Source organism: Fistularia commersonii, chromosome 16 (genome assembly GCF_037954325.1).
Source record: "Fistularia commersonii isolate RoL2024-O1a breed Wild chromosome 16, RoL_Fcom_v1.0, whole genome shotgun sequence".
Lineage (NCBI taxonomy): Eukaryota > Metazoa > Chordata > Actinopteri > Syngnathiformes > Fistulariidae > Fistularia > Fistularia commersonii.
The window spans coordinates 12042767-12185559 of NC_141299.1; the positions used below are offsets into that span (position 1 = coordinate 12042767).

A 142793-nucleotide genomic window follows, 5' to 3' on the forward strand; every position below is an offset into this window, starting at 1 on the left:
CAGCCCGACCCGGTGGTGAGTTGTATTTGTATGAAGTCTGTGGCCAAAAGGTCCCCATTAATGTTTTATAAGGAGATTGTCTGTCCAGCAACCATATCAGGCGCTGTGGCCAGCTGTCCACAGCCTTGTTTTTTTTTTTTTTTTTTTTTTTTTCCCATCTGTGTTCCAGGAAGCAGTATTGTTGGAGGCCGGTGCAGTGTGGGGGGTCTCTGCGGCACTTTCAGCGAGGTAGAAAGAACTTCCCTCACACAAATACACACATACACACTTCTTTTTTTTTTTTTTACCTAAAGTCAAAAACTAGTTGTGCCAAGACAAATATATTCCTGGCAGCGAGCACGGAAAACCCTTCCCACCTCAGAATGTGAAGATGTGGGCAATTTTAAAGTTCCACCTCTCTGGAAGGAGCCGAAAGGGGTTTTGTTCAAAAAAAAAAAAAAAAAAGTTTCTCAGCGATATCGAAGTTATTTGGGGAAAATGTGTGGAGTGTGTATGTTGCTCTCAGGGAGATAAGAGCGAAGAGATGGAGAATGTATACACGGATGTCTATGGAGTCAGAGAGATGGAGACAGAATCCACGTGGCATTATAGAGTTATTGAAGTGAGCACAATGAAAGCGTAGCCTCTCGCTGTAAAGGAAAGCAGATGCACTTTTGTTGATGGTGCACTCAAACCCCCTCAAAAGAGCTCTCTGCCAGGATTTGTTGTTCTTTTCCAAGAACACGGCCTGAGGCAGCGCACTTTCACTTCGCCGGGACTCTCACAGCATCATCACAAACCGAAGAAAATTGCTTCTTTTTTTTTTTTCCCCCCTTTTTTTTATATTCTTTAAATCGGACGTTTTGCAGCCACTGTCCGTGCTCAATTTTACAGCAACTTTTAACATCCATCCCCCCCCCCCCCAACCGGTCTTTTTCTTTGTAATAAAGCCAATGAAGGACACAGGGGATAATATAAACAGTTTTTTTTTAAGCCCTAAAGAACCCCAAACTAGCAGTAAACTTGACAAACTGGTGGGAATAATAGTGCACCACTTCTTTTGCCCTCTTTCTGGCGGGGTGGAAGAAGGGAGCTCATCACAAGTGTATTGGCGCTCCGACAGGAAGAAAGCATAAGGGGGGGGTCTAGACACAAGCGCACTGGTTTTGGACCTGGAAACGAAGCCGTCGCCAGCCTCCCTCCCAAGCTGGCAAAGCCGAAAGACTGTCTGGCCACTGTTGATGGAGGGGTTGGGGGGGGTTTTGGTGCTGGTGGGGCAGCGGGGGGACGCGGTGAGACGCTGCCAGGAGACCAAAAGGCCACTAACTGCTGAAACACCAGACACCGCAGGCAGACAGACAAAGCAGCAGGGACTCCCGTCGCCTTGAAAGAGAGAATGACTTTGTTTACCGTTCGTCTCCCTCAGGGACACATCGTTGCGGTATTGGAAAACTGAAAAAAAAATTGTTAATAACCGATCATTAGCACAAAGCTTTTTAAATAGATGTTTTGATTGACAGCTGCGACACCCTCACTGCTGTGATGATTTTTTTTTTTTTTTTTGGGAAAAAACATGTTCGTTGCAAACTAGAGGAAAGATGTTTCTCCGATCCCCGAGACCTTTGAATCCCACATATCTGCGTGAAAACAGCTGTTACCACTTGTTGATTCCCTTTTTCAGCCCCTTCACTGAAATGCCAGTCATTACATATGGGGTTTGTTTATTTTGTTTTTTTCCCAGATTAAACACATAAGTGATATTCGAATACATACCTTTATATATCGAAATTTACTGTTGTTGTAGAAATACTTATCACCAGTCAAAATCTGTTGCACTCATGGATTCCTTTTTAGTACATATATATATATTTGCGATCCATTTGCTGTTTTTATTCATAATGATAGAAACTTACTATGATTCTACCAGCAATTCTGAGAGATACTTTTGCAAAGTTTAATCAAATTCATCGGGATCGGAGCTATCCCGGTTCTGGTTCCACCGCGGGTCGTCAGCTGGGGATGGAGTTGCTTTTCATCCTCGGCAAAAATGAACAAACTCAATTTACGGAACAGAGAGGCATCTATTCGCTGGCTCCAGAGGAAGCACTCAGGGCAGAGCGCAAGCATCCAAAACACATCAGTGGCCAAAATATGCTCAGCCATTATAGTTATATTTTTTTTTATTTTCTTTCTCTCTTCTTGCCCTCTGGCTCCTCTCTCAGGCAATTAATGCATTTTGGATTTTTTTTTTTGCCTCTGTCATCGCTCTTGAGCGAGTGTTCTCTCCCGTTCCTCCTGTCTTTTGTTTGTTATACCTGTTACCTTCTGTTATTTGAACCCCTCCCCCACCAACATCCCCCCCCCCCCCCACTTAGCCAAGAGGAAAACGGCATCTGTCATGCAGCTGCACAACGTGCCGTCACCCTGAAACTGAAAACAACAACAAACTCTTCCTCGCTGTCACATCTACACAAAGCGCCCGGCCTATATATCTTTCAGTGTTACAGTCTGATTGGCATTCGCTAACAAACACACACACGCACACGCACACACACACACACACGCCAGTGGAGACATTTGATTGGATGAAAAATCTTAATTCTGAGCTTTTTTTTTTTTTTTTTAAAAAAAAAAGAAGGCTTGTAGGGAAAATCTGAGGAATCTGGGATGAATGCAGGTCACAATGCAGCCACTTGGCATCATGTCCTCTTGTTCAATCAGTGTGTGTGTGTGTGCGTGTGTGTGTGTGTGTGTGTGTGTGTGTTAATACAGCATATATCTGCTTCATTAGTTTTGTATAAGCTCCTGTGCTCTGCTCTGAAAGAGAGGCAGGACGACACACGTCAGCGCGGCTGGGGACAGATGCTGCTGACACATTCGAGTGTCTCTCTATTGTATAATTCATCCTCGATGTCACATCTCATCTGAAGTGGTCAGCTGGACGCAATGCAACAGAAGGGGTCTTCACACACACACACACACACACATACACACACACACACACACACACACAGCATCACCTCTCTAAAAAACAGTGTCCCCACAATGTTTATTCAGGTTTAGGTCCTCACAGCAATAGGAATATTTGGTGCATGAACACACACACACACACACACACACACACACACACACACACACACACACACACACACACACACACACACACACACACACACACACACACTCACACACATACACAGACAGCATCACTTCTCTGAAAAACAGTGTCCCCACAATGTCTATGCAGGTTTAGGCTCCACAGCAACAAAAATGCCTGGTGCATGAACACACACACACACACACACACACACACACACACACACACATGCACGCAGTGTCACCACCCTAAATCACTCAATGTGTATGCACGTTTACATCCCCACTGCATGTGGTATGAATGGTATATGGACATACAGACATTCACACACACACAACATGCACACATACAAACACACGTGTTGTATCTGCATAATTCCATTTGGTGTGCCTTTCTATGTGTGTGTGTGTGTGTGTGTGTGTGTGTGTGTGTGTGTGTGTAAATGTCTGTCTGTCTGAGAGAGAGAGAGAGAGTTTACATCTGCCACACTCACTTCAGAGGGACTCCTCATCGGCTGTGGTTGGTGCTTTTGAAGTTTTTTTTTTTTTTCTTTTAATTTCAAGTGGAAATTCTTCTTTTTATTGAAGACGCCATGGAGCTTTGGAAGAGTGTGTGTTAGTGTGTGTGTGTTGGTGTGTGTGTGTGGGGGGGGTGAGTGTGAGAGAGAGGGAGAGAGCATGCATGCGTATAAATTTGTCTCCTCAGGCAACATATCAAACCCCTTCATGCCACTCCATCATCCCCCTCCTCCAGCCTCACTCCAATCCTACGGGGAATATATATGTTTTATTAATGAGAAAAAAGAGGAAGTGTCAGATTTGGTGGAGGGGGGGGGGGGGTCTCAATTGCTGCAAAAAACAAAGGGCTTTGTTTGGCTTTTTTGTCTAACAGGAAGAGAAATGTACGTAGCTGTACCACATGGATCCAAGTATGCCGAGCCCGAATGGAATGTCCGCTGGCTCATCTCCGATCTGCCCATAGTTCTGCTCATCAGCCGCAGCCAACTAGACAGAGCTTTTGTGAGCTTCTCTGCTGAATGAAATCGATCACAATGGCTCTTCTAACCGACTACATATTCCAAATCATACTCACCCACCTCCGGAGATCATGGGAGTTGAGAGGCATCTTAAAAATGCCATGTGTTGAAGAGGCCAGCGTCTCATTCATGTAGGTTGCGGTTTGCTACCGTCGCCGGAGAAGAGAGGCTCTCTTTGAGTTCCGGCAAGTTAGAATTTGAATCTGAATGCAAATAGCTGGAAAATAACAAGATGTGTGTGTTTGCATGTTAGAGCCTGAGCGCGAACGCGAGGCATCCACAAATGAACCCTGGCTCATCAAAGGGCCTGCGAGCTGAACAGTCGACTCCGACTGTCAGAGCTATAAACTGAACCCCCCTCTTTAATTTTCTGGGTAATTATTCCGATGTACAAACATCGACCGGAACTGGTTGCTTCGAAGGCAAGACAGAGAACGGAGCAAATCAAGAAAAGGTTTTAATCTACAGGACTGTCTCAGAAAAAAATTAGAATACTGTGAAAAAGTCCTTTATCTTCTGTAATGCAATTACAAAAACAAAAATGTCATACAGTCTGGATTCATTACAAATCTACTGAAATATTACAAGCCTTTTATTATTCTAATATAGCTGATTATAGTTTACATCTTAAGAAAAGTCAAAAATCCTATCTCAAAATATTAGAATATCATGAAAAAGTAATTTTTGTTTTTTTTAATCGCATCACAGACAATAAAGAACTTTATCACAATATTCAAATTTTCTGAGACAGTCCTGTATGTTCATTGGATCTCATCACCTGGTGGTTAGGTTATTTCATAAAAACTAAAAAATATAACGGCTGAGACGAAAAGACCCGCAAACTGGCATTTATATACACGGATGTTCAAAGTTGTTCTAGATACACCGTGACGATTTGCCGTTATTTTCCCCCAGTCTGTTACGATACAGTTAATACATGAGGTATCAAACCCTCATATTACACATTTTTTCGGCCTCGCTTCTCTCTGGGATCCCTGTTTTGGATTGTGTGACAGTCGCAAAGCGGAGATGAGACAAACCCAGCGTTCGCCACAGCGGTCGGGCCGTCTGACCGGCTGGCTCCCCATCTCACACTCTGTTTACTCCTCTTGTCCTTATCCGGTTCCACTCGGAGCCGCCGCCAGCAGAGCGATGCCCACAGCCAGATATGCAATGTTGAACTCCCCGGCCGGCGTCGCCACACAGGAGGGCAAAAATGCGGCTTAGCAGACCGCCTGAATTCTCTTATTATTCTTGACGCCGTTATTTTAATTGTGCAGTCTTGTGTCTCAAATTTCCACTGAGTGGTTACAACGCCAATGAATATTCCCTCCACTCATGTATTCCAGCGTACAAAATACTACTTACTGGATTCTTGCGGAGAAAAAAATATATAATTACCATATTAAAAATCCTTAAAATGTCACCTACTCATAGTCTGGCGGCCCGCCGAAGCAGTCAAGCTCAGTTTTAATTTTCTCTCTGCAAATCTTTCTGGCCTAATTCCCGTTCATTTCATTTTTCGGTGGTTGTGAATAACCGGCCAACACAGCCGGTTATCCCAGGAGCCAGTTTGATACGAGGACTGGCTGCCGATGAACAGACTTACCCGATGGTACTGAAGCAATTTATTGTTGGAGTCGGCTGCCTCAGTTGAAGTGGGTTAGACCGTCTGGACTAAATATTTGCTTGAAAAGATGAATAAAAACTTTAATGACCCTTGGAAATAAGTAGTCATGGAATACCAGATATATCAGCCCAGTCAACACGCCTCCAGGAAAGGATGGATGGATGGATGGATGGATGGATGGATGGATGGATGGATGGATGGATGGATGGATGGATGGATGGATGGATGGATGGATGGATGGATGGGCTTGCAGGTCTAGTCTGTTTTTCATCCCCCTGACAGGGAATGCAAAATGTAACTATATGGAAAAACTGTTTAAAACAGGATTTTGGGCATTCACCAAATTTTAAATGTCATTTTAAAAATGCAAAAGTAATCCAATTTTATACTATTTTATTCCATTCTATTTTATACTTTGTTATGATATTTTATCTTATGTTTTTGTATTTATCTAATGTTTCATTCTATACTATTTTAAGTATTTTTTTTGATTCATTCATTTGTTTGTTTATTTTTTGTTTTTATTATATTCCTCCCTGTCGGTGGATATCATTCACCAAATTTTAAATGTCATTTTAAAAATGCAAATGTAATTAATTTTATACTATTTTATTCCATTCTATTTTAGACTTTGTTATAATATTTTATCTTATGTTTTTGTATTTATCAAATGATCATTTTATACTATTTCAAGTAATTATTTGATTAATTCATTTGTTTGTTTATTTTCGTTTTTATTATATTCCTCCCTGTCGGTGGATATCATTCACCAAATTTTAAATGTCATTCTAAAAATGCAAATGTAATAAAATTTTATACTGTTTTATCTCATTCTATTTTATACTTTGTTATAATATTTTATCATATGTTTTCGTATTTATCTATTAATTCATTTTAAGTAATTATTTGATTCATTCATTTGTTTGTTTATTTTTTGTTTTTATTACATTCCTCCCTGTCGGTGGATATCAGTCACATTCGGGCCTGGAACCGGGTTTTGCGCATCCAAGAAAACGTAAGTATGTCACATCGGTTTCGTTTCATTCTGTTTTCAAGCTCAAGGAGTAAATGCAGTTTTTTTTTGTTTTTTTTTTGCGTCTTCAAATAAAGTTCATTCCAGAAGGTTCATATTGATCTGACCTTTCGTCGGGGCTTATCTGAGGACTCCTGCAGCCTGGTTCCCTCGGGACCCCTGGGGAAGGTGAGTGGAGGTTAACTACGGTTGACTATCTTTGTTCTCTTCCAGACCGGGCGTTTGCAGATCTCCTGCCAGCAGACTCATGCCGATATTTGGGTGGAGCGGCAGCTTGAAAACTCCCTGTCTGTTCCACCTCGTTGCCTCCTTTCTTAGGCGCTTGCAAGAAGCTGTAACCGCTCTGCCCCACCTCTTGCACACACACACACACACACTGATGCATGAAGCATAAATTCATTCATTCACACAATACCCCACTCAGAGTCACAGATGTACATACAAACGCCAGATACACTTCAGTCGAGCATCGGCATTGTTATGGCAGTTTACCCCCCCCACCCCCCCTTCCCGTCTTCCCTCCCTCCCTCTTGTTTTTGTTTTGGCGGCCTCTTGATACTCTTTTGTCTCCGGCCGACTTTCAAATGTCTTTTTATTCGCGGCGGTTTAATTGTTCGTCCGCGAGATCCGTTTGAAATTGCTCGCTTTGCACATTTTGCATCACAATGGGAGCCATTGATCGGCCTGCTCGTCCCGCTCTCTGCTGCCAAGTCTTCATTCATAGAAGGGGTGTTTCATCTTTTTATGCACTTCAGCTTTGTATTTAAAAATCCATAAATTAACCTTTGATGAGTTCTTGTACCCATATTGGCACCAACGTGTTCACATGCCTGACTGAACATGGACTGTTATACATCCATAACGCCATGGCACAAGAGGGGGGTTTTTGCAGCCTCTTGTTTTTGTCTAATTAAGGGGAGGGGGGGGGGGGGGTCTTTGAAGGCCTGAACACAAACACAGTGAACAATGTCACCGCAAATGTTGGTTTTTAGGGCGTACCCTCAAGATCGTGTGCAGATTTGTCGCTCAAATTCAGTACGTCGGTGCGATCCGCGGTTAGAGCGGAAGTGGAAGAGTGGAAGTTTGCGCCGGAAAGGACAGGAATGAAGGTTTGCCACCGCAGGGCAGAATATAGTGTGAATATTCAAGCGGAACGGTGAGGCTACAGGTAGGGGAGATAAAGAAGATGGGGGATTTTAAGTACTCGTGGGCATTAGTCCAGAGCATCGGAGGGGGTGGAAAAAAGAAACATGTGCAAGCAGGTTGGAACAAATGAGACAAAGAGTCAGGGGTGACAAAAGTGTATTGCGCAGAATAAAAGGAAAGGTGTCGAAGTCTCCAAATTGCCTTATACTGTATACGCTAAGTTGGCAAGAACCTCCTGTAGGTCTATTTGGAGATTGTGAGCTCATAAGATTGTTGTGTATTCTGGCTGAAATCAACGAAGAGAAGAGTTTGGAATATCTAGGTTGAGGGCCTTGTTGTGTTTTTGACGCCGCCAACGCCAGGAGAATCACTGTGTATCCTGATCAACTGAGATGCTCCTTTAAGTACAACCAGATGTCCAGAGATAGTGTCTGTTTGATGCTGCACTTTTTTTTTAATAAAATGTTATATAATAAAGACGGGGACAGCGGAATCTCATTCATAACTTTTCGATACACGACGGTGTACAAGATGGGGGTTCGTGACGTTTGGTTCGAAGACAGTGGATTGGATTAAAAGACGGGAAGCTGAGCAGGAGGTAGCGGAGATGACGAAGCTGAGATCCTCTTTAGGCGTGAGGAGGATTGGTAGGATCAGGAATGAGTCCATCAGAGAGGCACTACATGTTAGATGTTCTGGAAATGAAGTCAGACTGAGCTGATTTTGGACATGGACAGAGGAGGGGTAGTGAAGATTTGGATTGTTCTCTAGTTCCTTCCCACCGTAGGTTCATTGGAGACCCTAAATTGCCAATTTTCACCATGTGAATGAGAGAACGGACGGTTGTACGTCTGCATATGTAGCTCTGTGATCGACAGAAAATAAAATATTCTCTCATCATTTGGGGACACAACTGTGGCTCGGTTGGTAAAGCAGCGCCCCCTCCAATGAGAACGTTGGCGGTTCAATGGTGTCCTTGCGTGGCGGCGCCGCCAGAATCCTTGCGTGAGTGCACGTGCGAATGGGTGAATGCAATCTGGTGTAAAACGTTTAGGAACTGCAAGGTAATGAAATTGTTTTCTAAGTGGAGGCCATTTACCATCCAGACAGCCCGTCCGCTTGTTGTCGGGAGCTGCAAAACACCCAATCAGGAAGGAGCCGTTCGAATAGGAATCGGAAAAGATTCTGAAAATATTAGGTTTGGTTCCGAAACACCAGTGATAAATTGTAATGGTTAATAATTTGATAATTTTATTCTACAAAACGGGCATTTTCCGGGCGCGTAGCTTCTCCCCGCTGCCTAACGTTTGCTCCGAAACAAGATGTCAAGGTCTAAATGTTCTTGCTGAAAATTCGATGCAGTCAGAGTCGAGGGATCCTGCTCCCACTGGACATTCACGTGCATCATGTGCTTGTTTTTGGGTTGTTTTTTTTTTTGGGGAGACAATCTGTGTGTTTACATGACATCGATGGCAAATTCTGGACATTACCAGGAAAAATAAGGGGAAGGAGACAAACAATCGAATATTATTCACAAAGTCATTACATTTATTGACAAATGTGAACTGCAGTTACATCAATCTATTCGGTATTTCGGACTTTCGGATTGTGTTCTTTGAAAGAAGAACTAGTAAATTATTTGCTTCAAAAAAAGGGCTGAGAACTACCCTGGCTGGCTTAAGATAATAAAACAATATTAAGACTGTTAAGGAGATGTTTTTGTTAGAACTGTGCAAATCAGAAGACTTCAGTTATTAATAGCTAATACAAATGCATACACAAACATCTTCTTACAAACAGGAGTCAAATTCTAATGTCAATAACCAAACATATTTAAAATGAACAAACATCACTAGGAATATTCTTTTTTTTGAACTACTTAGCATTTGTTTTAAACCTATTTAGCTTCTATTCAGGTTTTGGCAATTTTCATGTTTTCAATATGATGGCTGCTATGAAAAGCGATCGTTTGTTTTTTTTTGTTTTTTTTTACAAACAAACACCAAAACGATGCAAATACTTATTCTAAGACGAGACACTGTAAAATACATCCACAAAAAAAAAAAAAAAAAAAACAGCTTACGAGACAAATAGGTTATTTTGAAGAAGTACAGACAGCCACTCGAGCTATACATAACCCTGAGACAAAAAAATAACAAACAAAAAAAAACAAAAATAAAAATGGCATAATAAGCAAAAAAAAAAATCCAAATTTTCAGAACATAAAATAAAGCCTTTCCTCTCTTGCTTGCTTGTATTTTGGGTTAAAAAGGACGAGACAGATTTAGCTCACCAAAATTGAGGGAAGCCCAAGTCCAGGCTCTAAAAATACAAACAGGAAAGTTGTTTCTGTGCACAAAATCATACATTTCCCCGAATGTCCTCGCTCCAACCCCCGTATGTGTTTGGCAATATCGAGGTCTAATTTGGCCCATCGGCAACCTGAGTCGACAGCCGGTGCGGGGGCCGGGGTCACGAGGTCGGGTGATGTTCTTCTTTGAATAAAGATCCAAACCATGTCAGTTAAACTGACTATCTAATCACTCTGTGATAAGACGTTTTGGTGATGGAGTGTTTACATCAGTGTGTGTGTGTCTGCAGGTTTTCTGTTTGGCGGTCACTCCAGAGAGAAAAAAAAAACAAAAAACACACCTCCCTGCAGGTCGCCGGTGCAGAAACGACCGCGAAGACCCCGGCGTCGGCGGGGCAACCGGTCCAGATTCCGGATTCCAGAACGTCCGACGAAGACGACGGGACTTCCGGCCTCCGCGTCGCTTCCGGAAATCGGGCCTTTAAATCGCTGGGACGTCGGGGTAAGATGCTGGGAATCGGTCCGGGTGGAGCCGCAGCAGTCCTCCGAAAACACACCTGCGTACCAGACGCCGATCTGGGGCGGGAGAGATGGGACAGAGGTTAACGTTCGGGTCCCGTGAAAGGCCACCGCATGACGGGAGAGCGGGGTGGACATTCTCGGGGAGCAGCGCGGAATGCGGAGACTTCAGTCCTCCGGGCTACACATGCGCTTTCCACACTGTCATTTTATCCGGTTTGCCCACATAGCGTTAATAACACCTAAGGATGGGGTGTTATTTAACTAAAATCCTCCTGGCATGTGGGTTTAAGCCGCTCAAGTCAGCTATGCGGTTCGGGAATAAATATCTCGACTCCTTCCTGAAAAAAAATTAAGCTTCTCTCGATTTAGAGGACGGGGTGACAATTACAAAATAACACGTCTGCTAATCTTTCTCCGCACTCGCAGTCAGGCCGTCACACCGGTGCGGTTTTGAAAAATTCCTTCCCTGTCTAATTATCAGCCCCCGCTGAGACGGCGGCGTCTGACCCTGGAAATTTGGCGAGAATGGTAACCTCAGATTAGTACATTTTTGATGATGGCTGCGCTTTTCAAGAAGATGAAGATGCTGATCGGTAGAGGACGGGGGTTGGACTCGGAGCGGGAGTCGGCTCGCGGGCTTGTTTGGATAACTAATAGGGGCTCTCATTTCGAACATTGACAAGACCAGCTGAGGCCAAGTACGATTGTGAATATGTTGTCTGAGGCAGAACAGCAGGACACGACCACCGCCGTACCACAGGGATTAAACAAGAGAGGGAACCCCCTCGCACACACACTCACACACACACACACACACCCACCTCCTAATGCCAATCAATGGACTGAAATGAGGCCCAGACGCAGACCGCTGTTACACTTTCACACATGAAGCTCTCATTCGGAGATTATCTGTGTCCGATTTTTTTTTTTTTTTTTTTTTTTTGGGGGGTGCTCGTGGATTCAGCAGTGGCTTATTTAGCAGAAAGTTGCCAAATCGGTAATTTCTCCGGGCCGACAGCGCGGGTGTCTTCATTTCCCTTTGTTTGGCGTCTCTTTGTGTTACATGGCATCTCCGGCGGCGAGCGGTTTCATTGCAGTCCGGTCGCACGGTGGACGTCAGCACAGCGCCGCTGTCACTCGTTGTGGATTTTGGACGGCGCTGCCGGTTGGTTACAGAATCCTCAAGAGTCCAATCACACTCAGACTTGCTTTTTTCTGGATAAAGCCTATAAATAGTTTTTACACTGAGCAGTACGGGTTGAGTCTGTTTCAAGATGTGATGAAGTGGAGCGATGATGGAAAATTTTTCGGTTTATTCTTGTCCAGTTGGATTGAAGTGGTTTCTCTATAAATCACCTTATTGAAGATCAACTTATGAATCACAGATTTTTTTCCACCATCTCAATGAAAAAAGCGTTACGTATACTTCATAAAAACGCGCTCCTTGATCCCTGAAGGTGTATCGATCCAAAAAAAAAAAGTACAATTCCTTTCAGGCGAGCACAAATAAAAAATAGAATACACGTGCAGTCGAGCTTAGGTAGGACTCATGACCGCATTCATCAAACCAATAGCACTTCTGACTGCTATTATACTGTAATAGGGTTCGTTTGCGCCCGACGAATGCCCAATACCTGGGTAACACCAACCAAAAACCTCTAATAATCCCTCCCATGTATCCTCCAACCCCGCCTTTACAAACCGCAATCCATAATATAGCGATGCTGACCCACGTATGAATCACGGCCCCTTTATTTACATGACTTTTCATTATCTGTCGGCGGAGGACGCAAAACGCCGGGATGCCGGGACGCACGACAATGAACCCCGACGTCTCGACCGATCCCCGCGGAAACATTCTTCACTTTAAGACTGAAACAAAGAGGGTCTCTGTGTGTGAATACCAGCCACTTCAGTGCTACTTCAGAGGTGCAAATATTACATAACTCAGATTAATTACCAAGCAGACACACTCTGCCCTATGCCAGCTGGCTTCCTCAAGAGGCCCCTGTAACTGTATGACAGCGCGTCTCTTTTTAAGGGCCTAATCAAATTAGTCTGGGTTATTATTCGGCCATTTTAAGCATCTTTTTCCACTTTTTTTTCCCTTTTTTTGTATCTTGCAGCTCAGGGAAAAGTCCAATAAAAACTCCATTAGGTTTATGCAAATCGGAGCAGCCGTGCCAAAGGGTTGTAATGTCCCAGATTGATTACTCAGGGGACCCCGAAGTGTGCGTGCGTGTGTGTGTGCACGTGCTACCTCTAACTGTGTGTAAAAGGGGTGTTGCGGTTGTACACAGATGCCACAATAAAAGCCCCATTCTGCTTGCTCCTGGTGGCCCTCACAGCCAGGCATTAATAAAACATTAGTATTGAGTGACTGGGACCTTTTGCACTCCTCCCTCCTGATCCCATCGTGACCTTTGCATTTTACAGCAGCTGTCTGGGGGAAGCAGGGAAACCGACCGAGGATTCCCTGCCGGTGACCTTTGGCCCTTCCAGGTGTAGCCTATCACACAGAGCCAATCCCACCCTATAAAGGGTTCGACTGAAGCTGTTAAAAAGGGAATGGTGTTAATATCAGTGATTTCTCAGAGTTAATGGGGAGGGATGGGGTTGTTGAGAAAACAAAGACTCAATCACAGATTCAGTCATTTCTGGAAGCTGTCATACACCAGTGTTTTCAAGATAAGCCCAAGTGTGCTGATTTGATTTCTGCATTTTAATTAATTCCCCCCGCTTAAGCTCGATACATTCAAAACACGGCGCTTTTTTTTATTCAAAGGCACTTTTCCGGCAACGTCTGATGGAAACACACTCGACGACAAGCTACAGGAGTTGGTGGCAGAATGAGCAGAAATGCTAGTAATGTAAAAACCAAAGAGCAGCGATAACAAATCTTAACTATTGGAAGCACACGCCACACTGTCATTCACACCGCCATGGATGGCTTTTTAAAGGACGGGACATTGATGGCGATACGGCTGCCTGTGAGTGTGTGTGTGTGTGTGTGTCTGAATTATGAGGGTAAAAGAAGCGGTTTCACAACTCCATAAAAACAAAACAAGAATACTTGAACAGCTGACTTGGTGGTTTTTCGGCTTCATCTTATTCATAAAAGGAACACCACACACACACACACACACACACACACACACACACACACACGCTTATTTTTCTCTCTGACCCCAGCTTAAAGTTGACGGCCTCCCAAGCAAAGTATTTTTAGGCAGGCGTTAGTTTCGGCTGCCAAATGGCGCAATATATAGCTTCGCTTCTCCAGGTCCTACTTGTGCTGCACTCAGTCTCCTTCTCCTGTGTATGTTTGTATATATGTGTGTGTCCTTCTCTGTGGCTGTTGTCCCCTCCCTCACAATGTCCCCTTTCATGGTTGAGAGGGAGCCAAGAAACCTAAGGGTAGAGCGCCCGCTTAGCAAGTGAGACTTCTGGAAATGTTTCCATCTCTGCTGTCATTAAACAAAGTGGGATGGAAGCTGCAGTGAACTGCGCGCATTCATCGGGATAAGATGCCTTGATCTTTTCCAGCCAGCCTGTCTGTCTCCATCTCTGCCCAAAAACCTTGGCTGCCATGGAGACGGTGGTCCACAGCGCCAGCCTTGTACAGCTAAGCCCCTCGGATCCGTCATATCCAGCTGTTTTCGCTGCAGACACGCGTCACTCTGTCAAGCTTCTCACTTACTCATGCTAAGCTTTTCCATTTTCTGGCGCGGTGACGGGGAACGCATTTTTGATTCGCTTGGACGCAACGCGGCTGATTTGCGCTTACCCGCGAGTGAGCTACTTCAAAATCCAAATAAAACTAGTTATTTTCACCGGAAGAAGTATGACTTCCAACTAACAAGAGTAACTTTAATAACAAATGATAAAATCCCTGCTCTGCCATGACAGTGAGTTTCCTCAATATTCTCCAATTTGACTGCCGACTGACAGAATGACTGAGGAACTGATGTAAACAGAATGTCGAACGCAGGCGGAGGACGCTTCTCGACAGATATGACTCAGCCCCTTCAGTTCACCTCCGGTATTTGTTCTTCCTTCTCGCATACCGGTAACCCGACCGTTCCTTAAATGTTAGAGAAACACGGCGAGGCAGCGACGCGCTGAATCCTCGTGACAAATAGACGCGTCACACCTGTGAGAACGCTTGATTTATCAGGTTCTCATTATCCAATTTTGAAAACGTCGACGCTCTAATAACGACTAAACCGCAAACCGTCGATAAGAGATTTCGGCTTTCGCCGCGAAAATCCTCTGGCATCGAACCGTTCGCCACGGGTTGCATCAGCGCTAAAATAAGATCGCGGGACAGGCTCGGCGCCGCGAAACTTTCAAGCCGCTCGAACGCCACGGGGCAAATGTAGCAATCTGAAAAGCATCCAAATATCACTTGAAACCGTCTTCTTGTTTTCTTGCCTCCACAGCCCTGCGGCATTTTCGCTCCTGCCGTGACAAAAACTGAAAAAGTCCTCGAGAAGCGTTTATTCTTTTTTGCGATGCGAGGCTGTGAAAACTCTTACCTGCCGTTTCCCTAGTCAGGGAACTCACGAAGATACGACCTTCCTGCTTTTCTAATTCCTCCTCTCTAGCACCAAAAAAAACACATTGTTCTTCCATTAAAAAAAAAATCAGCAGGGAGTTTATCTAATTTTTCAAAATAATTTTTTATGTGCAGAAGAAAGACAGTCCGTGATTTCTCTTGAATCTGAATTGAGAAAATAAAGTAAATTCGATGGGGTACTTTTATTATTATGAGAAGATGCGTGTAAACACGGTCTTTTGCAGTCTCTCCCGGTCGGCTCTCCAAAGCCTTCCTGCCACTCCTAATTAAACATTTATCGCGTCGCCTCATGACCGGCTTAAGATAAGAAGCCAGGGAGCAGGCGGCCTGTCGACCCGGTGCTGCAAGTGCGGTAGCCGAGACCCGACTCCCCGACTCCCTGTCAGTGACAGAGGTCTTGTGTTATAGCGCTGTAATTACCAGGGCCTACTGACATTCCTACAGGTCTCTAGACCAGGACTCCACCGTGTTTATCCAACAGCCTGCCATCACACAGGCAGGATAATGTGTAACTGTAACCACTGGCAACCCTGAAAAACAGCGAGGGGGGTTTTTAAAAACCGGCCCGGTCCGGTTCAAACTGACACTCACCTGTTAAAGTACTTCTACGTGGTTGAGATTTAAAAAAAAAAAAAAAGGTTGTACACAACCTGACAGGACGATGATACTTTTAGTTGCCTGTGTTTAAAAAAAAAAAAAAAAAAATTGGGAGGACAACGGTGTTACTCACCGCGGAAACCCGAGTGCATCTCTAAGCGGAGAGGTATTTCCACGTGCTGACGAAGGCGGTGGGAATGAGCGAGTAGGGCACGCTGGTCACGCTGTCCCAAGAGTCCGACGACGGGTCGTAGCAGTCCAGTGTTTTGCACCTTTGCGCTCCGCAGTAACCGCCGACCACATACAGCCTGTTTCCCGAAGCCACGGCGTGACAGCTGATCCGTTTGGCCGTCACGTCGCCGAACTTTGACCACTGGTACGTCTCGCTGTTGAACCTGTACGCCGAGCTGGCGGAGAATTCCGTGTCGCCCCCGATCACCACCACGTGGTTGCCGACCACCGCCGCCGCCGTGTAGCGCCACAGCTGCGGACAAGCCGCCGGTACCGACCAGCGGTTCTGGCAGGGATCGAAGCACTGGACTTTGGGGTATTTCTCTCTGTTGACGCTGGTCCCTCCGAAGGCGAAGAGTTTATTGTTTGCGCCCACGACGGCGGCGTTGCTCACGCCTTCTCTGAGCGGAGCGACGAGGGTCCATTTGTTGTTCTGAGGGTCGTACTGCTCCACCTGCTTGAGGGACACCGACGGAGACGCCGGGAAGGAGCCCGCGAGAGAGGTGTGGCCCCCGACTACGTACAGCACGTGGTCGAGCTCCGCGGAACCGTGTCCGAATCTGGCCACCAACATGGGCGCGGCTTTGGACCACTCGTCGTGCAAGGTGTCGTAGACCCAGACGTCTTTGGAGGCTCCGTTCTCTGAGCCGCGGCCTCCCGTGACGTAAACCTGGGGGCGAAAACCGGATTAAAACAAAACAAAAAAAAAAAAAAAAAAAACAGACAAAGTGACATCGGTTGTGCGAACGCGCGCGTACCTTGCAGCCGATAGCGCACGCGCTGCATTCTTTCCGCGGGCTGGGGATGTCCGTTTTGGGCGTGATCTCCTTGGTCTTGTTGTCGATCATGTAGACTTTATCGCACATGAAGGTCTGTCCGCCCAGCAGCAGCAGGGCCTGGCTGACCTTCCTGGGCCGAGCGCAGAACCCCGTCACGATTCCGTCGTTCTGGAGGATCCTCATCTTGCACCGCACCGCGTCTTCGACTATCTCCCGGCCCACTTTGTGACACATGACCAGCTCCTCCGAAGCCACGTTCTTCAGCAAGTAGGTCTCGGGGAGGAGGGCCAGACGGACGCAGCGCAGCAGCTCCGGCAGCTCGCCGTGCCTCCGCTCCATGTCCGCCTTCACCCAGTCGATGACGGCCTCGTACACCAGGCTCTCGTCCTCCACCTCCAGCTCCTCGCTGAGGATCAGCTCTTGGACTTTATATCTTGGCAAGTTCAGGAAGTCCTCCGTTTTGTGCAGGGTGGCGAAGTTGGCCAGGCACATTCGCCAAGAAAGCTCGTACAGCCTCTGGCACTGGTGTGCGTCCGACAGCAGCATCATCCCCAGACAGTTAGAATGGTGGAGGTTCTTTTCCAGGAACTCCGCCGCCGCGTCCCGAATGTCGTGGAACTGGAGCATGTCTCCTGCTTCCAGGAGCGACTCCGCGTTTTCCTCATTGATGATGACTCGGGCCGAGTAGGCGTAGTCGAGCAAGAGCTCCAGCACCTCCGGGTGGAGCGAATCGTGGAAGTTGACCTCGGTGTCGCGGCTCTCCCTGAGCCCGCCGCTGAACATGGCTTCGAAGTAGCGGCTGCAGGAGGCCAGGATGGCCCGGTGGCAGGGGAAAGCCCTGTTTCCGGCTTTCAGGACGACATCGGTGAAAACTTTACGTTTGCGCAACAGGTTCAGTTGGGTCAACAGGCTGTCGGCGTGAGACGTCTTGTGGAAGAGCTGGATGTTCATGGAGCCGGAACTGGAGCGAGACTTGCGGTTCTCGTGGTTACTGACGGACATCTTGACGCGGAGCTGCGGGAGGAAAAGCGGAAAGAAATGTAACGTGTGGGAGGAGCTGATCGCTTCGCTTCTGCCGCCTCGATCTGGTTATCTGATTATTTGTCGTGAAAGTCGCTCCGCTGTCTTCGGGTAAGAACGCGAACATGAACGCTCCTTTCCTTTTTCATGATGAAGCATCGTGTAACACAAACGACCGATAAGCCGTCGTAAAAAACGAATCCCCTTTGCATCCCTTTGCTCCGTTGCCGTGGAAATGAACTTTAGACTTCCCGCAGAGATGAAAGCGACTCAGATAAGAAACGTGGAATAGAAAGCGAACTGTGTGCGAACGATACGAACTGCCTCGGTTATTAATGACAGGTGATCACTCAGCGTCTGGGAGTTGCCATATATTACTTTTTTTTTTTTTCCACCCCTATAAACATCTGAGGCTGTGAGTCACCTACAACCGCAGCGGGTGCAAATACAACCCTGCCGGCTCATTCTCTCGCCTGGCCCTCAAACAAGTTGCTGCAAAAGCGCCCAAGCCCACATTCAGATCTGACACCTTGGAGGATAAAATTATGTAACCGACGTGCAACACGAGTGTTTTGATTCAGTGCCATTGGAACAGCCAGGCCGGTGTTCAATCCGGCGTGTAAGATTACTTCATTCTGCGAATCCTTCGTTAGTTCTAAGTAATAACCGCGTTATTACACAGGTATAACTAAGTTATAACACAGTGCACTTAAGAGACCGAGGCAAAACTTGAGCGACCAAGTTGATTTCTTTCGGTTAAAGGGCTCCATTGTTCGGCGGCAGATAAATCTAAGCCCGCTATTCAGCCCGGGAGGACGGCTGACTTCCGCGGGGTGGAGTGGAGGGGTTGGAAGGGGGGGGGGGGGGGGATCTGGGCTCCGAACCAAATTGGTTTTCCGCAGTAAATGTGGACGGGCACGGCTTTTGTCGACCCGAGTCAACATCTGTGGCCCCCGGGCCGAGCCGTCAAGGGAGCCGGATTTACCGAGTTCTCAAGATCGAGTCGCGACTTACTTTGAATCTTGATCTCGGCTCGGAACTCCGATCAGACCCGGCGGTCCGGTGTGCGCTCCCGGTTCCAAGCCGCTCCGTGTGTCTGCTGGCTGCCGCGGCCCCTGAGAGCCATCGGCCACTGACGCAACTGTTGAGCGGAGAGCGAAGCGGGTCCGAGGAGCGGCCACGCAGTCTGCAGCTGCGGAGAGGAGCGAGGCGGCCGGAGCGGCGGTTCCCTCCCCCGCGGCGGCGGCGGCTCCTCCTCCTCCTCCTCCTCCTCCCGCAGCCGCCGCCGCCGCCGCCGCCGCCGACGCCGACCAATAGGGTGGAACCTCCGGGCTGCGGAGCCTCCACCTGCCGCTGCGCCTCACCTGCCCCGCACCTGAGCCGCACCTGGGAGCCGCAGCAAAGGCTTCCGTTTTTAGCAAGGTTGAATTAAAGTTTTTGAAAAAAAAAAAAAAAAAAAAAAAAAAGTTAGATATGCCCACAAACATCCCCGTAATGAAACAAACAGCTAACACACACATAGTGTCTATGGATGTATGTACATGTATGTATGCGTGTTAATTTGAATGTATACTAAATGTATGTATAATATATAGGTATTTACAAAAATATGTTGAAATGCTGCTATGCCTGTATATTAGTGTATGTATGCGTATATATAGTTATACATGTATTGATGTATGACAGTATGTATGTGTGATGGTATATATGCATTTGAAATGTGTTCATATACATACCTTTAAAATGTGTACACCTATGTACACACCTATGTATGTATGATGCTGTGCATGTCGATGTGTGTGTATATATGTATTTATATCTGTCTGTATGAATGTATATGTGTGTACTGTATATAATATATACACACATATACATTCATACACATTATTCATACATTATTCATTCATACACAACATGCACATCATAATAACTATTATAAATACATATACACAATATATACATACATGTTCATATATGTACATGACGTTTTGATGTTCATATATGAACATATATGTATATATTGTGTATATGTATGTATGATAATAATAATCTATCCTTTATCAATCCCCGTGGGGAAATTCATTCCCTGCGATGAACCCATCATGGATGAACCTTGAGCTGTAGGCTGGCGTCCACCAATGCCAGGGGAGTAGACAGGGGTTCACTTTCCAATAATGGAAAGAAAAAAATGTAGAATGAAAAAAGAATGAAATTGTTATACTTATCGGTGATTTGCACTAGAGAGGTATTTTTCATTTAACTTCACCAGTTTTAGATTGTTTTGTTTTTTTTGTTCAAAATTGCTGCATGTTCATATTTACTGTTCAAATACCGAGAAGAGACTTGCGGTGAGGCTGCCGACTGTGGAAGTCTAAAGTTCAGCCTCAATGTAAATCGTGCAGTAGTGGCTGACTGCTGGCACGCTCTGCACTAAGAACGTATTACTGTCTCAATTTAAATGCTTAAAAATGTTTGCTGCATGAACCACATAACCAATTTGTCAACAACTGTATATGTGTTACCAGTTTCTTGTGCTGAGCGATCATGAAACAGCTGCGAAGAGTCACTATGTGAGGCACGCAGTTCTCCTGCCTCATGGTAGAGGGCGCTCCTGATTCCGGGGATTCTACTCGCGACTCCCCGGCAGCAGAATACAGTGAGTGACACAAGATTTTAAAGATAACCCATTAACTGCTACCAATCAAATGGTGAATAAGCTACTCTACACCTATATGTATGAGTTGGGACTGCATCATAGCAATGAAACAACATCTGTTATCATTACAAAAGACCTTTTACTTGCAACAGATACCAGATCCGTCTCTGTTCTGGTCCTCTTGGATCTCAGCGCTTCATTCTATGCTATTAATCCTCATATTTTATCAAAAGTGGCAGCAATGGACAGAGAATAGGGTCAGATGGAGAAGGTTGATTCGCTGTGGCGACCCCTGAAGGGAAAAACTGAAAGGAGAAAAAGAAGAATGCAGCAATATTTTATTGGCATTACAAGTCCAAGTTACGGTGTTCCACAAGGTTCTGTGCTTGGACCAATACTTTTTACCTATAAATTTTGACGTCAACACAGATGATACCCAGTTGTACTTCTCATTGAAGCCAGATGAATTCAGTGGGTTTATAAAAAAAAAAAAAAAAATCAAGAAATTAAAAAAAGTCTGGCTGACTACCTTTTTTTTTTCTTTGCTCAACTGGAACAAAAAAGAAGTCATCCTTCTGGAATCTAAACATCATAGGAACACCATAGCTAATGATATAGCTTCCCTGGGTGGCGTCACATTGGCCTCCATTTTAAGGCGTGCCGTCAAGACCTGCTTAAAATATAAATTGTCATGAGACAACTCTGTTGTGATTTGATGTTATATAAATAAAATTTGACTTGACTCGACTGACTTTATGTCAGCGCGCTACTTCTTTATTTCAACAGAAACAGGCAAGAGGATATTTAGACTCGGAACATCCCAGCTTAGGGGAAGAGGTCGGTAAAGTGAAAATATTGTGATTCACCCCAAAAAAGCGGGGGACTACTGAAGACCATCACCTACATCTAATGCATATCCTACCTTTCATCATTAAGAACATGCTGTCAGCTCACCAGTGAGGTGAAAAGTTGCAAAGTTGTTCAGGCTTTTCTCAAAGTGAGGGCATGAATGTGTTGAATGTTCTTCATTGGATTTGCGTGGGTTGTGAGAACATACCACCTGTCGTGCTCGGTTACATTGAGGAGTTTGCCGCGCTGTACGGGCCGGATGCAGTTCTGGGCGTGTCGGACCCTCCAGAGGGGCGCAGGGCTCCAGGAGTAGTACCTCAATAATGGCTGGCTGACCAGGAACTGTCAGACGACGCCAGCTTCGACTGGTGCCAGGACATCCCTTCAGTAATGAGTAGGCTGGAAGTACTGGACATGGTGTCTGCATACAGGCCAACTTGCCATGAATGGACCAGGCTATTTTATGTGTCAATTATAATGTTACAGGACCGGATTTGGAGCTAGAACTGAACATATGGGACGCGTGTGCGCACACACACACACACACACACACACACTAAATTACAGGCCAGGATAGTTCAACTTTGTTGTGCTAATATCAACAACTGCCACACGTTACAAATTCAAACCCCGAGGTCTTAAACTGCCCTCATTTGTTTACACTATTGCTCTGTTTTGTCAACAAAAGATTAAAAAATTAAAAGAACTACCCGCAATATTTCTAAGAGAGAGGAAATGAGAGCGATACAATCGCAGCGTTATTGTGATTTACTGAGAATGTAACTGTTCATTGTCTCAGGAGTTTCACACAGGTTCGCCTGACATTCTTTGCATAACATTCAAATAATATAATACTTGCGAATTCTGATCAGCTTCTCTGCTCCATCTAGAATGAGGATTAACATTCCCCTGTCTCTTTGTGCCAGTTCTACATAGCCAACGGTCTTAATGATCATATGATGGCAGGTTCAACTCCCAATGAGGACCATGAGATCGTTTCTTCTGCTGAATTCCGGGCATTTTCTGAAGGATTTGGTATTCATGAAGTTTACAGGACCTCGACCAGAATGTCCTCCGGCTCCAATCAGAGGTATGTCAGTTAAGAATCAGCCAAGTCAGCCTGCACGTACATCGAATGCCACAGCTGCTGCAAAATGTATAACACCGAGGGCATGAAAACAGCATAAAGGAGTTTTGAAATGCATGTGTGAACAAGTTTTTTTTTCTGAGTGAAAGATTTACACGGCTCTTTGTTATAACATGCCCTGGCACGTCCTGCAGTGGTAAACAATAACAATAGTGCTGATTGTAGTCCACAAAGATGTGCCAGGTAAGCGTCCGAGTGAGTTTTTTTTTTTACTCACTGAAATGTGTTAAGTTAACTAGAGATGCCAAAATGGGACAAAAAAGTCTGTTTTATTTCATCAAACGTAGATGTGAGTATTATCACAAGTCTCATTCCTCAAACCTCAAGGACATTTGGCGGAGGCCGGCAATGACCTGCCGCACAGAAACGGACTGTCAGAGACCAGCCGCACACCAAGCTGACTTATCCCTCACTTGACAAGCACCGCAGCGGCTCAGGTTTCCTCTCCTGGTTTCTTAACCCACTCTTATTGTCACTCACCAGCTGCTTTTGAAGATTAAAAGCTTCTTGTGTTTCTTGACTGAATTTATATTTGACTGCAAAAGGGAGACGGCGCTCCCTCGAATCACCATTTGTTATTGTTTTCTTAGAGGAGATTTAAATCTGGGTTGTGCTCATATCTTAAACTGACAACTACATTTCATTTTACGCTTGAAAGTACTAAAATAAGGACACTGGGGCTATGTTTTTTTCTTATTACTATTGTTATCTGCGCTCATTTGAGGCCCCTCGTAGCTGCGCGGGCCAAATGTTTTCAAACACACAAGTGTGCCTAAAGGAGATTAAAAATTTAAGAAGATTGGATTAATGAACCCATGATAATAATCTAGGGTTAATTCATTTTACTGCACTTTAACCCCCCCTCGCCTCCCAGCCCGTGGCTTGAAGCCAAACCTTTTTCTATGTGTGCTTGCATGTGAGTGTGCATGAGCATTGTGTATGTGGTCATTAATTACTCTAAGGCAGGCACGCCACTAATCGGACCCCCCGCAATTATTCTTCAATGCCCCCGGCGTTGCAGCCAGCCACTCACTGAGTGTCTTTTTGGATGACAGTAACCGTTGGTCTTTTGTTGCCTGCAGACTCAATGTACCACATACTTTTTACTCAAGGCAGGTGGTCTTCTCAGTGAGGTCACCATGTCTGAAACATAATCAGGGAGGGGAGGTCAACCTCATGTCCAGGGCTCAAGACTCAAAACAATGCAGAGGCTCTCGTTGCTTTCTGTTTCAGTTTTCAAAACTCCTGCTCCATAATTTTACTTACATTGTTTATCTTTTTTCCCCAACAAGTTCAGTCTTGACATATTTGACAAAATACAAATTAACTTATTTATTCATAAATAGAGGCAAATCATACATATATATATATATATATATATAGATATAGATACAGTATAAGTATATACGTATGTCTATATATAGATATACATACATGTATACACACACACACACACACACACACACACACACACACACATATATATAAGATAGAATGCATTCACTGTAAACTTAAACCTATTACAATTTGAAAATGATTTTCACAACCCTGGAGATTAATGCTAAGCTTGACATTTGTATTTTGATTCTGCAATTACAGAATCAACTGAAAAAAACAAGAAACCAAAGAAAAAGGAAAACAACGACAAAAAAACACAAAGGTAGGTGAGCTACAAATATGTGGTTATGTATACATATGATTTCATTTTGAGTGACAAGTAGATTGATTTAACTTATATTCAATGCTGTCTGATGTGTTGTTTTACATAACTTAGTGCAAGTCCTGTGTATAGTTTTATTCAGTTTTAAGTTGAATTTTATTGAGGTTTCAAGTTGACAGATGTAGTTTACTTTCAGTAGTGTGGTTATATCGCCACCTTGTGGAAAGTATGTACCGATGGCCTTAGAATCAACGCCGACCGCTGCAAACAATCTGTGTCTCCCTCATTTTTTGGAAAAGGTCCCATTTTAAATTTGTAGTGGGAAAAACTATTTTTGTCTGAATGTGATTGGACTATAGTGTAGTCCCCAGAAACTACATTTCCCGTCTCAGCGCCCTCCCATACGGGAAATGACGTTTTAATACTTCCGCCGCAGTCAAGGGCACAGAAGACCAACGTAAGCTAACCCCTTGAGGTAGCCGCTGGCACGTGTACTTCTAGATAATATATCATTCTCCGACATTGGCAACTACTTCGCCGGCAATGGACGGGTTTGGTTCGGACTTCTCAGCCGGAGGATCGGCCGGGAAAATGGACACCGGGACGATAATGGAGCAGGTCAAGGTCCAGATTGCAGTGGCTAACGCACAGGAACTACTTCAGGTAAATCGAAGGAAACCAGTTGCTAAGCTAGCAAGACTAGCCCAAAAGTGTCACTCAGCCCAGACAATATAATGACGAACTACATAATTTACAATTTGACGGGAGTTTTAACAGACGTTGTCGTAGGACATGTCTCATGGATCCCAGAATCTCCGTAGTTACTGGTATACTTTGTACAAAGATTCCAACTGTTCAGCCAGATGCTACCTGCCAGCTACCTTCAATGTGAAGAGTTCTCCCCCGCAGGCTAGCAGGCAGTGGCATGATCGACCGTTGTAACTAAAAGCCACCTGTAATAAATTCTACTAAAACATGTTCATTTCAAATTTCAGAGAATGACAGATAAATGCTTTAAGAAGTGCATAGGCAAACCTGGGAGCACACTGGATAACTCAGAGCAGGTATGTGTTGCACTTTTTATTTTAGTATGGTAGCTTTTACATGTGGATTTTGATTGTTGAATGTAATAAAGTAAATGTTTAATTCAAAAAATCCTATATTTTAGCTATTAGGACAGCAGAATGTATGACAATTGTGTTTTAGACTGTATTCTATTAACACATCTAAACAAGCCAGAGAGAGCGAGAGTATGGCAGCTACTGTATATTGTTTTTCTGATGTTCTAAATTGATATTGGTGTCAAGTGAGCCAAAGTTGCCAATATGCTGTGTTGGTGTGAATGTTAAGCATCTTGGCATAATACCACATTTCTATAGCCTAGCATATGCAAGCCTTGGATTTGATAAATCAGCATGTTTATCTCCCAATACCTTCTTGTCTACATTGTGAGATGCAGCACTTGCATGTTTTAATTGTAAAATTGCCATTTGTCTCTAAATGGTGGCGGCATGGCGCAGGAGGTAGAGCAGTTATGCTTGGAACCGAACATTCCGGGTTCGGTTCTTGGCTCCTCCTAGTGTGTCAAAGTGTTGTTGCGCAAGACACCGAACCCCTAACTGCTCCCCCGGCACTAATAGACTTCAGCCAACTGCTCATGCTGATGGTTTAATGTGGAGAGGGAATTTTCCTGTAAGGATTAATAAAGTATAAATTAAATTTCCACACCACTCTGGCTGTATCATAAATATGTGCTAGTATTTGTCCCTCTTGGAAAATTATCAGCACAAAATGTTCATTTTTTTGTTGTGATTGCTGTCTTTTTTTCTCTGTCCACACAGAAATGTATTGCTATGTGTATGGATCGCTATATGGACGCCTGGAATACTGTATCCAAAACGTATAACTCCAGGCTACAGAAAGAAAGGGCCCGCATGTGAACACCCATAACCTCCCTCTTCAGGCAAATGCTTAACCACAGAGGAGCTGAGTACACCATCGGAGGTCGCAAGGTGTACACAAGTGTGTCATGGCGCTTTGTGAACCTTTTTGACAATACCTCACTAACAGGCAACTGGAGCCTGTGGACTGCAGCCATAACAGCGGGGACATTTTCATTTTCCTCCCAGGAACAGTTCACTAACACAGATTAGGTTTTGGTGCTGTTATGTTCTAATTTTTTTTAGTATAGTGTTCAACAAACAACAATGCTAGGTTATCAGCTGAATGATGGATATTTATGTTGACCAGAGAATCAGATTCTCTTGTCACAAAAGCTGTGTTGTGGAGTTTCAAACATTACTGGAGGCTCACATTGCCACTTGGTCTGGAGTCCCCTTATCACACAAGTAGCACACAACAAGAGATTGTGCTTTCTTCAGGTGAAGATTGGTGTCTGGGAGAAGCACAAAAAGTATGCCCTGGTCATATAACTAGTTTGCGTTGAATGTAATTTCTGTAGTTATTTGTCTTCCCACCGAGAATCACACAAATCCTGAGTTTGTCAAAACAATATCTAGCGAGGATGTACGTGAGACACCAAGTGTTCAAATGAACGAACTACACATTAAAATCAACTGTGCCCTCCCCCGATTTCCAAGCACAAGTTTGTGCAGTTTGAATTAGCCCATAGCTAATTGTCATAGATCATTTTGTAGATGTGTCACAGCATGTGACCGAGTGTTTTTATCGGCTGACTTGAACAAAAATAGAAAAAAACAATTTATCAATGGGTGAATAAGAATATTGATCTTCAGTCTACAAATATCCGGAGAGATAACAATATGTAGGAACTTTTTTCCAAATAATTGCCAATAAAAATGTCCAGTGTTTTAAGGCATTATGAACCTGCTATATAGATACATAAGCTTTCTTAATCCCAGAGGGAAAAATGCTCCTGATTCCTCAACTAAACTAGTGTGTGAACATGTCTGACACAGACAATCTCCTGTGGCATTCATTTGAGCCTTGCTCCCCAGATGTTGGCCGACATTCGTGCACAATTTACATATTGTCCCAGATGTTGAACAAGATGCTTTGACAATTAATGTATTGATGCATAGCTGTACTAATGTCTGCAATAATTTCAACAGTGTTCAGTGACACCTTGTTCAGTGAGGTCACCAAAAGATTTTCCTTGCCATCAATTTAATATTTCGGTCGGAGCCTTGTGTTATTAACTCCCCTGAGACATAACAGAAATGCTTGGTAGTCAGTTGGCTTTGACAGCACTGTACTGTATCAGTGCAGTACAATTGGAGCCATTGAGGAGAAAGTTTTGCAGACCTGTTAACAAAAAAAAAAAAAACAGAGCAGGGAAATGAGTTGCAATTTAGGTGTTTTCACAAGCATGAACCTGACATTCAGAAGTCTCCAAACAGTTCTACATCATGGTTCGCCCGGGGAACAAAACAGTTTTGTTTGACCTGTTCTCTAGTTGTCACTCTATCTGCAGCCCCTTCACAGTAGTCCGCTTGTTTCAGGAGGGCTTGCCTAAAGTAGATGGTGTACTCAATCTCTTCTCAGTGTTTTGTGCAGTTTGTTGGATGCCTGAGAAGCAACCCTCTCCCACCCACCCCTTTTTTTAATCTTTGAGTTTGTCTGAGGAACTGCTAAAGGAAAAATCTTTATTTTTACCATTCTGTTATTACAGCGTGACCAGAGATGTGCATGTGAAGAAACTGAATGAGATTCCTGAAAAATCAATAAATCTTGTCAACTGTGTTTTTTTTTTTTTTTTTCATTTTCTGTTTCTGCTTTTAAAGCAAGGCACTGCCTTTGTCCACATCAGCTCTGAAGATACTTTTTGGTTTATTTCCCCTATAAAGTTAGTCAATTTCAAATCTTTAGTTTTCAAAACAAAAAAAAAAAAACAAGAAAGTTCACACATATATTAACCATATATTCCATATTTACTACAAAATAGAATCTAACACAATATTTCAAATGAGCCAATGCTTCAAGTTTGTGTTCTGTTTATTTTTTTTCTTTTAAATCCAGAAAATAGTGGATAGGGTGTTTCCAGTCCAGACAACTGCACACTATGATAAACAGCACCCGTGACCTTCCAGGCCAACATGCAGAATCTTGACTGTTGCTTAGTATGACTTGTGTCCACATACAGTACGAATAAGCGGAGAAGTTGCTTCCATAGTCCATTTTGTGTTTTTATGCATCTTGCGGTCTTCACAAGGGCAGGTAGGTAGATATCCATTTCCTTACAGATGTCACACGAGTGTAAACCCCTGGAAATCCCATCCGTCCGCAGCCGTGTCCCCAGCTAGTTACTCCAGCAATAAACCACTGGCCGGAGGGCTGACGACATGTCAGCGGCCCTCCGGAGTCACCCTGAGTGATGGAGAAGAAAGACATTTTAATATTTATTTACATCATTCAGGGCATCAGAAGTGAAAAAAAACAAGATACAAGCAGTGCCTCTTGGATAGCTGCTCATGTGCCAGGGGCTTTGAGCTAGAAAGGAATGTACCGGGTTTTCCTTACATAATGGGAGAAAGAAAGGGGGGGAGCAGGTGAGAAGGAGGGGTGTCTATTTTTAGGAAACAGTCAACACATTAACCATTAGATGGTTTTACAATTTCCATGTGATGACCTTCAAAAGAAAGTTTTTTGTTTTTTTTTTGAGGGAAGGTGGTTGAAAGCATTTTTTTTTCAAATAAATGATGACCTACAACAATTTGCTGTGAAAAAATAATAAAAAAGATAGTAACACAAACCAGCATTAAGGTTTTCAATATTTGTTCTTTCATTAATATAATTTGCTTAATATTTATTGGATTTTTTCATTCCTTATCTGGCTTCACTGAACAGCACGGTAAGAATTTTATTGTGCTTTTTCCGGACTGCACATATGACAATAAACACTTTGAATCTGAAATCTTGAATGTCCCTTCACTTAGAAGATTTGATAAGTGGTCCAAAAATCAAATCACAATATATTATGTTTTTCCTTACAGCAAATGCTTCTCTGAGTTGCTTGACCAGCCTCTGTGGACTAAACTGCACAACAAAGATCAGAATATTATGTTTTATATAATACAAATATATTTTGGTCAAAAAAGAAAAGCGTCCCAGCGTCTTACCATACAGGTGTCCCTCCCACCCTCCATGGAACCAGCGCAGATCATGTTTGAGGTCAGTCCGTCCCCGTACGGCTGCTGACAGTCAGTCTGGTCGATGACGTTCACGGCAGCTTTCTGCAGCAGGTTGGTCAGTGAGCCTGTGAGATGCGGTGGAACATTAGCCTCAGTGGTTTTTTCGCTTAACAAGTATGACAATACGATTTGTACTCATTTGCAAGACCAAAGTATTAAGGTATGTATAACACTCCCTTGGGTTGTGCACCTGCATCACTCACCTCCCTCTCTCAAGGATCCCCAGCCAGCGATGTAACACTCCGACGTCTTCAGGAAGCGGTGCACCGGCGACGGGAGGCAGACGGACTGGATGGTGTAGGACATGGGGGCCGGGACAAGCAGCTCCAGCAGAGCCACATCATGGTCCATGTTGGTGCTATTGAACTCTGGGTGGATGATGACCCTTTGGATGGGGACGACCAGGGCACCGACTCCTGAACGCAGCACAGATCCAAGGCTCACGGCCCAGTGAGAGGGGTCGGGGTCACTGCGGGTGCAAGTCGTGGATAAAGAAGACAGGTGCAGCATGAGGAAGGAGACAATACACTGATGTGGATATTTTGTTCTCAGAAAAACAACTATATTCCAACAGGGGGGCCTTTCTGTGTGGAGTTTGCATGTTCTCCCCATGTCTGTGTGGGTTTTCTCCGGTTTCCTCCCACAGGGCAAAAACATGCAGGAGGTTAATTGGAAAAAATGGAAAAATTGCCCAGATGTGTAAATGAGGGAGTGAATGGTCGTTTGTTTCTATATGTAGCCCCGCAATAGCCTGGCAACCAGTCCACGGTGTCCCAGGTTGCCCAGTGACAGCTGGGATAGACCTCAGCATCCTCATAACCCTGATGGCAGGATAAGCAGTTAGATGGAAAAAGGACTATTCAACATGATTATGAAAAATGGCCATGTAAGCAATTCTGAATGAAAAACAGATTTTGACATATATAAATTAGAACGGACTTGACATCCAAACAGTTCAGAAACAAAATGTTGAACTCAGTTTTATGATATAATTATCTCATTGATTTGCCTTTTAGAGTTTTGCTTATAGACCTCAGCTTCCTACACTCATTTGATTGTGAGTAATTTATTCTTTGATTCAAAAACAAGGAAGTGATTCATAATGACCGGCTATTATTTCTGAACAATTTGCATTCATATAATATTATTTGTACTCATTTGTGCTTACCCTTTCTCAGAGCTGTTCACTGCCTTCAACACTCAAGACTTCAGATCACCTGTAAATTTTAATTTATACATCCTACACCCATCGTATACACCCTAAAAATAAAGTATTCTGGGCATTACCTTTTGAAGCAGTGAGCGGCGGTCAGTAACCACTTGCTGTGAATGAGCGTGGCGCCGCAGCGGTGGAGTCTCTGGTACTGGAGGCTCCCGACCCACGGCCACTCGCCCCTGCGGGCCGTGACCCCGCCGACAATCCTATCGGATCCCAGTGCAGGACGTACGCCGCAATCTGAAACATGGACACACTTCAGGAATAAATGATGTCATTGGTCTTGAATTTTCTGCCTTGTTATTGTTTTTTTTTTTATTTAAACCAACTGCAGTTTTTCTCATCGGCCTGGTTCGGGCAATCGGGGACTCCATCGCACTCTGGATTGAGCTTGTTCACGCATGAGGTGGCGCTACACTGGAAGTTTCCGCTGCTGCAATTCAAACCTCGAAGTAGGAAAGAGTAGAAAAAGCATTCGGTAACAAGCAGCCAAGATCATTTCAAGCATGATCCCAAAATAATTACCAGGAAGTGGCGGTGCAGGTGGAGAATCCATAACAGTTGGTGCGGGAATCTGAAGCTTATGGGCGGCCTCTCCTGGAACTGTCGCTGCTTGGGGGGGATCCTGGGTGTATCGACGGGCCGAACCCGGATCGGTGTGTTTCACAATCCACTTGTAGAGCTTGGTGACGCGAGAATAGACCCCGGGCTTGTTGATCTGGGCGCAGCCCACACCCCAGCTCACAACCCCAGCCAGGAAGAATCTCCCCGGGGCCCCCTCGCACACCAGGGGGCCTCCCGAGTCACCCTTAAAGTAAAAGATGAAACACCTAACTTAAGAATTTGAAATAAAAAAAAAACAATCTAGTCAATCCGGAAAATGAAAAAGTGTCTTCGACAGATGGAAAATAAATTAGCTGGCTCTTCCATGATTGCATTGACCACAAGAATTTCCCCCTATATCAATAACAAATGACATCATGTTACGCTACACACAGGTCTCATTTGAGTGTGTAAACACTCATATTCAACACTATAGATGTACGAAAAGATCGTCTTTTTGCAAAATCTGCCCTCGGTCAAAAGCCTATTGTTGGAAACTGTAAGTCGAGACTTCCGATGTCGTAGCTTCCTTATGTGACCCGACTGTGAAAGCGCTGACCTGACACGCATCCACCTTGCCCTGCAGGAATCCGGCACACATCATGTTGTGAGTCACTCGACCTTTGTACACTGACTGCTTGTTGCAGTCCTTGGAGTCGATGATTTTCACCACTGCTTTCTGCAGAGTTGGAGGCACATCACCTGACAGACAAGTAACTCTTTACTCACACCGACCACGGGAGTGACAGTACTATTAACGAAAATATAGTGCGATTTTGAGCAAACTCTATAAGACTGATATTTTGATATTATTTGGGACAAACACTAAAAAAATGTTGCATCTACTTAAGACAATTTTTTTCTGATCAAAATATTTTTTGCACTATCTCCATCTTCACTTACCACTCTCACCCGTGCAACATTTATATTTCTATTATATTTATATATATTCTCCAGGACACATGACTTATTTTCATCTCATTTTTACTACCCACGTCTCCTACTGCACCCCCATTATTTGTTAGCAATTTACTGCACAAGACATCTATATTGTGGGATCAATAAAGTCAATCTTATCTTATCTTATCTTATTAAAATAGCAGATTACTTGATCCATAACAGTAAAAGTGCTGCCTCTTCATTCTTGTTCCTCTTATCGTATCGTATCGTGTCTTATCTTATTAAAATAGCAGATTACTTGATCTATAACAGTAAAAGTGCTTCCTCTTCATTCTTGTTCCTCTTATCTTATCTTATCTTATCTTATCTTATCTTATCTTATCTTATCTTATCTTATCTTATCTTATCTTATTAAAATAGCAGATTACTTGATCTATAACAGTAAAAGTGCTGGCTCTTCATACTTGTTCCTGTTATCTTATCTTATCTTATCTTATCTTATCTTATCTTATCTTATCTTATCTTATCTTATCTTATCTTATCTTATCTTATCAAAATAGCAGATTACTTGATCTATAACAGTAAAAGTGCTGGCTCTTCATACTTGTTCCTGTTATCTTATCTTATCTTATCTTATCTTATCTTATCTTATTAAAAAAGGAGACTACTTGATCTATGACAGTGAAAGTACCACCTCTTCATTCTTATTCATCAGACAAGTAAGTAATAGATAACAATCCTTTTGGTTTAATGCATTTAGGTATCAGGTATCAAACACTATCAGGAAACAACTAATCTAAAAGAATGGTAAGAGTTCTGTGTGCCCTTTTTTTCCAAACAAAACCAAAACAAAGCTACCGGACTCACGACTCATCTGATGCTCTGCACCCCACCCTGACACCACGCAGCTGTAGCCCGGGGTAAAGACATGTGACGGGGCGGGCAGGCACACAGGCTGGACGTGGGGGCTGAAGGTGAGCGGGGTCTCCAGCTCCAACACTGACACATCGTTGTCAGTGGTCTTGGAATCGTAGTATGGAGACACAATCAGGGATTTGATGTTAACTGTTCTGGACTCCGACTCCTTTCCGTTCACCTGAGTGGCCCCCACCAGCGCTGTCCAATATTTCGGGTCGCTGCCACTGGACATTTATAACACGGGCATAACATATAAGAGAGGTCATACCTCTGTATTTGTGCATATCACTCTTTGAAAACTAAAATTTGCTGTTAACATTTGCAATAAGAAATATAATGAGTAAACAGCAGGTGTTAAATAAATAATGCTTCACTGGCCTGGAAAAAGGTACAGTCAAACACATACAGATACTAATTAATAAAAATATAAAATGTAGTTCGGGGTTCAGTGTCTTGCTCAACAACATTTCGACACATTAGGAGGCGCCGGGAATCGAACCAGGAATGGTTTAATTGACGATATTTACTTGAAAACTACGATGTAGCATGTTAACTGTTCACTATAAACCTGCAAACATTGTAGACCTGGATACAATATTACAACCTAATTCGATAGATAAATCCTGTTAGCGGAAATCACGTCTATTCTAATTTTTGATATACTCATTAGTAATGACTATTATACTATTACTACAAAACACTTCTCATCTCATATCAAATTACATCATACATTGATCATGTATCATGACACCAAATTATTTAGTATAGGATTAGAGATTTTGACAACACCGGCTGCAGATGGCTGTTAACTTGTATATGCAAAACCCCGGGAGCTAAGAAGATATTTCTTTCTTTTACTGATTTATTTCATTTGTGATGTCACATTTTCTAAAAATAAGCCTGAAATAATATGACAACTCAAAACAAAATAAAAAAGGATGTGTCCTGAAAAAATCTAAACAAAACAAATGAAAAACTGCTGTGCACTATTTTAAAAGCCTTTCTTTGATAATAAAGTAGCAGTTAAATTACAATGATTGAGTCGTACTTACCTCACAAAACTGAATTTACACAAAATAATTTTTTAAAATTGTCTGACTCGCACGGTAATATTTCTTTATTATATCAACTAGACCTTCAAAATAGGCAGATTCAAGATGCACTGTTCAAACATCTGATGTGATTCAATGATCATGAGTTATTCTAAATAGCAATGTAATAATATAGTCATTTATTTTATTTTAGTTCTGTTTTTTTTTTTTTTTTTTTTTTTTTTACTATTTATACACCAAAAGTAATTCTTTTACGCAAATGGATGACATCTCCTACCTCTCGAAGCAGTGGGCTGCGCTCACCAGCCACCGCTCATTTACGATGGAAGCTCCACAAGCATGGTGTCCATTCAGCCTCAGACTGACCTGCCACGGCAGCTCCCCCTGCCGAGCGTCCTCTCCACCCACAATCCGACTACCCATGGCGGGACGTGTACCACAAGCTGAGATAGGACATGGGATTTACACGAAACGGCTCATCGTTATTTGTATAAAATATAAAGAGTCGCTCACCACAATGAGCTTCGTCGGATCCGTCGGCGCAGTCCCGTACAAAGTCGCACTCTGGGTTGAGCTTGGTGACACACTCGTCGTTTTCACAGGCGTAGGTGTTGCTGGGACACCTGGCTGGGGATTCACCGATCACCGATCGGCCGAGAGTCGTTATTTGAACTCATCAGAAGCAGCAAGAAAAAAATGTTTTGATGATTTTATAACACAAAGTCGATGGTAACCATTATGCAAGGGTTTGTTGAATACATGAAAAAAAGGATTATGAACAAAATGAAGAAGCCTCTCCAAGTGAAAAAATTCAAATCTAGGTGTCACCAAAAAGATTTTGACTAGAATTATCCATGACATGGGTGACTGAGAGCCTCCATACCCATGTCACGCAAAAAAAAGATTTATAAGGATGATATTCGATGAACCTATCAATAGATATAGCCATGTGGTCAAAAAGTGCTTATCTCAAATTGTAAATAACTTAGGAATTCTTTACAAAAGCTCGTGTCAGGTGCTGAAATATGTTGAATAGGACATGATTCGGCACAATATATGTCAAAATAACTAAAACCCAGCCGCAGTTTAAAAGATGTAGCCATGTGGTTAAAAATGTTATTATCTCACCGAGCTGAAGATTTATGTTACAAATTGTAAATAACTTAGGAATTCTTTATAGCTTGTGTCTGGTGCTGAAATATGTTGAATAGGACATGATTCTGCACAATATGTATCCAAATCACTCAAATCCAGCCGCAGGTTTAAAAGATATAGCCATGTGGTCAAAGAGTGCTTATCTCACCGAGTTGAATCTTTATGGTATAAAATTGTACATAACTTATGAATTTTTTAAAACTTGTGTCTGGTGCTGAAATATGTTGAATAGGAAATGATTCTGCACAATATATATCAAAATCACTAAAATCCCGCCGCAGGTTTAAACACATCAAGCAATTCATTCTGGTTACATTATCCATACTGGTTATCCTGCTGGAGCCTTTCCCAGGTGTCACAGAGGAAGAAGCGGGGTTCACCCAAAAGTCAATGGTCACATATCGAGACAAACAACCATTCACTCTCATTCACGCTGTCGGAATCGAACCGGGAACCTTCTCGTCGTGCATTTCAATTAAAAGAAAAAAAGGCCGCCCTCACATGTCTCATCACCGATTCCAAAAAACGACTTCCCGCTGGCTCCTGGGGAAAAAAAAGGCACAAGGCACATCAGATCCTGTCACTGTCACAGCGTAAAACATTTGAAACCTGCGAGTGCTGTGAAACACAACCGCGCACGTCCATTATCAGAGATGGTCAGCCGATGACAGCATTGTTCTAAGTACCCAGTAAGATGATGGCCTTGATTTGTCCGAATTCGGGGATTTTGAGTGGTTTCTGGTGCAGGATGGAGCTGAGCCCCGCTCGTAGTAAGTTCTGAACAAAATCGTCTGAATACTGCTGAATCTTGGAAACCCTGAAGACCAGTCTCATTGTTGCCAGCACATCACCATTAGCGTTGCTGAGAAAACAGGGAAAACAATGCGGTTGTGTGTGTGTGTGTGTGTTTGCGCTTTATCGACCCACAAAAAGCAACACAAACTTACCCATAGGCAACAATATTACAATCGATGTAGTGATGTGAAATTGATGAGGCGGTGAAGATATTTTTAATCTGCAATGAAGCACAAAAGCAAAATTTTGTCTCACCTGGGGTGTAAACATTGCAGCGTGACACGCTTTATCACGATTGGAAAAAAAATAGCAGCTGGCATATAAGGCTGAGAATAGGATTCAAATAAATTGCGATGCCCAGAACACATGAAGGTGCATAATATTTCTCAGTTTGGCTAGAAGGAGCTTTTCCTAATCAGAAGAATATTAATTAAAATGGAACAAAAAGTGAAGATAAACAGACAGATCTATTTCTACTAGAATTGAGATTACAAAACAAGAAAAATAAATCAGTAATTTTGATTTATTTTTCTCAGAGAAATAAATCCCGAATGCATTGAATGCTAAGCCTTTGTGGCAACAAGCTAAAATAAACGACTCTGCTGCTACACACACCCTACCGATGGCGCTGACTGTCGTAACTAACCTGGGATTTAAGCACTGAGGACAGGACTATACTGAAGCCGGAGCTCTGGTCCTGCAGGGCCCGATCATACTTCAGTCCCTTCAGCTCCACCGTCTCCATGAAGTAATGCTGTTCTTGCACCAGGTAAGCTGCCGGTTGCAGAGGAGAAATCAAGGCTTCACAGAATAATTTAACTCGGGTACGAAATGAAGAAATTGGTATCTGTGCACAAACCCACCGATGAGCAACCCTACGAAGACTCCTATGACGAGCCAGAAGAGGAGGAAAACAACAAGGAGGCTCTTGTAGCAGGGAGCAGGAGACAATCTGGCAGAGGACCATGACTCTCCTCCATCCTTTTTCACTTCCATGTTGGGATTCACCATTTCACAGCACAAATGCCAATATATCATGTAGTATCATAGTGATGAGAGCCTGATGGACATCAAATGAGTCGTTTGTTGAGTCTGAGTATTCAGAGTGAATACAATTTGGATAAAAACTTGGATAAAAACTTGAATAAATATTTGCAAAATAAACTACATGATTCTGAATATCAAATTTGCTTTAGAGGGATATCAGAAATACAGAACGATAGAATAGATTATGCATTTAAATATAACAGTTCATGCACTGATGGTTTCCATTATGACAGGTAAAACTTTTCACATGCGTGTTTAAAAAACACACACAACGAAAAAAATAAAATAAAAAAAAACAGACACAATTGTATCTCAATTGTAGGGATGTACAATGCAGACTTTCTTATGGCCAATATCCAATATAAAGATTAATTGAAGCTCAAATAAGCTAGCACATACCCACATTGAAATAGTCAACTTTTCTTTCCCACCTACCTATTTGCAGCATTCATGGAGTCTCTCCTGTAGTATTAAAGTAGGTGTTATTACAATGTAGCTGCCTTCAGGATGAGGGTAGATACAATATTTAACGATGATTCATTCATTCATCCATACATACACTCATGTTGCTGCTGTAAGCAACTGTTCTCTGCTGCTAGTTTCCATTGTTGCACAAGAGTGTTTATATTTTTTATAGTTTCCATTTTTTTAGCCTACTGTTTAACTAATAATACCTTTCTACTTAAATACCTCTGCTGCACTGTCCACTTTCTGCTGTGTGAATTGAAATTTCCTTAATGTGGGACGACCAAAGGTCCCTTCTATTCTATTCTTTTCTAAATCAGAACACAAATCATACTTTGAAACCAGTGCTGGTATTCTGATCCCCAGCAAAATGTCCAAGTGAAAAGCAGTATTATTCCATGAGAGAGATTTTCAGGTCTTGTAAATACACAGCACAGGATCTCACGAACCAGTTGCAAAGGGATGTGCTTAGTAAAAACAAAAATGATCAATTAACTACGGGTTAAAGTTAAAAGGAATTCTGCAAGAATAATATCAATGACAGAAATAGCTTACTTTAAACCGACTGCACTTGCAGGAAAATCTGATGAATAGATAGAGGTTATATTAGAAACTCGGTGTAACACGAGCAGCGTTTCCATCCGGGAGAGCTGTGAGAAATAATCTGGGATTAAATACCAAAGATGCAAAGTTTAAAAAAAAAAAAAACACAAAGACATCAGAAAAAGGAAAAGAAGAAGAGGAAAGAAAAAGAAACTGTTAAGCTTTTGAGGATTTAAATCAGATGTGCCTGTCTGCAGGATGGATCATTAGGAAAAGGCTACGGTGCCTTCAGGTGCATCTACGGGGAGCGGGAAACAATGCTCGCTTTATATTCTGGACTCACCTCTCTGTGCCGATCCGCTGAGAAAAAAAATGTCTTCAACCGCGAGCGGCTGGACACGCAGGCAGGGACACATGGATGGAAAAGCAGAGGTCAAGAGGTCCACTATTTGTGCAGTCCGCCAAGGGGCGTGGCGTGCCCATCCTGCAGGTGAGACTCTCCTTTTTGGTTTACTTTACAAAACCAAGGCTGCGCCGGAAAAAAAAACACTGGACCCTCCGCCCATCGGCCTTTATCCCTAGGATGTGGGCGTCAAGGGGATTTTAGGGCTACACCCTGGTTTAATCGTCTAAAAGATCCTGCAATCTCCAGGTAAACCTCCTGGGCAAATTCTATCCGATTATTTACAGAAAAAAAGTAATAAATGTAGAAAAAAAACAGGTGTATTGAAATGGAAATTGCACTCAGTGGAGCCATTGAAGTTCTGAGCTCCAGACAGACAGAGCAGCGAAGGAGGGGCTTCGACCCCCCCACCTCCAACCCAGGGGCCCCTTCACCTGGATTTCAGCGTCTAAACACCTCAGACCAGCTATCTTTACATGGCCTCATGTGCCCTGAAATAAAATTGGTGGTTTTACATTTACAAAGTGGATTTTGTAGTGACAACTTAATTCATGTGGTAAAATCTTTAAAAGATCCCTCACACAAACAGAACTGCATTGGTTTCTTATTTCTGAGCAAAGGTGCAAAGAAAGGTATCAGCTTACATAATTCCCTCTCTTGTTGTTTTGGCTGCTCAAAGTTAACAAATGAGGCCTTGTGTGCGAACAGGCACCCATGACTGGTCTTCGCACATGAAGACTGTCTTCATCTCTGCAAACAAAAATGAAGCTCAGCCATTGTTACTGTTTGAAAAGGAGGGTGGAGTTGAATGCATAGACTTACCGTGGATAACATAGCCAGTCTCTTTATCTACCAATTTTCTTTATCCAATTCCAATTTGGCAAAACAAGTTTTCATGATGGCCAAATAATTCAAAAACGATTTCATGATAGACAATAAAAAGAAATGCACAATTACTAAAAGCCATCCGAGACATTGTGGAAAAATATGAATTAAATTCGCACATCTTCTAAGCCAGTGTTTCCCAACCACTGTACCACGGCACATTAGTGTGCCGTGAGAGATCATCGGTTGTACCGTGAAAAAATGCCCACTTTCACCTGATTGGTCCAAAAATGATTTATTCAATGCAAATAGTGTGTATTTGTACGTCTATCTGTGTGGACAGCACGCAGTGACAGGCAGAACAATTAAATGCTCTTACGCTAGATGGCAACAGGAAGTGAATTAACCGGTGTACATTTGGTGGCATGTTGTGTGATATTTCCAATGTAAAATGTGCCATGGTTCAAAAAAGGTTGGGAAAAACGGTTCTGAGCTGCCATATTATAAAAACCATTAATTTCCTGGTATATCAATACTGACCCATCATCAACACAAACTGCCCCTAATCTTGTTGACAACTGTCTTTGAATAGCTTACTGTTTTACTACGCACAGATGCAATAACTCCATACTTTATACAGGGTTTCACTTTAAGTGACCAATACCAATGACCATCTAGGCTGAAGAGGTCGAGATGGTGGACTCAACAAAGTAACTTGGGGTTTGCATTAACAACAAACTGGACTGGACACATAACACAGACGGCCTCTAAAGGAAAGGTCAGAGCAGGATGTTCTTCCTGAGGAGACTGAGGTCATTCGGTGTCTGTAGCAGGATTCTCAAGACCTTCTACCAGTCTATGGTAGCCACATCTCTCGTTCTTCGTTGTAGTGTGTTTGTGGGGCGGTGCCAAGACTGTGGAGGTTGACAGCAAGTTGGTGAGAAAAGCCCACCCCGGCGGTGGGACTAAACTAAGACGGTCTGGAAATGAAGGCTGAAGGACAAACACCAATCCTGGGCAACCCTTCCCACCCCCTGCACAACAAGCTGTGGCCGAATGGCAGCGCATTCAGCCAGCGGATTTCCCCACCCTGGTGCATAACCTTATGCTTCAGACAGTCCTTTGTGCTCACAGCTATCTGGCTGCACAACAACAGTCTGGACAGCACACAATTCCGACTGGCCAGTTACAGCTATACTATTAACCACTACCTACAAATGTCACTCGCTCAAGCCACTTTACTTTTGTTGTCTGTCCTTTTAAATATCTGATTATATTTATTGTCTTTTGTTACCTGTCCTCTGCAACAGCTCAATTTCCCCTGTGGGGCTCAATACAGTATTGTCTTAAGTAAAATGTCATGTTAATATATTAATGTAAGAGTGGCAAAAATATCTGTTTAGGGAAATGCCATGGGTAAGGAAAAAATCTCTTATTAGTTAATGTCAAATTTGTAGGTTATCAGAATATAACCTGTATCAACTATTAGTACAACATTCTCTGTGTGTAATGTTCTTTAATCAAAAACCATCTGTTTAATTTCCATTGAGGGTATAAGTATTTCAAAAAATCCCCTTTTCACCTATTCAAATTAGAGAAATGTAGGAAAGACATATTTACTCATACATTTTTTATTTTGTTATCAAAAACAACAAAGTAGTAAAAAGATTTTTCTGGATAAAAGAAAGCAGTGCTGTTTTGACACTTCAAAACCTTGAGCTCGATCAAACTCAAAATTGCACACGACGGATGGAAACTAAACTGAAGTGCTTTCAAGACCTTCCGCTAATCTTCAAATAAGGAAATTGCAAACTGCTTTGTTGTAGGTTACTAGTGATATTATTAAAAAAAAATTAAAACAGAAAGGAAAAAAATTCAAGTGTGCATGTTCATGTGTGGGTTGAGGGAAGGTGGGGAGAGGGACGACGACTGTTAGCCATCCTGTTGCTGTATGAATGGATTCGGTATGGCTTCCATGCCATCCTGAGGACAGATCAGCACAACTGAGGTCCCTCTGCAGACCACCAGCCCCAGCTGCCGGGTGTCTTCTGTTAGCTTTAGCTGGTCATCTGGATCTGAATACACAAGAAGAAAATACAAATAAAAACATGTGCTTGGCTAATAACTACCGTATTTTCCACACTATAAGGCGCACCTGAAAGCCTTTAATTTTTTCAAAAACCGACAGTGCGCCTTATATATGGATCAATAGGAGTTGATTATGGCTACCGTAGTCAAGGGGTGTCGCCGAAGGAGCAGCAGTAAAAACAGTAGAAGGGAATTCCAATCCCACACCACTTGTGTGTGTATTAACACCCCAAAATGGCACCTTTCAAGAGACACGCTTACGACGCAAAGTTCAAATTCAAGGCGATCAGTCACACAGTAGAACACAGGAATACAGCAGCAGCGAGAGAATTCCACATTAACGAATCAATGGTACGGAAGAGGACCAAGCAACAAAATGACGTGCACCAAGTAAAGAAGACTGAACAGTTTCTGACGAAAGAAAGAGAGATGGCCACAGTTGAAGGACAAACTCAAACAGTGGGTTGTTGAACAGAGAGCAAGTAAAAGTGTCTCTGCAGTCACTATTCGAATGAACGCAACAGCGCAAGCTAGCGATATGAACCTCAATTAATTTAGAGGCGGTCCTTCTTGGTGCTTTTGTTTTATGAAAAGCTTTGAACCGTTACAAATGGAGTTGGAAAAACATTGTTTTCAACGAAGGCGGCGTAAATACCGGTAAGGCGCACCGCATTATAAGGCATATAAAATAGAAACTACTGTAGTGGCTGGGGTTGCGTTATGCATCCAGTCGATGAAGCTGCGCTAAAGAGAATGTAAACAAAGCAGTCAGCAAGTCAGTCAGTCAAACTTCATTAATAGAATACACACCAATGTTCTGACAACTCCGTTCACTCCCAAAACAAGTTAGTGCATCCACAATACGGTACCGTACGTACTGGTACCTCGTACTGGTATTTGTGCCGCCTTTGTTGAAAACAATGTTTTTCCAACTCCATTTGTCACAGTTCAAAGCTTTTCATAAAACAAAAGCACCAAGAAGTACTACCTCTAAATTCATTGACCATGTCGCTAGCTAGCGCTGTTGCCTTCATTCGAAGAGTGACTGCAGAGATGCGTCTACTTGCTGCTCTCTGTTCAACAACCCACTGTTTGAATTTGTCCTTCAACTGTGGGCATCTCGCTTTGTTTCTTCAGAAACTCTGTTTTGTCTTCTTTACTTGGTACAGGTCATCTTGTTACTTCCTCCTCTTCTGTACCATTGAGTCGTTAATGCTGGATTCTCTCGCTGCTGCTCTATTCCCATGTTCTACGGCGTGACCTATCGCCTTGAGTTTGAACTCCGCGTCATAAGCATGTCTCTTGAGAGGTGCCGTTTTGGGGTCTTTATACACACACAAGTGGTGTGGGACTGGAATTCCCCTCTTTTGTTTTTACCGCTGCTACTTCCGCAATGCCCCCTGACTACTGTAGCCATAATTGACCGATATCGATCCATATATAAAGTGCATTGGATTATAAGGCGCACTGTCGGTTTTTGAGAAAATTAAAGGCTTTTAGGTGCACCTTATAGTGCAGAAAATACAGTACTTGTATTAAATGAAGCCATTTCACACTGTCAGGTGCTGATTGATTCAAGATCCAACGTGTTTATTGTCATGTGTACAGTGTGGAAACGTGTTTTCCTGTGCAGAGAAAATTCTTACTTTGCTGCCTGCTGTGCATTTAGATAATGATATAATAACCAGTATTCTAGTTACTATCAATATTCTCCTATCTTTGTTTCACAGAAACAGTTCCTGGCACAGTTAAAAATAGTAGATTTATGCCAGACTTTTCCAATAGATGAAATAAATAATTGAACTGCCTCAGATGAAGCAGCTCAGTGACACTATTATTCTTATTGTGGATCCACAAAAGGAAACTACACGTCACGGAAAGACTGTTTACAAGAATCGTTTGTGACCAATGATCTATTTGTGTTTAATCACTTTAGCGTCGTACTCCGGTGTTTTTTTTTCTCCTCACCCACTTGGTAGTCGTTTGTTTTTTGCCCCCGAAACACTTACCACGCATGTACTCGATGGTGCCGTCCAGCACCAGGTTCAACAAGGGGTCGAAACCTTTCAGAACGCCGCTGGCTGAAAAGCCAAACACAAGGCAGTTAAATGAAAGCGACATTTATAGGGCAACGAGCGATTATTACCCGGACTCTTCTAACCTTCTCGTCCTCCTTGAAACTTAACTCTAATCGGCTTGTCGATGTATTTTGACAAGTCGAAGATGCTCTCTTTTTTCTTCTTTTCTTTATCCTAAAAAGCGCAAACGCACAGGGTGTATGAGTCGCATGCAAGCTAGCCGCAACAGACACTCACTTAGCAATGGTTTAGCGCTCGCTAGCGACAGTTAACCCCTACTAGAGTCGTTACACTAATATTACTTGTTATGGTATACTTTTAGTGATTATCAACTTTAAAAACGTATAGTTCAAGAACACATGCGAATAGGTTAGTAATTAAAACCAATGTTTGAATGAAAGCACAACCATTGCGAACTTACCGCCATGTTAGCTGTGTGACCCGGAAGTTGAAATTTTGACCTCTAGAAACGCCCAACCAATCAAATCGTCGAGCGTCTGAAGTCTCTGGATGACGTAATTAGTTTTGTATTTTTCGCAGTTTGCTCACAATTCTCTCACTGAACGGAAATGCGGACAGTGTATACCAACTGTAATATTTTCAGTTATATTTTGATTAAAGTTATACAAATTAAAAAATGTTAAAATCACTTAAACCAATTGTCTGAGGTGTGTTTTTAAATGAACATGTTTACAAACGAACTGACCTCCCCCACACCACCGTTTGCCCCAGTCAGTTACCAGTCTGTCTATTAATACCACCGGCTCATGTACAGTAAACCGGAGAGAGGACACAGGGAAGACCGTTCTGTTGGGACATGGCTCGTAAAGCAGACCCCCGTCTGAAACCCTCTGATCGGATAAAGAAATCGGTGGAGGATGACATTGTACTCGCAAATGACCCTGATATGGTACCTGATGTCATGCTACAAGTTGAGGCAGAGTTTTTTTATGTCAGCCGCCATCAGCTTAGTCTTCAGAGTCCTTATTTCAGGGCTCTGTTCTTTGGCTGTGGCGTAGAGAGCAACAAAAGGCATGTGGAGCTGAAAGGTGTAAGTTCACAGTATTTCAGGGTGTTGTTAGAACACAGCAAGACATCCTGTTTGGCTTTGGACAGAGACAATGTTCTGGGGATCCTTCAAACAGCTGATTTCTTGCAGCTGGACCGAGCCAGGCTGCTTTGCTGCAAGTTTCTTGAGCGAGAGCTGCATCTCAGCAACTGTTTGGGAATGATGGCCTTGGCCTGGCAGCTGGGCTGCCATCAGCTCTATAAGGCAGCACGCCAGGTGGTCCTCACACACTTCTCTGCTGTGGTTTCCGACAAGGACTTTCTGTCGCTGCCCAAAGATACTGTGGCACACCTCCTCGCCCGTGATGACCTGGCCATCCATAAAGATGATGTAGCCCTGGAGGCGACCCTACGCTGGGTGTCATTTGACCCTAAAAGAGAAGGGCATTTCCTGGAGCTCATTGAGCTGGTGAGGCCAGAGTCTCTCTCTTTGCCTTTTATAACTGAACTCTTGACCAGGATGAAAAGCTCTGACCCAAGAGCAAGGCTCATTTGCACGCTGAATGAACATTATCCAGCCTCCTGGTCAGTAGGCAGGTCACTGCAGAGGACCAGGGCCAAAGAGACTCTCTTTGTCCTCGGTGGACCTCATGATCAAGAAGAACAGCCACTGTACCAGTTTCATCCACTCAGTGCAAGATGGCAGAGCTGTGCACCTCTGCAGAGGAAGAACCTCACACAGTACTCCGTGGCTGCAGTAGGTAATGTTTGGATGCTGAGAATTATGCTCATATTGATTAAAAATGAGTGTTGAGTTAGATGCTGAATGTTTAGATAAGTTTATCAGGCATCTCAGCAAATGGCACAATAAAATATGCGACAAGCTTTTCACCTTTTCAACATTTTCCTTTGCTTTCTCATTAATTAGGAGACAGTCTGATTGTGACAGGGGGGTATTTTCGTGATGTGCTGTGGTTCAGTGTGGACTGGGTCAGAAGATATGACTGTGGACACCAGCGCTGGGTTGATGGACCGTCGCTGCAGAAGTCCCGTCACAGCCACTGCTCGATAGGACTGAACTCAGTGCTCTACGTCATGGGGGGCTCTATGGACGAAGGGGTGGTGGCCAATGTCGAGAGGCTTGTTCTCGGGTCCGATGAGGTCTGGGAAGAAGTCAGCCCCATGGTTCAGGCTGTGGAGAGGGCGGCTGCCGCTGCCCTGGGGTCGTGTATCTACGTAACCTGCGGCCTGGACGAAAACGGGGACGTGTACAGTGGAATACAGAGATACGTGGTGAAAGTCAATCAGTGGGACGTGATCTCATATTCTCCGTTTCCCCGGTGAGTGAAAATCTAGCTCTCGGACATCGCTCAGCTTTGATTTTCAAACAAAAATAAAATAAAAACCTGCTACCAGTTGATATGTACAGCAAAGCATTGTGGAACTGTGGGATGACAAAAACTCTTGAAAAACCCTTTGTAGATATGACCTGGTTACTACCGAGTTTAACGGCGCGCTGTACCTGTTTGGAGGCCATGCCTTGCGTTTCGATGTGGAGACCGATGAGTGGACCGTGTTGGAGGAGGAATTCCTGGAGAGAAAGTTCTTCAGTGGCTGCGCCGCGGTCGGCGGCCAGATGTACCTGCTCAGTGAGAAAAAGAGTAACAAAGCATTCCCAAACATGCTGCTGCTGGATCCCTACATAGACACCTGTATTGAGATAGATGATGTGATTCCCTGTCCTGTGCCCATCAGGGGCTGTGTCACCCTCTCAGTGGCGACATGATGAAACTACATTACATTACATTACATTACATTACATTACATTGCATTTGGCAGACGCTTTTATCCAAAGCGACTTACAATAGAGGACATAGGGACTGCAAATACACTTGCAAATACAAGATGCACAGGAAATATACAGGACAGTAAGCTTGGGTTATGAATGTAATGAACATGAATGAGGCTCAGTGTTGTTGCGTCGGTGTCAAATGTTAAGTTTTGGAAAGTCGGTCATTTGGGTTGAACTTGATAAAGAGAGGGGTAATATGGAAATCGGAGAATACCGTGATACTCCAAAGCACTAACAATAATATCTTTTCAGAGATTTCAGGAGTTGCTGAATAACCGTTTTTAAAAGGTTTTCTGACTTTTTCGGTCATGTCTCGAATCCGCTCAGCAAATACGCAAAGCTGACTGCTTTGCGTATTTGCGTGATAGTCGAAAACAAAGAGATTGTGGCCAAACAATGATCCGTCTCTGTAAAAGTTATGGATCGAGTGAAAGAGGACATTAAGTTAATTGGTGTGAGAGAGATGGATGAAGAGGAAAGGGTTGGATGGAGGTAGATGATTCACTGTGGCGACCCCTGAAGGGAGCAGGAAAGGAGAAAGAAGAATGATCCATGTCTTCATAGGGAGATAAAAATAAAATGATGAATCACCATTTTAAATTAAAAAAACATGATACATGCATGATATTTACTCTAAGTAACACAATAGTATAATTTCATGTGCAGTTTATTAATGCCTCTAAGATTGCCACACAATCAATCATTTGTCTTGACCTGAACTTGGGCAATATAATAGTACAGACATTTAGTGCAGTACGTTGTTCCAGAATGTTGAATAAACCCAAGTGAATCTGTGTAAAATAAAAACAAAAAAACTGAACATAGTGCCGTCTGTTGATAGTATATAACCTTTTTTCTTGTATTCCTGCCTGTTCACAATAATCATTTAAACATCTGTCACTATTTGTCATTACCCTTTTGAATCAAGGCTATCCACAAAAAGTAATAAAATTTGGAATTAAAATATCGTATCGTCAGAAAACTGCTTTTTAGTGTAGGGTTCCTTTTTAAAACCGGTATCCACAAAGTATTACAATTTATATTTGATATACAAGCGGCGTACTCTAATCTTACTTTTTGACAAAAGAAATCTGACCCAGCACCACATCACATCATCTAAATTCAAATTTTTTTACAAACAGGATTTTATTTTCCAAGATTCTACATTCTCAAATACTTGCCTCATCATTTTCTTCGAATTACTTTTTGGGTCACTCTTTTGGTCATGTGTCCATATCAACATATACGTCATTTCAGTCTGATTTTAAAATATTAACTTGATTTCTAAGTCATGTCTCAAAAATGGCAATAAACTATTTCCATCATTTTTAAAAACAATTAAATGCATTGACTCAAGGAAAACATGAGGGTAATTTTTTCATCACATCTTTAGAGAATTTTTCTTGAAAAAAAAAAAAAAAAGTCTGCACACAATTTCACAGTTACACATTGTTCAATACATTGCCAATACTTTGTCCAGCCCATAACATCCCATAATTCACTCAGAAATTGTGTCCAATCGCAGTGAGGCCCGGCTCATGGGCTTGTCAAGTAAAGCCAGTCTCACTTGCAAACAGAGTGTAGTATCAAGTGTTAGTGAAGTTTAAGACACAGCAGCTAAGGCACAAAACAAAAACCCAAACAAAAAGCAAACTTCAACTGAAAACAAACTCAAGAAGAGATCGTGCGACGTGATACCAGATAGAGAAGACATTCAGAGTAGAAAAGGATGCAATCAAACCCAAAACTCACTCGTGATTTATGTTTTAGTTTTCCCAAAATGGAGGTTTCTCACTCTTAAAAAAGGTGGGAGTGTTTCTTTGAGTTATAATTTTTGTGCAGCAGGTGTCGCTATTTCTCTTTAAAAAAAAAAATCAAATCTCAACACAGTAGTTCCTGTATTAATAGTTCATAAAAAATACTCAGTGAAATGGTTTATCAATGTTTAGATGAATCAGTGTCTCTTTCTCTGATTTAAAACACGTTATGTATTGGTCGGCATTTTCATCTTGTATAAAAAAATTTTTTGCTTTTCTTGTTGACAAAAGACGTTTAAATGCTTCATATCACAATCATTCCGTGTGTCTCTGGTGTATATACAAAAAAATAGTTCAACACATTGAAAACAAACATAAATAGAAAATCCGAACATGTATAATTTACTGTATGAATTACCGCCGTCTCCAAATTTCAATGTACAAGAGTGGGTGTTCCCTCTTCATGTTACGTCAAGTGTGTAGATTTACAATCATTTGTGCTTTTTTGCCCTCTTTTTAATGAACAAAAGCCGACCTAACCTGATGTGAAATTTTTAATGGACCACAATGGATCTTACACAAGCCAGATATGTTAATGGTAAATTAGTTTATCTCCGATCGGCAGAAATGTAGACAATTTTGAAACACAGTAGTTGCGTAGATGTGTGTGAATGGACTCTACCACTATCTGGCTTTGGGTATTCTACTATTGATATTCCTCTGGTTGGTCAGGTTGTTGAGGACACAGTTGTTAGCCAGCGAAGCCAGCTTGGAGTTGATGGTGCCCTTCCTTTGCTCCCATCTGCTATCGTCGCCTTCTTCCTCCTGCTCGTCTTCTTCATCCACCTCACTCTCCTCATCGCTGCGCTCGTCGCGCTCCACCTGCAAGGGCAAAACAATCCATTTTTACCGATCGGGCTACGCGATTTGTGACGTCACAACTACTCGAATGTGGAAACACAAGTTTCATTTTCATCGCTCACTCACCTTGCCCGAGAACATGAATTTGTAGACCATCCGTAGGATGAGGTAAGCCCAGAAAATATGCAGCGCTTGCAGCACCAATAACAGGGCATTGAAGAAATAATATCCGAAGAAGGGCTGGAAGAATTCGAGGGATACCACCAATGTTGTGTAGACGATTCTGAAAAATAAGCACAATTTGGTCTTAACCCAAATTCTGAGGGTTTTGATTAAACTGTGCGATAAAAGTGATAAGAACTATCTCATACCAATGTCTCACTGATATGAACAAATGAGTACTATTGATTAAACTGATCGAATTATGTTCCATTCAGTTTGATTTTAATTTATCTTTTGTTTTTGCTGTTTTCCTCTCCATCAATTATTTCTGTTCCAATGGTCTTAGTGCATGTGTGCATGTGTGTGTGGGTGTGTGTGTGTGTGTGTCTGTGTGTGGTGGAAAGGTGTGGCTTATTCTCACACTGCTCAGCTCATCGCCAGCCACCTCTGAGAACCCCGGTTATTCAATACTCATGTGCCATATTGTTAATTCATGTGAGCCAGTCTGTTCTAAAGTTTCTCAGTTTAATATCCCAAAATGTGCCTTGAGTGGTTTTCTTCTAACCAATGATCTCTATTGTCCTATCACTTAGATCCGCTGTTTTCAAACTGCAGACTGAGGCTCTCATCTGTACAAGCTTTTTCTTTCCCACAGTTAAAGTGATATTTGTATATCTCATCACAGACTCACCCTCCCTTCCACCTGTGCCACTAAACACGTGTGTGTTGTTTCAGTAGATCCCTGGAAAACTCGTTTGTGCTTCAGTAAAGGTGAAAAAAAAAAAACTTTAGCAGCAATTAGAAATTGTATAAATGACAAGAAGCTTCATCGTTCTTTGACAGCAGTAAAATTACTGATCTAATCTAAGATGATCGAAACCAGCGACTTTTTTATAAAATGCTCAGAAGATTGTGTTGTGCTTGGCTGTTGTCTGAACATGCCTTATCTTCAGAAAAATATGTCAATCACAGTGCAGAGACGCAGGGGTGGGGTTGCTGACTTGGCATCTGGATCAAACGTGTGTTAAATCAAAGATGTTGGTAAGTGTAACTTTATTTCAAGGCATTGTGCAAACCAGTTTTGTGGGATACGATGGTAACAGTCAGAAGTGTAGCTGGTTTCCTTATTGGCAGACTTTTCTTAATCAAGCACAGGGTTTCCCACGCCTCACATGGTCAGACTATCTAAACCCAAATCCTGATATAACTCATGGACGACTATCATTTCTTTTAGGAAAATCCCCTCTTACTTTGATTTGTTCAGGTGTCTCCACTGTCCCTCAACGTGATGACATGAACAATCATTTTCTTTCAACACTACGGCATGCTTTAGAAGGCAAAAGGTACGATGCATGCCGATAGACAGTAATGAAATATAAATGGGTAAAATGAAGTCCAAAAGAATGGTGGATACAAAAGCTAAATGTTGGTTAAAGCACTTACCTTAAATCAATCTACTGATAACAGGTTTTTGCAAACTGCATTACATTGTGATGAATTTGTAGGACTTTTTTTTGTTCATTTTATTGACCGATTTGCAAAATGATTCCAGCGTGCACTTCCTGATAAAGGAAGCAGCTGCGCTGTGCGAGGTTTGTTGGCAGAGAGGGGAGTTTTAAGTCTGTTAAATAATAAATAAGAACACTGAGTAAGACCTTTTCCCATTTCTCCCCTGCTTGTTTTTAAACTATTAAATTTGCATTACTCACAATACGTGTGGTTCAAAACTCGAGAGGCATTTTACCGACTCACGAGTCACGATTCCACGTTCACTAACTCGTCCCTTCTACTGTGCGCTCGCTAATAGCATTTAAGAGACAACGCAATATGTCGTTATTGTGCGACTGCTATTCTAACTGCATTTGTGCAGGACCGTCTCCGAAAATTAGAATATCGTGATAAAGTTCTTTATCTTCTGTAATGCAATTAAAAAAACAAAAATTACTTTTTCATGATATTCTAATATTTGAGATAGGAGTTTTGAGTTTTCTTATGATGTAAGCCATAATCAGCAATATTAAAATAATGAAAGGCTTGCAATATTTCAGTTGATTTGTAATGAATCCAGAAAGTATGACAATTTTTGTTTTTGTAATTGCATTACAGAAGATAAAGAACTTTATCACAATATTCTAATTTTCGGAGACATTCCTGTATAAATGTTTTCTCGTTTCAACTCACATCCCTTTTCCTCCCGGCTATGAAATGGGAAATAAGAACCCGCGGAACGCTCAATATAGTGCCCCACACTCGCAAATCAAGCGAGTCACAAAGTAAGTCAACGAACGAATCAATAAGTAGCTCAGAGTCGCCCTCCATACTCGCGAAACAAACGACTCACTCAGTAACTCAACAAACGAATCACTCAGTGGCTCCGAGGGGCTGCCCTACTCAGAAAACTGAGTCATTGAAGTAACTGACTCGGTGACCCCAAAGACTCGAACCCAATTCTCTTCAGCGAGTGACTCATTTAAATTCCCATCACATCTCACAAGTTTCCCATTACAATGTACTGGCACCAAAAAATACTAGATTAGGCCAAACTATATTAACTATTCTTTCTGGAATATCTCCCAAGGACAGTCCCGACAAGAACAGTGCCATAAAACATATCACTGAATGAATTAATCCATGCAACTGAGGGGAAAATGAAAAAGGATTATTTGGTTTCAATGGAACTGGTTACAAGTTTCAGATGAATTCTTGGGAATTCCAACTGCAAAAAGAAAAAAAAAGAAAGGGAAAAAAAGTCCAACATTGTGCCACATCATCTTACCTTCCAGGAAACACCACCAGCCTCGTGATGAGGAAGACCAGGGAAAAGACGACGAACAGTGAGTCACATACCCTTGTCCACCCAGCGTAATGCAATGTCTTGGCAGACTTTTAGGAGAAAAAGAGAAAAGAAAAAAGAAAAAAGTACATCATTATGAGGGCAAACGTGCACATGGATATTATCAGGAAACAAGTCGGACCACACACATTTTTCTTGCTCATACTGTTTCGTGAAATTATAGTTTATTTCCAATCTGAGTTGTAATCCCAGCCGCAATGTTTAGACAAAAATATGAAAAAAAATGTCTCCCAAATTAAATACGGAGAATTTTAATGGGATCCTATCAAGAAGTAAGTTGGCTGGAGGAACGAATATTAGTCAACATTGATTTAATTAATTAAGGTTACAGATTTCTAAAATGCCAGGCTGTAATGATTAATTGACACCGATACAATTTTGTTTAACATAGCAGGCAAGCCAATGCCCACTTATGTCACCTGACCAATCCTACATATTTCTTCATCTCTGGGATGTGATAATCATCAAACTCAGATACAATCAGAAACATGACGCCGAGCCAAATCCAACTCATACAGGGAAAAATAGACACTTCCGCAACAGGTGTTTTTTTTTAGAGCCTTTAGAAGCATTTCTTGATTTTAACAGTAACATTTTGGCATTCGGCACTGGACGCGGTGGGGTTACAGAAAATATACAGTGCCTGTATGCATAGGATATTTCCTGTGACCTTTGTTAAAAAAAGTGTGTGTCGAGTTCAGGAAAAATAATATAAATGAGAAGTGTTTGGCGTATCAAAACAATGCAAGTAAGTACATTTTATCTAAACTGGTCTGCATCTGAAATGACTTTACCGACTGGATTTCATTTAATTTTTCAATACCTCTTTTGTAACCTTTGTGGGAGGTGCAAAATGGGGATGAGGTATTTTGAGCAAATTCTATAATTGATTGATTACAGGGGTGATGTTCTTACCTCGAGGAAGATGTCGGAAGAATCGTGCACCAGCATTACAAGTGTACCAACTCTCACATAGTTGGCACAGTAGGAGAAGCCAATGAGGAATATAGTGGCAATGTGATGAATAATCTGCTCCTTGAAATCCTGGATTATAAACAATTACAGGGATGACAAAATGTCAGGGGGATCTCTCGTAAAAACCGACGCAGCTCTTAATCTGCGGGCCTGCGGATCAGTTTTGTCACTATGCTGAGTGCAGATTAATAAATGCTGTCTAGATTCATTTTCTCCTTTGTTTGAAGCCTTTATATACTGAATAAAAACATTACTATTCATGCAAGTACTTCAGGTCGTTAGTGTGAATTCCTAGAAATAATACCCAAGCCTTAGAATCATTATAAATGTGTTCAAGTATAAAACATATGACCAAATGCCGAGTGCACAAATTTACAGCAGATAATCCAGTTCATAATCCGTAGTTTGAAAGAGATGCAACAGTTGAGTGATAACATTAAGCTGCTTATTTTCACCCTTCAAAATAAAGTTTGCCCAAAACGTGATGAAACGAACGCGCTTGTTTGTTTTTGGTGTGTGTGTGTCTGTGACGCTACCACTTACTTTTCGCTTGACATCTACAGAGACGCACAGAATAAGCGATAAGTAGAAGCCCATCTCCAGGATGTAATACCAGTAATGAGCCTCTGTGACAGGCTGAAATAAAGTAAAAAGTGAAAAATAAAAACATGACCTGAAACACAGCAGTGGTATGCACATTGCAAGCCAAAGCACTTCCATCACTGCCTTCCGGCTTATCGGTGTGACCTCAGGAAATGGCACAATAGATGTGGACAGAAGGTATAGATAACATAGAAGCACACCAATGTACATGTTTTCACTCTAGAGTAAATGCATCCTGTATATTGGAATGTGCGGTTCAGCTATAATCTGCATATCGCCAAATTCGGGATCTTTCTGACCCGAGACAGGATCACGTTCTCTTGTAAAATCCCCTTACCATGCATTTATAGTTTGCAACGCTAGAGATGCAGAGAAAAGCGGTTGCGACGCTATCTAAATCAAAACACCACCTCAGCGACACAAAGACAGGAAGTTGACAGAAGAATTTAATCTCCACGACACAACCTTTCCCTCCCGATTTGACATTTCATGAAGAGGGTGCAATAATTACAAATTCAGATCAAAACAACGTCTATGCGTTTATGTGTTCTGAGTTTTTTAAATGAAATTATGAGTCCGCCAGCACAAACTGGCTCCGCCGGAGGAATGTTGACCTGCAGGCTGCCCGATTGTCATCATGTCAGAAATCAGTTGAAAAGTCAAGGGGAAAAAACAAAACAATGGAACGCGAGAGCGGATCCCGTCAAGGAAGTTGAGAAATATATTACCTCATATGTTGGGACTAATCAGTTCTGTGAAGCCAAATTCATGGGGGAAAAATTCCTCACACGAGGATTTTTAACTGTTTTTTTTTTTTTCAAGTCAAACTTATTCAAGAGACCACGGGCCACACGGAATGTAATATAGTATGTAATGTGAAAAAAAGTGCAGCTCATTTTATGAGTCTATCAGGCAAATTAAATTACAGCCACAAAGTATATAATCAAAGAAACAACACATGCAATAATACATTACGAAATTAATAATCCATTACTACTCTTACTCTTATAACTATCTGTGTCCAAGGAGATCAAGTGACTTTATAGAGTATTAAGTGTGGCCCAACGTACACACATGTGACATATAATAAAACCTAGCCATGATTTGTTAAATTTTTGCCTTCAATTAAGTCTGATAAATCCAGTATTCGTGAATTCAAATGTAATTCCTTTTTAAATGGTCGCTGTGTGTACAGACCTGCTGAGGATAACCCCTCCAACACTCCCGCTGGTCCCAGAACCATGGAGCCTGGAAAATCAAGAGAAAAGAAAATGAGCAATATCTTCTCTTGAAAGCAGCTTTTTCTGACACACACACGCACAAATGTGTCATTTTGGAATTGAAATTGATTTATCTGTTCAAAAAAGACTTACGTCGATTAAAGACCAGAGCCCAGCCGTGAAAGCTGCGATGTAGAAAACGAAACGCCAGCTGCACAGATAAGATAAACCTAACGTGTGTTAGCGTCATCCAAAACAGGAGTCAATTTAGTCAGAAAGTCAATATTTAGTCAATATTTTCTTGATATAGTTTGTGTAACAAACATGGAATTGTGGTGGTTTACAACAAATAAAGTGAAGCAGTATTTTCTACTATAATAAAAGAAGGACACGTCACTAAAAGAAACATAAATATATGATATCAGTGTTAAGGCAACGCAGATGATGCAGAAAAGTGAAATTCAATACACCTATCAATAACATTGCCAAACCATGAACACAAGGGAACTAATATTTATTTGCTGCTCTACACATAGGCTTTAGCTTTGGAGTATAATACGCTTTAAGACCATTTTCTAGCGTCAACCTGTATTAGGACCGACCGCAACATCGATATATATGGAATATCGTCTCCTACGATGTGAATCTTGTTTGAAGTTCAAAGTTGCGATGTAGAAGTTTACAGTCTGAATGCGAGATGGAGTGAAGGTATCGAGTACCGAGTCACAGATATGACATGAACTGTGCACGCTCAAGTGTCTCAACTCTCACGTGTTCACCACTCGAGAGCTGAATGTAGCAAAATCGAGAATTAAAAAAAAAAAAAACACTCACAAAGCCTCACAGAACTTCTTGGTGTTGCTGGGTCTGTCCTGGTTTCGTCTGTGCCTGAACCAGGTCTGAATCTTTCTCTGGGAGAGTCCGCACTGCTTCCCCAGGCTCACCACCTCGTTCTGGACACGCATACATTTCCATGGTTACAACCTGGAATATATTTCTAAATTCCTCCAGCTTCTCTTGAATGATCAGATGTGTTCTATTAATCACAGACTTCTGTTTTTACACCGATTCATTCAAAAGCTGTAAATTTTGTGACACGGTGACCCTGTAGACCAGGGGTGTCAAACTCATTTTCACAGAGGGCCACATCGGTATAATGTTTGCCCTCAAAGGGCCACATGTGATAGTATAAATGTAGTATAAATGTAGCTAAATATAACCAAATAAAATGTAAAATAAATGTAACTACTCCTTCATGTCGAATAGCTCTGAATTGATCCAAAATGTTACGTATGCATTCCCATCTTTCTTGAAACAGCCGTCCATCTGCATCAACTTTTCTCCTCTTGGACATTTTGGGATCATTTGTATTTCTCATTTCCACTTGTTGAAAATGGCATTGATGTGGATTCACTCCAGTCTAATGGCAGGAGGCCATCACTTCGCGGGTAACAGGATCGGCATAAACAGCGGGAAATGTAATTTATGGCTGATGCATGCGTTTGAATTATTTATTTTAAGACAATAAGACCTTTTGAGAAGTTATCGCGGGCCTTGAGTTTGACACGTGTGCTGTAGGCTATCACGGATGACATGCACGGATAATATGCATGTCAACATACATTTGGTGTTTGTGTGTAAATTACGCATACTGAGAATACATTACTCATCAAACTGCTTAACTTTTTTTGATATCTTAAGTAAAGTTTTTGTACATAAAGGAGAAAAAACAGCTTGTCTGAATGAAAGTACTGTATAATATGTTTATACTGAAAAAAAAAACACTCTGTAAGGTTGAGAATTTTCTGTGTGAACTCTTAGTACTTGTCTGCACCTCATACATTGCACTTTGTATTTTTTTTTGTGTATTTTGTGCTCTTCTGTATGTCAGTACAAGATTTCAACTGTCACGCAGGACCGCATTCCTCATATGTGCGAACATGCTTGGCCAATAAAGCTGATTTTCAATCTGATTCCGATTCTTCTCATTGTTCTCGCAAATCGCTGGTGTCAAGTACTCTGCGCAAAAACAGGAACTATTGTTGCTCATGTTTAGGTTATCACTTCCTCAATCCACCTGTGTCTCAGCATAAAAACCGGGAGGCTCATTGTGACTCTTTTGATTTGGTCTCTCTGAAACTTCCTGCTTAAAAAGTTCCCCGTTTTGAGTGAAGCTGAGATCCTTTAAAAACGAACTTCCAGAAAATGACCTTAAGCCATCTTACAAACTTACTTCCTGCCAGCTCAGCTAGGAGATTTAAAACCCATGTTCTCACTTTGTGCATTTGAGCTCACTGGTCTCAACTGACTTAATGTTTTTTTTCCCCACCAGTACTTTATCTAGTATGTAAGAAAACTTCATATCAAATGCTCATCACATTATTGTGTCATAAAATGTTGCAAAATGTTGCATTGTATCATATTGACATCTACTACCACAGCGACGCTCCCATGAGAGTCTGACAAATATGTCCTATTTATCAGCCTGCTGCCAGATCTATCAGTTTTAGCCTATATACCTATTGATATAAAAAACTTAACAGATACGCTTACAACTCTGAAAAAAGCTAATATTGACAAAAAAAAATCTAAAATGTACGTACAGTTAATCCAAAATTCTCTTAATGTGTACATCCCTCCAACATATGGCTTTTCAGCTGTTTTCTCTTTGTTTAATGCTTACACATGATGGGGGGGCCAGTGGATAACACAAATGTAGCTCTATATGAAACAGTGGAGACAAAATCAAAATACAAACTTGTGACGGCTGCCGACTCCTCTGTTGATAGAAAGTCTCCAGCTTTGGGAGCGGAGCAGCCCGAATCCGAATCCGGTCCTTCACGCCTAAATATTTGCTTATTGGGATGGCGATGAGCCTGAGGGGACACATAACAAGAGAAAAATCAAAACAGAACTTTATACCTGCACCATGTCATTAATCTCAGCGAGAAAAATAATAGTGATAATTATGATAATAAAGATAAAAATATATATTATAATATTATCATATAAATATACAATGATAATAATCATAATTATTAGTATTATTACAACGCAAAATTGATAATAATATTTCAATAATAATAACATAACACCACACACATATATATAATATGTTGCTTGATAATAATACATATAATAATATTGGTAATTTAACATTATAATTATTATAATTATTTTTTTTTATTATATTATTTATTATAATTATTATTACTACTACTACTACTACAGTTATAATTATTATTATTATTATTACTGCTATTATTATTATTATTATTGTTATTTCATATGACATCAACAGCTGCTCATTGTGATCCCAGCGCAGCTGGGTGCTTAGTAATAGCAGCGAGATTACTCAGACAGACTTACGCAGGATGTAGAACCACTCCTGAGGGTGCACGGAGACATTGGCCACAGTATTTTGCTTCAGCTGATGTAGCATCAAAAGAAACTTGATCCGTGTGTGTGTATATGTGTGTGTGACGTAGTGACACAAGAGCTGCGATCAAGGTGTGCGTACGCGTACACATGCCTGACTACACGTGTGTAACTCTATCTTCGAGATGATCATCCCGAAACGGGTAGGAGGGAGGGATCCGAAAGAACGAGAAGGTCGGGACAATTTTACGTCGAGACACACGTAACGAGATCTCTTGTTACGGGGAGGCAGGTATTGCACACACACAGACACCAGACACACACACACACACGCACACACTTTTTCCTTAACATGAGAAAGAAGAAGGCCGGACACAATAAAAATGTATAGATGCAGGCGCCAACCCCAACTGCTTTTAAAACATCTGACGTTACAACCAACCAAGGGTGCAGATCTTTCACGGATCCTGTCAAACAAGCTCTCAAGAGGTTCAGCACATGAGCAGATAATCGTTAGTAGTCGCTGATAAGGAAACACATGCAAATACAGACCAGCTATCCAGCTACCTGTTCATCTTTCATATGCCTCCGTCATCTACCGCCTACGTTCTAACAGTTATCAGTCAGCAGATTTCATCATGTGTACAAGGAAGTCGCCTTTGGGGAAAAAAAAAAAACAACTCACCCTTTTCATGACCTTCTGTACCTTGAAAGAACACGTGACAATCATGCGTGTTTACTCCACCGATGTTAAGTACTGTGACGCCAAAACTCCGCGGGACATTTTATTCACGATGCAGGTGAGAGGTTGAGAACTTCTCCACATATTTTCGCGACTAATCTGATGCCTCGGTTCTTGATAGATTAACAGTTTGTTCTGTGCAGGAAAGTCAAGCCCAAGTGACAGCTATGGATTGCTTGTTTTGTCTGAACAGCAGAGGAAGAGGAATATAGATTAATGACATAGATTCACCCCCTACTTAACATCAATATGTAAACTGGTCACAACACCTAAGGGGCTTGAGAAAAAAAATCTACATTTATCTCGTCAAATACTAACAAATATCAAGTAAAGTTATCATAAAAAAGGAGGAATCCAGTGCAGAGGACTCATGATCTCACCCCAAGGAAAAACAAATGGAAACGTTGCAATGTCTACTTTGACTTTTTACAAACTGCAATCTAAATCATGTTGAACCAGTGCAAATATGAAATATGATCTTAATTTTTAAGGATATCTAAAGCACATCCTGGGGGTTCTAGAGTCTTAAAAGTCAACTATATTCGGTCGTCTTGCAGAATACACATAAAATTAAGAAACGGGGAGTGTCAGGCACGTGGTTTGACAAATCACTTGTCAAATAGAAAGCAGAAGAGTGCTTCAGTTGACCGACACACATTCCAAATCTCGAACCGTGCATTTGAAAACAGAAAATTCGCATTGGAAAAATGTATATGGTGTATTTGAATTGTTGTTGTTCTGCAAAACACTTTTTTTTTTTCCATGTGTGTGTGCATTCTCATTATAAATTAACACATGTGTTACGTCTGACTTTAGGTTGTCGTCTCCAGGCGCTTCACTGGAATAACTATAACAAGCACAACTGGGAATTCGCATTAAAAGTAAATGCGAAAAAAGTTGCAGAGGCAGGTCGTCAAGATACAGGCGATTACCCGGGTAATTTTGTACATGGTTGAACACACACACACACACACACACTTTTTACAAGGTTGGACTCAGTCTCTCTGAGGGGAGCGAGGTTTTTATGCAGTCAGCAGCCAAAAGTGCCTCCTACTGACACCTGCCTCCCACTAAATATGTGATCAACAACCTCCATCTCCTCCAATGGCCACGACACTACGATTATCCCCGAGCAACAAGGGTGGCAAAGCAGCCAAAGGAGAAACATCTTGAAATGTTTAGCAGTTTTTTCTGTTTGTTTTTGTACTCATCATCAAACGCCACCTGATAGGAGCATCCCAAGGCAGATGGCGGCTTCTCACCTTTCAAAAACGTATCTGAGGGCTATAAAAGCGAAGGCCAGAGGCAGGGTGTACACCAGGTCCCGTGGGAGTGGGAAATGCCCCTTGCCCTCATCGATTTCAATGTCCTGCCAGGTGATGCCAGGAGGGAGCCAGTATTCTTCCTGCCAAAGCCACTGGTTGAGAAGGGCCTCCATCCTGAGGGGAGAAGAAGGGTGGTTGACCTGAGCAGACCATGCAGAAGATTAGTTGGTCTTTCACATGCACGTTTGCATGCATGAAAACATGCATGCACGACGCGCTCACCTCGACATGCACACGTAGCTACACCCGGGAAGGTGCACTTTTTCAAGTCATGCGGTTAAGAAAGCAAGAAGGATGGCAGTGATCGGTGCATCGCACGCAAGCGAAGGGGGAACCTAACTGAAAACACGTCGTGCGTGACGCGACGAGTGTAGCTTAACATATCCCGCGCGGACGCGAACGTCAACACGCCCCGTCGCGAGTGGGAGCGGGGATCGGATCGCGACGTCGGCGGACGCTCACCTACCTGCGGGTCCTGCGGGGAGGATGGGGAACCGCACAGCGACAAATTGGGACAGAGGAGCGTTGTGACGCAACCTAGCCCGGCTGAGGGGGGAAGGGGCGGAGTCAATGACGTCATCGTCAGCTCACTGAGAGTCGTATGCCCGTGCGTGAGAGATCCGTGCGCTCCACCGTCTCCTTCCCCCCATGTTTCCTTCTCTCTCCTCTCCTCTCCTCTCCTCTCCTTCTCTCCTCTTCTCCCCTCCTCGTCTCCTCTCTTCTCGTCTCCTCTCCTTGTCTCCTCTCCTCTCCTCTCTTCTCGTCTCCTCTCCTCACGTCTCCTCTCTTCTCCTCTCCTTCTCTCCTCTCTTCTCTCCTTGTCTCGTCTCCTTTCTCCTCTCCTCTCCTCTCCTCTCCTCTCCTCTCCTCTCCTCTCCTCTCCTCTCCTCTCCTTTCCTCTCCTTCTCTCCTCTTCTCCCCTCCTCGTCTCCTCTCTTCTCGTCTCCTCTCCTTGTCTCCTCTCCTCTCCTCTCTTCTCGTCTCCTCTCCTCACGTCTCCTCTCTTCTCCTCTCCTTCTCTCCTCTCTTCTCTCCTTGTCTCGTCTCCTTTCTTCTCTCCTCTCCTCTCCTCCTCTCTCCTCTCCTCTCCTCTCCTCTCCTCTCCTCTCCTCTCCTCTCCTCTCCTCTCCTCTCCTCTCCTCTCCTCTCCTCTCCTTTCCTCTTCTTTCCTCTCCTTCTCTCCTCTTCTCCCCTCCTCGTCTCCTCTCTTCTCGTCTCCTCTCCTCTCCTCTCCTCTCCTCTCCTCTCCTCTCCTCTCCTCTCCTCTCTTCTCGTCTCCTCTCCTCATGTCTCCTCTCTTCTCCTCTCCCTCTCTCCTCTCTTCTCTCCTTGTCTCGTCTCCTTTCTTCTCTCCTCTCCTCTCCTCTCTTCTCATCTCCTCTCCTCACGTCTCCTCTCTTCTCCTCTCCTTCTCTCCTCTCTTCTCTCCTTGTCTCGTCTCCTCTCCTCTCCTCTCCTCTCCTCTCCTCTCCTCTCCTCTCCTCTCCTCTCCTCTCCTCTCCTCTCCTCTCCTCTCCTCTCCTCACCTCTCCCCCCATCATGGCAGACAGCTGGCAACCTTAACCCTCAGATTACTTTCTTTCTCTTGCTTGTTAATAATGTAAGAAAAAAAATTTTTTTTTAAAGTAAATGTTTGTATAATACACATGTGTCTCGCAATTGTCACAATATTACTTGTGTCAGGCATAGATTTATGTATGTGTTTATTTGTTTATGACTTTATTTCTAGTTAATGTGTCATTAAACAATTTCCACAACAACAATTTCCGCACAACAATTTCCTTCGGGATAAATAAAGTTGTTCATATTCTTATTCTTATTTATATTTATATTTCATTATATTTCTTATTCTTCCTCCTTTCCACTATTATCTATTACTGTTATGTTTTTCCTTGAAACTCTGGCAGAGCAATTTCCTTCGGGATTAATAAAGTTGCTCTCATCTCATCTCATATTTATTCTTAAACCAGTTACATGAGAAAACTGTCTAATGGGCCTTCCAGCCGATCCCTTCAGGTGTCGCCGCAGCGAATCAACCTCCTCCATCGAATCCTATTCGCTGTATTTTCTTCTCTCACACCAAATAACTTCATGTTCTCTTTCACCACATCCATGAATTTTCTCTTTGGTATTCATCCTCCTGCCTGGCAGTTCCAACCTCAGCACTCTTCTGTTAATATATTCCCTATCCCTCCTCTGTACATGACCGAATTATCTCAACAGACACAAAAATAGCAATAAATACCCGGTATATGTGCAATGAAAAAAACAACAACCTGAGAAACTTGATCAGAGATTATTTGGTTCAAGAAGGTAATTTGGAGAAATGGACATGAAAAGCAGAAATGAGGGATCAAAATTAAAAGTAGAAAAAAAACCAACAACTGACAAACATTCTGAATAAGTTAGTCAGCACAGCAGGGGGACACTTGAATAAATTATTTTTCTCTTTTGAATTTTTTACATTTTATTTTCCTCATTTCAACTCAGATTATGATATTTACCAATTTCAACCAAGGCTTCTGAATATTGAGACTCTCAGTTCTTCCTGATATTTCTATTATTCAGCTATGAACAGTAAAATAGGACTACAGGTACTAATTCTATTACTACTTTCATCATCATCAACAAAATGTAAAAAAGTAAAACCACCAGAAATGCATGGAATTAAAAAAAAAAAGATTAAGACATATTTTTTGCTTTAATCCAAAGTTTAATCGATTAGGTGATTAGGATTTCATTTAAGGCTGATGATACTTGTGAACGAATACTACAAAATAATACCCCGATTAACGTTAATAACTCGTTGATGTCTGTTCTAGTTTTGTGAGGAGGGAAAATCTGTATATTTAAAGTCCTAAATATGTCAGGTTTTGATGCCCAATGCTCACACCTGCAGGTTCCTCAACTCAAGGCAGACAGTCTAAGAGTTATTCTCTAAATTTCTTCTTATCTCTTTATCAATGTAGTATCATGAAAAATAATTCAGTCATTAGAGAAAAACTACAATCATGTAATACTGACTTTTTTTCTATTTGCATTTATCATGACGCATTGGTAATCAATTTCAGGAAAAGCTGCATTTATTCAAATGTGGATGTCACCGAATGTACAGTGGGAATAATTCAGATGTCGAAAATAGGATGTGCTGATTAACTTTTCACACAAACTGACAAAATTTGCGTTTTTTTTTTTTTTTTAATTTATTTTTCAAATTAGAACAGCCCAACCTCTCAACAGCTTTCAAAGTCTGCCCAAGCGTTGCTGCAGAGAAAACAGTCCAAGGAGATTTTTCCTGTCACTGATATCTCTCTCATCAGCAATGTTAACATTCATAAGCTTGAAAACTATGCTCACATGACACTGCCTTGCATACCATTCATACTCCAACAACACTTTGTGAACAAAAAAAAAAACTCATCAGGAGTCACATTCCACTCACCCACTGTTTGAGTGTTTAATAATGATTAAAAAAAGCTCCCTCATAGATAGAAACAGTGGTAAGAGTCATAGTGTAGCTCCGCCCTCATGGTGTATGTGTGTTGATGTATTTGTTCCGAGAAATAACAATCTTGAACCCTTGAAAGGGACACAAGTGAAACGTGTAAGAATGCATCTCAGGGTTTTAAATGTTTTGTAATTGTAATACAGCCACTTAAACCATCCAAAATATGGAAAAAGAGCCAAGGCGCGCATTGTGACAGATCTCTGAGTGCAAAATGACTCCCGTGTGTTCGATGCAATGTAATCTTGTGATGTTCTACCGGGTTGATGAATCAGCCTGTGCTTATTCATTCACAACTGCAAAAAAAAAAAAAAATCAAATCAATAATTTTTCACAATGCCCGGTTTGCAGCGTGTATCTCTTCTGCTGTTTGACAGTTGATGATTTCTATTCGCGACCGAGCACGTGTTCGCCGAAGCATCTGGGATTCAGAGATGAAGAGATATCGAAGTCTTGCATTGAAGAATTCTGTGAACACGTGGCAGGAATCGCATTCAGACGCATTTGTGGCACGACGACGAGGGGAATAAAATGAATACGTACAGGTGGAGTTCTCATCCGATATAGAATTCTGAGTAATTGGTCGATGATACATTTGACTGACAGTTTGGCGGCGGAAAACCAAATTGTGGTGTAGTGTTGCAATAAGTGAAAGTGTAATTATATTGAGAATGTAAGCGACGGAGAGCGGGCTGTAAAGATAGCTATAAAGATAAAAATGTTTTTTCAGCGCAATGATTGCTTGGCAGTGTTTGAAATGATTGATGTTGCTGAACAGGGAAAACTTAGCATTAGAGTGCAAATTATATATTTATTAAAGTTGAATAATTGCTGTATAATTATAAGGATGAGGAGAGATGTTCAACCTGTGTATCCACTTCCTGTTAGGAAGATGTTAGTTTTGTCCGTATCAACCAGAAAAGTTGTCTTTAGGGTTAAAAGGAGGGACAGGGACAGTAAAGGGACTCTTTTACCACAAATTTTACGGTTATTTGCTGATGTTCCCAGTTTTTAATTGATTTTCAGGAATCATCTAAGGACTTCATCTGTTTCTCGCAACCCTATTCTTCAACATAAGTGCAGTATATGCAGTTTAAAGGGGTAAACACTGTCACAGACAGTACATTAAGATCATTTTTTCAGTTATTTGGCAACTATCTGTGAAACTAGAGGAATATCAATTTGAATTTGATCCCTGAATATCATTTTTAAACTACCGTCGCTCCAAATGAATCACACTTTTCCCTCGAACCAAGACATATCAACCTCAAGGTGGCGCAAAAGGAGAGGTCAAGAGATTGCAGGATCAAGTTGGATATTTTTGTCATTTTTGTCATGGCAGTCTACACAATTATCGTCCAATACTTGAGCTTAACTTTTGAGATATCCACAATGTATATACAGTAATGATCCCGTGTCTTTCCCAGGGACCCGGGCCACCCACTGGCCTGTTGCCTGTCTGAATTAACAATAACACAGCCAGGGATGTGGGGAATATGTCCAAGCAGCAGCGACGGCAGCTCTGAGCCAGCCTGAGCCGAGCTGAGCCGCGCCAGGCTGAGCCGTTGAAAAGCTCGCAAAAGCATAACCACGTTTCGGCGGGAGCTACGACCTTCCCACGAGACCCTGTCTGGGGGGGGGGGATTACACAAGCTCATGTGCGTATATCTCCACTGGGTACCCGGACGCATAAACAGGTCATTTCGCATATAGTGGAGTTTTTAAATGACCTCTTATCTCTTTTAAAGTCCACACATGGCAAATCACATGCTTTCCTAATCCTAATTTCCATCCAATTTCTGCCAAATCTCTCTGAGCTCTTACACTCCCCGTCACCCTCATCTTCGTCACTCTGCCAGGTGTTTTGACTGGGCCCCTCGGACGCCGTACATTGCGGGACCCCTGTTCTCGGGTCCCCGTCGAAGGCCTTGAGGCTCCCGCGTGCACATTTGCTCTATTTCACGTGTCTCTGCATCCCTTTCCACATCTCACTCTATTTGTTTCCCACTGCGAGCATTCCTTCGGCACTCCACTGTTGTTTCTCATTCTTTTGTGTGTTGTTTTTGGCGTTATTTCCCCGAGGACCCCCAGAGTGGAGCCGGTTACCTCTACAGCCTTAAGCTCTTAAGTCAACAAGGCCTCTAAATCTTTACGCACAGCATACACAGGCCCGACCAGGCTATCACAATAACCGGAGGCGTTCGGTAAAATTCTTGCTCCTGGGATAATTGAAAATCTCCTCCATGGACAAGATTTGACCTCTTTTCTGCAGTGAAAATATTTCCTGTTGTTTGCTGTAGGGGGAGCCAGATATCAAAACATGCTCAGATCACGCGTGCCGAAAAGTTTGGGAGACCCATCATATCTCAACAACATTAAACATTGAAACAAGGTCTTTGATTGGATTATTTCTATTGAAAAGTGAAGATAAATAATACTGTGTTTTTGCAAATTTTCAAATATTCTTTCCTATTTATTCCTGAATCTTTTTATTCCAATTTAATTGAAGCTGAATTCATTTTTGGGAAAATCTAGCACACATTTTCTCCAGATTACTAAACCACTGCAGACACAAGTTCAAAACAAATGCTGCAAATACATTAAATCAATAAATCTGACAATGTCTCCCCAACTTAATTCCATCAGAGAATAAATCTGCCATATTTTATTTTATTTTATTTTATTTTATTTTATTTTATTTTATTTTATTTTATTTTATTTTATTTTATTTTATTTTATTTTATTTTATTTCATTTTATTTTTCAATAGCAAAATTTATAATGGTTCGTATATTTAGTGTGATAATTTTTTAGCACACAGAATGACTGATTTTGCTATGCTGTCTGTAATGAATTTTCTATGTTTAGAGCTAAGGAACCAGCTGGCGGGCTGTGGGTGTTTGTGTACAGACACGAGCTTGTGTATTTGTGTACTTGGTGAAAAGTACATCTCCGTCCCTCAGGAGACCAGAAAAGGTAAACACCATTAAACATCAAGTGAGGAAGTTTGATTTTCAAGTAAAAAGTTGGGTACAAAACCTCTCTCACCCATTTGTTTACGGCCCTAATTAACAGGCAAACTCCAAGTCAGATGGTGGTGATAGAATTCATTGCGTCGTGCTGGGGGTCAGAAACTCATGACTTCAATATGGAAGTATTTAAGAGATAAGAGATTAAGAGGACCAATCAATGCTGAGTATTGTTTGACACTCATCGAGCACAATATCAGAATTTATTGGTCTTATAAAAACAATTAAACAAGGCAACATACACTGACTTGTTTAATTCAATTAAAATCTTTATAAGAATGACATCGGTCACTACAGCTGTAGCTCCAGCCGCGCTCCTCTTATCAAAGTAAGCAGGAGAGCGGCAGTTGAAGTAATCAAGAGTAACACAATAGTAAAACATGATGGAGAGAAACAAGCTGTAAATCACATAAATACGAAATTGTAAATTCCATTTATTAAGTCTTTTAAACAAAATTATCTAACTTGAAAAACATTTTGGGGTGAAAAGAAGCATTGATGATTACTTGTTTTATTGAACTCTGGCCGAAACATGAATCACATGTTAATTTCTTTTGTTGTAAGACATTCAAAATCTCAAAAGACTTTTCAAATAGTTTAGGGATGTGCAGGGAGACCGTGGCTTGCATACTTTTTCAGACATCACTAAACTTTTCAGAAAGATCCAAATTTCACACAACAAAATGATTAAAGAGAATCGACTATTAAGAATTGGAATCAGCAATCAAAAAAAAATACATTGCTCCCGCGGGCCAAGTGCATTTAGCAATAATCAATCTTCAGAAAGTACGTGTGAAACTATCTCATTTTGGCCAGCTGAAGACTGGGATGAAGAGTCTAATCCTGCAACAGACAGGATTACATCACACTTGATTACCACCTCATCGGGGGAGGGGAGGTATGTTCTATGATGTAATGTTAGCCCCACGGCTAACCCTTCACAGAAAAGTGACCAGGTTGGCACCATTGGCTGCTTAATAAAAGCAGCATTGCAGAAAGTGTTTGTGCATTCAGATTTATCCTGTCTGGCAAAACTCTGTGTGAGAGATGTCCACACTGGTTATACTGTGGAAGGCTGGGGTTTAACGAAGTAACAATCGGAGTCTAACTTGCGCTCAAAATTAAGCTTTTTAAGAGATGGTTTAAATTTACCAGTCAATAATCAGGGGAAACCCAGGGGGCGCCATTCTCAGTGCTAACAGTTAACTTTTTAAAATTTTTTTTGAATATCTGAATAAGTATTTTCAATCAGTATCGAATTTAGAAACTCTTTATTTTTTCCTTTTGTTTAATTTTGTATGGATGATTACATACGAAATAATGTCGGTACATTTATGTGATAATTAAAGATTTTAAAGTTGAAGTAAACGCCAAAAAATTTTTAATATCGAAATTGCAATTTTCATTTTGTTTAGTTTACATGATACCGAGTTGGCCCGCACATAAAAATTAAATTGGAAATGTGGCCCGCCAGCCAAAATAACTGCCCACCCTTGAGTTAGACTGAGGGTGCGCACACTGTTACGACAACTAGCGGAGCAGGTCAGTGTTACACATCAAACACAACATCGTACAGCTATGAAACAATGGAGTTCTCTAAGACAGAACCACAACAAGCTCCAAACTGTCATCACTTGCAAAGGATTCTGAGAATCCTGATGGCCAATATCCCGGCCCCACGCTACAATAAGCACAGACTATATGTTGAAGTTACTTCGACAAGTGAGGTAACTTAATTGCTCATCCATTTTCAAAACATGGCCCATGGAACTCGAAGACGGACACATTATGGTTTCAATTTTCCTCACATTATATTTAGAAACAGCCTTTATTTTGGAAGACGCGACGGCAATTTTTCAACACGATTGGCTGTATTTTATGTGAATGCAGAACTGCCGCATGAAGGCATTCAGGGACAACATTACAGTGCAAAACCACTCGGACCATTCTAGCTTGTTGGCCGGGACGCAGCTTACTGTCATTATTAGAAGGAAAACAGAGACAAATGACAGGGCGAGCCAGAGCGACCGCAAGTGGCAAAACGCAACTATATTTTGTCCATTCTGGCCAACTGGAGGATCGACACGCCATGTTTCGGGGAAAAGGGTCGGACACAAGTCAAAGAACCGAATCTCAGTTCAAGAAAAATTTTTGATGTTTTTTTTTTTTACTAATGCCGATTGCAGACCAGTGAAAGATTTGTCAAAGTTGTAACTGAATACTTCCAATAATGAATCCTTTCATCACCACCTAATCCTCATCCAGGATTAAAATGGGATGATTTATCATGTTAATAAACCTACCTGTTTGAAGAACGCATAAAAGTGTAGTAAGACGGTGAAAGAGCGATTGCCCGAAAATATTATCGTGTCAATAAATCATCCCTTCACCGTCTTACTACACTTTTAAGAGAAACCAAGTGAAGGTGAGGATCAAGATCTCCGCCTCCGCCTTGTTTCCCAGTTAACGATAGACTTTCCAAATGACTTGCTATTATGTACAGCTGGTGTTGAGAGCGTCTTGTTCAGGTTAGAGGTCACATGTACTCACAAGTGCAGGTCTGCCTCGGTGCATTCCTCCACGCTGAAAACTGTCCTACTTATTTAGCTTCTCGGGTCGCTTCTACTTCCTCGTTTGAATCTCAGATGTATCGTATTTCAAGACCAAGCGGGCCCGTCGTCGTCGTCATCATCATCATCACGTCTCTTGGGAAGAGATTTGCAAAAGAAAAATGATAAACACACATCTCTTTAAACATTAACGGATGATAAACGTAAGCGGAAATCATCCCACTGGATGAATATTTTTGGAATATACAATGATTATTACTTATTGAAGTAGCAAAAGAAAATCTTCAGTCTATTTTAATTCACATCCCATTCACGTGTAGTTCTAATCTGAGACAGTTGCAGCTCTGTTTATGGCAATGCTAAGAGTTGTGTGGGCCAGATGTGGACTGGATGTAATAATTTGGGTTGTGGGCCAGATGTGGACCTTAAAAAGTGGACCTGTGGCTGAGCTTAGACAGCTACGCTCACCCTGAGTCAATGCCACCATTCAAGGCCAAATATCGACCATAGCAGAAGTGAACTAGGAACAGATGGTGGCTAAATGCGGCTAAACTATAAGAAATACATTCAAAACAAAGTATTGGCTTCACTCTCCCATCACTGATCTTTATATAGGTTTGAGATTCCTGTTCACTTTGTCTGAAGGCTTATCGTTATTCCATATCGATGAAAGTGTTTGAAAAAAAAAAAAAAAACAATGTTATAATTTAAACAGAAATCAAAGATAGGAGGTCAGATTTAAAGTGGACTTGATAATTCAGTAAATCAGCTTGACAATTGTCAAGTTTGGAAAATGTTACGACGTAAAATAGATAATAAAAAGCTTGGCAACTAGCGGATGCATAAATTCGCGCAGGTTCCGAGTATTTGCTGCGGTACGGTGGAGTGTGTGACACTCCCTAAAATGATTTACAGAATCTAAATATGTGGTGAGGAGTTATGTCAACGTGGGGCTGACTGATTGGTTTTCAAGGTTTTCTGATTTTAACACTGCTCCCAGACACGGGTTCGAGGTCGGAGGGGGAATCGGTTTTCTTCTCGCTTTAGTTTATTTTGGGGCTTTCATGACATGTGCGAAGACATAAATAAAGAAAATTGTCAGTATTAAGGCCAATGGAGTATTTGTGCAAAATATAAGGTGTATGCTATAAATATAGAAACTTCAGAAATTGGATGGACTAAAATGAAACCTCCAGAATGAATTGTGATCATCACGAGCCTCATCGGATGTTAAAATAAAAAAAAAAAAAAACACTTTTCAGTATCACACCATCTGTACAATTCCACTCTCAACAGTCAGATGATATTTTTGAGACAAGCTGGCTGATCCTTCACACCGATGCGTCTCTCGATTTCCTCCTTTATCCCAGCTGCTCACGGTTTCGTCCCTTTGCATTACAGGTCAGGACCTGTACATCTGCCTCTCTCCAGCTCTGCTTCTCATTGTCTCTCACTGACATCATTGAAATCCACACAGCAACACATCTTACATCATCATCTCAGTAATGATTATCATTATCATTCCGCTGTTAAGGTTCCTCCGACTGCATCATATCTGGCTTACTTCCTCTTTTATTTTGAGTACAAGGGAGAACCGGGGGGGGGATTAAGGGCTGAGGAGGTACGGCACAATGATGGGATTGGTGGGATTTCTAAGTTTAGAGACAAGTTTGGAGGGGAAAGCTTTTAACTTAATGAGACACCTGAATGAAACACTTTGAAAAGCTATTACACCTGCAATTTTTGCATCATTATCACAAAATCACCATCTTCCAATTCTTACTCATACCAGACGCATCGCCTCAGTCACCGCCGCTTTGATTCTACCTTCCTTGACTTGTTTGCCCTTTTGGTTTGAGGCATTTCTCTCGCGAATCTGCTCCATTATCTGGCGTGTCACAAGCCGGGCTCTTTGTTTGCGCGAGTAGGTAATGATCATGTTGCTTTTACAATGGCAGCTGACCGCTTTCAATGGTAGGAATGGTTTCTCTATGGCAGCCGCCTTATCTGGCATCAGCAATGAGAGCTGGGAATGTGTCGTCATGGCTACAAACCTATAGCATTGTTTAAATGCCCCCCCACTGTAGATATTATACATGTTAGTGTGAGGGTGGGGTCAATGTGGTTTCCTGTTATGGAAATCTGAAGTTTGCTATTCAGCTTTTTTTTTTTCTATACGCATCTATTTATATGATTCTTGAAAATATCGACAAAAAGGTGATGAAGTCAAAGAATGTATATGAATTTGTTATGTTTCTTACCAGCTCCCCCAAATTAGATGACAAAGTGAAGGCGCCCAGCAGGCTCTTTGCCTGAACTGTATCTTGAAATCCACAGAGTCCTAATGTCAACAAGACTAAGAAGCTTTTAAACACTGGAAAACCTCACACCTCTTAGAAACACCCAACAGTAAAAAAAAATGACTCTTCCGCGGTCTGTTTTGACTCTCCACGTTAACCTTTCTCCCCGTCTCGGCTGGCGTTCGACCCCAGCTATATTTTCGATTGGGATCGTAAAATTCCATGTAAAAAACAATGTTGTTATAAACTATCCGGCAATCACCGCCCCTAATAGTCTGCTGCAAGCTGGCAGAGCCACGCCATATTTTTATTCATTCAAGCCAAACCCAAACACAATAGGTTTTTTGTTCCGTTCCTCCAAGTATTACACTGTAACTACAGTTATTTCTTTGTTTGCACTAATTCCTGCATGTTATCTCTCCATCTCCTCTCCGTTGTATCTCTCCACTCTTCCAGCCTCCTGGCCCCTGCTGTGTGTATGAAACTTGAGTGATCCCGGTGAGGAATTTGCCCTATATCACCAGAGTTGGGGCCCATAGCTGTAAATCACATGTCCAGTGTGTGGGAAAGGCCGTAATGAAGATGAAATGGCCGGAGAGACGACCGACAGTGGGAGTTGCATTCCTTCGATTACACTGATCACACATGCATCCGTGCACACGTTGTTTTTTTTTTTTTTTTGGCTTCGACTGTACCACATTCGTTTTTAAAATGAACACTCTTCTTCTTTCAGAAAAACGCACAGACTGACAAGCAGACGCGCGTGCACATATATCCGGATGACAACCACATCAAGTTATTTTTTTCTCGCATTATTGAAACTCGCAGGAAGACCGAATGGCAAGTACCTCGTGGCTTCGCAATATGAGCCCGGCTTTACTTTATTTGGTGAAATTATTGTTTTATTTGGTGACAGAGGATGCTAATCAAGTAAAACACTGCATGATGTGGTGGACGCTCTCAGACTGCAACGGGCACAATCCACCAGGCTTCAACAAGTACCAGATGCTGGATAGCACATTAGAGAATGGCTTACGCAAACTTCCTCGTTGGGACCACACACACCTCCAAAGTGAGATCTCAGCCCTTTTGACTTACAAGCATCTTTGGAGGAAGTCTCACAGTATAGATTGCCAAGTTTGCGCCGTATTAAAGACTCTGTGTTAAAAGAGTTTTGTGTCGTTTGGGTGGAGAAATTATTGAAAGAACCACAAAAATTATAAACTGGCATACAGAGAGTCGATCACAGACTTTACCAGACACACAAAGAAAGTGGGGGGCAGACCAAACAGCTGGACTGCTGCACCGTCACCTTTCATAGGGTAGAAAACAACCCCCTTCGACCCCAGCGCCGGCCTGCGGTTGCACCTACAGCGCCGCTTTCTCCATGTGAGGGAGCCTCGACACCTAAAAGCAACCCGGAGCTCCGGTCGGGTGACAAGGAGCTCCGGCCGTGTGGCGCGGGAGTCCTTTTCGTCCAAGCACCGAGACGGGATTCTCGTTCCCGCAAACCGAAGCGGCGCTTTGCTGTTTTCCAGCAGAAAGGAATCTGTCAAACTCAAAAAGGAACCAGATTTTAGCATTTATCTGAATATTAATATCAACAAAGCGTGCGTAAACTACTTGGGTGAAGGCTCCAAGTCTTGAAATTCTCTTAAATCAACCTTTCTGGGAAATGATCTTGTTTATTTCAAACCATGCCAGTATTGGATGTGAAGATTGATACCAGAAACATAAGAATATTTGTCTGTTTAATGTGAAACTAGATCAAGGAAAAGGTTCAGTTTTGAACAGAGGAAACATACTAGTTAATCCCTTTAGTTTTACCATTTTCTGCTCCACTAACCAGATAATTATCTGAGTTAAAGCGATTCTACCCTCCGAGCTCAGCGCAAATGCTAAGCCTTTACATATGAGCTGGACCAGTGATATTGCCAACTAATAATAAAATTCATCAAAATCATTGTGGAGAATAACAGGAGTAACATTCCTAAAATATACTTTTTTTTTTTTCACAACAAATTGAGGAGATGTGAATTTTATTTGTATGTATTTCCACTCATGCAGGCTTGACAACTTAGTAGACCGTAGTTAGAAATTCAAAGCTGTATGAGGATGGTTTGTTTGAAAGTGAGTAATTTATGAACCAAATAAAAGTTTAGTTTAAAAGACAACAACTTTGTCACATCAATGAGAGGCGAGATTAATATATTTGTAGTGCCGTCATGAAAGCCCGGGGGGATCATAATAAACTGTGAGATCATCCGTGACTCGCGATTTATGCGGGCAACCGTTCGAATATGTTTTTGATTATTTATGGACAAAATAAAATCAGTTTATTTACTGAAGCCTGGAGGGCACCTATACTATCTAACAAAATATAAGTTGCTCTTCTCAGCTAGCACTGTGGTTGATAACAAGCTTATATCAAATCGATCTTATTGGATTGAAGGGAGGGGGAAATATGATAACGCTTTAAGGTTAAAGCAGCTGAGGATTCAACCGTCAGCCTTCCAAAGCGAACCGAATCACCGCGACACGGCCGGGCAAAATCAGATAAATGAGCGAACCCAGAGCGATATAGGCAGCGTCGTATCATCAGTCAGCAAACACCGCCGGACACCTGACGCTTTCAAAACAACACTGACCTCCGGAAAAACACCATCGGTGACGTCCACACAGCATTGTGTTTTGTTGGGTTTGTGTGTTGTCGGTGCAAGCAAACATCTGATGGAGTCATTTGTGTACATTTGCATGTCGGAGTGTGAAAATTGACTCATCATCTCTTTAGATCTTGTTCTCTACGAGTGTCCTGTGTTTCCAGACCAAATGCCCGTCGCCCCCCCATTTTTTGGGGGGTTTGTGTAGAAACTTCTGGGTGGTCGGGTGATACACACTTTTAATATGCCTCGCAGCGTTTGCGTGCCTTGTACCGATAGATATTTGACCCTAAACAAATGTAACACAGACAGTTGTGGGGAACAACAGGATTTGTTTGTGTTGACAGAGGGACATGACTTCAGTTTCCCATAATGAGGATGAGAGAGGCTTTTTCTCCATTTGTTTTATTAGAACTGATAAAGACTCTGTTCGTGTGATGACATTTTGAAATAATTCACATCGCGATATGTTTTCACAAAACATATGTGAGAAGAATGGCAAACAATTGGCGCTTTCCTTTGAGCACATCTGCCGTTGGACGATAGGATTCTGGGACAACAACAAGAAGGACTAGAGGAACGGATGAAAGGTTGCAGGAACGCTGATAGGCAGGTAGGTTAAACGGATGTCCAAGTATCTTAGCATCTGTTAGCCAGGCCTATAATGAGGGCGGTGAGCATCGGAAAAGCGAGGCCGTCAGACTGTCTGCTTGTTAACATCATGTTTCACCATTTGTGCCCATGTAAACTGACTTTACTGGGGTTTTATACTCTGAGAATACTTTTCCAGCTTTTCCGATGTACTCGCGGAGTCGTTCTTTGTCTTAAAACATCGTGTACAAACACACAAACGGGTTGATTTGTACAAATTCATCTCCGGCACCGCGGGGCTCAGAGCAATGCAATTGTAATCCTCTGTGTGTGCGCAACATATGGCAGCACTGACAATAAAGTAGACTTTGACTTAGAAATGAGCCGATGCCTTATGTCTTCAATAAAGTAAGGTGAACATTTTCATGTCTAAATTGGCTCACTGGGTTGTAATGCAGCAAAAATGTTGCGTGAATTGCTATGAAAAAATGATAATGAACTTGGCTTGGATCTATTGTACAATTATGTGCGGCTACCTTGACCCATTATACAGATGACATGCTAAACTTCATGGGTAAACATTTATTTTTAGTTGACAGCTTGGAGGTGGTTGAAAAGTGAAGCATGTTTATAATGGGATATATTGATTTGGATTTGTTTGGATTGAAATTTCATTTTGACCGGAGACTTTTTTTTCCGAATCTTTTCTTGAGCTGTCAGTTCATTCGATAGCTTTGACCCACTTCAGCTGTGTAAAGCATGGCTGCATTACCTCAGTGTATTTGCTTAAATTATTTACTATCGAGGGAAACAAGCAGACTGAAGAAGGAAGACAAAGTAAACAGAGAAACTAAAGAGTCCAAAACAAAACAAAAAACTGTGTTATGGAAATCTTGAACCTGATTGCATTGATTTGATTTGCATTGATGAAGGAAAGAGAGTTTTTTAGGGAAAAACTATTCGCAATAAAAAGAGAAATTTGGCTAAAGTTATCTACCAAATATTGTGATTTATCCGAGTAAGTTAATGCAGTGTTTCCCAACCACTGTGACATAGGCAACGGGTAGTAAATCAACCCGTGCATCTGTGTATCAGAGTGATTAGTGACGCTTTGCGAGATACATTTTTAAAATAAAAAGGACTTGTATCTGCGTAAACAAACAGGCAGCATTGTTGAAAACTACCAAGACGAGTGAGAAAGCTGTGAAGGCTTGCTACAAAGTTGCTGAACTCATCTCTAAATCCAAACAGCCACGCACCGTAGCAAAACATTAATAAAATCATTGTAGAAGAAATACTCGGGTCTGGCGTTGATAAAGAAATAGCCCGAGTTCTCTCAAATAATACCATTTTCAGACATATTGATGACATGTCTTCAGTAATTGAAAAAAGTGTTCTGGAAAAGTTGCACATCAGTGGGAAATTTGCATTGCAACGTGATGAATCTACAGATATTAGATATATTAGATTTCACACTAAGTAAAATGAGACTACGGTTTCATTCTAATTCATTAAAAATGTTTTTGTTTTTTTATTTGGTGGTGTGTTGTGTGATTTTTCTAATGTAAAATATGTGCCGTGGCTCAAAAAAGGTTGGGAAACACTGAGTTAATGTACACATGAAAGCTAAGCTGAAAGCTACCGGCATTTTTCACCAATTTCTCAGTTCTGCGTCCCTGCGTAACACCTGACATATGGCGTCACGTTTTTACCAAGAGTTATGAGTCATGTTTCCTTGAAGAGAAAATCTGATTGCACAAGTATGTGTCACAAATTCAATTTACTTGAAGAAATCCCATGCTTCTTCCTCGAACAATAAGAGCCATGTTAGCACCAAATTGCAAGAGGCATTCTGGGAAATGTTTACATTTCAAGTAACATTATTTATTCTTTATTTATGTGTTCATTGAGAAGCAGTGACACACCGACTTGGGTTAAACATGTGTCGACGTCTGACATCTGAAATTGAAAACCTTGTTGCGGGCAGAGGGTAAAGACAAGCCAAAGGTTGTGCGGATGAAACAACAGAAGACATTCCAGCTTTCTCGAGTACATCTCCAGCTTAAAAATTTAAACGTGAATTTAAGTCTGCGATATTTTGGTGGCATTACCCACAACAGGTACATATGTACAACAGCATCGGGCAAATTACAGCCCCTCCAGAACTGTACTGACAAGTTTATGGCATGCCAAAGTTCAACCATTTCAGAAGGAAGGGGAAAAGACATATCAAGGTTATTATACACAGATTATGTTTGACAGACTGTTTTAAAATCCAGACACCATTTCCTATGGTTGCCGCGGCACCCGACCCCCACGCCCCCACCTCGGAGGGCCAACAACAGGGGGGAGAGGCAGGATTTGGCTTCGTTTCACCCTCTTCCCTTTATAACTCAGTGGCATCAGTCATTTTCTAGGGTCTACACCTAAATATCGGTGGTTTCAGACTCACCGCAGGACCTAGGAGAAATGTTGGAAGAATTAAAATGGAAAAATATGTTTTTAAAGTGGTAAGTTGAGGACTAATGGCATTTCGGCGAACAGACAGACTGTCTATATGAAGCCCCATGTGTGTTAACACAGCCAATAAAATGAAGTATTCCCTGTTATACTTTTTATTTATTTTTGTTATTGTTGAGTAAAAGTGTGATTCTTTGATGCAGCTTTGTGTAGTTTGGCCTGTAAATCAAATGGAAAACAAAGGATGCGGGTGCATTTTGATCTATTGATATGAAAATATACTGAGAATATACAGCATGAATTCTAAGACCAAGACCAGGACAGAGCGGAAAAAGCTGTTTAAGTGCTATTTCTTTTTATGCTTATGGATGGTAGGTTTCATTGGTGCGGACCCATAGCAATCGTGTACAGCCGCTCAAAGCTACGGTTGCCTTAGTGAGTTACATAAACATCATATATCAATATGTTTCACCTTTGACGAGATTCCTAGTGCTAAATCCGTGCCAAGACAAGTTTAATCCCATTATGCAGAGGTGAGCATTAAAATTCTGCTTTTCAGTAGACTTTAAATTTAATGATTTTTTTTTTTTCTTTCTTTCTGGATCCGCTCTGGAATAAGAAATTATTCCAACGGGCGGGCTGGTAAAGATGGTATGGGAAACCGAACAATAAGTTTTGGAGGATGGAAGCCAATGCATCCGTCACTGTACATATCATACAATGGGATTTGAAAAAAAAAAGGGCAGATTCATATTAAAAAAATAGATTTAGGCAACCAGGGGGCAAAAAAGTTGCATCAAGATATAAGTTTTTTTTTTAAATCAGGAAACAACTTTTGTTGATTGAAACCGATCAGCTGCCACCCGTTTGTCATGTACGTCTGCTTATAGTAAATTATTTTCCGAGGCACGTGCTAACCCAAAGCCCGTTGCGGGGCAGACATCATGTGAATGCGGCAGGAACTCCGCTGCAGTCAGATTTACAGATGTAGCAAAAAAAAAAAAAAAAAAAAAAATGACCTCACCTCGTCAAAGTCCCAGCTTCCCCCAAGGTTTCAACAGGAAACAGAGCACCACCCCCACTCGGCCCTTTGCACCCAGCTCTCAAAGGGAAAACATCATCACGGGAACAAAGCGGAACCAAAAAATAAGACTTGATTTATGAGAAATTAAAAAAAAAAAAAGGCTCACCGGTCGGTAGACGCGTACCATATTTTTAACGTGAGAAAACATTTAGCTCAAACCGCTGTTGCGAATTTTCAGACTGAATTCCAGCCGTTGCTTGGATTCCTCTGAGAGGGAATGTTTTATGCTCCTTTGAAAATACAGAAAAAAACACATCTGAAAGCCATTAGCCTCTCAAACTGTTAGCAAGCAGTCTGAGGATTCTTTCCGCTCTCTTGGCATCATGGTACATTTCTTTCTTTGCCTTTTTTCCCTTTTAATTTCTTTCTTTCTTGTCTGAGGGTCTCTAACCTCAGTCTTCTGTAGCTACAAGTTATATGGAATGGCAAAAATCACATCCACAAGTTCTCCACGGGCCACCAAAACCGGCATCTTTCAAACTTCACCCGTATCAGACGCCTCTCCCCACAGTATGTTTTAACAGTCACTTAACCGTGGCCGAGCAAACAGCGGAGAGTTACGGTGCTCTATCACTGGGGAAAAACATCACGTGTATACACACTTCTTCCTCCTTTGGCATGTGAGGCAGGTCTTCCCTCCTCCTCATCCTCTGTGGCCAAACCTCGCATAAATGGACCAATGTGTTTGTGCGCTGTTTTATGAGATCACATATTCTCATCCCCCCCCGAACACTGCCATTCTTTGTCTCCGCTCTAGTTATACTTTGAAGTTCTACATTCCTCTCCAACTGCATCACCGTGGCAGCACAGCTGCACGAGGCCAGGTCTTAACAGAGCCAAGCAGAGCGGCGCTCCAGGTAAGGTAAGGCAAGAAATGCCTGCCGTGTAAGTAAATGACTGGAAAGGGCGATAGAAGAGGAGGTAAAAAGAGGCACGAGAGACGGAGGAGAAAATTTGGAGAGGAGGACTGAGAAGGAGGATACGAGTTCACCTCTGCACCAAGAACATGCTCAATGAGGTCAAAAATCAATCTTTTTTGCTTCGTATTTTTCTGTGTATGTTCGGGGTTGCAATTTTCCAATTTAAATCGGTGTTTGTATTTGTGTGTGTGTGTGTGTGTGTGTGTGTGAGCGTGTGGTTTATGTGGACGTTTTTTTTCATCCACTCAGACCACAGGATTCCCCACTGGGATCGTGTCTAGACCCAGCTACACTCCACCCTGACCCCACAGGCTCCAACCACAAAACCCACGATGGCACTGTGAAACCCCAACGTCTAATCTTTGAGACTTTGCCTCGCCATAACGCACACACCGTACGCGCAAATGACCGCATACACCTTCACGCTCCTCTTGACTTCGGCTCGACCGCTGCCAAATCACACAGGCCGGAGGATCAGGGAGAAACAATTCACTGTGGAAAATGGGAGTCTGTGGACACACACGTCCACAAATAAAGACTTTTTTTTTCCCCCATAATTTGAGACTTTCGAAGCTTCAGCATTACTTTATTTCCCTTGACGTAGAATGAAACAAAAGCCTTAAAATGTTCCTTACTTTGCCCTCGAACATCTCCCGTTTTGTATTTCTGGTGCCTCTTAGTAATGCAAACATCTCAGTTGCAACACATATTGATTTATATTCGACTGCATTTCTCAAACACCCTGCATGAAGATGCTTTATCATAACAGTGTGGATATAATATTTTCTATTTGAGATGAGGCTACCTGGAACACGGTAAGCGCACGTGTAATGATCTCGTGAAAATACGTGGATTATGCGCGCTCTCGTCTTTTATCCATGACCATTATCGAGCGGTCGGTCTTGAGGTCTTTCTAAAAACAAACAAGAAATGTTTATATGCTTGTTGGAGCCTGGATGTCGATTTAACAATCACCTCTAGCAATATTATAACGCGGTACGCTGGGTTCTCTTTTGCCGAGGCACTACCGGTCCAAGAAACGATTATACTGATAGGAATAAAAAAAAAATACTACAACAACTTCTCATGGAAACAAATAGAAATGTTTCAGCATTATGTCTCTATTCCGTTCCTGCCTCTGATGACCCACATATGCACTGGTTCACCCCAGTGGGCAGCAGTACAGTATGACTAATCCAGCCCATTAATCTCTCCCTGCTGAGAGGCTGTCATGGAAGTGATTTGTCTCAGTGATGGCTTTCCTGGCCGGGCCAGAGACAGGCTGAAAACCCCCATCGAGCTCTGGTGGTCTTATGGTTCTCTCTCTCTCTCTCTCTCTCTCTCTCTCTTTCGGAACGACTTCAAGAATTCAACAAATACGCAGCTATATGTGTTGACAAAGTGCAGATCATCTAAATTTGCGTTCACTAATGCGCAAAGACAAGGAAACACATTGTACCGCAAAATATCCGTCAATAAGTTACACCCCGAATCTGAACTGACACGCGCGGATTCTTTTTCCGTGAGTTGAATCGCAATAGTGTGTTTTTTATTTATATATATATGAGTGAAAAAGAAGGACCCCCCCCGATCCTCTCTTGTTCTTGCTCTAACAAAGATCTTTTGACAACAAACGGTTTGCTTTTGTCAAAAAAAAATCCAATGGACTAACGCAAAATGCGCATCGTGCTCAACTTTCTACTCGATTTCGGTATCTATTCTCCTGTTAGAACCAAAAAAAAAAAAAACCATACGTGCATATTTACCTTCGCTCGACGCGTGGTGTGTGTGTGAGCACATGTGTGAAGACGAACGTGTGTGTGCTAGAAAACACAGATGAGAGACAAGTGTGATACTGAGAGAGAGAGAGAAGGCAGAAAGGGAGGGTAAATAAAAGTATTTGCCGTGGCTCTGAAACTGTAGCCAGATAAGTGCTTGGTGAAATGTGGTTCTGCTTAGAGGGGGAGAAAGCGAGGGACTGCTAGGAGAGAGGGAACGGGTGTGTGTGTGTGTGTGTGTGTGTGGGGGGGGGGGGCACACATAAATGAGCTTGAGACTCCTTAAGGGTTTAATTCTTTGTTCTTATCCATCCTAGTCTTTCATGGTGTCAGAGTGAGACTGCAAGACTCCACGAGAGCTTCGGCAGCTCACCACAAATCATCCGACATGACTCCGCTCCGTGTTGAAGGTTGATCCAACAGCGTGCTGCGTGTTCGGCATTAGGGCGAATTTTCATGTTCAATAGGATGAAGCGACCGAATGCCAACATGCTGTCGGTTGGGTTGCTTCGCGCGTCCGCGTTCCGGGGGAGAATATAGCAATGATAGAACGGATTTCGATGGATGTTTCTTCACGCGGCTTGCACAAACTGGAAAGTGTCTGTGACTTTAAAGGGGGAGAAAAAAAAAAAAAAAAAGAAAAATATCTTGCAAGAGTCAAAAATGTGTCGTTTTTTTTTTTTTTTTCCTCCCTGATACCGCGGTTGAATGCTTGTGCTTCATTGTTTAGGATGAGAAATGTGGTGACTTCAAGTCTGACTTTTTATTCCGGATCATATTGGAAATCGTTTCTTCCAGTGGCCTGTCATCGAGTATCATGTCGAAAACCGAAGCCTTTGCGCGCAGGTTTGAGTTAAATGGAGAGTTATGAGCCGAGTTTAGCGATTCGTGAATTTAAAAATCTTTGGATTTGGATTTCACTCATTTATCCTCTAATGACCAAGTTGTTATTGCTCATATAGTTTTCCAGCAAAGAACATGTTAGATACAAATCATAGCATTCATTGGAATATTTCAAGACAACCCCATTCGGCGTAGATTATACATTAATAAAACATAATTTTGCATCCAATCTCTCCACTGCACTGCCTCCAGTAAGTGAAGATGATCATGCCAAGTCCTGGAGAAAATGAAAGTATTACACACATGGTTATAATTATTCACCTTTGGTAATCTTTCTCTTGAATGCTAGTGGCACATACAGCAACCAAACCCTCTTCGGTGCAGCAGTTGGGAAAAACAAATAGAATTTATAGGTATCTAACGCTGCATTATACCCTATTGTGTAATAAAGTTTTTACGACCTTGCGGAAACCAATGTGTTTGAGCACACTAAAGAGATGATTTGATTGTCTTTGTTCACAGCAAACACTGCTCTGTTTTCCAAGTTTCCAAGTTTTTTTACAAAACAGTAGCAGCATTTTAGATGCCTTTTTGGGATATAATGTAGCTTATCTTTGATTTAAACATCTTAGTTAGACAGTGCTATGACACCTTCTTTTGCATTGATGATTTCCCAGGATAGCAGACCAAAAAATAAAATAAAATAAATAAATAAATTAAAATAAAATAAAATAAAATAAAATAAAATAAAATAAAATAAAATAAAATAAAATAAAACAAAAAAGAACAAAATAAAATAAATAAAATAAAACAAACTAAAATAAAATGAACAATAAAAATAAAATAAAATAAAAGAAAAGAAAAGAAAAGAAAGGAAGAGAAAAGAAAACAGAACAAAATAAATAAAATAAGATAAAATTAAATTAAATTAAATTAAATTAAACAAAATAAAAATAAAAATAAAATAAAATAAAATAAAATAAAATAAAATAAAATAAAATAAAATAAAATTAGGGTAGGTTTAACCTCATAGAGTTCAATTGTCAATGAGAAAAGGGAAACCCAACACTTTCATGTATGGGTAGGTGAAAATTGCCATCCAGTGTCACATTGCACATGTGTGATTCTACACGGCGTAGACACGGGTCACAGTTTTACACAAGAGTGACAGGACACGAGCGAGGAATAACCACAAAAACCTCGAGTGATCTCCTTTGCAGAGTGGCAACAAACTGTTTTTTATCAAGGGTGGTGACAGAATTGCAGTAGGTAGCAACATCTGAGATGTGCTCAGCTGCCCTCACCAATATACCTCCCAGATGGTCACTCTCTCAGTGTTCATTTCCTATCAGCACTTGTGGCAACAAAGCACAAGGATGTGTCAATCACAAGCACTGGTGGGCTGAGGCAGTAAATAGCAGCACCATTTGAAGGGCAAAACACATGGTGACGCAGGAGCGAGGGCTTTATGTCATTCCGAGTTAACCTCGGCGTCTAAAGTTGAAAGTTTCCTCGTCACGCCGCTTATAACTCAAAGCACCTCCTCGCCTTCTTTTTTGTTTTCCTTCGCGGTCGGCGACTCGATATCCCACGACACGATGCGATCGCTGAGGTCTTCTGCTTCGGTGAGACCTTCATCACATCGGCGCGGGAGAGGTTTTTCGGAGTGATGATGATGTTAGGGCCCTGCAAAGATCTCTTGGCCCTTGTTATAACAACTCCTGGAGTCTTGAGGAATGTGGGTTTGTCCTGCAGTCCGTTACTACCCCCTCTCTCTCTGTGTCCCCTCCCCTCTTCCAAACAGGGCAATTCCCTAACTTTTCTCCTTTTCTCACAAGGCTATAGTTCAATATTCCACTCTGGGGCACATACCCTGTCTCAAAATTCCTACTCTGGGCTCTTCGGAAACAAGGCGCTGCAACTGTCTTAAGGTATTACACATTAATAATTGCATTACAGAAGTATAACAGGGTATCAATGGATTTGATTGTGAGTATTCTTTCAGTTTCACGGGGGATTTTCTCGCTCAAATCGCAAAAAAAAAAAACAGGTAATTTAAGATGGAGGTAGAGGAGGGGGGGAAAAGATAAGTATTTGTCACGAAGCTGCTGATGCGCGGAAGTTGCACTTTTGTACCGGCTTTCGGAGAAACTGCGGGAAGAGAGAAAAGAAAAGGGAAAAAAAAAGAAAAAAAAACCACGACATGCGGCTCACGTTTTTTTTTTACGGTTTTTGACTGTTTGCCTTTGTGTTCAGGAGAATTTAAAAAAAAAAGAAATGCACGGGATTTTCTCATGTTTGGTGAAGGGAATTTTGCGTTGCGTTTCTCTCCATTCATAAATTGTTGCTCGACGCGCTGCAGCGTTATTGTGGAAAAAATGTCCTTTTTTTTTAAATTTCTGTCACCGTGCTGCAGAAAGTCTCGCAGGTTTTTAATGTTTTTTTTTTTTCTCTACAAGTAATAGCCATAAAGTATATATTAAAGTCATGTGCGGACCCGATTTGTATCAGATGTGTCTTTTTTTTTTTTTCTTGCTTTGTATTGTTGTCCAAACATTTTGTGGTGAAGTAAATTCGGGTTTGAAAGGAAGGCTCATATTCGGAGAGAAGATGAAGACTTTACCTGCTTTATTTTGACAGCAGGGATGCAGAAGATCTCGGTTGTTGAATTGATCATGCATGTCTTTTGTTCAGCATTGATCCCGCCTCCCTCCACCTCTGCGTGCAAGCAGCTACAGCTACATTTCTTTTTTCCTTTTTTTTTTTTTTTTTTTTTTTTGGAGTGGAAAATCCTTGTCTCTTGAATTTTGGGGTTTTTCAGAACTTGTGGGGGAATAGAGGGAAAGCCCCAAACTCATGTTTGAGTCAGCTCACTTGATCCCCACCTCTAATAAAACTCATCTGGGGGTGGTGGGATGCGTCTTTTTGTCAAACATTTTATCATCCGGCCTCAAACACACTGCATTGCAATGCGGTTTGTCCCTGGGCCGGAGGGCTGGAGGGTGGATGTGCTGAGGTTGTATTTCACCACAGGGACCGACCTTCTTTCTTTCAAATGAGGTCTCTTATCCGGGCGAAGAAACCGAAATGCACCTCACGGCCTTTTAATCCCTTAAGACTATGAATGTTTCACTTTTGTGCGAACCAATGTGGGTTGCACCTGTGAGACAATAGAAGTTGCGATGAGCAGCATATTCCAGTGTAATCGATTCAGTTTTTTTTTTTTTTTGCCTTATCAGCGGAATACCGTGTCTTTTCTCTGTGATTTCAAAATATGAAACGAGTGTTACACTTTTTAATTTGCTGATCATTTTCTGCCTCGGTGTTCGACCTTCCGGTTCTTGTTCTGATGCCGAACTCCTCCGGTCAGCCTCTCTGTCTCCCTCTAGGCAAAAGACTTTCTGTGCGGCGTCCAATTATGATCCTTTGTCATAGGCAAACGAATCGGACTGTTTCGAGGGATAAGAACTGTAACAATGCCGCTTTCGCAAATGAATGCATTTAATCCTTGCGCTTTTTAGCTTTATCTGGCAACCTTTCAGGGGGTCATGACCTAACCTGTTGGAGCCACTGCAATAAACAGCGGATGTTCTGTCAACACAGTGGGTTTCATTGTAGATAGATGCTTCCAAAACCTCTCTCAGTCAGACAATTTGCGCAAATTTCAATATATTTTTCCATCAAACAGAAGATAAATGCTTGAGAGACTGACACGGAACATATCCCGCTAATCCGTTTGCTACGTTCCACCCTGTATTCTGTCAGTGCATATAGTTTTGGTGTCAGCGGTGTGATAAACCCCTCGTACGAAGGGTCTGAACTGCACGAAAGTGAAAACAGATTGCTGGCTCACAGAATGTAACTGTCTCCCCGCTTTGAATGTTTTTCTTTATTATCCCCAAATCACATGTTCTCTCATTTCTCCATTTAACAAATGAGCATGTCTCCAAAGAAGCTGGCGTCTGTTGAAAAGTCCACAGCGAAGTAGTTTACACGGAGAGAAGTATCGCATCCCATCGTGCGATCGGTGAACAGAATCCTCACGGGTATCTCCGTGCTTCGCATCTTTCTTACCGAGCTTGCATTTTATCTTTTCTTGTGTCTAGCAACGACCCTGGAGTGCACGCCAGGACTTGGTCCGGATCCAGGTCGAGATCGCCCCGTCCAGCCTGGGTCCGCAAGGCGAACGGAGATCTAGATAAGAAGCAGTATAAAGGTGGTATTTCGGTCGGCGGGACAGCCAGGAGACCAATGGGATCGAGGAATCCGGCTCAGGTGCCGCTGGGATGGGTGGCGGTGTGTCTGGCGGCGGTCCACGTGGTGTGCGGCCAAACCGGGAATGGGCCGTACCAAGCGAGTCGCTTCACCGGCACCGTTGACCAGAAGGAGGTGCAGCGGGTTCGACGTCGCGGCCAGGAGACGCTGAGAGGGTAAGAGCGAGAACCAACGTGTGTCTCATTATATTTGGCTGCTATTGAATCGATGTGCACTGTACTTCCTCTATTCAGGTTTTACAATCGGTTTCTTGGGACTTCTGAAATGAAAAGCACATCTGAATTTGCAAAACGGCACATTAAATTCGTTTTTCAAACACAACACAGAACTTTGTTGCTGGAGAGGGTTTGCATTTTTAAACGACTTTCCCCCTACTTCCTCTTCTTCTTCTTCTCTGGCAGCTTTCTTTCAACCGTTGCGCTCTCTGGTCCGAGGCCAGGCTAGTCTTATACCAAATTATGCCGCTGAATACTACCACATTGTCCCCCACCCCTTCCCCCCACTCCACCCGCCCCTCCATCCAAAAAAAAAAAGAAAAAAAAAAAAGCATGTTTGTCCTCAACAGCCTTCTTGTCACACTGGAAATCTCCCTGCGCATTTACAGCAAATTGGCATTTTCATGGGAAAGGCAGGAAAAAGCAGCTTTCTATACATCTCATGAGGGGCCGATGTGTGACCCAGATTCCCTTGAGTATATTAGTTAAGCTGGACTAAGTAGTTTGGAACTGCTGGTGGGCAGACTGCGATCCCCAGTGGTTTTGGTTGATGATGGGTGAAAATGCTGTGTGTGTGTGTATTTGTGTTAGCTGTGAATGCACATGTATGCATTGCAGTGTTTTCAAAGGTGTTGTTTATTTGAGTCTCCGCATGGGGGGGGGGTGAGAGGTATCCAATGTCATGGACGGCAGAGATCATGTTACCTCTCACTAGCAAACTTCATGAATCTTCGTATTGGCTGTATTCACTGTATTTTGTTTTATGAAAAACAAAGATTTTTTTGTAAGTGCCTGTTGTCTACATCAGTTATTCCAATCAGACTCCCATCTGTCCCAGCTTATGGTTCGCTCGTTGCCAAGCCACAGGAAATGAGGTATTCGTATCACCCGAAGGGGGTATGAAAAGGGGCATTTGTTTCCCTGTTGTAGGTGACAAAGCAGCAGGAGATGTTACCGAGAGCAGGAAAAAAGAGAGAAAAGAAGAAAATTACAGATATGATGAAATCATCTGGGAGAGCGATGGACATAAATAGTGGCTCTTAGGTGTGGAGGGTCCTCCTCCTGCCCAGAACATGTTCTGTCACTGTTACCGCTGCATAATAGGAATAGATGAATCCGTCTCGTCATTCATTTGGGTTGTAACAGAAGGGAATGAGCCATGTTAAATAAAGGAAATCTTTGTAGCCAGATATTTTTTTTTAGGAACGTTTTTTTTCTTCACTAAAGAGTAACAGAAAATTGAAGTCCTTCGGCATTTCTGTTTCTCTTCATGTGGTTCGAGGCGGCGGTCTAGACACTTTACAAGTTTTGACTGGACGACTTCAAGGGTGATCCGATTGATTTATGAAAATCAAATATATTAACTGACCCGAACAATTATTCACATTCGCAGTTGTCTAACGGAATGGACAGAGATCAAGAGACCTTGTGCACCGACATATTATTTCCATCAGATAGCCTGTGGTTTCATGAGAACAAAAGCCTGAAAACTGTTTCCATAACATTGGGGAGTTCTGGAGACACCACCGCTTGAGGAATGAAATGTTCATGGGAAATAAATATTTGATGGGATTATACAGCATCACTGAAATTCAATTTTAACACCGCAATCCAGCACTATTGTACATTCCCCTCTGCATATATTGGATTATCTTATTCATTTACTTTATTAGAGACCCAGGTTTTTGCCTGAGTCTCAAGCATCATTTGAATTCATGTGAAATTCTAAACCGCCCCTCATTTGTTGTGGCCAGTCAGCCATAGCAAATACGCATTTCCAGTATTTCCAGTTAGCGTTCGAGCGTCGCTTGGGGGAGAATATTTGCAACTCATCAGAAGTTGGTTAATAAAATCATTTCCAAGATTAAAATAAATAAATAAATAAATAATGTTCATTGAGAGTGGAGGAAAGCTAAGGGATGATCAAATCACATTTGGACTGTGCAGGTAAACTTTTTGTCTGTTGACAGATCCCCATGCTGTGTGGGGCCAAAAAAACACTGAAAAACAGGAGTTTTTACTACAAACCCGACACAACAAGACGTGTAAAAATCCCATGCTTTTCGCCCTAAAACGGTCGCGCCGATCACAAGGCCGCAAGTAACTCTGTGTGGCTCGATGAGATTCTCTATGTGGGAGATAGAGGGAGGTGAGTTTAATGAGCGTCATTATGCTAGCCTTGGGCTGAAGTGCAGTGTTTATTTGCTGGCAAGAAATTCATATCCCCTGGTCTGTCTCTGGTAGTACTGGATCTGATGCTGACTGACTCTGATTTATTGGCTCCTACAACATACTGCAGCTTGGCATCAGGCCACTCCAGGGCGGTATCTGATCAGACTGCAGGCTGGCTGGCCGGCTAGCTGGCTGGCCGGTTGCCTTGTCTGCTTCACTGGATGGATGATTGACTGCTCGGTTGAATCGAGAAAGGAGGGAAAGTGCGAGGCTGGCAGGTATTTTGTGCCCGCGCTCTCAGATGCCTTTTGCGAGGGTGTGATATTTATGGTTCTAAAAAGAAATCTTGTTTGCAGAGACGCAGAAGCAAACGGAAGTTTCGTTTTTAACTCATCGACCTTCGCCTTTGCTAGGAATTTTGAGACCTCGAGCTCGGAATGACTTGGCACATGGTCAGCCACAAGCAGGGAATGAGGATAATGTTAAAACCACCTCGGTCTCCTGGAGTAGGTCTTCCATAGCGAGCAAGTCTGTTTTGTTTTTTTTTCTTCTTGTCTTGTCTATTTTAAAGAGAATGAAATACATTTTCCTGTTTTGACATGCAAGATTTAAGTCAGGAAGAGGAAAAAAAAATACCCTGAAAAGCCTTTATGATTTCAACAACTGCTAATTTCCCCATCTGCCTTATGGTTGTAAGTATTTACCTATCCAAAGTCTGTGCTTATAAGCAAAAAAACAAACAATTATTTAGTTGGAGTGATACCTTACGATGCGCAAACACGTCATACAGTATTGTTTTCAACTCGTAAACTCGATCGTCTAAATTTAACGGCACCAAACCCAACTTTGAATAAAGTCAGACAAATTGCACCTTTTCATTGGTTAGTACCGAATAGGATTGTAGGAATCGCTTACAAACCGAGCATTTTGAAAAAAAAAAAAAAAAAAAGCCCAAAACAAACAAAAAAAAAAAAACACAAATCACAAAACAATATTATCTTTCCAGCAAATCTTTTGAGTTAAAATGGAATCGAGTTGATGTTGATTTATTTCGTGGAAACAGGAGCGCAGGAGTCGAACATCCCTTCAAGGATTTTTGTGGTACACCATGTCATAAAACGCAACACTGCCGTATCATTTCATGATAAACTGCCTCCTTTTACTTGTTTCATTCTTTCCTTCTTATTACGCAGAGTAATAACCGGAGAACATGGCCAACAAAAGCTGCCGTCTCCGTGAAAATTCTCTATTAGTGACAAACGAGCGAATGTACTTTGGTACGACATTATAACGTCACTTTTTGTTTCATGTCGTTTTATCGCCCCTCCATGTATGACCCCATTCTACTATATTTTTTACCCTTTCCTCTGTTTACTCAGTTCCTCTCCCCCGATCATCTTCCTCCTCCATTTCATTGCATCTTTCATTTATTCCATAACATTTCTTTCGTCCGTCTCTCTTTTGGGAGCGAGCGAAAATGTCGCCCTCCTGACGTCGGCCTCGTATCCTTCTCTAAATTGACGCGCTGCTCAACTCAGCGGTGACCTATCGAGTTCATTTTTTTTTTTTTAGTAATACAAAAAAAACCTTTAACGCGTTTGCTATTTCCAAAGTGAACCTATGGAACAGGTTTCTGGTTCCAGTTATCGAGTGCTCTCCTCTCGCTGATTGATATCGGTTTCCCTGGGTGATTTTCTACACTGCATTCCTCCATCATCCCCTCCAGATCTGAGAGGAGAGTAAGAGGTCCAGGTGTTGCTGCGTACAACAATACGCAAGGCGGGTCGGAATACCAGGAAGATGACTTTTGACCTTTGACCGGGACACTGACACACACAAACACAGACCCAGACACCTGACCTGGAATTCTGTCAACTGAACTTCTGCTCTTGACTCTACTCGGTCTCCAATCCCCCCCCCCCAGCCCTTAACTGCCTTGAACTTTGACCTTGTGGATTCCTGTATTTTGGGCGGACCCCACGAGCCACCTTCTGCTCGTGTGTCTCGGTTTTCTTCTTTCTAATTTTGATTTTTGCAGAAATCAAAGACGAGAGCCATTCGACTGAAACCACTGGCAAAGGGGGGGGGGGATTCACGATCTTTCAAACGTGAACCTTGAACTCTGTATCCTTTCCCCCCCTCGACTCTTCATATTTTTCTTTAAATGAGGTGGCAACCATTTCCTTTTTATTACTATTAATGGCTGTTAATGAGGCATTCACGGCCCAGAAGGCAGCTTCAAAGGCCGCGACGTGGACGCCGAAGAGTTAATCTCCTTTAGATTGAGCCCTGAGAACAGTAGGACATTTCAATATTGAGGAAAACCCCTGGGGCTTAAACTCGTTTTTTTTTTATTTATTTTTTTTTAAAGTCTGTCTTTCATTCTGTTCGACTTCACTTCTCTCTCTCCAAAGCCTCTTCTCAGTGAGAGACCAGGCATTGACCTAGAGGAAAGACCAGGATAAAGAGACAGAGGAAGAATAACAAACTAGAACACCTCGGGGTCAGGCCCGTATAATCCTTCATATATTAACATCCTCCGTGTCAGTAAAGAGGAATATCTTCGGCGCTATGCGCGGTGATAGATCTGGGGAGAGAAATCAAATTCAGCACTCACTGAGTGTCGATCCCTCGCTCGATGCATCCGTAAAGCTTTTCCGGAGGCCGGTTTTGTCCCTCTGTTCCAAAAATCCGACCCCCCTACCGGCCTCGCCTTTTTCTCCCCTCGTTTCCGTATCTCTGTTTTCCGCTCCCATTCCTCCTCCCGCTTCCTCCTCTTCTCGACATCAACTTGTTTTGCTTTCCCTCCCACTGATCCTCCGCTCCTTTTCCTTTCCCACCGTCTTGTCTTTCTCTCTCCCCGCTTGCATTCCTGCCGCCCGCCTCACGATTTCGACGCACGTTTTTCGGTTTCCGCCAAAGTAACGACACCTCCACCCCCCACCCCCCGAATCCCCTGCCCCGATTTCTTACCTATAGCCTCTGTAACCGCTCTCACACACATATCTTTCTGCCGGCCCACCTGTTGTCTGTCTCCTTGTTCCCTCTGCCATCTGGTAATGCGGTCGGAGGTGTGCTCGGCACACTGACAATTACAGAGTCGAACCCCAGCTGTCATCTTCCGGGTGAGTGCCTAGGGTTACTACGGAGACTGTCTGTTGAGGAGGAGAGGATTTCCATCGTCTGTTTCGCTCAACGGGAAATTTGAGAAGCACATCAGAAAAAAAAAAAAAAAATCCCTCCGTTGTGCCGTTTTTACTGGTGATATAAGTAAAGAGTTTGTAGGCAAACAAAAACCCCCTTTTATAGCCAACTGTCGAGTTTAATGCTTTACCTTTGTGTGTTTTTGGTTTCCGAGCAGCATTAAACAGAGCGGCTGATAAACTAGTAAATCAACACGACATTTTTTTATAGCGGCTTTGGGGTTTGTCTCGAACCATGACATATTTAGACAGTGATGAGAAAAGTCTCGGATTCTGTCGGTCGCAGGTCAGTTGACGATGTTCTCTATATTATGTAGGAGAATATTGTGAAAATATTTATGTCGGGGACAAACAGGGGGGAAAAACAGTTGATGAACCAAAATGAACATTACAAAGCTTTATATTCAAATGGATGCTTTGGTATTTCACTTCAATAATTACTGATTTGAGTTTTTATTCATTCTTTCATTCGTTATCTATCATGGTTTATCCTGCGCTCAGGGTCACAAGAGGGGTGCTGGAGACATATAGAAACAACCGACCGTTCACCCTCTCATTCACACGCCTTGGCACTTTTTGGGGCTCCAAAGAAGATCCCGTTTGTTTGTTGGAGGAGACCGGAGAACCCGGAGGAACCCCACTTAGACATGCAAACTCCCCAAATTAGCGTATCCATCCATCCATCCATCCATCCATCCATCCATCCATCCATCCATCCATCCATCCATCCATCCATCCATTCATTAAAAGTCAATAGAAGTAGTCGATATACTGTTGTTTCAATGCATCCAAAGGAGTTCATAACAGTTTCCTTTTGCATATCTCTTTACATATTTGAAAAACGTCGGCTTTCTAGGACAGTTAAAAGAGTGCAGGTAAATGTTTTGCACCCCTGAATGAGTGAGGTTGTGATTCCCCGCCATTTGCCCACGCTTTCAGCCAAGTCATTACTCACCGCTTATTACAGGAAAAATACTCCTAAAAACGACACGCAAAATAAATGACACAGGATGTTTGACTAGATGTGTGAGTTCCTCTGCTGGCTTTCTAAAGTTGTTTACTTGCCTTGGGCAATGCCTGCTCAACGGGGGTAGCGAACAAATGTGGCTTTTTTTAATTAACTTTTATTTACGGAGGATTGGGCAAGTATACGGCAACCAGTCACCGGTACATTTAGGTTTCTTTTATACATTTATTTCAACATAACAGTTGAGATCAGAAAAACAAAGGTGCACGATAATGACTGAGGTAAATTTTGCATTTTAAAAGGTGTTTTTTGAATGCCCATACCTTGAGAATTCCTCGAGATCATTTCTAAATGTACAAGTCTTTGCGACCTCTATTCAATCAAGTGTCTCTATAAACATTAATAAGTATTGACAATGGGGAGAAGTAGCCCAGTTTAAGAAATATACTTAGAGATTTGTTTTCTAAGACCATAGACTTTTGCAGATTTACCTAATTTCCTGAGCTATGGTCTCTGGAATCTTAGTAAATGCAAAAAATAAGCCTCTGACAGAAATGGCTGCAGTTATAGTCCTCATAATGTCACAACAAGATTGTCTTCAGCTTCATACCGAGCTTAATGGAGTCCAAATGTGTGTTACTCAGGACTACACACTCATAGATGGATTTGTTTTTTTCAATAGATGCATGATTGGATTTTGGATTTAAACCTTTTAGATTGAGGTTATTAATGTTAAGGTATATACTTTTTCATGCTTTATTTAAAAAATACAGCCCTACCTCCCTCCTCCTTTAAGTTGTGCAATAAGACTGCATGTTTAGCTTCACCTGTGTGTGTCACAGAGAATGAGTGAGCGGGAGAAAGTGAGAGTGAGAGACTGTTATCTGTCGATGTGGTTTAGCCATTTCCTCGGAGGAAGGCTTTGTGGCTAACCTGTCAGGCAAATCAAGTGCTCCATAAGCTCTGATGACTCCTACATCTGTCAGACAGGGGTCAAAGGTCACTGCACAGACTCCGCTGTAAAGAAGCATTGCGAGTGAATGAAGCACAGCATGGGATATTTGCCAGAGGACGGGACAGTCAGACATGGAACGAGAGAGAAAGGGGGAGACTTTTTGCATCCTGTCATTCTAAGTTGAAATTCAGACTTGAATATCTTCACATATTATAACCCCCCCACTTCCCAAAATAATAATGGAAAAAAAAAAAACCAAACATCCGCCCACCCTGTCAAGCATCTGGCCATCCATCACTGAAAGTTGCTCGGTATCAGTTTGTTTTGTTTACTCTAAAAGCAAAGCTCATGTGGATATTGGACAATTAAAAAAATATAAATCTAATCTCTGCACATTCTTTAAGGGTTTCAGCTAAATAAGAGAAAATTTGCGGAGCCGCCATTGCAGTGAGTTTGTTTGTCCTTTACTTTTCTGTCTCAGGCCCAATGTGTGCGGTTCCCGCTTCCATTCATACTGTTGCCCCGGCTGGAAGACTCTGCCAGGAGGGAACCAATGCATTGTTCGTAAGTTGTCACATCACTCCTTTCAAAAGTTAGGATTTGAAGGCCACAGAGATGGGATGCATTGTTCGGATGTCTTTATTCAACTCTTGTTCTCCTTTTGTCAGCAATTTGCAGGAACCCGTGTGGCGACGGCTTCTGTTCCAAACCCAACACCTGTACCTGTTTAAACGGTCAGCACTCTCCCAGCTGCGGAGCAGGAGCAGGAGGTTTGTGAACGTTGCGTCCATCGAGCACACACAGAAACCTGAATCCCTTAAACACCAACGACCATAAGAGGCTAATTTGGTTAAGCAAAAGCAAGCGGACCCGTCATTTCCCATTTTCGTCGAAACCGTCCGTTTTTCTACGTTTGATGCGATTGTTCGCGATTTCAAGGCCTGCTGTGCATTAACTGGTTTAATGACATTTCATGGACCCGGCGTATTCCCAGGCAACTCAAAAAGTCGATAAGAATCTGTCCACATCTGCAACAGTTATTATGAATAGAGATATTTTACCATTTTTGTGAAATGTTTTTGAATCCGCGCACGCTTCGAGGCTTTGTAAATGAGTACATTCTTTTTTTTTTTTTTTCCTCTGGCTATCAAGTCATGAGGCCCATGATATATTCAGACTGTCGAAAACCTGAAAAATTGTTTTAAACACAATTTTAAAGGAATTTTTTTTTCAAAGCCAGACGTCTCAAATAGCAGCCTTGTGAAAGAATCCTTTCGTTGGTAAGCTCGCGAGACATGATTAATTTGTCCCCTCGTCTAGTTTCTTCTGTCCATGCCTAGAATTAAGCACAGAATTAGCATATTTCTATTATTCCTCTAATGGACCTTGAGCTGCATTCCTCATGTGATCCAAACTACTGACAAAATTGTGTTTCTTGTTACACTGAGGAGTTCCAGTTCCTGGTGGACCATCCACTTACCAGACTATTTCCCAGATTTAATGGTCCCACCCTGCTCTCATGGGAGCCAGAATAGTACTGGAGACAGAGTAATAGTGGCGTATGCAGCCCCAGCTCTGCACCAAAATGTGCAGGTCACAGAGTTTGTCAGGATTAAAGTGAGAGTCTGCTTGCCCCAACTCAGTCTTCTGGGCTTAGTTACAGACCATTTAGGATATGTGTGTGTGTGTGTCTGTGTCTGTGTGTGTGTGTGTGAGTGAGTGCATGTGTTTGTTCATCTATGTGTGGAGTGAGGTGTTTTACTGCATACATACAGTCTCAATCCACGTTTCACTTAGCAAGATTAGTGAAACGTGTGTAGCAATCAAATATGGCGTCACATAGAACATGCAACCCCCCCCCCCAAAAAAAAAACAGCATTTTATCGCCATGTGTGGAACATGCAAAGAGTGTGTTGATATTTGTGCAAAGAGTTCGGGTTTACTGCTTTAGTAGGCCAACATCAGCTCACTAGTCTGGCCAGATGCTTTACACATGCTCACATTCCATTAAGCTTGCTAAACACACATTTTCTCATGCACGATTTTTGCACATTGATAGACGCACCATTGTCGTTGAGCTCTCCCACTCTGACAAAAACACTGTATGCTCTTTTGGGAATGACGAACAGTTCCGTTCTGATTGTCCAAGGCCAGTTCTTTCCTTAACTCAGTGCGTGTTACATGGCGTGGGCGGCTGGGGTCGGATTGTGTGTGTGAGGATTTAATAAATAGCGGCCATCACTGTCCGCGCAAACGCGATGGTGGTGAGTGTACCAGAAAAAAGAGCCAATGCCAAAGTCTGGTTCTCTGCACTGCCAATGGTAGGCTGGAATGAACCTACATAGTAAGTGTTCATGTATGCATACACATACTAGATTGTATATATATATACACCGCTCAAAAAAATAAAGGGAACACTTAAAAAACACATCCTAGATCTAAATGAATGAAATATTCTTATGAAATACTTTGCTCTTTACACAGTTGAATGTGCTGACAACAAAATCACACAAAAATGATCAATGGAAATCAATTGTATCAACCCATGGAGGTCTGGATTAGGAATCACACTCCAAATTAAAGTGTAAAAACAAACTCCAGGCTGATCCAACTTTGATGTAATGTCCTTAAAACAAGTCAAAATGAATCTGCGTTGCGTCCTGAGTGGACACTATGATTTCACAGAAGTGTGATTGACTTGGAGTTCCATTGTGTTGTTTAAGTGTTCCCTTTATTTTTTTGAGCAGTATATATATGTAGTGTCAAATACAGTGATACAAATTATTCCCCATTACCTCTACTTTAACAATCAGAAGTGTCTAACCGCAAAGTCGAGACTGATGGAGTGGAGTCAGAGAAATGTGCCACATAGGTGATTAGCCTCCAGAAATGGGACAAAGATTGATGAGTCCAATGGGCCAATTGGAGGGTTGAGCTAATGAATATCCACGGCAACTAAACAGTTTACCGACTTGGAAGCGAATGATGATTAAACGCGGTTTCGGCGAAATGTAATCGGAACGAAAATGCGGTCATCATAGATTTCTTATGTCGATCGGCTGGAGTTAAGGATGACCCCGAGAGGGAGGGCATGGAGGCAGAACTGGAGAAAAACAGCCCGTGACCTGTAAGGCAGGAAACATTCGGATCTCCCGCAGAGTCAGTGCTTTTCTAAGAGCTCTGAAGCCCGGCTCCTCCGGGGGGCAAAGGCGGAGAGCGGCGATAAATTAGAGAAAAGGCATTGCCAATTCGGTTTGATCATTCACACACATTCTTTGTTTGTTTTTTCAACCTGGATTTTCACTGGCTCCTGTGGGGTTAAAAATGCAGCGGAGGGAAACTATCAATTTTATCACGAGCAGTTTTATTGTTCTTTGATCAGATGATGGGAAAGATATTCCCGTAATCTTTTTCGGGTGGTGTCTGTCAGTCTCTGGCCTTTAATGAAGGTTTAATTCAAAACTTTTAAAACTGTCTAAGGTCAAACAACTTTATGAGCGGAGTTAAACTCGAGCCCCGTCAGTTTACAGATTGTTACCATGGAGGTCTGCTTCGTTTCAAATACTCTGCCATTTGGTTTGTCAAACATCTGCTTTGTAAAAGACGTAATGATAACAATAATAATAAGAGCAAACCTTTTAAAAGACAAGTAATCTGATAAATGTCATTTTTTTACGATGCCAGCAAGACTGCTTTTCATTTGTTGTGAGATGCGCTTTTGTAAATACGAGTTCATTTATATAGTCGGGCAAAGAATTCTGATTTAAAACTTAGAGAGGATGTAAAGATGGGTGAGTGAGACCCGATCAAGTTAAAATCTTTAATGACCCCGGGCCGATGATGTTATGTTCAAACCCATTCAATATTTTTTTCCCAAAGTTCTGCCTGATGGAGACCCACTCGCGGAGAAAAAGTGTTCTCGGAATAATAACCGTCTCAGAGGTCACGTTAAGAGAAATCCAAATCTGTTCTCTGCATATCTTGTTTTCCCAATGTACCAATTCGGCCTTTTCTTTTTCTTCTTTCAGTGAATCCCCCCGTTTAAAAGGATAATTCGTTGTAATAGGAGACAAATTGCAGCTCTGTGGAGATTTGTTTGGAAGCCTGAACCTGGACGGCCCGATTCTAGCGCCTCGGTTCACTAGGTTATAAATAACATCTTTACGTCTCACATCTTGCCTGTGGAATGCAGAGGTTTAAATAAATCAGTAACACATTTATGCCTTTCAAACACGATTTTCTCTGGGTAGCCCGGAAGCCTTTTTCTTTACGTTTCGAGGAGACAAAGAGCCGGAGAAGCTTTTACGAGAGCAAAGGTGACTTTCGGAGTCGCACGGATCCCTTAACCCGGAAATACAAGTCGGTTCTCACGTAAAGCCGAGCTCATGCCGTAAGTCACCCCTGTAATAAACCCGCTGTTGGTGCAGTTGATTGAGCAGCTGCAATGGGGATTGCGTGAGGTCAGCTTTATAACCTTGTCCTCCTAACTGTAATTATGAAATCATTAACGCCGACATTCCTCCGCAAATGCTGAGAAACAGCTGTCTTTGGACTGACAGGCTTCCATTGGCCATTGAGAAGGGGCGTTAGTGAACCCTGGGAAAAAAGTAATCTTTTTAATTAGAAGCTATGACATTATCACTTCTCTTGAAGAAATGTCCCTCGCTTTTGATGTTGGGTATATCACGAAACAGATAGGCGTCGTTAAAACTCAAAGAAATACAATGCACGCGGGCTCAAGAGTTAACCCTTTTGAGGATAACATTCAGAGAGATCATTGCGTTCAATTCTTTAACCTCGCCGAAATCACCTCACGCAGCTTTTTTTTTCGTTGATCCACATCGCCCTCAAACCGAGACCGACCCGGACGCCGCCGGCGGGTGCCGATATTGGCCAACAAAAAGCCCCACATCAGGGACTATTATTTATTCGTCGCGCGGTGAGGAAATCGCAGACCGTGCACGAGTGCAACGTGTGAACTGTTTAGCAATATGTTGCGGAGAGATTTCTTCTCCAAAACTAATAAAAGTGGATGGACTCGTCATAAGTCTTCTGCAGTTATTGGACGATGACCGTCGTTTCTCAATCTAACCTGGACACAAGGACAGGTTTGAGTTTGTAAAAAACGTAAAAGTAGCAACATATTGATTAATTTTCCCTTACAACATTGTTATTGCAGTGCTGAGACGCATGCTGTCAGTTAGCACGTTGTAAAAACGTGGATTCTTGCAAATGCTTATGTAGCTTTGAAAGCACTGTATTTTTGAGCCTTTTCTTTGCACGCTTTCGTGTGCTCGGAGGGAGCCATCCCGTTGAATAAAGCTCCAATGTGCGACCATGTCACTGCTCAGTCATGCGGTCAAAGCCGAACCAAAAAAAAAAAAAAAAAAGGTGTGTAACTGAAGTCAACACGTGAGGTGAGAAAACTGCGTCTCAAGAGACGTGTAGCGCGCCGAGCTGCTGACAGTCCTTGAAGTGCGCATAAATCAGAACAATAAACGGCTATAAAACCCCCTCCGTTTTCCATCGTACGCAAGAAACTAACATACACACTCGCAGACTCAACAGACACACCGGGACTTCCTGTGTTTCGCGGGCTCTCGTAAAACCGCCCAGATGTGAGCGGCCGACCGACGACACCGGCAGAATACAGAGGTGCATTGTGCCGCGGCGCGGCTAAACTTAATCTCTTCCATCGTCATCATCTGAGACGCACACTCATGCACGCCCACCCCAGACCCGACACCTCCCGGCCTGTCGCCCTTCACGTGCGGCTTTCCAGGCACCGGGGCATCGGGGTAAATCCCCCCCCCCCCGACCTGCAGAGGATGCGGTGCCGTGTTTTTTTTTTTTTTTTGGGGGGGGGGGGCAAGAGGTGGAGGGGAGAGGGATGTGGGGGTGAGAAAAGCAAAGTTAGCCAGTGAGATCATCTCCTTCTGTCTCGAAATGCGCTTGTTTGCTTCCCCCTTATCCACCTCATTCTCCGCCCATCTAGTTCCGATGACAAAGAAAACACATGACAGCTCGCTCTGCGAACAGAGAAAGCCCTGTCCCGCCGAACCTAGCCAGGAACACTTTCTGGCGGGGCGGAGGGTATGCCACACTCGCTCTCGGCTTTGAGGAGGGCTGAGTTGTAGCACGCTGGAACAATTTCCTCCACGGTTTGTTCCATTGCAGGGAAAACTGTAATCACTTACTGCAATCATTATTCATTTTTCACATCACTGCTCCTATTGTTGGCCCGGCCGTCGAAGGAGAGTCAGCGGAGTGCGCGGCTCGTGTCCTGAATGAAGCTGAGGTCGAAATTCGAGAGGAGGGGTTGACCTACCTCTCAATAGATGGAGAGCGAAGGAGATGCACATTAATACACTAACCTAAAAAAAAACCAAGCCAGTTCCAGAGTCCTGAGGTATTCGTTTTAATTTATCGCCGTGTTGTCATGAGACACGATCCAGACCAGAGGCGGACTCTGCCAAATGTTGACGGAGTCTGCCAAGTGTTGCACGTTAGAAAATTAACTGGAACTTCTTCTCGGCGCACAGGATACGCCGAGCAAATGAGCGCTTTGTTGACAATTTCAGCGAATTGGCCCGCCGTCATACCATTACGGAAAACTGCGCCGTGTTCTAATCCAAGATATGAGCCGGGATTCGAGGTTTCAGCAGCACGAGCTTTCTGCGTGTCGAAAACCGAGAGCTACCTATAGAGCGTTTAGCGTTTTCGGTCGAACGGAGCGAGGGGATTATAGTGCCTGAAATGCCTCCGCTTGGCAAGTGTGCAAACTCAGAAAGTCTCATTAGACAAAGTCAGCTACGGGGAAGCTCAGTTATTTCCCCTCAGCTGCTCTGCCATGCATGCCAGAAATGTTAAAGACAGAAAAGAGACATAAACACACAGATGGAGGAAGAAAAAAAAAAAGGAGAAGAGAGGTATGAAGAGAGAGGAAATTAATGTTGAACTTGCGATTAAGATTTAGATAGACGAGCCTGAGAGGCAAGAGAGGATACGGAAAAGTAGAGAAATGAAGAAAATAAAACCGCGAGGGATTAAATGACAATGAAATATCCCTCTCCGGAGCTTAAATGAAAGGAGAGGATTTGAGAAAATTCTAGAACCACGGTCAACTGACAGGTATCTTCACAAGAAGCTGCCGAGGAGTGTGTTTGTGTTATGCGTCGGAGCGGCTGGATGATCTTATTGTACATCTGCCGATGTCTCGATGCTGGCGCTGCTTTACACCCCGGACCTCTCACCCGGTTGACGCACCGTCTCTTTGCAGAAAGCGGGGCGGACGAATTGCTTTCGGGTTTTTTTTTTCTGCTTAATTGTGATCGTGTCTTGGATTGAGAGGCAACGCGCCTCGTCCGCCGAGCCACAGTTGCCAAGCGAATGGAGATGTTTTGCAAAAACAACGCGGTGGCGTCTTCTGCCGTTTGGGAATGACCTTTTGTTTTCTTCGCAGAAGGTTGGAAAAATAGGACAATGAACTAATATGATGATGCAGTCAATTATGGCTCCCGATCAATTGCGGTGACGGGGGCCGTTAGCCGAGTGAGTTGATCAATAAAAGGTTTTTGACAAGCAAATAGAATTTATGTATATACAAAACAAAGAGGAGAATGACAGGAAGAGACATTTAAGACCTTAGAGACTGGATAAAACAATCACACAACTCAAACTATTTTTTTGTTGGGATCTTTTCATGGCAACCGGACTTGAATTTCTTCACCTCTCGTCCAAGAAGCTTCTTCAGTTCGATTTCCAACTCCAAACACAAGCCTTAGGGACGGTCATCCCAAAATGTGCCGTGACCTGACTATGGAGGCTCTCAGTCATCCGGGTCACGGTTCGTTCTCGTTGAAATCTTTCGATTCGGTCTCGAATTCGCCGTATCCTTGACGACTAAGAGCCTCCTTAGACAAGTCAAAACAGTTAAATAGCTCAGATCTGTCTTTTTCAATTGAATTCCTTGCAAGGATTGTCAGGATGTAATGTCAAGTATTTCTTCCTTTTGTTATTCAATCCATAAAAATACCGCTTATCCTACATGTACATGTTTACAACTCTTGTTTTTTGTTTTTTTTTCTCTCCCCTGCAGTTCAGTCCTGCAATGTCAGGTGTATGAACGGCGGCAGTTGTTTAGAGGACTCCTGCTCCTGTCCAAAGGGCTACACGGGCAGCCACTGCGGACAACGTGAGTGCACCCTCATCGAGTGTCAGCGTCCCTCTCTGTGTGTGTGTGTGTGTGTGTGTGTGTGTGTTTTGGTGTATACGGGTTCATGTTTCTTTGTGTTTTTGTTTGAGGATCATTGCTGTGACGAGTATAACAAACTGAAAATTTTCTGTCTAGTCTCCATATTTGATGAACAACGGCCAGAAACAGCACGAAGTAGTAAAACAATCCCAAAAATTCAAAAAAATGTTTGCTCCGCTAACTGTGCAACAATGCAAGTTAGTCTCAATATATGCACATGCTGTATTCTTATTTCCCTCACTTGTAGCCCTAATTTGTGATGAAAATCAACCTTGGAAAGCATTGTTGCCATGCAAAATTGAGATCTACTGTTATTTCTAGCCAATGAAATTCCGTGCACAGACATAACCAAAGGCGAAGCGACCACCGGACACGTCAAAGAAAACTGCACACAAACGCAGTTGCTCTCTGACCTCAAACCGTAGATGAATTGGCAGGATTTCCCGCTGCTGTCCAGGACACAAAGCAGAGACAGATCTTGACTAAACACAGAGACATTAACCGCAATCTAGACAAAGGTTGACACGAGACGTGTGTCATCCCGAGCAGTCGTGAGCGCAACGGGCATTTCGCCACGGGGTACAACCGTTTCACGTTCTACACACGGGTGTGATATCCCGCTTGTTTGCACGCAGTTAACTTGAACTACACTTGAGGAAATCCATAGAAGAGAAACCAAACCTGGGAAAAGTATGCAGCCTCCACACACACACACAGAAAAAAAAAAAAAAAAAAAAACTTAGCTTTTACCGTCGAATGTTTTTGGGAACTTTGAGTAAAAAGAAAAAAAAAAAAAAAGTGATTCTATGTGAACCGTTTCTTTCTTTGCCCCATAGCTGTGTGTGAGAACGGCTGCCAGAATGGTGGGCGCTGCATTGGCCCGAACAGATGTGCCTGCGTCTACGGTTTCACCGGACCACAGTGTGAGAGAGGTGAGAGCTCATCCTTAGTCTTATGTCGATTCAGCTCAGTTTATATTAATATGTTCTTATAATCCTGGAACAAATGAACATCACTTTATCCAACTAGCCATTATTCAAGCATGAGATTGAGTTTTCTCATTAATTTCTTCCTCTATGTTTATTGAACTTTGATAATAGACGCCGAACATGTGATCTTTCATTTAATGAAAGAATTGTCTCACTGTTGTTTAAATGGTGTTTATCAAGATTTTGACTCAAGACAGCGTGAATCACTGTTGGCAGATGAACGTCAAGCACTCAGACAGGTCTGGGAGAAACCCAGTGGGTCTTACACAAGCTGGAACGTGGAACCAGACACCCGCGGCTCTTGCCATAAGTGATCGTCCTATCGGGCCAGACTTGTTTTAGTTTTCATCATTCCAGCGTTTGATGAGCGTTCAGATCTCTCGTACGGCTTCCCATCTCCTTTCGGGTCCAGTCGGTGGGTGTTCGTCTCTTGAGTTGAAACAGAAGCTTGCGGTATTTTCGCGGTGGGAAGCGATGGCGAGCTGATGTAAGTAGGTGGCTCAGTTCATTTGGCAGCTGAAAGTTGTGTCTGAAATTTATACATTTGATTTCTTTTCACCTCATTTCCCTTCATCAGTGAGGGAGATTCCATCCCCCTGTCCTTATTTGACCTGCACACAGGCTGATCGAACCGTGACCCCTTATTTTACCGATATAAAATATTCTCATTCTACCTCAATAGATATGTTTTTATGTGTCCAAAGGTCATTAGGTCCAAGGTCTTCTCTGTTCTTTCCCCATAATCTATCCAATTCCCTCCTCCGGTTTGTTACTTCAGGCACGTTTTCTATTTCTCTACCACTTCATTAAATTCTGTTAGGATTTTTTTCATCCCTAATTCCCTTGTTTCCATGAAACACCAGAGTTTTGTTTTCTCGGAAAATATAGCATTTACACGGTTTTTGTGCGTGTGTGTGTGCGTGTGTGTGAGTGAGCCTTAAAGACACCTGGCAGGCAAAAAAAAAAATCCCCCTTCCCCCCTCCAGCCCCTTAGGACTGACAGAATAGAGTTTCTTTGTGGAGTGCTCATGGACGTTTCCTGATGAGGAATGAGGAAAGGTAGGAGAGCTCAGAGAGAGAGAGAGAGAAAGTGAGATTGAGGCATTGGGGGTTGGGGGACTTGGGTGAAAATGAAAATGGACTTCCCAGCTGTTTCCACAAATCCTGGTGGTGGCAAGTACAAACACCACAAGCGGCCACAAGACGAAAAAAAAAAAAAACTGAAGAAAAAAAAAAAACTGCAAAATTCTTTGTTTGCTTGTGTGTTTTGGTGCCAAATATCCATCAGAGCGGGAGAACTGAGACCCACATCTGGCCCGCAAAGATCTCACCAGTGCCATAACTGAGCCATAAGTGTGCTAAATGTCCCAAATTTCTTTTGGACTAAAACGACGGAGCTCGTCTGAAATACCGTTTGGTGCTACCACAGCTCGGATGTGGTTTCAGAGTGTGTATCTAAGACCATGCATGGGGTATTAATAAGACTAATCTTGACTTGTGATTTTTCAGGCTGTGAAAGTAAACCAGTGAGTGTGATATGTGAAATAGTCATTGGGAAACCCTGCTTGTTTGTATATTTACAGTATATGTAAACATACGGTGTGGGCAGAATACGTTTCCTTACCGGCAAGAGGTGTTGATTCAGTATAGCTTTGCAATTTCCAGTATTATAATTTCTTTGAATTTGGAATAATTGGACATTTATTCACTTTTACTTTTAAGTAGGACAGTGATAGGCTGACCAAGGGCTCAAACACTTTGCATTCCATCGAGGGAAATTCAATGAGTATCCCAAAACTATTGAGGCACTGTGGTGTTCAAAGATAATAATAATAATCAATAATATATCTACAGAGAGAAAATTGGCAAATTTAGAACATGTGCACGTTATTATCAGCCTTAAGAATTGGCAACTTGGTCCGTCTCTAGGGGATCTTTGTGATTTCCAGCAGGGGGTTGATGTTTGCTCGTCTGATGACATTTGGCGAGAAACCAAGGTTTTGTTTGTTTTCCTGCCAAACTCATGTCTCGTCCAATCGGAGGCAGCGGCGTAGTTGATAGCCGGATGCCAAAAAGTGACAGGAAGTGTTGCGGTGAGCGCAATCTTTCCCGAGCGTATTGCACGGAATGGGACATTGCACCCTAACGATATGATAAAGGCCATGTGAATGGATACAGTAATATACATACATACATACATACATACGTACATGCATACATACATACATCTTAAGTGTTCACATGCTGCAGGGAAGGTGACTGAATTTAGGCAATTTCTAGCAATTCCCTTATCATCTTTCGCAAAGATAAAGCTTTATGAGCCACAACAACTAATGCTCAACAGGATTGGCCAGCAGGAGCTGCAGGAGATGTATCAGGGACGTACAAGTGTTTGGAATTTTTTGTTATGTGATTTGATGATAATGAAAATGGGTCTCTAATTATTGCATTTCATCCATGAACAGCAAAAATTCGGGGCCAAATTCATGTTTCATGTCTGGAGAACTTTAGTGCTTGTAACTGGCTCTGCTCCTGTTTCTCATCCCTCACATCACGGGCATTTTGTAGTGATGAGAGTCTGCTGTTTTTTTTTTTTTTTTTGGCCTGGCAAGTGTTCATACATGGGTGTAACTTGGCTGCACGTACAGGTCCATCCCTGTACAGCGTTACCAATCACAATTTACAATTCAGTCAAGGAGTACCGAACAGCTAAATCAGTCATGCAGTAAATCAGAATCAGCTTTATTGACCAAGTATGTTCACACGTACAAGGAACTTGGCTGCGGCTGACAGTTATATTTCGAACTGACGTGAAGGTAAACAATGACTGTATAAGAACATGATAAATAATACAAAAGACAAAGTTTCGGAGTGCAATGTCTGTTTCAGTAATAAGGTGATTGAATAAATAAAAAAAAATATATAAAGTGGTGATCGGGCACAGATGTTATTGTTAGTGCTTGACAAAGTGTGTGTGGATTTCCGTGTGTATCAGAGTGATGGCTTGTAGGAAAAGGCTATTCATGCATAATTCTAATGCGAGAACATGTTGTGGGTGTGATGGGTCAGTGGTGATGTCCTCTATTCAGGACTTATACTCCTGCAGAGATATCAACCGGGGCGGTTATGTATAAATGGGATAAGCAGTATTTAAATCCCTGATGTTTTTCGTGAAAACAAAAAAAAAAAACATTTGCTTTGGTTTATTGCACCAAAAATGGCGTATTTTGGTAATTGTGGTTTGATCCACATCATCTGTCCTACTGGACTCCCAATGAAGTCTTGTACGATTTAATCAAAATACCATTTTCATTACAATTTTGTGTTTTAAAAGTAGCCGGGAATTAAGTTTGACAAATCTAGTTTTCTGAAGGTAATAAGAAAACAAAACACACAAAAAACTTCCAGTTGTACTGCTCCATTTACTGTGTTCGGCTACACATCCGCACACGTCCTTGACAACACAAAGAATGGCAAAAAGCGAACGCAAAGGAAGGAGCGAAAGCTCTCGGGCAGGCAGAATTTGGCACATTCCCAACAAGGGGCTGATAAATGGTCTACTTTCGATAACTAGCCCGCGATTTCGAGAGAACCTGAGAAAGAAAAGATATGAATTGAGCTGCGGGCGTCTGGATATTTTCAAAAAAAAGTCTTTACTTTCCCCCTTTCATGGGTGGGAAAAAAAATGACGACGATCCGAAAAAAAAAAGCTGATTGAAAAAGAGCTCGGGTCAAATTCAGGGTATGCTGAGTGTTCCCTGGCATCATGGGATAGCCGTAAAGACGCCCTTTGATCCCCTCTGATGAAAAATGGGCATTTACTCTCGCTGAAGCCGAAAAAGGCACTACAAAGACTTCCCCTTCAGTGAATAAATAACGTGTCCCATGAGAGGTAGTTGTTGATCAAGCCTGGAGCCCATTTGACATTGCTTTTGTCCGGTGGTGTCTGCATTCAATAGTCTGTTTTATTGTTCAAATTCCGGGTGTATTGTAACAGGGATGGTTCTCAGAACTGACAAAAATAACTGGAGGAGGAGAGATACGGCACAGTGGGACCCAGGCTGTGGAACCGAAAATATCGTTGACTTGATAAGGCTGAACCGTTGTTTCAACAAGAAGAATATAAAATGACCCGCGGTTGAAAAGTTCAATACTTATCTCAGTTTTGTGTGTTCTTAAGCAAATGTTTGAAAAAGTCAGAACCCTCGAGGCGTAGTTTTTCTATCCCTTTATTGAAGCGAGGAGGACCAATGAGATCAGAAGGGAGTCTTTCTGTCAGTGTTGCTGTTCTCCCTTGAATGTGCGTTCACGTGCGTTCGCACGATGTTTAACTTTTGCTGCCTTTTTATCGGGAAAGAAATAAAAGGGGAACGACCTCCTCGAGGGGGGACTAAGGCAAAAGGAAGAGAGAGATTTCGTGCCTGTTGACAAGACCTGCAGAGTCTGCTGTGGTTGGAAGACAGATCTCCTAAACACACTCACAGACACAAAAGCAAACAAACAAGTCCACACGTTTCAGTCGTGTATTTATATCCACAGCGGCGGAACACACGGATACAAACAATCTGAAAATTTGCCAGCCAGACAAAAGGGCGATTGTTGTCACCGCCCAAACACAATCTCACAATGCATGACACACACACACACGCAAAATGAGAAACCATCGCTGCCGTCCGAGCGGCAAAGTAATTTAAGGTATAAACTCAGATTAAAACCTCCCAGCTGTATAAAGGCTAGATTTTGAAAACGCATTTCTGCAAACTTATACCGGTAGACAGACATTTTCAGTAGAACCTCGGCTTACGAACGCCCTTAATCACGAACGAATCGGCCTACGAACATCAAATTTTTGAATCGCGTTGCGAACACGAGCCTCCGTGCGTGAACAAACAAACAAACAAAGTCACGGGATTTCCACATTGTTATGTTGGAGCATAGCAGCGGTCGCGCATGATACTCTTCGACGTTTACATCATTCATTGTTGTGTCCCGTTATGATAATTTTTGATGCATTCTTTAGCAAGTTAGCCCTCATGGCTCCTTAAGACGTTAAGAATTAAAGTTGATCTGAAGAAGAAAATAATCGCAAAACGTGAGAGCGGTGTTCGCGTTGGTCTCGCCAAGCGCTACGACGTGGTTCAGTCAACCGTCGGTCCTGAATCCCGAAGAGCGAAAATGCGCTTAAGGCAGCTGATGTGGCTAAATGGGTGATGAAGCAAAATTCTCAACTTTTAAAAGAAAGAAGAAAAGTTATTGTTAGTTTTGATTAATGCAATACATCTTGCTGGAAATAGCATTAGCAGGGGTCTCATATCCGAGAAGGCTTTACTTTTGTGTCAAGGAAATACTAGTGACATCAAGAAGAGAAAGAACATCCGAAACACAGTAATAATTAAGGTTATCTTTAATTCCTTTCTGTATTTTTATCACAAATGAACCCATAAAAAAGTCTGAAAAGAGTACAGTATTTTTTTTGCAGCGGGGTCGATTTCAGTCGGAAAAATTGATTCAGTCAAAGAATGAATTATATTCATTAGCTGAGCTTCTACTGTATCTTTATTCATATGACCCGTTGACCTCCTTTCGTAGGAAAGTGCGTACAAATGATAATGGCTTCTTTACTCGTGAGTCGACCAATTTTTCTAGTTTTCTTATCTTCCCGGACTACATCCGTAGGGAGCTTGATACTTTAGCTGTAATTGATGTGTTTTATTTAACCCCCCCCTTTTCTTTCACTCCTCTGGTCAATTGAGATTGAGTGGCCGAGATGTTTTTCTCACCTCAGCCTCTGAGGTGTTCGTCATCCTTTGTTCCGGCTCGATAATAAAAATCAGATTTGTTTATGGAATTGACTGCAGAAACACATCGTATAATAAATATTCGATGTGATCACACTGGCTGATGTGAGCGTCCGGCTAATCCATACATATGTGTGGATGTCGCATAGCAGACAGGTTATGAGGAAACCGGAGACGTCTGGATGAGATGTAGAGATTACTAAATGTGGAATGAAAAAAAAAAAAAAAAAACAGTTGTGAAGACTAATTCAATGTAATTGCTCCCAAATGTTGGATTACTAGATGTGGGATCGCTCGCTCGTCGCAATCTGTCCGTGCACGTACGCGCACGTGTCCCGGTGGCCCAGCTCAAAAACGTATGGCAAAGAAAAACACAAACAGTGGCATTCTCTCCAAACAAGCGGAGAGACGTGCCTTGGTTTTTATTTTTTTGAAGGAAGCTCTGCTTTTTCTTTTAGCTCAAGATTATGGCACAGATTTAGTGAGTCCCCCCCCAGCCAGACACGCATGGGCATCCTCATATACAGATATATGTAAATATATATACATATATCTATATATGAGAATATATATATATATGAGAATAAGGTGAGAAAAGAGTGAAATAGTTATCCTGAAAGCATGTGTAGGTGTGTATATTCAATCTACAGTGCATGTTTGTACACTTGGCTACTGTCTTTTCTTAAAAATAAATAGAATAAACTTCTTAACTGGCAGCAAGAAATGCTATGAATATCATATCCTTCTTTTGCATTTTTTTTTCTAAATTTTCTAAATTCTTCCTTCACTTTTTATAGTCAGAAATGAGTACAAAACTAAATATAGCAATTTGAAATTGAGGTTTGCTATAGGTTGACATGACAAGGCTAGTCACATTTTACATTATTAAATGGAAGGCAAAAGATTGGAATTATCAAGAAAAATGTACAGCCATTGGTTGTTCTCATTGTAGAGTAGAAAGAAATGAAGGATTCAAAAACGCAATCAGAACTACCTGATAATGTGAAAAATTGACTAATCTAGTTGAAAATGTATTTTTCACTCTTATAGCATTTATGATTAAACATGTTTGAGAAGTTAAATGCACGTCAGGTCAGGTGCTATAACTCAGTTCCAGCTATGACACAAAAAGATTTTGTTGACACATTGGACTAAATTTTTCGCCTGTCCAAATAATTAGACAACAAAGTAATTGAAAGGGGAATAATTTATCATAATGCTCACTTACGGAGAAATATTTGGCATGTAGACAGAGCATGCCGTTCACAATAATTGTGAATTAAAATAGAAAAGGACGAAAGAAAGGAGAGCGACAGAGACGGAAAAACAAGAAGATCCGAGGTGGACGGAGGAATCCCGCCAGAGAAGAGCGTAACTGACTTGAGCCCTAACAGGCGCACTCAGTTTGACCTACTTTCATCCCCCTTTCTTGTTTTCTTTCTTTCTCAGCCTCCCTTTTTTTTGCCTCATTCTCTGTGATCCCTGTTCCTGTCGTATCAGAAGCCAAAAGAATTGTAGCAGGTCTGGAAAAGAATTCCAGCACTGACTTCTTGTGTTCCTGTCTCATTTTGCCCTTCAGATATTTACAAACTCATTTGGGCGAAGTGGTTTTAATGCGACCAAACACACTCAAAGCTACGTTTAAATGTATCAATAATTGGAAAGATACTCAAATTCGATGGACTTTCAGAGACTCTCTCTCCCTCGTTCCGTCTAATTATGTTTAAAAATCACAATTCTCTTGAGATGAATAGGAGGAAGCTTTGTGGAACTTCAGGAGGACGACGAACTTTTCAAAATCTATCATCATTCGGGAGAATAGACAACTTTTCGTTGCTGACTTTTTCTTTTTACGGAACCTCACTCAATTTTCCAAAGCCTTTATTATTCATGATTGTCAAACTGTTCGACAATATGTATTATCTTGACTTGTTAACACAAGAAAATAAATCCCTACATTTTGGGGGGGACTTTTTCACTTCATTCTTCAAAAGTAACTTGGCTGGCGCCTCCGTGCGTTTGTCAAGCTTTCCATTTGATAATTATAATATTGACTCCTTCAGGGAGCCACTTCTTGTTGTTACAGACATACGCACAATGAATAATGCAGTTTTTTTGGAACCAGTCTTGGCCTTCAAATCCTGCTTTTTTTTCTGCATTATTTTTTAGTATGAAATAATTAAATCAATATCCTAAAGCAAAGAATGCAGAAACTTCTTTTGCAGAGAAATCCGTTATTCGTCTCTTTTTGCATAAAATGCTGAACATCATATTGCTCATAAAATCTCAACATTAGGTTATTGTCATCAGTTGATTAGTTTTAGTTACTGGATCATAACATTTTTAAAAAAAAAAAGGGTGTACGCAACTTCCGTGATGCACAAGTGTCTCGTGAGGTATTGAGAACATATGCTGTGTGACAAAATGACGTAGTCCAGAAAAAACATCTTGACAAAATGTTGTGAATTGCACTGGCGGCAGCGACCTCCGCTCTATGATTATCACAGCTGACGTCGTTCCAAAGAACAAGATTTATCGCGTCAATAAATGGGACAATACCTGAAATCAGGCTCTCTAAATGCCTCTCTTTGTTAGTCGGTTGTTGATGCAAAGGCAAAATACCTAAAACGGAGAAACTGAGGAAGGGCCGCAAGGTCCAGCAAGCCTCTTCTAATGTTGTGCCAGAGCCAGATGACTCACCAAGTCAAATAATAGCCAAAAAAATGCCTCCAGAAAAAAAAAAAAAGAAGAGCCTCATCTGCGTTTGTAATCCGGTTTCAATTAATGTGGATCCAGATGTAGTCAATCTATCACATGGATATTAGTGAGATACTAACAAAAGATATTTGCTTTTCCTGCCCCAGATTACAGGACCGGGCCCTGCTTCACGCAGGTGATCAACCAAATGTGTCAGGGCCAGCTGAGCGGAATCGTCTGCACCAAGACCCTCTGCTGCGCGACGATCGGCCGAGCATGGGGTCACCCTTGCGAGCAATGTCCCGCCCAGCCGCACCCCTGCAGACGAGGCTTCATCCCCAACATCCGCACCGGAGCCTGCCAAGGTGAGAACGCACGCAAAAAAAAAAAAAAAACACGCCCCCCCCCCCCCCGGATATTACCTTTAACACTGAAACGAAGACATGCGTAGTCACACTTAAATAAGCATTTTCACAAACCAGCGGTCTCGCCACTGTAAACATTCAAGTTATCTGTTTTCGTCTCAGAGGCAAGTCGTCCCAATAACATCCCCTAGCTAATGTTAACAACATTTACGGTTGTTTTTATGTACACAGTAGCTCAGATACTCTGCGCTTTTCCTATTAAGGTCATGTTCATCTGCAGCAGTATACATGTGTTCCCATAACGTCACCGGATATTCAGATAATAAGACAAAATGAGGATTTACTCTTGTCATTGTATCCCATCATACTATAATGAATGAACAAATTTTAAATGCTTTTTGGGCAGAGAACATCATTATATTGAGAAACCTGATACAAGCTATTCTTTCACGCTATCCATATCTAACAATGGTATTTACACAATTAGCTAAAAATAAAAATGTTAATGCTACTTTAAAAATCTTCAAAATTGAATATTGCTCCCCTATTATTAAAATCAAAGATGTATACAACTACATCATTAAAATCAAATATATATACAAGTGTTTTCAGTGCACAGCAGCACATATATGTTATATCGTGTTTGTGAACAGGAGGGTCCACATTTGCGTATCACAATGATTGTTGCAGGGTAACGTACAAATTTAAAATTAAAAATGCAAAGTAAATTTAAAATGCATATTTCTTGTGAATCAGACTCACGTTTTACCTCTACACATTTTACCTAAGAGGAAAGAGACGCTAGGCAAGTGATGTAATACAGCATATATATCATTATGGGAAATTTTCAACTGTAGGAATGACTTGAAAAAAATCTATTTGGGGACAATTCTTAAAGAAAAACAAATCACTTTTATTGTCACTTTGTTTAAATGTGCCAAACATTTGAGGAATTGAGAAAACGTTTCTCACCATCCCACGATGACAGAATAGAAATGCACAAAGACAAGACATTTCCTAAGACTGAAATAAACAAAAAGTGCACCGCAGATAAGAACATTTACTAAAACCATGTAAACATTTTTTTTTTAAAACTCCAAATATGAAGAAAAGAACTATATTAAGCTATGTATCATTTAAATAGATAAAATATTTATTGTTAATAACAACAACCACGTTAATAATAATAATAATAATAATAACATAGACATAATAATTAAAATAATAATATAGTTATAATAAATAAAATAATAATAATATTAGTAATAATAATAATAATAATAGTAGTACTTATAAAAAATGGTAAGAGTTTAAGAATAAATGTAATATGACCTGAGATTCACCCTCAAGTATTCAAGTATGCAGATTCCTGGCACAGGCATCACATAACCCTCTTAAACAGTCTAGCTTTGCAAGTTTGTGGCCACGAGCCAGAAAGCAGTGAGAGTGAAACAATGTATCGCGTGTAGTTTATATAGCGTGTAAGCGAACAGTGTCGTCCAGGTTTTGTCACATGGACACACCTAAAACTTCCCGGGGAGGTTGCAACGAGTAACATGCAGCTGAGGTCAACACAGAGAGAGAGAGAGAGAGTGTGTTTAAACAGCTTTTTTTTTTTCCTTTCAGCAAATTCAAGTGTTGTTTTTTTCTGTTTACACTAAAGAGGTCCAAATTACAGGCTACTATCTGCACTCGCGGACCGAGGCAGATTTAATTTAAGGGCAAATTCATCAAACCAAAACATCATAATAGGTCATTTGTTCTCTGTCTACTATGACTCCTCATGTATGCAATTTCCCAAGAAGACCATTTTGGCAATTCTTGGTAAAAGCTCTTTTGCAGACTGGTGGGACCTTGTGAGGTAAAGGCAGTCTCAGTGTATAGTCCACTAAGGCTGCATAAGATTCTACATAAGATGCTTGTTATTATCATTATTATAAAGTAGAGTGTGACTATGTTTATTAATGCTTATCAATGAGTAGTATCCCTCACACACACATTGCTTATATTCCCCATTGGAGCTCTGTTTTATTGTCCATCTCTATCTTTATTCGTCCTCTGTGGCACTTTGTTCTTTTTTTCTTCCATCCCAACCCTTTTCTCTTTATCTCTCGCTCTCTCTTTTTCCTGAATACACACATATACAAAAACCAAAGACACCTAATCGCCAAACAGCCCGAAGAAACATCTCCCTGGCAGCCGCACAAAGCGCACAGCGCCATGAATCCAAATGTAAGGATTTCACTCGAGGCTCCTCATTGGGATTTCAAGGCTTTCTTCCGCTCGCGTTCTTCAACACCAGACTGCGTTGCTTTAAAACAGAGCGCTGGACGAAGTGAACGTATGCCCCTAATTTGAAAAATATGTTTACGCATTTCCATCTGCACAGATGTTCCATTGTTTTGGTTTTTCAAGAAAGTCTCTGGTAATTGTGTTTGGTTAATAGAGTTTCGGTTAATATTTAAACATTTGGTGAATCCAAGTTCACGCATATCAACAGTTTTTACAAACTTCACTCCAGGATCCCGCCTACTGACATATCCAATACTGGTAGAAGTGACTCACATTCAATGCTGGGAAAAACGTACATTTAGAATGTAATTTCCTGTTCAAACAAGCTGGTCTTTCTTGAAGTCTTAGACACTGCAGCCCACGCCAGCTTGCAACTCTTTTTTTTTTTTATCTCTTCCTTTGAAAAGGAGCTGAATACGCCAAATAAAAAAAATAAATGGGATTGGATGACGTGCTTTGTGCCAGAAACTTGTTCTGAACCCCACTGAATCGTTATACACAAGTATAATCCGGTATATATTTTTGTTTTACATGTATGACAAATAAAAGTGTGCGTGATTCTTTACCCAGGGCTTTTCTGACCAATTTTTTTTTTTTCTTCTTTTAAAGATGTGGACGAGTGCCAAGCAGTGCCAGGCCTCTGCGCCGGAGGAAACTGCATCAATACCGTGGGATCCTACGAGTGCAAATGTCCCGCGGGCCATCGACAAAGTGAAACCAGTCACAAATGTGAAGGTAAGGCTGTAGATGTTTTAACAATTAGGAACTTTTCTGTTTGCTGAAAAGCAAGGGCTCATTTTAAGAATCACTAAAAGCCTTCAAAAACACCAAATATTTAAAAACCAGTTGTTTCAGTATGCGCATTCGGGATATAATTACCACTGAGTGCTGACCGATCAGCATTTAATATGAGAAGCCAAGGTACTTGAACTTCAACGGAGGTCCATATGCACGAGAATTCAGGACATGGTTCCATCCAAAAAGAATTTCGCTGATTTCAAATTGGATTTTCTTAATCTAATATTGTGACAGCCGTTGACTGTGCTCCGACTGTGAGTCCGCAAAGATCAGATGACAATCTCCACCGGCATATAAAAAGTGACAACATGCTCCTCGTTAAAGCTGTCTGGACATGTGTACATGAACTCCCTCGCGCACACACACACACACCACACTGACAGACACACACACACACAAAGAAGCAGAGAAGAATTACATTGCGATGTGTTGATTGGATGGAATTTAAACAATCCCCCGGCTAAACAGACTGATAGTTAGCCAGGCAGAAGTTGTGTCTCTTGGACCAAAGCCTCTGTTTTCTTAGTCTTTCGGGAGGATAACAGAAAGCCCTTAAAGTGTTTCAGCCAGATGACATCCATTCTGGATGAACAGGACCTCTGCAAGATTGGCAATCGTGGTGAAGGGGTGTCTGAATCAGTGTTCAAAGTGTCTGTTTTGTTGCTTTTGGCGTTTTTAAAAAACAGGCCGTATCCACTGGAACGTCGCAGCGTTGTGAGAAGCAATTATCGTGACACACGCAAAGAGTGATGAATGTGTAAGTGAATGAAAGAGGAAACAGGGAGGATGACTTCACTAAATTCACTTTTGTTTTTGTGGTTTTGGAGCAGCGCAACAGTTCTGCAATCTTTGATGATTTATAATTAATCTGTTGTTTTTTTGAAATCTCTCACTCGTTCATCGTCTAATGAATTGGTCTTATTTGTATAAATGCATTATTTATCAGAATATAATTGCATGTACTTCATTTTTGAAAACATCTCGTATGCTTATCTACCAAAGCACTAACCTAGTAATAGTAAACACAATATAACATTCTGCTGTCACTGTTTTGCTTTTCTGTTTAAAATCTGTTTCAAGAAGTTTATGAAGGCCGAATCGACGCCAGCCTTTTTATCTCCCTCATAACACTTTTATAAGGCTTAAATTGTACTCACTTTGGATGCAATCTCCAAAATACTAAGCTAATGGCCAGTAAATACTTTGCAGGCACTTGAATCAATCATTGTTTTCAGTATTAGTATGTGTTTATAAGGCGTCTGTTAATGCAGCCATTAACCAGTAGTGCAAGTCTTTTATCATTATATGGACAAATGCATTCATAATGTACACACAAGGAATTGGTGACAGTCAATATCAAAGAAGATACCAAAGGAAAAAAAACAAAACACCGACATATGTGTTTATTAATAGTTTACTAACATTTGGTCATCTCAGAAAAGGCTCTATTTGTAACGTGTAACCTGTAACTTTGTAACCTAAATGTGAAACAATATCGCCTCCGGTGACGTGTCAGTGTCAGAGCAGTTGAGGATTTATTGCAACTTCATAATTGGAAAAAAAAAGGGAGCGAGAACAAGTTTAGTGTTGTAAAAGAGTCAAACAAAAGAACAGTTGTGATGTGTGTGTGAAGTCATGGCTCTGCAGGAAACCCATGTTTTGTACAATCTCACAAACCCGACTAGTTTTTTTTTTTTTTTTTTTATTGAAATACCCCTGGACTAAACGCTGCCCTGCTGTAGGGGAGCTTTTGGGTTACTGCTGATGGGAGTCCAATTGTTTCTAGGAACAACAAGGGACTTTTCTGTGTTTTTCGGTCTGTTTTAGTTCAGACTTTGTTTGATAATCTGTCATCTCCTCTATATCTTCTCTTTCCATTTTCCCGCTTCCCAGTCCATTTTCCTTCCATAAATACAGCTCTGTTGGCTTGACACTGGCTTTTGGTGCTAAACAAAGAAACACTATTGGGCTTACCAGGAAACCTCCCCGTCGCACACCTTCCCATTACTCAGACACACGATCAGCACAAAAACACACACACACACACACAAACAGATGAATCAGCGGAAGTTGGCTGTGCCCTTTTTTTTTTTCGCACGTTGAGCCAAGGCGGAGTTCTAGTGATTAAAATAAAACTCGTGTTTGACTGCAAGGTTACGGACGTTTGTCCAGGTGATAGACATATTTTCCTCCTTGCACAAGCTACTCCCATAGTGCAGCGTAACGTCTGGGATGCTGTCGCTGTCGTTGACATAACGTTTATTTGGTTGGGGTTTTACAGATTTACCAAGGCCTTCTGCCACAGTTGTTAGACAGGACTGATCAGGGGAAGCACCACCTCTTAGCCCTCCACGTCACTACTGCCACTATGCAAAAAAAGATCCATATAGAGACTAAATGTGATTTAATCTTCTGACAAAAAAAAAACAAAACCCTCTGCATTTCTTCTGTTTTATGTGGGCATGCATACACACACTCTCTCCTTCTCGCACATACGCTGCAGTTACATTGTAATTACGCCTCACAGTGGTGCAGTAATTACATATACGTATAAATAAGCGAGACACATCATAAAACATTATAAGTTCTGGAACTTTGCTCTCGGTTCCCCCGTCATGGAGGAACGAGGCCCCTCTGCTTGCTGAATAAAACAACTTAATGCCGTCATAAAGCATTCCACACAAACGTGGGCCCTGGCAGGAGCCACGCCAAGTGGATCAGAGATATTTCTGCACATTGGGCCTGACTGAGAGTATTTTTTTCCCCAATATGGAACCTATTTTCATTTTAATTGGTACTCGGAGGCACGTTTTGGGTCCACATTTTGCAATGATAATCAAGAAAAGTGCTGAAAAGCAGTGCATGTATGACTGGATGCATGACTTGTCGATCGGAATATTTATATGCCACCGAGTGACTCACCTGAAGGAACCGTAACATATTGGTTTAATTTGTTTAGTCATTTTTCAGCCGAATTTACATGAAGTTCTCGGCATAACTGAACTTCTTGGAAATCTGTAACCTTTGGTCTCATCGTGTCTTGTCCGTGCAAACCATTCTCCATGGAGCATTAGATATATGAAAATGTGTATGTTTGTATTCCCTATAAGCATTTGTGTAGGAAGAAATTATTATCCCATAATTGCAATAGTTATTGGCCCTTCTTTTACAGCAACTTATCTGCCAAGTGGTTGTTAAGAACAGGTGACAATGATGTGTTGATGGCGTTTTTTATGATGGTTTTTTGTTTCAGATATTGATGAATGCAGCAGCATCCCCGGTGTGTGTGATGGAGGAGAATGCACCAACACTGCAGGTAGCTACGTCTGCACCTGTCCACGAGGCTATATATCCAGCACAGATGGTTCCAGATGTGTGGGTAAGTCTCTCTTTACACACACACACACACACACTCTGCATTCCAACATTTCTATCTCATTAATACATTTCCTCACATCTGGCAAGCGACTTCTTCTGTGAGTGAGCCACTGATGAGTCAAAGCGGCCCGTAGATCCGTGGTCTCCGCACACACACATGCATGAACTCTTTAGCCTTGACAGTAATAATCCACCGTAATGCCGGTGCCCCTCTGACTCACACACACACACACTCACCCCCTCATATAAGCCGCATTGAAACACAGAAATGGAGATTTGACTTCAAAACAGGCAGCTCAGGGTCCATCTGTAAAGACTCCTGCAGCAAAATCCTTTGACTGCAGTTGTAAATATTCTCATCATTTTCCAGTTTAATATGCGAAGAATGACGTCTGTTGTTGTGTTATAAACACATGAACAACGAATGGGTTTAAAATTCATTCAACCTGATGTAGAGTTAACTAAGAAATGATCAAATCTTAGTTTTTTATCTCGTAGGTAAGTTTAAGTTTGCCGGTCGTGGGACTGTGTGACTTCAAGTTGACCGATGGTGCTGTCAGTGGAAATACGTGTCAGAAAATAGGTGGAATCACTAATCCAGCAAAGTTACGTGTCTTGAACTCCGTTTGAAAAATTTGAACACGTTTAAAATTGTACGTTGACGTCAAAAGGACATGCTGCAGGCGGCTGAACGCCTGGAACCGCTATCGATCGGTTATCAATAGGTTGCCTTGTAAGACTGTTCTAGAAAAAGACGGCTGATTAAAAGCAGATTTCTGGATCCAGTTAAGATATTGATGCATTTAAGATGTCCTGATATTGAAGGATAAAGCCCTGTATATCAGCTATAATTAAACGTTATTATACTCAAGGTGATGTCAACACATGAGTATTCTGAATTGTAGTTAACAACCAGCTGCGGCAGAGAGGCATCATTTAAACATCACATTGACAGTACGCTCCATGCTCGACATATTTTATTGAGGAATTAGAATCAGATGGATATTGAAACAAACCATTGACTATATCAACTTCTAAAGACATAAAAATGGGATTTTCTGGCGAGGCTATTATTCAGATGTTTAAACGATGCTGGACTTTTGCCTGCTGAGAGCAAAGTTTGTATCCATCTGGAAGATGCGGAGCATTACTGTATAGTGAACTAATAAGATTGTTTACATATGAAACATTTCCCTGCAATAGTGTATAAAAAAACAAACTGTCCTATTTATTAAGCAGGCTTGTATGAAGACATCGTGACAGTTCCAGAGGTAGACAAGTTCGGTACGATCCTAGTAGGCTTAGATTTAGGCCCTTCGATGGCAAGTCAAGTTTTTCCAACACCAACCTCTGAGGAAACATCTCCTCTGAACCGATGTCAAACTTATCATCGCAACTGGACTTCTTCAGGCTCTGGAAGCCTGGAAGCAAGATTAGAGGGAGAAATGTCTTCGAGGAGACAGACAGAGTTCAGTCGCCACGTTAAGATTTGAACGAGGATCGACCGATGACCCGGATGACCGAGAACCTTCTCTATCGTACTCTACTTTCTCTACTCTCTATGCGCTCGATAGGGATGATTTCTCACACTATTGGGATCACAGAGGTCATTTTAGATGGAAAATTAGACAGAAAACAACAAAACAAAAATTTTTGGCTGCATTTGGTAGTTCCTTCACCCTCATATTATGTTGAGGGTCAATTTGACCGATTTCACCCATTGACCCAATGGGTCAAATTGATTTCTCGCACTATTGGAATCACAGAAGTCATTTTAAATGGAAAATTAGACAGAAAACAACAAAACAAAAATTTTTGGCTGCATTTGGTAGTTCCTTAACCCTCATATTATGTTAAGGGTCAATTTGACCCATTTCACCCATTGACCCAATGGGTCAAATTGACCCTTAACGTAATATGAGGGTTAAGTCATATATTGGGCGGACGCTGACATGTAGATCAAGTCAATCTATCTGTCTTTCTTCAGACCAATTTTCATTTTGGGTTATTTGCTCGGTTCCTCCTCTGCACACCTTCTGCCGGCAGAGAGTTCAGTTTACTGTACAAAACCCTTCTCTCTTCTTCCCCACGTCTGTTTTGTTTCTCTTTTTTTTTCCCTTCTTCTCTCTTTATCTCCAACACAAATGCATTCCTGACTGTTCTTGTCTAATTCTTAGTTTCCTCTTGGCTCAATCTTCATCTCCCATCCGCTTGACATCTGGATCCATACCGCTGCGCTTTAGTTGTGGTTCGCTCCTCTAATCTTCAGCTGGCTGAAGGAAAAGAAAAAAAAAAAAAGGGAGGGAGGAGGTAGAGCAAATAAAACAGGTGCCAGACACAACCCCCCGTATATCCTTCTTCTGTGTCTGTCCCACTTCCAAAATGGACATTATTAGATTGGGAACAGATTGAAGCTTGTCTTCTAACGCTTTGAGCCATTCATCCAAAGTCACACCTGACGCCACCAAAACCCCCGCTGCATGGACGGCGAGGCCAAGATGCTCTACATCTGGGTTTCCTCTTGTTGAGACAGATCGGGATTGGTTACATTTTCCATGCTGTCTGATTACTTGGCCTTTTTGTCTGGCCGGAACATAAAGTGGGTTAACTGTTTTAACAAGTCCCCGTAGCTTTTTTAAACAAACATTTATGATATTGTGAAGGCTGCGCTCTGCGGCGCTTTGTGCATCGGCCCGTGTTTATGGGACGTACTGTACCGTGATGAAGGGGGCCAGCGGGAGCCGTCGGGGGGCCCCGACGGTAATCAAGGGGTCTAATGCCCTGTCACAAGGTGGAAGCTGGAGGAAAAAAAAAAAAAAAAAAAGATGGGTTCAGTCAGTTAGTCTGTAAAAACACCTCACCAAATGAAATCATATGCTTGTGTAGTGGAGCAACACTCACGAGTGAACCGCGGTCTGGATCCAATTTAAGTCATCATCGGCCTCATCAGCGAGCCCCATCTCTTCATCTATCCTCCTTTGCAGCGCCTTTGGCTCCGTCGTCCTTTTTTTTTTATTTTTTATTTCTTATCTGCGTATCTTGCACGTGCGTGTGTGTAGATTCATATTATGTACGTTTGCGCTGACCCCATATCAGATGGCGTAAACGAATGCGTGTGTGCCTTCTCAGACACACTGCAGTCATCATGTTGTATCTAATTGGCAAGAATTGCTCCACATGGAACTGATTAATTCCAGACTGCTGGCTCATTAGTGAGTTAATCGACTTGCACCCTATTTTTGAAAAGTGTGTGGCGGGTGGAGGGTAAAAAAATGTGTTTTTTTTTTTTTTTGCAAATCGTATGTGTGCATTTTCTGTGTAACATTGCATTTTCTCCCCTTCTCGCTAAAATATTTTCCTCATAATACCAACAAACCTCATTTTCCATTTACACTCCTTACACTCGCTCTTTGAACTGCAGGCCCCTCTCCTGCCCCGTTGACCCTGACCTGGCAAACTGTAACAAAAAGACCCCTTCTTTTGGAGGCCCCTCAGATGCCTGCTGTTAGTCAAGACCCCAGGCAACCTTTCCCACTGTCAGCCCATAAAAAAAAAAAAAAAAAAAAGCTTCCTCCCCACCCACCCTGGTGCAGGCAGAGGCAGTACAGCAGCCTGACTTACAGCACAACCTCGGTGTGAGAGCCGCTAAAACTTATAACATTTTCCCACATGTGACGTATCATCTACTTTTGGAAAAGATGATATGAAATGTTACATTTATAGTTTGAAACAAAATCCGGGGGGGGTTGGTGTTTCTCCACCGACCCCACGATTAAAATGGCATCCAGGTTCTCTGGTGAGTTGTCATGTGCTCTGTAACACCTGTAATCACACAGTGAGGTCACAGTGTTCTCCTCTTGACTCAGACTCATTGGAAATTACAGGGATTTTCGTCCATTTGGTCGCTAAAGATTTAAAGTAATTATATTCCTGAACCGGGTATATTTCTTTTTAAGCACTGCTGCATACTCCACTGACTTTCCATTGAGGCCTGAATCCTCGCACGGATTTGCTCTTGAATGCCGCCGCACTTTGAAATTAAGATTTTTGTTCTTTGTGTGTAAGATTAGGACCTGCAAGGTGGCTGCCAGATAGATTTAAAACGTTGTTTGGTGTGGCGGAAAAGTTTCACACTGGATCACATAAAAAAATGAATGCCAATGCCATCGACGGTTCTTTTTGTTCATAGGTGTTGTCGGGGGTGACATCAAATAAATGTAAAAAAAAAAAAAAAAAACGTAAAAATGAGCATATGTAATAGTTTAAATATACTCTTCCAAAAAAATAAAGGGAACACTTGAACAACACAATGTAACTCCAAGTCAATCACACTGGATCAGCCTGGAGTTTGTTTTTACACTTTAATTTTCAGTGTGATTCCTAATCAGACCTCCATGGGTTGATACAATTGATTTCCATTGATCATTTTTGTGTGATTTTGCTGTCAGCACATTCAACTGTGTAAAGAGCAAAGTATTTCATAAGAATATTTCATTCATTTAGATATAGGATGTGTTTTTTAAGTGTTCCCTTTATTTTTTTGAGCAGTGATATACAATCAAAGTTCCAGGTATTTTCAAGCTTATTTAAAAGATAATCATTTTCACAAATGTTATATTTATCTATGTGTATTTTTGTATTCGGAATTCCAATCATTGTTATCCCGCAAACACAACATGCGCCGCGGTCCCGCCGTTTACTTTTCGACTTCCTTCCAGTTCACCCGGTCTTACTCCGTTCCTGTGTCTCCTCCTCCTCCTCCCTCAGACCAGCGGGTGGGAACTTGCTTTTCTGCACTGGCCAGCGGCAGCTGCGCCGGAGAGCTGAGCGGCCAGTTCACCAAGATGCAGTGTTGCTGCGACACGGGGCGCTGCTGGGCTCTGGGGCAGATCCCTGAGATGTGCCCCGTAAGGGGATCCGGTTAGTACTCCAAAAAGTGCTCCAAAAATCGAAGTTGGAAAAACACCGCTCCCAGGAAACATCTTCGTCTCGGAAAATCAACGACGATGAGCTCGACATCCGGATCGGACAACGGATCGGTGTCGGTGATTTTGGCTGTGACCGTGTAAAATGTTCCCAAGCCGAAAGGAATTTCACACGGATGTTAAACTAGACCAGAGAGATTCTTTTGAGGGGCTGCTTTGAATTTTTGTGTGTTAATGACAAAAAAAAAAAAATCAACAGCTTCAAATCAAACTTGAAAGCATATAATGACAAAAGGAAGAAAAACTTGCATCGAGATCATGATCACTCTCCTCTTTTCGGTCAATCTGGAATGAAAGAAAAGGAATTTTTTGATAGATTGCCGAACTAAACTGTGACGGAAAAAGTCAAATTAGAGGTACGTTTGGCTATATTTTATATATGTGAAGCCTAAAAATCAGGAGACGAGCAGACAGCAGGCTTTGCATGCAGTAAATGCTGGAATTGGGTATTTAAGGCCTAAAATTTGGGATTGGGATTAGAAATAGGTGAGGGATTAGGTCAGGGTCAGGTCTCATGTTACCAAGGTTATTTAGAACAATGGTTTAAAATGGGTGCAGTTTACGTTTGGCGTGGACCAATGGGTCTATTTACATCTCCTCGTATTTGGAGTATTCATAGCTGGACTATACTAGAAAATTAAATGTGAAGGACAAAGTCAAATAAAATGTATAAAAGGACACGCTTGAATCACATGCCTAGGCACAGCTGAGCTGAGCTTATTATCACAAATTAACTTTTTTTTTTTTTAATATTTGTAACTTCATACTATAATGAACAAGCAATCATTTTCATTTTTGAATGAAAAAATAAGTAAGAGAACGCATTCTGCCCATATATACTTCACTTGGTTTTACTATACTTGGTTTTAAGGTCAGAGATTTGTCTATTCAACTTTGAATTTTTGAGACCTGATAATCCTCGAGGCTAAAATGAATGGATGAAAAATATGACGTCTATTCTAAGATTGCGATCGGTTCGAATCTGAAAATTGACGTCATCTCCAGCACTCAATTGTTTTCTCTTTCTATCCCATAGATGAGTTCAGGCGGCTGTGCATCGTGGGTATTCCCCAGGTTCACGGTCTCCCTCACGGCTACCCCAACGGACAGTTCCCTGGTAACAATGGCAACGGGATCCATTACGGATACAAGTTTCCCAGTGTTCCGAATGGCAATGGCAATGGAGGCATCGGTACCAATGGGGGAGGCGGAGGCACCTTTGGAATAAACGGGGGAAGCAACGGACTTCTGACCCATCCTCTCATAAGTGAGACCCGTTTGTATATGCATTAAAAAGCTTATTGCGGGGGTTAAAAATGTTTGTCTCTCTCAACAAACTCAATATAAACTGGTATCCCCTTGTTTTCTTTCCGCAGGCACGGTTTCTGTGAACGATACAGTTGACATCTGCAAACACTTCACCAACCTTTGTCTGAACGGGCGTTGCATTCCCACTCCGACGAGTTACCGCTGCGAGTGTAACATGGGCTACAAGCAGGATGTCCGTGGGGAATGTATCGGTAAATGCACTTTATTTTGCATCAACCCAGGGCATTTACTTTCTCTGAGCCGGTATTGGTTTCATATCAAATATATGACGGTGGCTCAGCTATTTTCATGCACCCTGCTGCCATCTTCTGCTGATTTGAGGAACTGAGCAAAGTTGCTGTTATGATGAAGGTAGTTTGAAAGGTGTACATTTACGATGTTTGCTTTATTTTTGTTGCCGCAGATGTCGATGAGTGTGTGAGCAACCCTTGCATCAACGGAGACTGTGTGAACACGCCTGGATCTTATCACTGCAAGTGTCACGAGGGCTACCAAGGAACTTCCACCAAACAAGCCTGCATCGGTATGTCAGAGATTCGTATCCCCCGGTCAGTTTGGATCTTTTCAATCTGGTTCAAGATTTACTTAAGGGTCTTTGTGTTTCACAGATGGTCTTCTTTATTTACCTGTTTGGTTATTTCTTTCACTACTCACTCACACACGCAACCATGTTACAACAGAGCTCCTAAACTCCTTAACTGATGACTTTATCTACGTCATCTGACCAAGAAAGACCATTTCCTTTCAGATATGTGACAAAAACAAGAATGTTAGTTCCGACGTGACTGTTCTGACTTATTCCATGGCAAAAATGAGAGAATTGTCTCGTTTGGTAAATAATACGGTTGTCGTACATATGAAATAGCAAGTGTTGACAAGGGAAAAAAGACGTTTGGAAGAAAGAAAACAACATTCCTTCACGTCCAAATGTGTTTTCCTCTCCCCCTCTGCTTGGCCTCTCTGTTTAGACATCGACGAGTGTATTGTTAACGGAGTGATGTGTCGAAACGGACGCTGCGTCAACACCGAGGGAAGCTTCCAGTGTATCTGTAATGCTGGTTTCGAGCTTACGGCCGATGGGAAGAACTGCATCGGTAACAGACGCGTGCGAACAAACCGAAGTTCTGACGTGCTTTCCCTTTCTACGCAAAGTCTGTGACCGCTCTTTTTTTTTTTCCGCAGATCACGATGAATGCGCCACCACCAACATGTGTCTTAATGGGATGTGTATCAACGAAGACGGTAGTTTTAAGTGTATCTGCAAGCCTGGCTTCGCCTTGGCATCCAATGGCCGCTACTGCAGTGGTATGTTTTATTTATGAGGTATATTTGAGATCCCTTGGTTTTATCGGCAGCTGTAGGGCACATTCACATGGTGCGGAATTCCTTGAAATCTCTTTTCAGGACTTTTTGTCCACTGATTTGTTTTAGGAGTAGGATGTTTCCAGATAAGCTATCACACATGGTCTTTTAGCAGATGGTTAAGTTAGACCCTTGCCAGACATCGAGCCTGGAAGCACCAAGAGCGTCTGTCAGTCCTATGCAGTCACAGCACAATATAAACAAACGCGGCGCATATGTCGGTTAACTGAATCAGACTTCTGGTTTCTGGATATCATCGTCACAACCTTTCCATCTGTGTCTGAGAAAAAAAAATCTAGGTCGTCCCATAAACTCGTGCTGACCCGTAAGAGTTGTGTGTCCTCTCTCTCTCTCTCAGACATTGACGAGTGTCAGACACCTGGCATTTGTATGAACGGTCGCTGCATCAATTCAGAGGGCTCTTTCCGTTGCGAGTGCCCGCCGGGCCTGGCTGTCGACGTGGACGGCAGGGTGTGCGTGGACACGCATATGAGAACCACCTGTTACGGCGCCATCAAGATGGGGACCTGCTCCCGGCCCTTCCCTGGCGCCGTCACCAAGTCAGAATGCTGCTGCGCCAATCCCGAACATGGCTTCGGAGAGCCCTGCCAGCCGTGCCCCTCCAGAAATTCAGGTGGTGCATAGTTTGGCTCATAATGATTTATATCTAGTCGTCGCTTTTTTAATTTTACCGGTTTTCCCAAAAAAAAAAAAAAAAAGTACCTCTCTTATTGAATGTGCGTTCTTTCTTGTATCACGGTTTTACAGCCGAGTTCCAGGCCGTATGCAGCAGCGGAATCGGCATCACGGCCGATGGCAGAGGTGAGTTTGATTTTGTCCGATATAAATATACAGACCCCGTTTCCATGCGTTATCAGTAAAATGACCGACTTGACCTTTTTTTTTTTTTTTTTTTTTTTCTCAGACATCAATGAGTGTGCGCTGGACCCAGACATTTGTCAGAACGGCATATGTGAGAATCTGAGAGGAAGTTACCGTTGCATTTGTAACATCGGCTATGAGTCGGACACCAGTGGCAAAAACTGCGTCGGTGAGTAAGACGATACGAAAATGATTCATATTTTTGATAACACACACAAAAAAAGCAGGAAAACAATATTTCTGTCATGAAGAAAAAAATGAAATACATTTAAAATATTCAAAGGAAAAAAGTAAAGAAACTCTGAATGTTGTCCAATTACACTGAGAACCCTGGAAAATTATAAAAAAATAATTTATCCCTAAATAGAGTTTATAAATCTCAAAAAAAGCCGAACAAGAAATTACTGGATACTATATATGAAACTCTTCTTTAAATGTGTTTTAAATCCAGTTTCAGCGAGAAGACAAATCAGCCCAAACACATCTGGAAATATTTTGTTACAACTACAAACCACCTGAAAATAAATGAAATTCACAAAGAAATAACCCATAAAGCAGAACAACTGTTTCAAAATTAGCAAGGCAGAAATATTTGTGAGGGGTCATATTACTGTTGGTAATACATTATCTGTGTTACATTGTTGCTGGCAATGTCCTGAAAGGTTCTGGCAACGTAAATTGAAAATTTGTGAATCCCCCACATATTTTTATTTGTAATTTATTTTAGACCCGCTCCAAAATTGAACTTACAATATGGATTTGAGAACCGCTCTAAAATGGGAAAACAATTGTTTACCGCGCAGTGTATCCTTGCAATATTGTAGCCAAAGTGGCAACAAGTGGTTGATGGTTGGCTCGATATTCGTGACAAGTATTCTTCTCAGGTAGCATAAGTTGTGAGGTAGCGGTTTGTCAATAAACCCGCAACTTATCATGTCTGTATTTCTCCTGTTTTGTAAATTTGTAATAACTAATTCTTCATCATCTTCTGTTCAGACATCAATGAGTGTCTGGTGAACCATCTGCTTTGTGACAACGGCCAGTGTAGGAACACTCCGGGCTCCTACTCCTGCTCCTGTCCAAGTGGCTTCGTGTTCAAGCCCGAATCGGAGACGTGCGAAGGTGAGTGCACGCTCTCGTGCACACAAACACTCGTCGCATTTCCTGGCCTGAGGAGCGCGAACGCACTTTTTCTCATTGAATTTCAGTATTTAAAATGATCTCATTGGTATCTGTATTTCTATTATTTGTTACCATTTTGTTTTTAAATCTATGTATCTATCTATCTATGTATGTATCTATCTATCTATCTATCTATCTATCTATCTATCTATCTATCTATCTATCTATCTATCTATCTATCTATCTATCTATCTATCTATCTATCTATCTATCTATCTATCTATCTATCTATCTATCTATCTATCTATCTATTTGAGTAGAGTAATGCATGGTCCCGTCTTCCCTGACCTCAGGTGTGTGTCTTTGCTCGCCTTTCAGATATCAATGAGTGTGAGTCGAGCCCATGCATCAACGGCGCCTGTCGCAATGTGGTCGGGTCCTTCAGTTGCGAGTGCAGCCAAGGTAGCAAGCTGGACTCCACCAACACCATCTGCGTGGGTAAGACAACCGCCTGCCCGGTGAAAGTTAGAGTGGTGGAGATTACATGTGTAAAACGCTTGTGCGATATAAAAATGACACAATGCGATTAGCATTACACAGGAATAATGCCTACTGACGCAAGAGTCTGATCACATGAAAAGAAATGCGATGCTCGCTTTTGCAAAACAAACCCCTTAGTGGCGCTGTTATCATTGACAGATGTTGAATGAGACTGGCATGCAGATTATTTATTAGATAAACGCTTTCATGCATAGCCTTGGTTCGCATGGAGATTGTGTTACTCATAAAGATTGATCGTGGATTGAATCTGACGCGTGGTATGTAACACTGTCTGCGGAAGACACAAATTCTACTTGTTTGGGAAATCGGTCTGAGAGGAGTCCATGCTTTACAGATGTTACTGTATCGGGGAGGAGAAATGAGTCATTAGATAAATAGTTCAATTGCATATTGCATGAGCTGGCTCGGTCGGGGGGCTCGCGGGGTTCTCTCGTTCCACTCGTCTCTGTTTTGCGTTTAAGAGAACATAATTCAAGGAGTGAATAAAGGGAAAGTTATTTGTGGTTTTGTCTCTGCGTGGGCTCTGGGTTTTTAGAGAAAAGGTGACCCCACAATGACTCAAATATGCAAACCGTCCTTTTCGCCAAATCAAAATGCAGCAGGTTTCACTCTGCTTAGCTTTAGCCTCAAACTACAGCTAAGAGAAAAATGCCAATTTCCTTCTTTCATCGCATTGCAATGTTCAGACTTACTAGAGTTCCTGACCGTTGGTGATGCTTTTTTACATTTTTTTTTTTTTTTTATGTGTAACAAGTGCCCAACCAGAACTTTCCCAGGGATACCCCATGTGCTTTGCGATGCGGCAAACATTGATTGCAGATGGTAGTAACACAAATAAGACTGAAAACATGTGGCGGCAGATGCTCCATAACAACAAGTCAGCAAAGAAGAACAATAACAGACAATGGAAAACCATGCACATTTGCAGATAGAAAAAAACAAAGCTTAGCGAAGACTTTTTAAAGTATGTAATTTTTGAAAAAAAAACAACAATGACAAAAACATGCCCGTGACAAGATGAACCAAGCTGATCCTGATCTTACTTTCCCTTTACAGATAGCATGGTGAGCACGTGTTGGTTGACCATGCAAGACAATCGCTGTGAGGTAAACATCAATGGAGCAACGCTGAAGTCGGAATGCTGCGCCACCCTGGGAGCCGCCTGGGGAAGCCCCTGTGAACCCTGCAAGATTGGTCAGTATGAAATCGGAGGGCAAATTGTCTGTGCACGTGAAGGAAACCGATGGACCGAAACACGTCAGGGAGATATCATTTAACTTAGGAAAAAGAGAAACAACCTAAGGCTAAGGACAGATGAAACGGAAATAACCGACATGCATGAATATACCCTCGATATGGCAAAGACTTGCCTTGAACTCGAGAAAAAAATTGAAATACAGATTAAAACTAATTACAAAGAGCAAGAGTGGTGAACTCAATGATGGAGAGGGAGCGAACAAAGGGGAGTGTAGTGGAGAAGCAGTGAAGTGAACGGATGATTTCATGGGACACTGTTGGCAAGGCAATATTTTGGAGCTTATTTCTGCAATATTTTAGCCAAATTAGCTGTAAGAAGCACATTAAAGATGCACCTGGCGGTCAGTTACAATTGGAATAAAACAACTTGAGGTAGCAGAGCATCCATGAATTGTGAAAGGAGTGGCTGATACGTCATTAGGCTTTACTTCTCTACTTTTTTATTAAGAGAAAATTCTGCCCTTTACCAATGACTTTGCGTCCTCCCGCTTTTTAGCAACATAGTAACACAGAAAATAAAATGACAATCAATTTATTCATAATAGAATAGAGCTTCAGCAGGTTAAAGATGCCCAAAACAATATACGTTTTTTTTTTTTTATATTTGGGCAAATTAAATAACTGTAAACTGCACTTTTAGCATCTCCGTGAGATTTTGACACTCAAACTACCAAATAGAAAACAGGTTCACCCTAATGTATATTATTCAAATTATAAGACAGGAATTTGATATTGAATTTGAATTGGAATAATTAATGAAAATGAGAATTTCACTGTCTTTTTGTCATCTGTGAAATGATAACAAACAAATGATACAGGAAATGGGCGAGTCAGATATACCCCAAGTCCAAAGAAGCGGAGAATGATAGCGACAGTAATGCAAGGGATGACACTGTAAAGTAAAAAATGAATGAACTTAACATACTGTAATTAACTAAAATCCCTGGTCTGAAGTCCATGATTTAAAATCCAAACACATGGAAATGCAAAAATAATAATTTAGACTCTCTTATTTTAGACTTTCATTTATTAACGTTTTCTCCTTTACACCCAGACACCGCCTGCTCTCGTGGATTCGCTCGAATGAAGGGAGTTGATTGCGAAGGTAAGAACATTTTGATCACGTGGGCCTAAAATGAAGTCCATCATTCCCTTTTTTTTTTTCATATATAAATGTCTGTGCACCTTTTAATCAGCTCTTTAAACGCCCTCCCCCATGTAGATGTTAATGAGTGCGAAAAGTTCCCCGGGGTGTGTACAAATGGACGGTGTGTGAACACCCAGGGCTCCTTCCGCTGCGAATGTGCTGAGGGTCTAACTTTGGACAGCACCGGTCGCACATGTGTGGGTAAGGGAGATAAAGAAATCGGATCTTCCGGCCCGCGTCGTCTTTTTTAAATATGCTATTTCACATATTTTCAATTCTGCTAATGGCTAGATTTGCGCAGCGAGCAGTGCTTCATGAAGTGGCACGAAGACGAGTGCGGCGAGCCGATGCCGGGAAGATACCGTGTGGATACGTGCTGCTGCTCGGTGGGTGCAGCCTGGGGCGTGGACTGCGAGGAGTGTCCCAAACCAAATACGCAGGAGTACAGGACTATCTGTCCCCGAGGGCCCGGCTTCGCCAACAGAGACATTCTCATCGGCAAATCTTTCTACAAAGGTAACATCATTCACTGCTCATCGGATCAGATCGGATGAACTTTTATCATCCCGTGAGGGAAATTCTTATTCTATCCATCTGTTTGTTTCACACGCCCAACATATACTGCTCAAAAAAATAAAGGGAACACTTGAACAACACAATGTAACTCCAAGTCAATCACACTTGTGTGAAATCATAGTGTCCACTCAGGAAGCAACACAGATTCATTTTGACTTGTTTTAAGGACTTAACATCAAAGTTGGATCAGCCTGGAGTTTGTTTTTACACTTTAGTTTTGAGTGTGATTCTTATCCAGACCTCCATGGGTTGATACAATTGATTTCCATTGATCATTTTTGTGTGATTTTGTCGTCAGCACATTCAACTGTGTAAAGACCAAAGTATTTCATAAGAATATTTCATTCATTTAGATCTAGGATGTGTTTTTTAAGTGTTCCCTTTATTTTTTTGAGCAGTGTATATATGTAAGTGTAAGACAGGATATGAAAAAAAAAAAACAGTGAAACAGATAAAACTTTGCCTTTGTGTTTCTGAACAGACGTGAACGAGTGTAAAGTCTTCCACAGTTTGTGCACGCACGGAACCTGCCGAAACACCATCGGCAGCTTCAAGTGTCGTTGCAACAGTGGATTCGCCCTGACGGACGAGGAAAGAAACTGCACGGGTACGTCACGAGAGAAGGAAGACGAAGATCAACAAGGGCGGAAAAACATTCCGTCGATGAAGTCACGTCGTAAAAAATATTTGTGATATCGGCGCGGTTTCCCCTTCCTAGATATCGACGAGTGTCGAATCTCTCCGGATCTGTGCGGTCACGGTACCTGCGTGAACACCCCCGGCAGCTTTGAGTGTGAATGCTTCGAAGGCTACGAGAGCGGCTTCATGATGATGAAGAACTGCATGGGTATGAACGCACACTCGACCCGCACATCTGTTACATCACAAATCACGTCCAGAGCGGGGAATTCAACCCCTTTCTTGACTTCTCGTATACTATCCCGTACTATCCTCTGCTGACAGACATTGATGAGTGCGAGAGAAACCCCCTGCTCTGCCGCGGAGGTACCTGTCTGAACACGGAGGGGAGTTACGAGTGCGAATGCCCCACCGGACACTCCCTAAGCACGGACGGATCAGCCTGTGAAGGTGCGTCATTCATCACATCTGTGTTGACCCGGGTTTGTTCGGAATCCGATAGAAGTTCACCTCGAAAAGAACCTTAAAAGGGATCCCCGGTGGCCAAGGACTTATTGTCCTATTCGATCAACGTTTGCACCAGCTGCATAAAAAAGATGATAAAGCCTCTCGTCATTTTGGTTTGTGTATAATTGTAAAAAAAAATATTTCACTTGTTGGCCGCCATTGTTTTTTACGTCCCATCGCTGTCTGGTTCGTGACGTTAAAGATTGACCTGGGCTCGGTACAAGACCCAACAACGCAAAAACATGTCATCTATGCAACCCTTCCCATTTGAACCTAAGAAAGATGTAAGCAAGAAGAATAACGCTGAAGACAGACGTTAAAATGTGCTTAGGAATGAAGACCAACAAAGACACAAAAAGGCAAGAGTTGGCAAAAGTCACCGGTGTGCGTCCGGCGTCTCTGTTGCTATGCTATCAGAGAGAGAGCGTCTGTTATAAGGATCTCCACTTTTTGTCGTCAGCTTTTCACTGTAGGCCTGCTTTGCTGACCGACCGGGTGACTCGTCGCCAGCTTCCCCCCGTGATCGTGCTACTTCTGAAGTAACGGGTTGCTGAAATCCTCACAGGAGAAATTCCTGTGTCCCTTGCCTGTGGTGTTTCTTTGAGTTGGCTTAACTTGTTTCCCCAAACACCGTGAAAGAAAACTATCGGCGTGGCATTTGGCCTTGGTGGCCGTTTAAAACTAGCAGCACCCGTGACCTCTTTCGGCAGCTTCGCTCAGCTAAATGCATCGTATACATCCGGAGAGACGTGGCGAGAACATGGCCAAAGATCCTTAGGAATTTGCGTACGTCCACAAGCAATTTCACTTCTTTCTTCTCCTCCCTTTTAAAGCTGTGTAGACCCACATCAGTCCGTTTGTTTGGCTCGCGCTGGAAATTGCACCCAAAGGCAGCACAATGTGTTATTATTACCGAATATACCTTATGGGAGGGAAAGTTAATACCAGCGGCAAGTCAGTTAGCATGAGCAATCTGAATACATCATCAGCAAAACAATGGCGGTGTCGCTGGGTTGAAATATGTTATAAACTGTGACTTTTTAAAGAAATAATTCTTTAATAATTATTTCCCTAGAACACTAACGTCGGGTGATTTTCACCCACACAATTCTTGTCATGTGATTTTCATTGTGTTGCCATCGTCTTGAGTTTTATGGGTCCTCGGGTAGCTTCACTGATGTTATTAATTGTATGTTTGCTTCCCTCCTCCCATCAGCCCATCTATAAATTGATGAAAACTGTATTTTATCCAGTATATTGTATTGGGTGAAAATATTCCCAACGTTAGAGATTGTGTTTCTTATTTTAATGTTTGTGTTCTAGGGTTAATGACACATTCTAGTGTTCCTAGCATATTTATGCCTATTAGTCGTCCCATGCCGGGTTCCCTTTAAAATCAACCCTCCGTGTCGTCCGGCTGCTCTTCCCCAGATGTCAATGAATGCCAGCTCAGCGACAACCTGTGTAGGAACGGCCAGTGCGTGAACATGCCAGGGACCTACCAGTGTTCCTGTGACACGGGATATCAAGCCACCCCGGACCGGCAGGGTTGCGTCGGTGAGCACGGAATTACAATTTTTTTTATCAGTAAAGATAAACCTGAAAGCGTGCGACCTTAAAAAAATATGATACCTTTTTTACATGTTTTTTGCAGATATTGACGAATGCACCATCATGAACGGAGGCTGCGAGACACACTGCACCAACTCCGAGGGCAGCTACGAGTGCAGCTGCAGCGAAGGCTACGCTCTCATGCCTGACCTCAGGACGTGCTCAGGTTAATAAATGGCAAAACGCGTCTGATCTTTTTTCGACACGGAAAAATAAAACATAAGCGTTGACAGCCACGCCTGTTATTTGTTAGATATCGATGAGTGCGAGGAGACTCCAGACATCTGCGATGGAGGCCAGTGTACCAACATCCCTGGGGAATATCGCTGCCTTTGCTATGATGGATTCATGGCTTCCATGGACATGAGGACCTGCATTGGTGAGAGGAAAAGATTCAAAGTGTTTATTCTCATGTGTACAGTTTGGAAACATGTTTCCGCGTACTATGAAATTCTTACTTTGCCATTTGCAGTGCATCCACATAAGTGTTGATGAATAAATAATATTAAAAGCATACTGCCATAACCCATATAACAATGCAGGCAAATGCAAACACTGCAAGGAAATGTAAACAGTATCAGAATTTAAAACAGTGTCGGGATGATGAGCAAGTTAAAGTTGGGTGTTGCTTTGAGTGTGCAACTGTGCGGGTGCATGTTGGATGCGGACAGTTTAAAAAGACAGTTTAAAAAGAAGTTGATGAAAATATGATATGACTGTATTTCTCCCCATCGTACTTGTCAAAATCATTCCCCCCCCCCCTTTTTTTTTTCAAGCTTAATTTAATTATTCATGCTACCCCCTTAATCACGGGGCCTTTTTTCTGACCCTTTCGTCTGACAGTCCGATTCAACATCCGTCTAACGCTGTCTCCGTCTCCTAATTCACCTGCGCAGATGTGAATGAGTGTGATTTGAACCCGAACATATGTCTCCATGGTGAGTGCGAGAACACCAAAGGGTCCTTCATCTGCCACTGTCAGCTGGGGTACTTTGTCAAGAAGGGATCCACGGGCTGCACAGGTGCCAACACACACACACACACAAACACACACACACACACACACACATGCATGCTCAAGACAGTTCAATGATCATTTTATAAATGATGATTATTGGAAGGGCAGTCCTGGAGAACCTGTCATTCTCATAATGTTCACTTGCTGTCATAAAACACACAAAATCTTTTCTTTTTTTGGTTTTTTACTTTGCTCAATATCCAAAAACAGAATCAGAGAATCAGAGAAACTTTATCTGTCTCCGGGGGGCAATTGGAGGGCACAACCAACATCTAAAAAATTATATAAAAAAAATATATATATATATATGGAATAAATGTAAAATTGAAGTGAAAGTGAAAATTATTTTAAAAATAAGAGTGAAGTGACTCCTACATCTGGAAATAAACTGTACATCCATGTAAAATGTAATAAATTATTTTATATGATCTCGAGTAGGTCAAAAACTGCAATTTATTTATATTCTTTCATTTCCTGACTTAATTTTTATATCTTCCCAGACATTGACGAGTGCGAGATCGGGGCTCATAACTGTGCCATGCACGCCGCGTGCATCAACATTCCCGGCAGCTTTAAATGTCGTTGTCGTGACGGCTGGGTGGGCGATGGCAACAAGTGCGAGGGTGAGTGCATTATGTTTCTTTTTGCAAGCTGTAAATGTACAAGATAACTTTTTTGAAATACTAACACTTTACATTTTATTTTCTCTTGGTCTGCAGACCAGGACGAGTGTTCTGCTGAGGACCACAACTGCAATCCGAACGCCGACTGCGTCAACACACCTGGATCGTACAGGTGCACGTGCAAGGAGGGCTTCAACGGAGATGGTTTTTCATGCTCTGGTAAATGTTTTTTACAAGAAGTGAATCCCAAACAAAACATAAACATAAATAAACATACAGAAATGTATCTCCTTTAGATATGGATGAGTGCGCAGACAACGTGAACCTTTGTGAGAACGGTCAGTGTCTCAACGCTCCGGGCGGCTACCGCTGCGAGTGTGAGATGGGGTTCACACCGACCGAAGACAGCAAAGCTTGTCAAGGTGCTGCAGTTGACCTATATCTCTATTCTATCTTGTTTCTTTCTGAAAAAAGAATATGAAAATTAACGTTCTGGTTTCCGATTCCGATGCAGACATCGATGAGTGCAATTTCCAGAACATCTGTGTGTTCGGAATGTGCCAGAATCTTCCTGGGATGTTCCGCTGCGTGTGCGATGACGGCTATGAGCTGGATCGCAGCGGAGGAAACTGCACCGGTGAGTGAGGCGGTGGAAATTTGTCTGAGTCTGCAGACACTGTCAGTTCTTATTCTTGTATCTGATCATTCCAGGTCATCAGTTCAGTAACACAATTACATAAACACTTTTTTTCTGCATGTAGTTTGCACTACCACCATCCCTATTTTAGACCACCTCCATCTCTACTTCATTATCATTCAAATTTTACTACCCACATCTCCTGCTGTGCAGCTGTTATTTCTATAACTCTGCTCTGCACAGGGCATTTTTCTTTTGTTTCTTTTCATATTTTTTTATATTTTGTTTTTCTTGTTCATTTGTATCTATATCCTCTATTTGCATGTTCTTGTATTATTACTATTTGCACACTTTTCTACCCCGTAATGCTGCTGTGACAATTGAATTTGCCCTGGAAATATGTCTATCTTATCTTATCTTATCTTATCTTATCTTATCTTATCTTGTCTTGTCTTGTCTTGTCTTGTCTTGTCTTGTCTTGTCTTGTCTTGTCTTGTCTTGTCTTATCTTATCTTAGATCAATTGAAATGTTATTTATACGTATTGGTTTGCAAATAACATTTTCAATGTGTGTCTCTGTGTACCACAGACATCAACGAGTGTGTGGACCCCGTCAACTGCATCAATGGAGTGTGTATGAACACACCAGGAAGTTACCTGTGCAAATGCCCAGCCGACTTTGAACTCAACCCCACTGGCGTGGGCTGTGTAGGTAAGTCTGAGACATGGAGCGGAAATCAAAAAAATACAACGATAATTTTCTTATTAATTGCTATAAATGACAGACTGAATGAGAGTGTCTGAAAATGATTAAAATCACATTTTAATTTCTCATTTGTCACTGTTGTGCTGTTACATGGTAACAACTGATGTTTCAGATTTCAAAGCAGTTTTTTTAAAATCATTTTGAAAACCGCGGTCAATTCAAGGATCCTTGTTTTTCAGCATATCTGTGAATTTTATCTGTATATTGATGCGTGAAAACATAAAGTATGTGAGATAAGAATTGGAATTCGAACATCATGCACTGCTGTTTGACAAAATGTTTGAATTCATCTTCCAGATACCCGTGTTGGCAATTGCTTCCTGGACATTTTGCCCCGTGGCGATGGAGGAATCTCTTGCAGTGCGGAGATCGGAGTGGGCGTAACCAGAGCATCCTGCTGCTGTTCCCTGGGAGGAGCCTGGGGAAACCCTTGTGAACTGTGCCCGACGGCCAACTCATGTATGCACGGCAAATCCTTCACCTAGCGCTTCATTGTCGAATGTGTTTTAAAGTCTCTCATGATACCGATATGCTTTGAATCTTTCCTTTCTGTCCATAGCGGAGTATAAGACTCTTTGCCCAGGAGGAGAGGGATTCCGACCAAACCCGATCACTGTCATCCTCGAGGGTGAGCCATCCAGATCTCCCTCTCTCAGTTTAATTCATCAATATCGCAATATCGACCATAGTTTGTCTTGGTCATATCATTTCTCCAAACACGTAGAATTAATGATTGGACTGACTCTCTAGATATTGATGAGTGCCAAGAACTGCCAGGTCTCTGCCAGGGTGGAAACTGTGTAAACACCTTTGGGAGTTTCCAGTGCGAATGTCCCACAGGCTACTATCTCAATGATGAGACTCGGATCTGTGAGGGTAGGAACCTTTTTTTTTTTTTTTTTCTATCAAGATGACCTGTGCACAATTCCCAGACTTTTTTATCAACTGTCCATCATCATATCATCACACGTAGATATTGATGAATGCACAACCCACATTGGGATCTGCAGGCCCGGTACCTGTTACAACACTTTGGGCAACTACACTTGTGTGTGTCCTCCCGAATACATGCAGGTCAACGGAGGAAACAACTGTATGGGTAAGTTGGAGAAGGCTAATGTAAAACAATTATTCCTGTCATCGCTCTCTGTGTAAGCTTGTGGGAAAACACTGTTGTCCTACCTTTGTAGACATGAGGAAAAGCGTGTGTTACCGTAACTTCAATGACACATGCGAAAATGAGCTGTCCTTCAATATGACTAAGAAGATGTGCTGCTGCGCTTACAATGTGGGAAAAGCCTGGAATAAGCCATGCGAGGCCTGTCCCACACCCGCTACCAGTGAGTGCGAAGCAAAATCAGACACCCTGACGACCAGCATATACACACGCAAAATATCCAATATGTGAAATAAATACTTTATATCACATACGCAATAAAACATTTGTGTTCCCACTGTTTCAGCTGAGTACCAGTTACTTTGTGGAAACCAGGCTCCCGGTTTCATCATTGACATCCACACTGGGAAGCCAGTTGGTAAGGTCACGACTGGGTTAAAACTGGCGGTCAAAGGACCCGTTTGGATTTTAATTGTACTCTTCCGTTTTCCCGTGCAGATATCGACGAGTGTCGGGAGATCCCTGGTATTTGTGCCAACGGAGTGTGTATCAATCAGATTGGGAGCTTCCGCTGTGAATGCAGAATGGGCTTCAGCTACAACAACATACTCCTTATTTGTGAAGGTAAAAACAAAATCATCATTCATCGCTATTTTTTTTTTGAATGATCACATCCGTTAATGCAAAATGCAGTCTTAAACGCATCTGTAACTTGCAATTTGATTTCTACCTTGTCTTTGAATCTTTGCACACTTGCCTGCCCACAATGTACTGCTTAACCCCGAAAGGCATGCATGCATACCCAGAGAGAAAACAAAAACAAGGTTACCGGTAATTATTTAGTTCAGAATCAGAATGCTTCTTATCGGCATAGAAACATTGCTGATGCCACAAACTTGTAATGGTACTCCCGCGGTATGACACATAGATTTGTAAGAGTATAGGGAGAAAACAAAGCCAAAGCCTATAAAAATATAAATATACAAAACTTATACAATAATTATAATAAGTGTAAACATATCTGTTGGGAGATACTGTAATACTGTCAATAGATGAATTATTTAGTCATTGAAACATTGCTGATACAACAAAATTGTAATGCTACTCTTGCGGTATGGCATAAATAAATAAAGTATAAGGAGTAAAATAGAAAAAAAAAATGGATACAAAGTAATGTATTGTTAGTATTATTATCATTAGTATTAGTAGTAGTCGGAGTAGTAGTAGTAGAAGTAGTAGTAGCAGTAGTGATATTAATGATAATAATAATGATAATAATAATAATAATAAACATAATTAGAATTATAATATTAAAAATGAGAAGAAGAAGAAGAAGAAGAAGAAGAAGAAGAAGAAAATGTAATCTGTGTGGGGAATACTGTTATACTAATAATAGGGAAATTGTTTAGTTCAGAATCCTTTTTCTCATTATTTAATTCTCTCAATGGTGCAAAGTGAATTTTACTTAACTGTTTTTTTTTTCCAGAATTAGTAACACAATGAATCTACATAGTAGTTATGTCTTAGGACTGGGACTCAAGGTGACACCACTGTGTTTTCTGTTGTCCGTGAGTCGACAACCTGGTCTGTCTGTAAACTTACAGAGCCAGTGATCGATGTCTTCTCTCCCCCTCTCTTTCTCTGTGTCCTGTGCAGATATTGATGAATGTAACAGCGGGGACAATCTGTGCCAGCGCAACGCTGCCTGCATCAACATTCCGGGCAGCTACCGCTGCGAATGTTCACCAGGCTTCAAACTGTCCCCCAGCGGGGCCTGTGTGGGTCAGTCTCCCTGCTTGCCTTGCAGATCTTTCTGGGGTTTCCCTGTGACTTCTGACAGTGCAGATGATGGGTGAAAAATATCAATGTGGTAGCGTCCTTTTTCGAGGGAAAATAAGTATAATTTGTTTATGTGACGGTGGAAAATCGGCTAAGCTGTTTTTGTAACATTCATGCAATATTAGTTAGTTTAGTTTAAAAAGTTTATTTGGACAGTGTACAATTACATTAAGCACAGAGGCAGAGATGTTTGTACCAGATTGTAGCTCATAGCTAATTTCCATCTGTAGTCCTGGGAAGACAATACAAATATAAAACTGTACAAATAGACAATATATGTAAAATATACAAATAGGCAATAAAATAACTATAAAATATATAAACAGGCAATAAAATAAGTACAACCCAAGTATGAGGAAGATAACTCCACTGAGGTGGCTCTCCAGAGGAAATAGAAACTATTCATGACAATTTTTGCTTATATCTAAATTTATTTTAAATATGCCAACTATTATGGTACAATCAGTAGATTTAATGTGTTTTTTTGTCAAGAAGAAGAATATTTGATCTGACTGAAAGAATTGCAATTTTCTCAGTCACGCTCAACTTTTGTTGAGCCTGTTACTTTTGTTTTTTTGGTGTCATTTTTCTGATAATTAAAAGTTGCATGATAAACCTCAGTTACTAGTCAGCTATCAGGTGGTTATAAGATAAGATAAGATAAGATAAGATAAGATAAGATAAGATAAGATAAGATAAGATAAGATAAGATAAGATAGACTTTAACAATCCTTCAGTGAAGAAATTCACTTGTCACAAGAGCATTTCAACTAGCGCAAATAGTAGAAATAGACAGCAAATGCAAGTAAGGATAGAGATACGAATAAGGCTACAATATAAACTACAGAAAGAACAAAAAAAGCAAGAAAAAAATCATAATTGAAGGGAGGTCTGATGTTCATTGTTCTTTTGAACATGACAAAACTGCGGTGCAAATTGACATTAAACAAATAAAAATATGAAAATAGAAATAGAAATACGTTAAGATTTTGATAGAGTATTGGAGAAAATTGGAGAGCAAAAAACTACTTTGCAATAGCGACAGCATCATATTCATGGAATCAACTCGAACGTAAACAGTTGCAGCTGCTAATCCATTTCCCAATGACCTCCCGTCTTCCTTCCAGACCGAAACGAGTGCCAAGAGATTCCGAACGTGTGCAGCCATGGAACATGCATCGACACGCAGGGGAGCTACCGCTGCCTCTGCCAAAACGGCTTCAAGGCTACCGCTGACCAGACCATGTGCATGGGTGAACTAAACTACATTATAATACAATACAATTAAGTCCAATCGAATCTTGCAGATCATTTTACCTACAAATTACTTTTTAATTCCTCTGTGTATTTCAGACATTGATGAATGTGATCGGCATCCATGTGGTAATGGAACGTGTAAAAACACAGTTGGATCCTACAACTGTCTGTGTTTCCCTGGCTTTGAGCTCACACACAACAACGACTGCATGGGTATGGATCAACTTTACAGTTGGCGTTTTTATGAAGTTGTTCATACGTGATTAAAAATGATCCGCGATCTTTCCAAGTGAATAAAAAAGGTTATAAAAAAGGCTTTTTTGTTGCAAAACTGTCTTGTTGGATCATACAGGACTGTCTCAGAAAATTAGAATATTGTGATAAAGTTCTTTATCTTCTGTTATGCAATTAAAAAAACAAAGTAACCTTTAAATGCTATTCTACTATTTTGAGATAGGATTTTTGAGTTTTCTTAAGATGTAAGCCATAATCAACGATATCAAAATAATAAAAGGCTTGCAATATTTCAGTTGATTTGTGATGAATCCAGAATGTAGGACATTTTTGTTTTTGTAATTGCATCACAGAAGATAAAGAACTTAATCACAATAATCTAATATCTGAGATAGTCCTGTATTATCTTTTCTTTTTCCCTTTGACTATAGACATTCGTAGTAGTTTTACACTGGTAGTATAGCAAAAGATTGTTAGGGCTCCTCTTCCAGGAATACAAGCAACGTCATAACTATTATTTTGCTGCAAATGGTGGTGTTATCCAATTTCTGCACAGTGGTAAATCCTCTTTGTGTGGAATTTCAGACATAGACGAGTGCAGTGCCCTTCAGGGCCAAGTCTGCAGGAATGGCCAGTGTATCAATGGACTGGGTTCCTTCCAGTGTCTGTGCTATGAGGGTTATGAAAATACACCTGATGGCAAGAACTGTGTCGGTAGGTAAACCAAAATCAAATACTTATATATCCTTTCCTAGGCAAACAAAGATGAAATATTCTGATCTAACATGATATGCCTCCCTGTTTGTCCACAGATATCAATGAGTGTCTCAGTCTGCCAGGCACTTGCTCTCTGGGAACTTGTCAGAATCTGGATGGATCCTTCAGATGTATCTGTCCACCGGGCTACGAGGTGCAAAATGACCAGTGCATCGGTACGTCTCGAAAGGATAGAAAATCAA

The 142793-nt window shown here is 41.8% G+C and overlaps 7 protein-coding genes across 9 annotated transcripts in view; 3 read left to right on the forward strand and 4 right to left on the reverse strand.

Moving 5' to 3' along the window:
- Window positions 1-9448: 9448 nt before the first annotated feature.
- On the reverse strand, window positions 9449-19150 carry enc3 (ectodermal-neural cortex 3). The gene is made up of 4 exons (XM_086162279.1): window positions 18975-19150; window positions 16920-17954; window positions 16064-16831; window positions 9449-10808 (listed from the first exon to the last, which is right to left on the reverse strand). Exons 2-3 carry the CDS (start codon window positions 17940-17942, stop codon window positions 16085-16087), a joined length of 1770 nt encoding a protein of 589 aa, XP_086018405.1. The 5' UTR covers window positions 17943-17954; window positions 18975-19150; the 3' UTR covers window positions 9449-10808; window positions 16064-16084.
- A 5562-nt stretch (window positions 19151-24712) lies between these two features.
- On the forward strand, window positions 24713-27993 carry timm13 (translocase of inner mitochondrial membrane 13 homolog (yeast)). The gene is made up of 3 exons (XM_086162327.1): window positions 24713-24935; window positions 25268-25336; window positions 26114-27993. The coding sequence occupies exons 1-3, from the start codon at window positions 24816-24818 to the stop codon at window positions 26210-26212; spliced, it is 288 nt and encodes a 95-aa protein (XP_086018453.1). The 5' UTR covers window positions 24713-24815; the 3' UTR covers window positions 26213-27993.
- Window positions 27994-28457: 464 nt separating this feature from the next.
- On the reverse strand, window positions 28458-37078 carry tmprss9 (transmembrane serine protease 9). The gene is made up of 15 exons (XM_086162236.1): window positions 36946-37078; window positions 36729-36856; window positions 36235-36302; window positions 35974-36149; window positions 35789-35830; window positions 34646-34759; window positions 34410-34575; window positions 33030-33304; window positions 31822-31964; window positions 31185-31467; window positions 30989-31105; window positions 30731-30899; window positions 29647-29912; window positions 29372-29508; window positions 28458-28619 (listed from the first exon to the last, which is right to left on the reverse strand). Exons 1-15 carry the CDS (start codon window positions 37076-37078, stop codon window positions 28458-28460), a joined length of 2379 nt encoding a protein of 792 aa, XP_086018362.1.
- A 2616-nt stretch (window positions 37079-39694) lies between these two features.
- lsm7 (LSM7 homolog, U6 small nuclear RNA and mRNA degradation associated) lies at window positions 39695-44003 on the reverse strand. The gene is made up of 4 exons (XM_086162280.1): window positions 43953-44003; window positions 43615-43705; window positions 43463-43534; window positions 39695-41440 (listed from the first exon to the last, which is right to left on the reverse strand). Exons 1-4 carry the CDS (start codon window positions 43956-43958, stop codon window positions 41298-41300), a joined length of 312 nt encoding a protein of 103 aa, XP_086018406.1. The 5' UTR covers window positions 43959-44003; the 3' UTR covers window positions 39695-41297.
- Window positions 44004-44305: 302 nt separating this feature from the next.
- Window positions 44306-47066, forward strand: LOC147225956 (kelch-like protein 23). Its single transcript, XM_086161896.1, has 3 exons — window positions 44306-45300; window positions 45468-45879; window positions 46022-47066. Exons 1-3 carry the CDS (start codon window positions 44349-44351, stop codon window positions 46323-46325), a joined length of 1668 nt encoding a protein of 555 aa, XP_086018022.1. The 5' UTR covers window positions 44306-44348; the 3' UTR covers window positions 46326-47066.
- LOC147225957 (ceramide synthase 2-like) lies at window positions 47043-60833 on the reverse strand. Of its 3 annotated transcripts, none has more exons than XM_086161898.1 (11): window positions 60735-60833; window positions 60206-60382; window positions 57582-57699; window positions 55658-55776; window positions 54977-55034; window positions 54801-54851; window positions 53544-53636; window positions 52941-53069; window positions 51948-52054; window positions 49136-49292; window positions 47043-49030 (listed from the first exon to the last, which is right to left on the reverse strand). In XM_086161898.1, the coding sequence occupies exons 2-11, from the start codon at window positions 60379-60381 to the stop codon at window positions 48833-48835; spliced, it is 1206 nt and encodes a 401-aa protein (XP_086018024.1). In that variant the 5' UTR covers window position 60382; window positions 60735-60833; the 3' UTR covers window positions 47043-48832. The 3 variants fall into 3 exon arrangements, with proteins under 3 accessions (XP_086018024.1, XP_086018025.1, XP_086018023.1); XM_086161899.1 differs by having other exon boundaries at window positions 60731-60809; XM_086161897.1 differs by lacking the exon at window positions 60735-60833 and adding an exon at window positions 60491-60706.
- A 25321-nt stretch (window positions 60834-86154) lies between these two features.
- fbn3 (fibrillin 3) overlaps window positions 86155-142793 on the forward strand; it is a 65530-nt gene continuing 8891 nt past the window's right edge. The window contains exons 1-47 of the mRNA XM_086161677.1: window positions 86155-86437; window positions 94276-94358; window positions 94463-94564; window positions 101893-101988; window positions 102885-102980; window positions 111700-111897; window positions 114799-114924; window positions 118241-118366; window positions 123133-123285; window positions 124387-124617; window positions 124727-124870; window positions 125083-125202; window positions 125648-125773; window positions 125862-125984; window positions 126400-126675; window positions 126810-126863; window positions 126967-127092; window positions 127920-128045; window positions 128424-128543; window positions 129663-129800; window positions 130918-130968; window positions 131086-131211; window positions 131302-131526; window positions 132068-132193; window positions 132305-132433; window positions 132550-132675; window positions 134164-134289; window positions 134387-134509; window positions 134597-134722; window positions 135240-135365; window positions 135862-135984; window positions 136081-136203; window positions 136281-136406; window positions 136499-136621; window positions 137211-137333; window positions 137685-137846; window positions 137947-138015; window positions 138138-138263; window positions 138361-138486; window positions 138578-138727; window positions 138851-138922; window positions 139003-139128; window positions 140161-140286; window positions 141471-141596; window positions 141697-141813; window positions 142420-142548; window positions 142647-142766. Of these exons, the coding sequence (XP_086017803.1) occupies window positions 86259-86437; window positions 94276-94358; window positions 94463-94564; window positions 101893-101988; window positions 102885-102980; window positions 111700-111897; window positions 114799-114924; window positions 118241-118366; window positions 123133-123285; window positions 124387-124617; window positions 124727-124870; window positions 125083-125202; window positions 125648-125773; window positions 125862-125984; window positions 126400-126675; window positions 126810-126863; window positions 126967-127092; window positions 127920-128045; window positions 128424-128543; window positions 129663-129800; window positions 130918-130968; window positions 131086-131211; window positions 131302-131526; window positions 132068-132193; window positions 132305-132433; window positions 132550-132675; window positions 134164-134289; window positions 134387-134509; window positions 134597-134722; window positions 135240-135365; window positions 135862-135984; window positions 136081-136203; window positions 136281-136406; window positions 136499-136621; window positions 137211-137333; window positions 137685-137846; window positions 137947-138015; window positions 138138-138263; window positions 138361-138486; window positions 138578-138727; window positions 138851-138922; window positions 139003-139128; window positions 140161-140286; window positions 141471-141596; window positions 141697-141813; window positions 142420-142548; window positions 142647-142766 (6094 nt within the window). The 5' untranslated portion in view covers window positions 86155-86258. The remainder of the gene's footprint in view (window positions 86438-94275; window positions 94359-94462; window positions 94565-101892; window positions 101989-102884; window positions 102981-111699; window positions 111898-114798; window positions 114925-118240; window positions 118367-123132; window positions 123286-124386; window positions 124618-124726; window positions 124871-125082; window positions 125203-125647; window positions 125774-125861; window positions 125985-126399; window positions 126676-126809; window positions 126864-126966; window positions 127093-127919; window positions 128046-128423; window positions 128544-129662; window positions 129801-130917; window positions 130969-131085; window positions 131212-131301; window positions 131527-132067; window positions 132194-132304; window positions 132434-132549; window positions 132676-134163; window positions 134290-134386; window positions 134510-134596; window positions 134723-135239; window positions 135366-135861; window positions 135985-136080; window positions 136204-136280; window positions 136407-136498; window positions 136622-137210; window positions 137334-137684; window positions 137847-137946; window positions 138016-138137; window positions 138264-138360; window positions 138487-138577; window positions 138728-138850; window positions 138923-139002; window positions 139129-140160; window positions 140287-141470; window positions 141597-141696; window positions 141814-142419; window positions 142549-142646; window positions 142767-142793) is intronic.

What these genes read in the sequence shown, in the direction of transcription:
- LOC147225957 (XM_086161897.1), bottom strand. An exon ending in CTCAGATACGTTTTTGAAAG is followed by an intron (nt 57,700 to 60,205) that starts GTGAGAAGCCGC and finishes GTGTCCCCTCAG; the next exon opens with GCTCATCGCCATCCCAATAA. An exon ending in CTGGTGGTGTTTCCTGGAAG is followed by an intron (nt 49,293 to 51,947) that starts GTAAGATGATGT and finishes CTTATTTTTCAG; the next exon opens with AATCGTCTACACAACATTGG.
- tmprss9 (XM_086162236.1), bottom strand. Translation starts at nt 37,078, where the DNA reads ATGGAAGTGAAAAAGGATGGAGGAGAGTCATGGTCCTCTGCCAGATTG. An exon ending in CTTCGTAGGGTTGCTCATCG is followed by an intron (nt 36,857 to 36,945) that starts GTGGGTTTGTGC and finishes TGCAACCGGCAG; the next exon opens with CTTACCTGGTGCAAGAACAG. An exon ending in GGCCGATGAGAAAAACTGCA is followed by an intron (nt 30,900 to 30,988) that starts GTTGGTTTAAAT and finishes TCCATGTTTCAG; the next exon opens with ATTGCGGCGTACGTCCTGCA.
- LOC147225956 (XM_086161896.1), top strand. Translation starts at nt 44,349, where the DNA reads ATGGCTCGTAAAGCAGACCCCCGTCTGAAACCCTCTGATCGGATAAAG. An exon ending in GTACTCCGTGGCTGCAGTAG is followed by an intron (nt 45,301 to 45,467) that starts GTAATGTTTGGA and finishes CTCATTAATTAG; the next exon opens with GAGACAGTCTGATTGTGACA. An exon ending in TCATATTCTCCGTTTCCCCG is followed by an intron (nt 45,880 to 46,021) that starts GTGAGTGAAAAT and finishes AACCCTTTGTAG; the next exon opens with ATATGACCTGGTTACTACCG.
- enc3 (XM_086162279.1), bottom strand. Translation starts at nt 17,942, where the DNA reads ATGTCCGTCAGTAACCACGAGAACCGCAAGTCTCGCTCCAGTTCCGGC. An exon ending in CGTGCGCTATCGGCTGCAAG is followed by an intron (nt 16,832 to 16,919) that starts GTACGCGCGCGT and finishes TTTCGCCCCCAG; the next exon opens with GTTTACGTCACGGGAGGCCG.
- lsm7 (XM_086162280.1), bottom strand. An exon ending in GTTTCAAGGAGGACGAGAAG is followed by an intron (nt 43,535 to 43,614) that starts GTTAGAAGAGTC and finishes TTGGCTTTTCAG; the next exon opens with CCAGCGGCGTTCTGAAAGGT. An exon ending in CACCATCGAGTACATGCGTG is followed by an intron (nt 41,441 to 43,462) that starts GTAAGTGTTTCG and finishes TTGTGTATTCAG; the next exon opens with ATCCAGATGACCAGCTAAAG.
- timm13 (XM_086162327.1), top strand. Translation starts at nt 24,816, where the DNA reads ATGGACGGGTTTGGTTCGGACTTCTCAGCCGGAGGATCGGCCGGGAAA. An exon ending in ACGCACAGGAACTACTTCAG is followed by an intron (nt 24,936 to 25,267) that starts GTAAATCGAAGG and finishes TTCAAATTTCAG; the next exon opens with AGAATGACAGATAAATGCTT. An exon ending in CACTGGATAACTCAGAGCAG is followed by an intron (nt 25,337 to 26,113) that starts GTATGTGTTGCA and finishes CTGTCCACACAG; the next exon opens with AAATGTATTGCTATGTGTAT.